The sequence below is a fragment of the Lolium rigidum genome, chromosome 2, assembly GCF_022539505.1.
Source record: "Lolium rigidum isolate FL_2022 chromosome 2, APGP_CSIRO_Lrig_0.1, whole genome shotgun sequence".
Lineage (NCBI taxonomy): Eukaryota > Viridiplantae > Streptophyta > Magnoliopsida > Poales > Poaceae > Lolium > Lolium rigidum.
The window spans coordinates 144,051,493-144,195,671 of record NC_061509.1 but is presented as its reverse complement, the minus strand read 5'-3'; positions in this window follow the sequence as shown (position 1 = coordinate 144,195,671).

Below are 144,179 nucleotides of genomic sequence, written 5' to 3'. Positions count from 1 at the left end.
AGTACCTGATCCGTCAGATGAACTAGCCCCAACTACCATTATCCCTGTGCAATATAGAAATTTATGTGAAGAAATATAGAGAAGTTGAAGTTGTCAAATAAAAATAAACAGTGGAGATTTTCCCCGACTCTACGATTCAAGCAAAATCTCGGGGGCTACTGACATAGCCATCCCCAATGGGCCTGCCAAAGATAGTACCCGGGGTTTACTGAAGGCCCACTACCCGAAGAATAAGAAGATTCGGAAGCCCAAGATATAATTAAGGAAAGCTAGAGTTGTAATAGGAAGTGTTATTTGTAATCTTGCGGGATGAGGTAGAAACCTTCCCGGACTCTGTAACTTGTACAAACACGAATCCCTCGGCTCCGCCTCCTATATAAGGGGGAGTCGAGGGACGAGGAAAGGATCGAATCAATGTTTTCCCAAACCCTAGCTTTACAATCGTCGAGTACTTTTCGGCTGAAACCTTCGAGATCTACTTGCCCTCTACTTCTAACTAAAACCCTAGTCTACGATCCGTAGGCATTGACAAGTTGATACCTTGTCACTATGGGCAGGTGCTTGCACCTGGCATAGGCTCAAGTTGTACTACTCAATAAAGAACTTGGCGCAGCCCCTCTTTTTATCAACTCCAGGCTGTTGCTATTTTTATTTGACATCGATATCTATATTGTACAGGGATAATGGTAGTTGGGGCTAGTTCATCTGACGGATCAGGTACTAGTTAACTGCTCTAGTGGAAATCCGCAAAAACCTACTTCAAGATCACGTCCCTGGACATGATCTCGGGATACTCGGTGTTAACTCGACAGGTGCCGCTTAAGGTCTTACCATTCTGTCGAGTCCCAGTCATATTTTATCGGGTACCTAACGCGTCCGTTAGGATTTTTCTTCGTATCTGTTGATACGGATAAAAGTAGCAAACCGACGTCAGAGACGGTGCCACACCGCTCGGAACGGATCCGGGGTCTTACCTTCGCAGAGTTTTGCGGCATTCAGAGATTATTCGCGACTTTTAGCGCTCTGAGAATATATTGTCAAGTGCCTTGTTCGGCTGATGCAATGACCCATTTTGCAGGCTCTTCTATATTTTTCGCGGGTGTGATGAGACAGCCGAATATATTGGGTTATTCTATATTGTCGGGTACATCACCGATGCTCTTGCTCGGAACAATATGAAGAGTCAATGGACCCGAAGATTTGTCCACTTTTTTTTGGGGGGGGGGGGGGGTTTCTCCTTGATGAAAATTTCGTCGAGTTCCTCCTTCAGGAAAATTTCTTCGGGTCCTCCTTGAAGACAATTCTTCGGGTCCTCCCTGAGGACAATTCTTCGGGTCCTTTCTGAGGATAATTTTTCGGGTCCTCCTTGGAGATAATTTTTCGGGACCTCCTTGAAGATAATTCTTCGGGACCTCCATGAAGATAATTTGTCGGGACCTCCTTGAACATAATTCTTCGGGTTCTCCTTGAATAAAATTTCGTCGGGTTCTCTCAAGATTTCGTCGGGTTCATCCTTGAGGAAGATTTCGTCGGGTACTCTTTTGAATTCGTCGGGTTCCTCCTTGAAGAAGATTTCGTCGGGTACTCTTTTGAATTCGTCGGGTTCATCCTTGAAGACAATTTCGTCGGGTGCTTTTTTGATTTCGTCGGGTCCTGTCCGTTTTTGAAGACAATTTCGTCGAGTTCTCCCTGTCGACAATTTCGTCGGGTTCTCTTTTATATACTTTGAAATTTGCTTTCTCCTGCACAAATGAACAAACTTTTTCTATCTTTTCTTTGACTCTCTTTTTCACATGCGGTGTCAGATGCTTGGATTCGATGATATGTAAAGTGAATATATGTCGCGCAGCCCTCGAGCGTCGGGTGCGACGAAAGTAAATGATAATCAACTTTGTACAAAATAAAGGAACACTTATCTTTTTGGACACGATGAAGTCGACGTATGATGAAGTCTTCGAGTGTAGATAAGAAATCTAGCCAAAGTAGAAACCACCAAATAGCAAAAGTGAATGCCGCGAAATTGTTGATGAAGAAATAGCCAAGCCCCCGAGCGTTGCTGAGATGATGTCATGATTGTTGCTTAGACACCGTGTCACAGTTGTTACTCGAGGCGAAGTCGTTGTCGAGCCCCCGAGTATTATCCGTGTCGCCGAAAGAAGACCATTAAGGATGAAATACTGAAGATGAAGTCCGAGATGAAGTACTTGAGATGAATCCATATTAAAGATTACACCATTATATATTGAAGATGAACCCGCCGATATCATAAAGGATGAATCCATTGACCCGAAGAATCCAGTAATAACCATAAAAGATGAATCCGTTGATATCATAGAGGATGAATCTATTGAGCCGAAGAAAATAGTTCCAGTAATAGTTATAGATGATAAATCCTTGTAACCCGGAAACCAGGATAACCCGAAGAAAACCAGTCCTGTAAGCCGAAGAAAATAGATCCACCGAGCCGAATAAGATAAATCCACTTAAGCCGAAGAAAATAAATTCATTAAGCCGGAAAAAATAATTTCACTGCGCCGGAGAAGATAATTCCACTGAGTCGGAAAAGATATATTTCGGAGAAGATAATTCAACTAAGCCGAACAAGAGAAATTCACCAAGTAACTGAGTATATTTATGGTAACGAAGTAATGGTGCAGCCTCAAATGTCGGGTAAATTTGTTGTAATGATGCAATGTTGCAGCCCCCGAATATTCAGGTATGGCGAAAGTAAATAAATAATTGACGCTTGGAAAAGTAACACTTAGCTTTATATCGAGTGCGATGGAGCCGATGTGCAAGCATTTCGTGCTGCGGACATAATCGATTGTAGTCGCGCGGCGCCTGATCGGAAATAATTGATGAAGAGGACGTAATCGATGTGGAGGATCCGCGACAGGTGAACCCCCCAGTGTGGTGAGTGCGCGACAGCTGGTACGGTCGTCCGAGCGGAGTAGTCGAAACTTTGTTTCAATCTTCAGTTATATTGCGGCGCAAAAATCTGCACGCACATGATAGTATGCACCGAAAAAATATTTGACCAAATAAATTGTAATTGTATGAGTAGTAATTAACTGGAAACATAGCACCTGATAATTTCTATGTCGGACGAAAGTCGGAGACGAGTTGGTTTATTTGGCCGGCGGCCAAATCGCTGTCTTTTATACCCGATGTTTTCGCGCTTTTTCATACAGATGTGCTGCTTCTTTTCTACCTAGATCCTGAGCAATATTTTGCAAATGGGTACAAGTAACATGCATCCATGGTTAGATCCATAAACAAATCAGATGAATAATAATAGATAAGAAAGAGCTAGGTTAGCTGGACGTAAAGCCCATCCATTGGTGTAGTCGTGATTTGCATAGAGAAAGGGCACGATGGATTGGTCATGCTTTTGCGCTTCTTGATGCCCCAAACCGGATTGAAGTCTGACTTGGTACAGCCGCGCGCCACACGTGATGCCAGCTGTGTCCGCGTCCGCACTTCCTCTTCTCGAACGCAATCATCTGTGTCTATACGCAACTTTGAAGGACTTGCTTGATTCATCGACGATTGATCTGCAGGTCGAGCCTCCCGAAGAAGACGACCAGGATGATGATGGATCCCGCCCGGATAACAAAATCCAGTCGCCGCGATCCCCACGGATGGCGCCAATTGTCGAGGGATCACCTCGGCAATGCCTACGTATTGTAGACTTGGGTTTCAGGAAGAGCGACGATGGAGATTCCGGGAGCGAGATTAGGCACACGACGTACCCAGCTTCGGGTCCCCTCGGTGGAGGATCCCTACGTGCTGCTAGCAATCCAGTATAAAATCATATGTGTGTTTACAGGGTGCCGCCATAGGCGGAGCTATGTTGTCTATCTATTGTCTATATGTTGTCCCCTTTATTTCGGGTGCCCTGGCTAGCTTTATATATGCAACCAGCCTAGGGTTTTACAAGAGTCCTAGTCGACTACTTCTTCGGGTTGCCTTGTTGGGCCTTCTCCATATTTGGTCTTCTCCATATTGGGCCGAGCCAGGTATACTAATAATGGGTACCCGAAGGGTATGCCCATGTCAGTGGGACTCCCACCTTTCCTTGAGGGGGGGTGTGAAAGTGCATGGAGCCTCCATGTGTGGTTTTGGTAATTAATGACAATCCCTATGGACTAATGTTTGCATTGAGTTATATTTGTAGGAGTTGTCCATAGGCAATTCTTGAACCATTTGTTGGCTTCAAGGTTGCAATAAGAAGAAATTGATGAAGGATATCAAGTGTCAAGTATGTCTTGAAGATGAAGATGAAGTGAGCCCTCAAGTTACTTCAAGACATCAATATGATGAAGAATGAAGAATGAAGTGCAAGTTCAAGATGAGCCAACTCGAAGAGTTCATAAGCTTGAAGCTTGCCATGGAAAAATGAAGTGCAAGTTCAAGATGAGCCATCTCGAAGAGATCCTTTGCTTGAGTCTTGCCATCCATATGGTGATCATGGATATGTGAAGATGTGCCGAAGAAGAAGCTCTCCCATGGTGGATTATGGGGGAGCAATCCACATGGTGTTCATGGTTATGTGAAGATGCGTCGAAGAAGAAGCTCTTCCATGGTGGATTATGGGGGAGCAATCCACAAGACTTCGTCAAGCAAGCACAAGCAAGAAAGGCGTTCCATCTTGTTGAGGTCAAGATCGTCGTCATCGAGCTCAAGTGGAATGCGCAAGTATAAAGTTTGCTCTTGATAGGGTTTCTTTCTCACCGGTCTCATAGTGTAGTTGGAGACCGGTTTATAGTTTAGTTGCCGTACTATCAAGAAGGCTCTCGAGTGAGTAACTCGATCGTATCGTTCGGAGAGAGCTCAAACCTTTGCATCCTTGCATCATCTTTCTTGGTTGTTATTTGGACCTTATCCATGTGATGTTTTAGAGCTTGTGCTTATTCTCATGACAAGCTCTAGTTCATCGAAAATGGATTTCACATAGATCACTTGTTGCGTTTTCGAGTTTGATTCATCATCTTTCTTGGTTGTTATTTGGATCTTATCCATGTGATGATTTAGAGCTTGTGCTTATTCTCATGACAAGCTCTAGTTCATCAAGAATGGTTTTTGCACGGGCAACTTGTTGCATTTTCGAGATTGGAGGTTTTACCGGTATGTCTTTTTAGATAGGTCAAACCTTTCATCATTTGTTTCTATCCTCCCTTGTTGGACTATGATGGTTTCCTGCATGATCTTGTAGAGCTTGTTCCTAGCTTCAAAACAAGCCCAAGATCATCAAAATCGGAGTCCGGATGCCAAGATTGTTTGCTTCAAGTGCAAAATTGAAGGGCATCATGTTAGATCTTGCCCTTTGAAGAAGAAGCAAAAAGGGAAGCGGCCTCAAGCTCAAACTCATATTCAACCTCAAGTTGAAGAAATGCCACTTCCCAAGAATAATCAAGCCAATGCTCCCATTGTGGAGAAATCTAGTGAGAAGAAGGAGAAGAAAAGAACTTGCTACATATGCCGTGAGAAGGGCCACATCTCCTCCTTTTGCACTATTGGTACCTCATCCAACTCTATCACCATTGATGATGTTTATTCTCTTCGTAAGGATGAGGGTGGCAATGTGTTTGCCAAATTTGTTGGTGCTCAAAGTGGTGTCAAGAAAAGAACCATTTGGGTTGCCAAGCCAATTGTGACTAACCTCTTAGGACCCAACTTAGTTGGGGACCAACAATCCAAAACTTGATCAATAGGTGCTTGTTGGAGGGCATTGGAGACTTGGCTACATCATAAAGAATTAAGGGATCTTCATCATTTATATTATATCAAGCCAAGTCTTTTGATTTTCTTGCTACTATCATATATCCAATGTTCCTCCTTGCGGTAACATGTTCTCAACTCATTTATATTGAAAGTTACTCGCCCCTTTGCATGTGTTAGTTTTGTTCCTAACATGTGTTTGTATATGTTGTGCTTCCTAATAGTTTTGCTTGAGAAATCAAGTCTATGCATGTTGGGTTGCACACCATGTATTTGTGTTTGTGTTGGAGCCTCTTTGCATCTTGTTGTATCTTATATGGCTCTTATGAGCGATTAATGGACAATCCCATTTTGGGGGAGTGATATTCCTTTGGGAATTTCATGATCCTAAACAATGTGTGTACATGAGAAATATCACTTAGAATTGATATTGCGAGATTATCTAGTCTCTATGTGGTATGTCATCTTCATGAGAAATTCAAATTCTAATGTCCATTAATATCTCTAGTTGTATATTATTTGCCTCTTGTGAAAATGAATTCCTTATCACATTATGGGGGAGTAATAAGCTTTGTGCATATTACAAGCCTAGAAAATGTGAACATTTGAGGTTGTGTCACATAGAATTGATACCGTAAATTATCTCTCTCCTATGTGGCATGTTTGCTCAAACAAGCTCCAATTTGCTTAAATGGCTTCATGGCTAATATATTTGTGGATCTTATTTGTGAAAGTTTTTCTTGGCATGGTTTTTCACAACGTGTCCTTCAATACATTTTTGGAAACCATGTGCTTCAAGTCATACTATTAATTGCTTTGCATATTGGTATGAATACTATTAATTGCTTTGCATGTTGGTATGAATACTATTAATTGCTTTGCATGTTGGTATGACTAATTGAAGCTATCAAGAAACTATCTTTGCATGATGGTTAACTCTTATCTTTTACCATATGCTTTATTCGTTGTAAATATGATCTCATGAATTCTTACAAACTACCACCGGGAAATATTTCCTAATACCTCTTGTCCTAGGACAATTGGTAATCATTATGAGGTAGACATTTATTGATCATATCTACATTGGCTCTTCTATTTAAATTTCTTTATTTATTGCCATGAATTTGTTGTGCTTTGACTCCCATGTGTCTTCCTTGCATCTTATGGATCTAATTTGTCTATTCAAACTTTCTTAGCATTTTTAGTAGATATAGGTAGCGTGATGATCCTAGTTTTGTGCATTTTGTATCCATATTCTAAATCCTAGATAATGCACTAATCTTGGGGAGCTCTCCTATATTTGTTATAATGCTTAAACTTCTCTTGATAATTATCAAAAATTTGGTTTTGGGAGACATAAATTTTCTTTTGGTACTTTGTGCCATCATAAAAAGTGTCGAGGGTTTGGTTTATTTGTTGGAACCTTGCTCTCTTGGGAGTTGGTTATCTCATTCCTTTGTGCTTAGGCTTAATTAGCTTCTTATAATGAGATAAGTCTTTGGAGTCAATCTTGTGTTGATTTGATTCTTTGATATAATTTGGACAACCATTGTCTCTTGGTTTATTTGGTGTTTTGTCCAAATTGTATATTCCTTTGGTTCTTGAAAGTATTGTGCATGCATATTTAATATATGTATATCTTATGGCATGTGTCACTTTCTTTGATCCAATATATAGGGTAAACTCCATCAAATCCTAATTTGGCTAAGATGTGCATGAAATTCAATTTCATATCTATATGCACATAGAATTGTGGAGTTTGTCCTATATGTTGTAGTGTGTCTAACTACTTCGGACCCAATTAGTTTGGGGACCATTTTGTACTTACCTTTGTGTTAGGTACAATGGATATGCATTGAATGCTTGTCTCACTCTTGGAAAGAAGTGGTGACTCAATAGTAACTTGAGGCAAGCTAGGATGGTCAACGAACACATATCTACTACATCCACACCAATGCTATCTTGGTAACAAGTATCTTCTCATGCATACTTTTTTTGTATCCAACTTTATGGTTGCATCTTGGCATGAATCTCTTGATTTGCAAATGTTGTGCTTCTTGCAAAAGTCTTAATGAAACCTCTTTATTGTGAATGTGAGTAATTTGAGATGAGTGCATTTGTTGGGAAGTATTTTAAATCATGCTCATGATTCATCCATCCCAACTATGCCTATCTAGCAATTTTATTGCATATCAATTCCTCAAGGCTCTCACATGTGCAATATAGATGAAAGTGCAAATTTAGTTACTTCTTTTGGTATCCTCGTTTGTGATACTTGTTCCCTTTCTCAAATGCATCCCAACTATCTTCTATCCCTTGTTGATATTTGTGATGTATTTTAGTTGTTTGTGGTTGTAGTTCATGAATGTACAATAAGATAAAATTGAGCCTTTGGCCATGCTATTAAGAAAAATTCTTATTGGTATATTGCATGACTTCGTCTTGGATATCATACTATTTTTCTTGCGTATCTATTTTGTGTGTGCATGTTTCTTTGTGGATAAATATCTTTGTGATATTTCCCACTTAGAGAAACTTATACACATAAGAGATGATACATCTCCTTTTGATATCTTATTTATTTATTGCGTGTTGATTGGTCATGCTAAGCAATATAATTCATTGAACACTATGATGATACTTTTTGCTCATCCTTGTAATAGTCTTATAATATGCTTTATCATGCCTTTCACATATCCTCTTGGTTGAGCCTTTTTATTATGGTGCCTCTTACTTGTTGCTCGACTATTTGTTTGTTGCAAGTGTTTAGCTTACTTTTCTATCTATGATCTATTACAAATGTTTGTGTTTTAAATGAGGGAGTGAGGATTCCATGTTATGCATATTGTATTCAAATGCAACATTTTATTTTATGCATGTACCTTGGGGAGCTTCCTCATTTGATTTAGAACACTATCTTGTGGCGATCATTAGAGTTTGATTCACTTGGTATCTTTTGTTATTGAATGATATTATGGGAGTGATGATTCCATGTTTGTGCACTTTATACTCCAATGCAAATTGTCTAGTTTTGTGCACAAACCTTGGGGAGCTTCCTCATATTATTTAGAGCAATCTTCTTGATCTTATCATAATATCTATCTTTCTTTTGGTATCTTCCTTGTGGTTCATTTGGTTGCTTGCTTCATTTGTTGAAGCTTCTTGACTTTGTCATCTTTTTGCAATCTTTGATCCTATCTATAGTGTGATTCCTTCCGAATATTCGTCATTGGATATGTGCATTTGATTCCACTCAAATTATGAGAAATGCACACGCTATGGAGGAACTCTCACTATATTGGCCTTCTAAATTTTTCACCCATTTCGGCAATTGGTGCCAATGGGGGAGAAGTTTGGAGGGTTTAAGGGAATTTGGTTATGTCTTTGCTTTGTGCTTAAGCATGTGCCTTTATTGCATTGCATCTTGTTGACTTATGCATAGTTGAATATTTAGAGGAAACTCCACTAGGCTTTGAATGCCAATATATGCAATGAAAGTCAAGATCATTCACACATGCATATATTATGGGGGAGTTTGCTCTATATATTCAACTTATTTGTTACTTAAATTCCTTATATAAACCCTCTGGGAGAGATTGTCATCAATTACCAAAATGGGGGAGATTGAAAGTGCATGGAGCCCCCATGTGTGGTTTTGGTAATTAATGACAATCCCTATGGACTAATGTTTGCATTGAGTTATATTTGTAGGAGTTGTCCATAGGCAATTCTTGAACCATTTGTTGGCTTCAAGGTTGCAATAAGAAGAAATTGATGAAGGATATCAAGTGTCAAGTATGTCTTGAAGATGAAGATGAAGTGAGCCCTCAAGTTACTTCAAGACATCAATATGATGAAGAATGAAGAATGAAGTGCAAGTTCAAGAGGAGCCAACTCGAAGAGTTCATAAGCTTGAAGCTTGCCATGGAGAAATGAAGTGCAAGTTCAAGATGAGCCATCTCGAAGAGATCCTTTGCTTGAGTCTTGCCATCCATATGGTGATCATGGATATGTGAAGATGCGCCGAAGAAGAAGCTCTCCCATGGTGGATTATGGGGGAGCAATCCACATGGTGTTCATGGTTATGTGAAGATGCGTCGAAGAAGAAGCTCTTCCATGGTGGATTATGGGGGAGCAATCCACAAGACTTCGTCAAGCAAGCACAAGCAAGAAAGGCGTTCCATCTTGTTGAGGTCAAGATCGTCGTCATCGAGCTCAAGTGGAATGCACAAGTATAAGGTTTGCTCTTGATATGGTTTCTTTCTCACCGGTCTCATAGTGTAGTTGGAGACCGGTTTATAGTTTAGTTGCCGTACTATCAAGAGGGCTCTCGAGTGAGTAACTCGATCGTATCGTTCGGAGAGAGCTCAAACCTTTGCATCCTTGCATCATCTTTCTTGGTTGTTATTTGGACCTTATCCATGTGATATTTTAGAGCTTGTGCTTATTCTCATGACAAGCTCTAGTTCATCGAAAACGGATTTCACATAGATCACTTGTTGTGTTTTTGAGTTTGATTCATCATCTTTCTTGGTTGTTATTTGGATCTTATCCATGTGATGATTTAGAGCTTGTGCTTATTCTCATGACAAGCTCTAGTTCATCAAGAATGGTTTTTGCACGGGCAACTTGTTGCATTTTCGAGATTGGAGGTTTTACCGGTATGTCTTTTTTAGATAGGTCAAACCTTTCATCATTTGTTTCTATCCTCCCTTGTTGGACTATGATGGTTTCCTGCATGATCTTTTAGAGCTTGTTCCTAGCTTCAAAACAAGCCCAAGATCATCAAAATCGGAGTCCGGATGCTAAACTTATGCCCGTTTTAGTTTTGGTGTTTCTGCAGTTTTGCCAGGCCGGATTTTTCAGAAATATCCGGGCCGGATTATCCGGGCCGGATATTTCGGAAATATCCGGCCCCCCCGAAATCGGCTAAGGACCGGAAGAAAAGCAGCTCTAGATAGGGGCCGGATTTTTGGCCGGATTTTGACCAGGTTTTGTCCCTTACTTAGGCCGGATTATCCGGCCCTGTTTTTTGCCCAATGGCTCGATTTTCTTGGGGGGTATAAATACCCCCTTCTTCCTCCTTGGGCTGTTGCTTCTCCCACTCTCTCTCTCCTCCATTGTTGAACTAGAGAAGCTTGCACTATCTCTCAATCCCTCCATGATTCTTGCCCCCATTTGAGGGAAAAGAGAGAGGAGATCTAGATCTACATTTCTACCAATCAAATCCATCTCTTTGTGAGTGGAACTCTCTAGATCTTGATCTTGGTGTTCTTTGTGAATTCCTTTGTTCTTCCTCTCTTATCCCCCCAATAGCTTTTGTAGCTTTGTTGGAATTTGAGAGAGAAGGACTTGAGCATCTTTGTGGTGTTCTTGCCATTGCATTTGGTGCATCGGTTTGAGTTCTCCACGGTGATTCGTGGAGGTGAAAGCAAGAAGGTTGTTACTCTTGGGTTCTTGGAACCCTAGACGGATTCTAGGCCTTTGTGGCATCTTTGTGGTGTTCTTGGAGACTCCAATTAAGTTGTGGAGAATCTTCAAGGGCAAGGCCTTTGTGGCATCTTAGTGGTGTTCTTGGGGACTCCAATTTAGTTGTGGAGATTCTTCAAGGGCAAGGCCTTTGTGGCAATTTTGTTGGGAGCCTCCAATTAAGTTGTGGAGATAGCCCCAAGCTTTGTGCGGGTTCGGTAACCTCCCTAAGGTTACATAGTGGATCGAGGACATCCCTCTTGGTGGGAATTCTCGAGGAGAATACGGTGGCCCTCGTGCATTTGGAGTGACTTGTCCTCCACACCGCTCCAACGGAGAGTAGCACTCGCAAGAGTGTGAACTTCGGGCTACATCGTCGTCTCCCGCGTGCCTTGGTTATCTCTATACCCGAGCTCTTTACTTATGCACTTTACCTTGTGATAGCCATCGTGCTTGAAGTTATATATATCTTGCTATCACATACTTGCTTGTATTGCTTAGCATAAGTTGTTGGTGCACATAGGTGAACCATAGTATATAGGCTTTGGGCTTGACAAAGTAAACGCTAGTTTTATTCCGCATTTGTTAAGCCCATCTCGTAAAAGTTTTAAACCGCCTATTCACCCCCCCTCTAGGCGACATCCGTATCCTTTCAGGGTGGCCGGCCACCTTTAGGTGGAGTCCACCTTGGACTCCTCCCCTTAGGGTTGGCCGGCCATGCTTGTGGAGTCCCTCCGGGACTCTGCCTTCCATAGTGATTTCTTCCGGACTTTTCTAGAACCTTCCATAAATGCACCGGATCATTTTCAAACTTGTAAAATGACCTCCTATATATGAATCTTATTCTCCGGACCATTCCGTAACTCCTCGTGATGTCCTGGATCCCATCCGACACTCCGAACAAAACTTCGAACTCCATTCCATATTCCATATCTACTTAAACGACATCAAACCTTAAGTGTGTCACCCTACGGTTCGCGAACTATGCAGACATGGTTGAGACTTCTCTCCGACCAATAACCAATAGCGGGATCTGGAGATCCATAATGGCTCCCACATATTCAACGATGACTTAGTGATCGATTGAACCATTTACATACGATACCGATTCCCTTTGTCACGCGATATTTTACTTGTCCGAGGTTTGATCATTGTTATCTCTATACCTCGTTCAACCTCGTCTCCTGACAAGTACTCTTTACTCGTACCGTGGTATGTGGTCTCTTATGAACCATTCATATGCTTGCAAGCTAATCAGACGACATTCCACCGAGAGGGCCCAGAGTATATCTATCCGTCATCGGGATGGACAAATCCCACTGTTGATCCATATGCCTCAACTCATACTTTCCGGATACCTAATCCCACCTTTATAACCACTCATTTACGCAGTGGCGTTTGATGTAATCAAAGTACCCTTCCGGCATAAGTGATTTACATGATCTCATGGTCGAAGGACTAGGTAACTATGTATCGAAAGCTTATAGCAAATGAACTTAATGACGTGATCTTATGCTACGCTTAGTTGGGTGTGTCCATTACATCATTCATCAATGACATAACCTTGTTATTAATAACATCCAATGTTCATGATCACGAAACCATGATCATCTATTAATCAACAAGCTAGTTATACAAGAGGCTTACTTGGGACTCCTTGTTGTTCACATAACACACATGTATCAATGTTTCGGTTAATACAATTATAGCATGGTATGCAAACATTATCATTGTTGCCTCTTGGGCATATCTCCAACACCATCTTCATCGCAGGCCCAGCTGGAGCTGAAGATCCTCCACGTTGGCATGATGCCATCAGGAAGCCGACGACCATACAGTTGTGGTCAAGGAGGGTCGACCGTAGAATTGGCCACACTACTAGAAAAACACCTACCCGTGGCACACGGAAATGGTGGTGCGTCACGGGTGGCGCACCAGTAACTAGTGCGTCATGGATTCACACTTACCAGGGGATCGCATTTTGACCCCCCTGCGTCGCCCTCCTCTGGCGGCTCGGGGGAAACCCTAGCGCCCCCCGCCGCCGGCCTCTCTGCCCCCCTCCCTGCCGCCGCTGCCGCCGGCCCTTGCCGCGGTGGTGGCGGGCCCCGTTCCCAAAGGGTGGTGGGGATCCTCTGGTCGCAGTGTGCGGCGGAGCTCGGACGCCGGGGCGGCGGCCCCGGGCAGATGGTGGTGGGCGCTCGTCGAGGCGGCCGTTTGGACGGCGCAGCGCGGCGCAGGTGGCGGTCTCGGCTAATGGGCGCGGCGGGCTGCAGCGGCGCGGTCGTGGCGCAGCTGATGGAGACGGCGGGCGGAGCGGGTCATCTGGGCCTGATCTGGGCCGCGAGGTGCGGCGCGGCGGGCTGTGCAGCTGAGGGCGGGCGCGGCGGCAGGGTGTCGTGTCCAGGGCGTGATGGACGGCCTCGCCATGGCGAGGTGCTGTTTCGCGCCGGCTCGCTCTGAGCCTCTCCGGGGCGCGTTGGTGCTCTGGCCGCGCGCGGTGGACGACCGGCGGTGCTGCCCAGCGCCGGGTGGGTGTGGCGGCCGTGATGGAGATGGGGGGTTGAGGGATGGAGGCGGTCTGACCTTGAGCACGATGCAGGATGGCGCGACATGTTCCGGGCTAACGCCTTGTCCTCGGTGGCTGGCCGGTCGGCAGCTGGCCGAGGCCGGTGATGGCGACGGCTTCGGGCGCCGCTCCCTTCTTGAAGACATCGCCGAGGTGCTGTTTGTTATCCTGTCTGGAATGCTCCGGGGTAATCCCTAGATCCGACATGATCGGTCGATGGCGGCGCTCGTGCGTCGTCTTCCCTCTTGAGGGCATCGATTTGGAGCTGCTTAGGTCGGAGGGACCCGTGGAAGATGGTTGGTGTTGGCGTCGTGGGCTGCGTGGCAACGATGACAATGGTGAGCGGATCGGAGTTGCGGTATGCCCTTCGTCACCCCTACCATGATGGTGAAGTCGGAGCTGCGAGGCGACTTGTGGCAACGATGCCACTTGTTTGGTGCGAGCATTGGTGCAAGGCGTGCAACTTTTTTCTATGAAGGTCACGGTTGGGGTCGGAGCTGCCTCCTCCTCGATGTGCTTGGGGGTCGATTGTTTGGCATAGGCCCTCTTGGGCTCCGATGTCATTTGCGGCGAAGGTCTCGGTGGTGGTCGTCTAAGGCGAAGTCGGAATCGCTGGCTCGTGGAGGAGTGACGACGATGACGCTCGATGGCATCCTCAACGATGGCTTTCTTCTCGTGTGTGCTTTGTGTTGGTAGCCAGGTTGGCCGAGGTGCTCAGTGTGCGTTGTTGGTTTTCGTCCGATTTTCTCCTAAAAATTGGGCACTTTCTTATTTATCAAGGCAAATCGTTTGTCTTTTCTTCAAAAAAAATTCACACTTACCCCACCGGAAAAAGCGGTGCGTCACGGGTATTCCTGGGCTGGGTTGGCATCGGTGGCCGCACTTTGCCGTCGCGCACCATATATACGTCCGCCACGGGTATATTTGAAACCCATGATGTATTTGTATATGGTGCGCAACGGCTAAGTAAGAAATTTAAATTTTGAAATTTGGGGATACGCCTCTCGAGGACGCCTTTTCAGTTTTGGAAAAAATATAAAAAAATGATAAAAACTTTAAAAATTGAAATACTTTGAGATGTAGTTATGCTATGTAACCTAGTTATTAGAAAAAAATTAACAAACATAAATTTCAACATATTATGCAAAAACATGTCATGTTTCGATAAAACGGCTATGAATTTTGCATACGAACGTCGAACGAAAAAGTTTTTATATGAAAAATTATCTGCATGAAAAATTACATCTGAATTCAACCGCGTATGACCGTTTACCGATTTTTAAAAATCCTCAAATTAGAAAGTGAAAATAAAGTTTTCAAGGTTTCACTGTTCAAAAAATCGACCAAGATACCGATTTATCGTGAATCCGGTAGTAACATATAAGATTTTTGCATATCGTCTGATTTATCACCGACACCGATATTTCGGACGATTTGCATCCTAATAGCCGATGTTTCGACCAATTTTCAGCCCGATGGCCGATATTGCGTCCGATTTTAAGCGAAATGCCGCTGAAATTATATAGGGCACGCGGTATATTTGTCATGTGATCTTGTAGAACTTTTCATTAGATAAACTTTTCTAGTTTTATTGCTTTAAATGCGAGGAATCAAGCTAATTATTCTGTCAAATGCTCCAATATTATTTTTACAGAGCATAATATAGAAAATATAGTGCCGAAAAATATGATTTACTAAAAAATAAGACGATAAATGGCCGACTGATAAAATTGATTAATCCGCTGATAAGTGATTAATCTCCATTTTGAGGCCGACCGATAAGTTAAAGATTATAGATTTTTAACATTGCAAGGTTTTAGATTTCGCTATAAAAAATCATAAGGAGCAAAACTTACTGGCACACCAGAAATAGTGTTGCGTCGCGGATAATTTTGAAATGCACACCTATAGCCCACCAAATCCCCATCCACACATCATTATCCACCCATCCCTTATCCTCCCCACAAGAGCTCTCTTCTGCCCTCTCCCTCCCTCTCACCTCAGTCGAGCCGGCCTAGGGCTCCCTCGAGACCTCAGCCTCCTCTCTCCTACGCAACGGTCGTGCCGTTTTCCCGCCTCATCCTCCTCCCTCATCCCCTTCTCCAACGTGATGGCCGGTAGCCACTCCACCTCGGGCTCATCCTCCTCTCCCATTGGCGGCAACGTTTCCCCGGCATAGGGCTCTTCCTCTCTTACGTGACAACCTAGTGATCCTCCCCTCCCGGCCTCCACGCGCCCTGCTCCCGCCCTACCGCCCAGGCGACCTTCGCCTCCACCTCTCCTTGCATGACGTGGAGCTGCCACCATTGAGCAAAAAAACGAGAAAAAAAATAATTATAACAAAAAGCGTGCATCTTTTGCAAATTATTTTTTCGAAATTATACCCGTGGCGCACCAAACCGTGTTCCACTCATATTTGTTATCATTGGCACGCTAGCCGTGGTGCACAGGATGTGCGCCACAGGAAGCAAAAACTGGTGCCCCACGGGTAGCCTTTTTTCTAGTAGTGCCATCATCACAGGTCCTTGATGGCTCCCAAGTGCAGGAGATCAATTGTAGTACTTTTCAATAAGAAAGGTTGTCGGATCCATGATGAGCTGAAGGTATTTGTTAGTAAGTTTGATAAGTAATTAAAAAGGGTGCAGTGGTTTGGTGTTTTGGAAGTGTAGTTTGCAATAAAATAAAGTGCAAGAAGTAAATAGCCATAAGAAAATGCTCTTAATGAGAAAACCCCAATCCTCTATGCAGAAAAAGGACAAGCTCAAGTGTGTGTATGTGAATTTATATGTGGGAAGGCGTTCCTAAGGGCATCATTGATTTACTTAGCATTTAGATTTCTACACAACATGATGAATATATTGCCAAGTTTCATTCCCTTAGGGGTGGAGCCTAAATTAGGTGCAGCCAAAGATATGGGAAAATACACCCCTTATGATGGGTCCTAGAGCCATTTTCTTGAGAAACTATAGGAATCATTAAGACATAAATGCCCACCATAGCAGTTAGTTCATTGGTCTCCGACATAAACCCCTATAATGCAACTCAAAGTATTGGAAAACGATTTCAACCATATGAGCCCAGATAGGTGAATTAATATGCAATCCACTTTGACATAAAACCATCATAGAACAACATAAAAGATAAACAATTGATCAAATACTCATTGCATATTATATGGAAATCATAGCCAATTCATCCTAACATGTGGATCTACTCAAAAGTGACGAACATGGTATGGATTAGAGGCATATGGATTAAAGAACAATCTGAAAGTACAATCTCTCCACTAAATAAAGACAAGTTGCCAATCAAAATCATGCAAATATCACTTAAACGATGTCCAGGGTTCAATCAATCACAAACTACGAGGGGGATGAAGTGAATCTTGGAGATGGAGATGGTGCTGTTGGAGATGTTGACAAAGAGGCCCCACCCTACACCAAGGAGGAGTGGCCATGACGATGGCATCGATTTACCCCTCACCAGAGGCTCCGGTGCTGCAGCATCTGCCCACTCCCGAAGTAGGAGAGGACTTCTGCCCCCTCCGCCGCCTCTGTAAATCTCGGGAAAATTATCATCTGCAGCTCCTGGATGAGGAGCAGCTCTAGCGCCGACACCATGAGAGGAAGGCAGATACTTGTCATCAAGTACAACCGTACGAGAGTCCCGAGTGTCAGGATCATCTACAGCAGGTGCTCCCAAATGCTCATTAGAGCCCATGGCGTGCTTGCCGGTGGCTAGGACGAAGGTAAAGATCTGTTGCATATGTGAGTAGTTGGTAATTGGCTTGTTGAGAAACTCGACGTCCTTTGGGTGAGCCTAATACAAGGGGACACATAGCTGGTTAGGAAACATGTTGTAATTGTACAAATGAACTAGTGTGCAATTGAATTAGTGTGCAAGTGAGAGGCCACTATCGAGACATGGCCTATGTAGTGGTTGCCATCGAGGAGGATGGTGTGAGTGTCTTCATCCCATTCGGCGCCGCTGAGGTCTCTCAGCTTGCTGATATGGATCCACCTGGACCTCCACTTACGCATGTGGTATTAGACCTGCGTTGATGACACCTCCTACTGGGAGTACTCAAAGATCTTCTTGGCACAGTTGTTGAGAGTACCTCCTTAAACCCCTTCTCTGTCCTCACGCCACTCTTGATGATGGCGCACATCTGGTTCAAGACGAATGTGGAGAGGTAAGTTGGCCATTTCATTGTGGACTAGCCCAACTTAGGCCTCCCACCTGTGGTGTGTGCTTTAGCAACCTTTGTCGCATTGTGCTTGGCGTTCATGGTTTCATCTACCAGGTGTTGTTTATCGACAAACAACAAACTCAAGGGTGGCATCGGCCTCACTTCTGCGCCCTGCGGGTAAGTGAGTGTTTGATGGGTCTCAGGAACTAAGGACATGCTGTCCTGGGAATCAATTAGGGCCTGCTCGAACTCATCGGTGGTATACACCTAGGCAGTGGTCATGTACAACGTTAATACAGTTCACAATTGCAAGCAAAAATGTAAATGTAGATCATAACCTTGTACATTATCAACATTACAATTAGATCTAAGACGAATGGTTACTAATATGACGGAGAGACTTGTATAGGATCTATCTATTAGGTGAGATCATATGATCAACTCACATAAAACATATTTTTATCATGTGAAAAAATCTGAAAATAATATACAACATATCTATGGATTGTATCTACAACTCCAAACAAATTCAGCTCAAAATTTGATCTACACTTGAAAAAAACAAAAAAAGACAAATCTGACTATGAATAGTGTCAGATCTGATTGAATAGTAGTTCACACTATTCACACCTAAATTTGTCTTTTTTGGTTCTCTAAGTCTATGTCGAATTTAAAGGTGCAAATTTTTGGTCTTGCATATGCAACATAGATGTGCGTTGTCATTCCTTTTCATAATATTTGAACATGTTTTGTCTCTTCAAAAAAATTATTCTCATAGATCACATCTAAAAGGTGATTCTACCCAAGTCTTCCCCCTAATATGACAACCAGGAAGTTTAATTCGTCCAGATTTACATAGCAAGTAGGGAAACAACATACAGACTAGCAACCTTCAAGCACACATTAGTGGCTACATGATTAGAAATCGCACCAACAGAAACCATAATGTCCATGTACCAAGCAAGACTGAGTAAAGATGACTATGCACTACCTACAATGTGTCTCAGATCTACCTAATCGATCACTCCCATCTACGGCATGCTCACTGATCCTATTGATCTAGGGTTACGAGACTCACCGCCATCGGAGAAGAACCGGTTGCCGAGGTCGGAGAAGATGAAGAAGCCCGCTTGCCACCGACGTCTAGCTCCTAGATGGGTTGTCGTCGTCTCTTACCTTGCCGTCGATGCAGCTCCGCTCTGGGTCGCATAGCTCGAATGGGGGAAATGAGAACGGGATTTTCGGCGGTGAGCCGTGCGGTGATATAAGTGGGTCACTTCGGCTGGAGGTGACGAAATTTCTCCCACCGGCTTCTGGTGGCTCCACGTGAGCTCGCGCCATCTCCCAGATTGCACGCGTGGGGCGATGCTTTTTCCCTTTTCGTCGCCCAGAGCTTGGCTCGCAAAAAAGGAGGAATCAAGCGTTCTTTCACGTGCAAGGAAAATGGTGTTTTGAGAAGCGTGGAGCCCAAGTTTTTGAGACAGGCTAGCCTACGAACGCATGATTTTTTGTGTGAAGGACCAAACGTAACGTTTTTTGGCTTCAGAAATGGGATTGTGGGAAATCAATCACGCCCTTAAAAACTGGGAGCTGCAAGCAACGCCGCTGCTGGCCATTGCGCTCACATGACGCGGATTCAGCCTGAGGCCTTGCACACTTCGAACGACGTCGCTAGATTCAGAAATAATGCGCGAACTTTGATGTGGACGGGGTGTACAAGAGACCATCCATATGTACCGGTAAACCAACTTCTTCCGTTTCTGAAAAAAAAAGTAGAGCGTCATGAAATCTGGATTGCATATGTATCGTGCACGCCCGTACTCTCTGCTGACAGTCTAAGTTAGCAATTGCTGCTTACGAGAAAATGCTGAGGAGAGGGTAGCGCTCTAGTCGGCGGCTCTACCTTCGGTGACTTACGAAATTTTGCTAAGCAAGACTACGATACTTCCTATAGTAAATACCATGTCGACCACAAAGAGTTAATTTTGCCAAATTTTCACCAGTTATTAGCCATCAGTCAGCAGTCTGTTCACTGTGCTCAGCGCAGCTCTGCTTGGTGAAACGCTGTGGACGCCATGCATGCATGCAGGGAATAGCAGCCTTGCAGAGCACGCAGAGGGCGCGAGAGGTGCTCCGCCCTCCGCGCCTTCGTTGCCGCAGCGCAGCGGTCCACCCGTCTGACCGCCTGAGTCGCTCGCGACGGCACCACCGCGTGCTCCCTCCCCACAGGAGCAGCAGCGGCATGGCCGCAATACTGATCCAGGGGAGGTGTGCGACACGTTCTTGGGTGAATTAACTAGTCGAATCCAGCACGCGTGCGCACTCAAGTTCGTACCCGTGCCTCGTCGCTGTACGTCAGGTGGCGTCGACGACTGTTGTAGATGGAGGAGTGCCCCTGCCGCGTGGTGTCGCGCGTGGACGTGCTGTGCAGAGGATTCGCCAAACTTCATGCGCCATATGCATTGCATTTGCGCAGATCGATCAGGAGGGCGAGCCCGCCACCAGCACTCCAGCAGTACTCTTCTGCACTGGCCGCAGTGTATCTGTGGGGATCTGACCAGGGCTGCAACAATGGCTCGAGATTCGTTATTCAATTCGAGATCAGCTCAAAAGGGAATGAGTAGCTTGATTGGAAAATAAGCTGAACTTGAGTCAACACTAGCTCGCTCCATGGTTTGAAATATAAAAAAAAATATGTACAATAATTACATTATATATCTTCAACTATGTAGGTTAATTTATGGAAAATGATACTATTTGCCCAGGGGATCACGCGCTTCTCAGTCTCCCGGTGGCGCCGTTAGATGCAGGCATCGCGCGGACACGAGTTCATGCGACAGACTGCTCCACATGCCTGGCTCTACACCTTTTTTTTCTTTTTTTCTTTTTATTATTTTCTTCTTCCTATCTCTACCTTATCCTCCCGTGCCCAACCTCCATGCACCGCCGCATCCCAAGCCACGACGCGTCGCCTCATAGCCGTTCGCCACCTCTCGAGCCACGCGGCGCCGCCTCCTGAGCCACACGCCGCCGCATTCCAGCCGCTCGATGCGTGCGCCATGGAGCTCCTGCATGCGGCCACCTCCCAGCCGCTCGATGCATGTGCCATGGAGGTCCTGCGCCGCACCGCCGTCGCGTCCTTGGTGGGTTCCCACCACATGCGACCGCCGTATCCCTGGTGGGCTCCTTCCCGCACGCCGCCGCCATGTACCCTCTCTTTCTGGACATTCCTCTCCCGGAGCTATTCGCTGCCCCGGGAACCACCTGCAGCTTCGGCAATCTTAGGCGGAGGTGTTGTTGGTGCTACAAGCGCCTTCATGCGCCGACACCGTGCGTCTCCGGGATTTTGCTGCCTTAGGCCTCCGTTGTTGCTACCGGCGGAGACCGGTTTTGCTAACTTAGGCCTCCGGCGTTGCTATCGGCAGAGACCAACTTTTTGCTACTGGCAGAGGACTGCTTTGCAACCTTAGGTGTCAGACATTGCTAGTTTGCTACTGGCGGTTCCAGGCGTTGCTGCCTTTGGTCGGGTGGAGTTGCTTCAACCTTGGACTTCGCTAATGCGGGCTGCAGGCGAGGTCTTCGTGTTGATGTCTCAGAGAATTTACAACTTATGAATAATATTTTTGCTACAACATTTTTATGGTTTTGCTACAATTGCAAAATATGTTTGCTACTGGGGTCTTCGGCGAGGTCGTCGGTGAGTTCTCCAGCGAGTTCCCTGTCGATGTCTCTGACGATATCCATTTTTGCTACAATAGCACAATTTTTGATACGCGCTATCCGACGAGGTCTCCGGCGAGTCTTCGGTGGTCTTTTCGGTGAGCTCGGCCTCTTTGTTTTATTTAGTGGGTGAATCATTTTTTGCTACAATGAAGCAAAAATGGAATTTGTTTTGCTAGCCGACAGCAAAAAAGACGACATGTGTTAACACGGGACCAGGGGCTGGGAAATCAAATCCCCCGGGAGATTCCTACACTTTCCTTAATATATTAGCTTATGCGTTGTAAATGAGGTGTCTTCACCCTTATGTACACAACATGCAAAATAAGAACTCGATTATTCATAATTTAGCATGCACAAAAATGCACTTCTCTCCTAACCTTCACCGTGGCTCTCATTCCCCCTCCCCACCCACTAGGGGTGGACTAACGAGCTAGTCGGATCGTTAAGGCTCAGCTCGTTAAAGCTTGGATCGTTAAGCTCGTTAAGAATAACGAGTTGGAATTATTGTTTGGCTCGACTAGTTATGTTCTTGCGAGCGCTCGCGAGCAGCTCGTTAAGGATCGTTATGGAATAAACACGTGCATGTAGCTAAGCATACATATCTACCCCATCAGTATTCATCTCAACACGGTAAGCTATACGTGCACATGCAGCTAAGCAAACCTCTAGGCTATTTACTTAGCTTTAGGATTAATCAATGCAAAGGAAACACGCATGCATTGCCTCGTGAAGAAGAACGGAAGCATATGTTTTTGGATCCTGTCGAAGGAGTTTCAAGGATGGTTAAAGAGAACTATTTTTCTTGGCCCCTTTCAGCCAAAGATTTGAGATAACTAAAGCAACTCGCGTTTAAAACGGTGAAGCCTAACTTGTTACCGATCTAAAGAGTAGCTCACGAACATAGTCGGCTTGATTGTCTTAACGAGCAAAAACTGCTGCTCAACTCGGCTCGTTAACAAAATGAGCTGATTCAAACGAGTCGAGCAAACAAGCACTCATTTAACTCGTCGAGCTTCGAGATTTTTGTCCAGCCTACCGCCACCCCACACTCCCCTACTGATCTTCTGCATTGCCCGCCATGAGGATGCACCTCCTAGACCATAATCGCCTATTTTCAGTCCCGGATTCTTTGTTATGAATATTCCTTAAGCAAAATTTTAACTATTTTTGATTTTGAAAAATCTTGCAACCACCTATGCCCTTTGTAATCCCTCCATTTGAGTTGGCTATACTGACTTAATGACTTAGCCCTTTTAGGTTGGCCCAAAAATAGGTAAGTTGTGCTATTTAAGGTAGCTGAACTACTCTGTAATAATTATAGATCCTCGAAAATGATCTTGGACCTCTGTATCAAAAATAGGTTAGACGCCCCATTTAAGGTGGATGGACTCCGATAATCTTGAACCTCTAAATATCACCTCAGATACTCTAGGTGGCCCGACTCCAATAATCTTAAATCCTCCAAAAAGATTCTCCGAGAAATTTAGATATTTCTTTTATATCCAACCCCCTGGATCAAGAAACTAGCCAACAAACTAGCGTGTGTCCAGTGACGGAACAAACCAGCTCACAGGGACAGGGCAAAGCTAGTACATGCCACGGTCAACGATTTTCCTCAGCATGCATCATTACTAATCACCATGATTAGGATAATTAACAGCGAGGCTGGTTCATGTGAATTTTGTATTGTGGCGGAATCGATGGATGTTCTTCCGTCGGCTATGTGTTTAATAGGTGCAAAGGTACAATGGTAACATCGATGGTTTCGGTAAGGGGGGACACCATGAGCACCGTGGTAGACTCAATCATGACGTGATCGGTGTGGTTAACTCATTGCCTTCTATACCGACTTATGCCTTATATGATTGACACAATTGGTGCACATTTAATTGGCAAGGATATTTTGGTAACATTTACGCTTTATTTGAACTCCTTTAAGTTGCTTCCCTTTTCGGTGTCTTCCATGTCTCTTCTCTCTCCCCCCCCCCGCGTAATCATAGTGGTAGTGTCATTGACCCAAGTGATGACGCATACGATGTGGACTGAAGTTGTTGCTGATGTGTTGCTCTAGACATAGCGGATGCCGATGTTGGGGTAGACGATGTTGTAGTAGACACGATCGAGGTAGTCATGGTCGATGTAGCACTCGTCGTAGTCGGTGGAAAAAATTGCGCGATTTTTTTCCTTTTTTTGGGCGGAGCTACAGTCGCGGAAGAGGCACATTGCGGATGTTAGAGGGTGCATTCCGGAGTGTCTTGCAGATGTCAGAGAACTTGGTCATAGGTAAAACCCACCATTTTTCCTGAAGACTGGAGAAAGCTCACTGCACACAATAATTTTTCCAGAATTGTGTGCGCCATGTAGGGGCTATCGCAATAGTGATACCGATATGTCGATGAAATTGCTCTACGCCGGACGCGATCGATGTTGACGCCGGTGCATATCGCGTCTCAAAGGGCGCGCACCCATCCTTGTGGACGATGTTTCGGCGGCAACGTGTTGACGAGGTTGTTTTGTAGATAGATTATCACGTTGTCGATCTTGGCGATAATGTGTGGGTGATGTCGGGGCAGCAAACATGTCGACGATGATGTCTCACTTGAAGGTGTCCCTTCTCGCGACGTAGTTCCGATACCGTGCCCTGTTGAAGAAGTCGACTAAGTAGTGTCCCACACCGACTTGCGTGTGAATGACGTTGGTAGCGCTTCTCTCCAGTAGTGGTAATGTTCAACTTAGTCATACAGCTTGACGTAGTTGTTCCATCTGGTGTGATTGAACTTGATGTAGTTCCGGCTTGTCCATTTAGTCATGGCGGCGTCGTACATGATCATTAACATGGCTTGTCCCTATCCAAGCACAACATGCACACATGTATCTGCTAGCAGTATTTTGATGCATGACCTGCATACCTAACATGTATCCGCTTGGTGCCATAGTAGCCATATTCCCGGTACGGCGGGAACGAGAAACGGGAACGGGGGACGAGATTCAGTGGCTGGCAAAACTAGGGTACGACGAGGGTATACATCTCTCGAAAGATTTTTCGATGGAGGAAACGTGAACCCACCGTATTCGGTACGACGAATCCGGTACGAGACGGTGGATCCTCAAGCTATCGAGCGTATGATCCTTTGATCCTTGCCTCAGCCTAATGCAAAAAACAATGGCAGGCGCATACGGGCAGGAGGAGGCGTTAAAGCACATGACACTAATGTCAATTGATTGATTACAGGCCCGAAAAAGAATCCAATTGATTGATTTCCTTGGATCATGGATCATATCGTAGTAGTTGCCTAATACGATCAGGCTCCCGTGGGCCTTCCCATGCTTATCGCTCCTTCTGAAACGTGAAACTACCACACATGAACGCTGAATTGGGGTGTTGTATCGATTTTCCGGAAACGCGTACCGGCAACCGAATCCTACCGTATCCTATCTCGTCCCCGAATCCCGATTCGGTACGGCGATTCCGATTCAGGGAACGGTATACCGTTCCCCGTTTCCGGCTACTATGCTTGGTGCTGCATGACCACGCGATGGAGCACCGGGTGGGGACCTTTGTGTTGTATGCTGCCGCTGGACCGCTCCGGTCCTCGGTGGTCGGTGGATGTTGTTGCTTGGTTTCTCTGAGGTAGTCGCACAGGCGTAGAGGTCGATGCAGGTTTTGGGTGCTGCGTTTTGTATTGCCGTGTGCTGATGGCTTCCCAATTTCTGCACGACTTTTCACTTAAGACGAGGATGGTGATTTGGAATTTTATTTGCCTAAACAAGTCCAATCTATCGAATCAGAAAATTCTAAATTTACCTAGTCTAATCTAATCTATGATACCGATCTGATCTTTGATCGATATGGGGTGCCACACCCCCAAGGAGAAGGGATTGATCTCCCTAGCCCTAGGGGTGGCATGCTATGCGGAAGTGGTATGAACTTATGATCGGTGACGTGAGTCAAACCCCGCTCTGATACCATGTGAATTTTCGTATGTAGTGAAAGCGATGGTTCTCCCATCGGTTACGTGTTTAAATAGGTGCAAAGGTACAACGGTAAATCGATGGTTTTTGTAAGGGGGAACACCATGATTGAGTCAATCATGACGTACGTGATCGGTGTGGTTAACTCATTGCATACCATACTGATTTGTACCTTATATGATTGACACAATCGGTGCACATTTATTTCGTAAGGATACTTTCTTAATAACTCCGACTCTAGGCATGTTTTTTACTTCAGATAAGCCAACTCAAATAATGCGATTAAAAGTGACCATAAGTCGTTGAAGTTTTTCGAGGGATTAAAAGTGACCGTAAGTAGTGAGGAGGATTAGGCGGGTTTGACGTATATTGAGAGAAATAAAATCTCATCTAAGTCAAGATTTCTCCTAGTAATACTCTCCAAACCATTGTAATTTACTTAGGAGGGGATTAACCGAACAAGTTCTTAATGGATAAATGGTTTCGTACGCCGTGTTCAGAGGGGTCACAAGTGCCTTACATATCGTGTGATGGTCTAGCTAGCTGTTCTGTTCAATACTGTACACTACTATCGATACTGTACCTGTATTCATGAGAAAATGATCCCTCTGCACTATAATTTCGACGCCCTGATGAATGGATGCACCTGGTCATCGGCGGATAAATCCTAGATTAATATTTCACGACGGCAATCTGGAAAAATATATTTAACGACGACATGCAAAACAGGAAAACTCACCTGATCATGATTTGGGAGACAGAAAAATGCTGTTTTCTCCCGAAGTCCATCACGGCTCCCTCTTATACTGCCGCTTGGATAAAAAAACGAGCAGGCCGGCGAAAAGAGCAACTTGCTTAACCAAATTGAAGTCAAACTTTACATGGCCGTCCGCTGTTGGCTTTACCTGACTGCTGTGTAGTACGAGCATAACGAATTTCAGATACTAGTTAAAGCGACATGCATGGACGGTTGAGCGTAAACATGCATATGGAGTATATAGTCAAAAAGGAGCCGTCGGTCGCCACACGACAGGCTCATTATAATGGCGCATTTGAACGTATCATCATTTATCACATGACGTATCATTTGAGCTGAATTTATATTCACAAAGACTTGTAAGATAATACATACAACAAATACAGTACGGTACCATATAATACAACTGCGTCATGCATAAGGCTACGCCATACGCGCCAAAATAGGCGCTTTTGGTGCAGGGTCACATGCATGCATCCATGTCTTCATCGTTACAAGCTAAACATGGATTGATGCACACAACATTAGCGTGAGTATCGGTAGAGGCATAATCAAGAAACAACAAAACCCTTTCTCAGCCTCTCTTGTACCCTTCTTAGTTGTTTCGTCGTACGTATATAAACAGCCTACCAAAACCTATGTATACCATTCGGTGGCGGACCCAAAAAAATTATCAAGTCTGGATGCACTGTAAACCCAACCAAATTTTAATCAAAATATTCATCAATTTTTTTATTAAAATAGGCTGCGCCGCCGGCCAGAAGCCTAGGCGCATGCCTGAGCTTAGGTATGGTTGGGTCCACCTATGATACCATCCTCTTCGTGATCTACTCTCCTATTCATTTTGAATATGAAATTATGAATAGAACTGAAGATCATCCCGTTTTGCACCGGCCAAAATCGGCATTCGGTCCAACATGTGTAAATGGTTATTTGGGTTTCTTCTAGGATCTAACTGATGAAGAATTGACGATTTATACCTATATTAATTGTTGGAGCAGTTGTGCTTGGCATGAGGCAGGCCATCCAACTCCACATAAGTATGTACTTGTATATATTTATATAAATAATCTCAACAGTGTAAGTTCTTGGACGGGCTCGGTGTTGATATGGTTAATTAGCTACCTCTGGTGGATGCTGCCCTACATGCATCTTGCAAAGAGAATCCGTGATCTGATAGGCTGATAGGTCAGGAGTCAGGACAAGACTCTCCCCATGAACCCAAAAGTTCTAGATTGATGCTCTCTTTTATGGACAGTACTAACTTTATATATGGCCACTTGCTCGTATGCACATGCATCTAGCTTGCGTATATGCTAGCTAAGCTAGCTGCCCGCACTCATCTTGCACGTACATATTGGCTACAACCTTGCTCTCCTGCAAGCTACCGTGGTTGAAGTACAAATCGATCTTCACGACACAAGTAGAGGCTCAAGTACTCCTTCCATTCCATCAAAGTTTGAAACAAAATCTTAAAAATATCAAAAAAGTTGCCTGAAATTATTTTGAATTTAGATGTATCTAAGCACTAAATATTATCTAGATACATCTAAATTTTGACAAATCTCAGACAAGTTTCATGGGAGGACGAAAGGAATAGAGCACTATTAGGTTACCCTCTTTAGTACAAAAAAATCAAATAAACTTTTCAAAAATAATGATGTCATTAAAAAAGTTATGTCATTTTTAACTAAAAAGGACAAAGAGTACCCAAATGTTGGATCAATTGCATGTATATGCATAAGATGCATGGAGATGCAGGGGCGGGGTTAGTATCACTGTCGTCTCTACTCCAAATGGAGTAGTACGAGGGTCTCCTGACAGGCTGACACCATCGAAAGCATCGTCACGTCAACATGTAGTATCGACCAGTTCCTGGATTCATAACAGTTAACACCAGACGAGATCACACGAGTGTATGCATATTTGTTAGTTTGATGGTCACCGGTAGAGACTAGAGACACGCCTCTAGTTTTGGCATCACCTGGTTTACTTTATATCGTAGCTTACCTTGTCGTGACGCAGGGCCGTACTTAGCAATGGCAGATACTGATTTTAGTGACTAGTTGCCGGCCTGTGATGTAGTATGGCCAGATCCACTGATCTAGGATGTGTGTTAAGACAACATTTATTGACATATCCGTATTATATTAGAATTTACTATGTCTAGTTACAAAAGTTTTGAATCGCAAAACGAATGTGATTTACACTAGTATAGAACATGCCTTCACGTATAGTTGAAATGGTCAGTCACACACGGTAAACCTTACCATCACAGTGCAAGGATGGGCGACTCTCCTCTACAGTGCACGATGGGGCCATCTATCACACATGGTTTCTTCATATAAATCGTTTGGGAAATATGAGACCTTCGCACACAGTTACATTTTTTTTCTCTCATGTGTGTTTCTAACAATCGGAGACAGTGTGTTTAAGCTAATTGTGTGCTTTTCCAGAATCATCGCAGACGTTTTTTCCTAGCTCCTCTTAGTAATACCTGCATACCCAGCAACACATGCAACATTTCATCAAAGTATTGTACCAAAATTTTATTATATTTGATTGTACATTTGATATAACATATGCATGCACGCATTACAACGTATATCTGATTGCTAGCTATACAAAAGAGTCATTCTTGGTTACGTCTTTGCTTGCTAGATAGGTTTCTGCGAAAAGATCTACCACAGTCTTCCAAAGACGCTGGTTTACGGTCTTTGATGAACCTTGTCCGCGGATTTCATGCTGGTTCATTTGAGAGGAACTTGGAAGTGACACTCTAACCACACGGTAGCCCTTGTGATCATGTTGTGTGCTATATGAAAGAGAGACACTAGGTACGTCATAGTAGCCATATTGCAGGTTTTGACACCATAAGCACAATCCTGGAAAACCGCGTAAAACAATTATCATGTGAGAATAAACCAAGAAAAGGTAGAATTGATGTAAGAATAAAAACAAATGCTAGGAGATTAGTGGACTTACTCTTGGGTCAAGCGTGTGAGGAGTCTATATCAAGCGCCAAGTGGAGTGGAAGTCACGAGAAGTACCTTCTAACAAAATTCTAGCAGATGCACTACCTTGCACACCTTCCCTCTTAGTTACGCCTTTGTTTATTTGTTCCTAGCATATGCTAATACCATGATATAAGATCGGTAACCTATTCTTCTTGTGTAGTGCTCCCAAAATAATATCCCTGTTATAAAATTCTACCTAGAGTTAGATATGTGAAAGATGTCGCAAAAATAGTAAACATATTTGTACATATAAAATACCTCGAGATATGAAATGCTAGCTAAAGATAAAATGTAAACACAAATATAAACAGATTGTGCACATCTAATTAACACATTTCTACATGTGACATAGGCATGCCGAATGGGCCCGCCGAATAAGGTACCCGAGGTTATCTGGAGGCCCACGACTCGAAGCTTCCAAGGTCCAGAAGCCCGGAGAACCTCGATAAGGAATATAGAGTTGTATTAGGAATCACGAATCATGTAACAATATGGGAGTCTCGGATGGCTTCTCAGAGTTTGTAACTCGTACGACACAAAATCCCTCGGCTCTTCCTCCTATATAAAGGGGAGCCGAGGGGAGAGAAGGGGATCGAATCTATTGTCAACACACACCCTAATTTCTGAGTCAGTCACCTTTTCGGCTGAACCTTCGAGATCTACTTGCCCTCTACTTTCTACGAAACCCTAAGTCTACAATCCGTAGGCATTGGCAAGTTCATACCTTGTCAATTGGCACCGTCTATGGGGATTAGAGGCCGCAAAGAGGTGATCTCGATGGCATCGTCAACATCATCAATATCAAGCAATGCGATGGACGGAGGTAAACGGATCCAACTTGATCTCGACGGTTTTGTTCCTCACCCTCCCGCCAGTTTGCATGCATATGCCGATCTGGAGAAGTCGACGGAGATGACGTTCGGGAGTTTCCGCTTCCTCGTCGGGAAAGAAGGATCGCATCGTCTCACGGCACCGATTTTTTCGGGACCGTTAGGGGCCGATTCCAATTTCTCGGGATCATCAGCATCATCAGTCGAGTCAGGCGACGAGGAGGTTTCGCCACCAAGCCTCACCAAGCCCACCGCCGGCGGGGGACTCGCCGATCTGTATGGCGATATGACTTTCGGGTCGTTCACCGATTCCGATCTGAGTAGTGACTCGGAAAGCATCGACAACGTTGGATTCATCAACTTCGACTTCATCGACAAATCTACTTCTATTAGGGAGGTCTTCGCCGATCTATACGACTGTGTCACCGACCCTGAAGATGATGAAAACAAAACTACAATATATCACCAAGTCTGCGCAATCGGGGAAGCAAGCCACCAAGAGGATGAAGCGTCGGAGGCTTTCAATAATTTGGGCAACCCATACATCGATCCCGCAGATCTTACGCGTGGAACAGGAAACAAATACGTCGAGACCACGCCGCGAGAAAAATACAGCTGCCGCAAGAAGCTTGGGATAGAGCTCAGAGAGCCATGAATGGTACAGAGCCGATGACTACCGCGGCTACACCGGAGGTGTTGCAAGCATATCAATATAAACTCGCTCGTGTTGGACGAGAGCTAGAGAAAAAAATAAAGTTACTCGACGAAATAAGAGATGCAGCTTCTGCGTCAAGTGCACGCAGGGCCAACCTGTGTCGACAATCAGGAACCTCGGGAGATAGTCACAGAGACGCCCGTGCAAGAGCAAGATCTCGATTGGCAAATGTTCTCGAGCATGAATGGGAAAACCTAATCCAAAACCTCGACATGTCCTTTATGTCGATAGACACGAGAGGGAACATCATCCTAAAAACTCTGGAAGTAGGATATATGGCGACACATGCCTTCATAATGGCATCTAAACCACCTCAGGGAGATCCCAGGGAAGCACTGTACCAGATGGCTATTGCAGGAGTTGGCGTTATGGGGGCAGCGATAGCAGGTTCGAGCGCACCACAACCCGAAAGTGCTCCACAAAGAAATAGTCCAAGGAAAAATAGTCCCCGACCCACTACGGTGGCGGCGCGAGATCCTCCACGAGAAGGTGGCACGAGGAACACGGTGACCCAGGCTCGAGTCGACAGAGCACGGGACGAGCGGAACCGCAAAAACAGAACACGAGAACGTTGACACTCACCGGAAGTTAGCGAGGAGGATTTGTGTGGACTCCCATGCTTCACCCGACGAGTTCGTAAAACTAAAGTACCTTGTAGCTTCAAAAATTTGACGGATTGCAAGATCCTGAGGATTGGCTAGTTGATTACTTAGAGACAGTGAAGCTAATGGGCGGAACCAGGGAAACGGCCATGCAGAGCCTTCAGGTCCACCTTAGCGGAGCCGCAAGATCCTGGATGAAGAAGCTACCGGAAGGATCCATCGACAGCTGCGAAACTTTCGTGGACTTGTTCGTAAGGAATTTCCGTTCCATGTGCAAGAAACCTGCATCAATAGAGCAGTTAAGGACTTGCAGGCAGAAGTCGGACGAATCAATGAGGATGTACATCCAGAGGTGGAGCATCATAAAAAATTTGGCTGAGAACGTGTCCGATGAAAGAGCAATCTACGCGTTTGTTGCAGGAATCCGAAGAAGAGATCTAATCGAGAAACTGGGAAGGTCCAACCCAAGAACAATAACTGACCTCATGGAGATAGCGAATCGCTGGGCTGACGGGAAAGATGATGTTCATAACAAAAGTCAGAGGTCACCCGAGGAGGATCGCAACAGAAATAATAATCGAAATAGGCGATGTTTTTGCCACTTCACAGATTCTGACGGCCCCAACCAAGTGGCAGCTGGCTTCCGAGGAAATAGTGGAGGAAATCATCGGGATGATTACCAGCGGAACAATGACGAGCACAACGATCATAGAGATGCGCCGAGTTCCAGCAGGAAAAATAATCGGCATAGGTTCCTAAGGCCATACAACATGCCACCCGAAGATGTGTTGAATGGGCCATGCCAGATGCACTTCTACCTTGACAATGAGCGAAAGAGACAGTCAGGTCATCTTCAGAAGGACTGCCGAACTTTTCAAGCTCTGCGAAGATACGCGGAAAACACCAACACACAAGCAGCAAACAGGGGTACGTGCAGGGGCTAATGAGTGAAATTCACCTTCCACCACCACCCGCAATTAACAGCGCAAATCAACATCAACTGCAACTTGCGGCACCTCCGGGAAATAACGACGGCTTCATAGACACAATGGGAGCAATGTCTATGATACATAAAGATAGACCGTCGAATAGAGCGCATAAGTTAATTTTGTGGCATGTGTTCATGGCAGAAAAGTTGCCTCCACCAACCATCGATAACCTCAATTGGTCGGGGCAGGCAATAGGATTCACCCAAGAGGACCACCCACTTCAAGTTCCACAACCAGGGCAGTCAGCTATGATCTTACCAGCGGTGATCGTGAGATTTGAGGTCTCCCACATATTCATAGATGGAGGAAGCAGTCTAAATCTCATATACGCGGATACGCCCCGGAAGATGAATATCTCTTTGGCAAATTTGACACCAACAGATACGCGTTTTCTTGGCATCACACCTGAGAAGCCAAATTATCCTCTAGGAAAGATTCTACTCGATGTTCAGTTTGGAACACGAGAAAAATTCAGGAAGGAGAAGCTAGAGTTCGAAGTTATCGACTAGCCGTCTCAATATCACGCTCTCTTAGGATGACCTGTATATGCCAGATTCATGGCTGTGCTGCATTATACATACCTGTTATGGAGGATCCCCAGACCCAATGGCCCAATCACAGTCAAAGGAAGTTTTGCTCTGGCAGATAAGTGCGACAAGGACTTTCACAAGCTCTCTGAAACCTTCGGGATGCAGGCTGAGTACGAAGCATCCAAGCTCACCACCAACTACGACGTGTTACCCGACGGAGGTAGATCCTTGCAAGAGCAAGCTTTCGACACCTCGAAGAACTCTAAGAAAGTGCAGATCCACCCGACAGATCCAAAAAAAGATGACATCCATCACGTCCAACTTGGACATCGCATAGGAAAGCGTGCTCGTCGAGTTCCTCCGTGAGCGCTGGGAAATCTTTGCATGGTGTCCAGCTGACATGCCAGGAGTACCCAGGGAACTTGCCAAGAACCCCCTCAATCTACATCCAAGGGCTAGACCAATTTGACAACCTTTGCGGCGATTCTCCGAGCCAAACCGAAAAGCCATGCTATCTGAGATCCGTCGGCTCAAAGAACTTGGTTTCATCAAGGAGCTGCACACTGAGGCCACCTGGGTCGCTAACCCAGTGCTGGTCCTGAAGAAAAACACTGAAGTCCTTCGTATGTGCGTCGATTTCACGTGTCTCAATAAACATTGTCCAGAGGATCACTTCCCCCTCCCAAGGATCGACCAAGTTATCGATTCCACGGCTGGTTGCGAACGTCTTTCCTTCCTCGACGCGTATTCTGGTTACAATTAGATCTGCTTGAAAGAAAAAGATGAAGTCAAAACAGCTTTCATAACCCCTTATGGTGTATTCTGCTATAGAACAATGCACTTCGGGTTGAAAAACGCGGGAGCCATGTATTAGCGGATGATGCAGAAGTGCCTCGCCACCGAGATTGGAAAAAATGTTCAAGTGTACATCGACGATATCGTCATAACAACAAAGCGAGGATCATCCCTGATCGATGATCTCAAGGAAACCTTCAACAACCTCGACAAGTTTCGTCTCAAGTTGAACCCGACAAAGTGTTCCTTTGGTGTTCCTGCAGGAGAACTCCTCGGATACTTAGTGTCAACCAGGGGAATTGAGGCCAATCCAGAGAAAATACAGGCTATCTTGACGATGAGAAAAACAGCCAAGCTCAAGGAGATACAACAGCTGACTGGAAGAGTCACAGTTTTGAGTAGGTTTGTCGCCAGGTTGGGAGAAAAACATTGCCTTTTTACGCGCTAATCAAGCAAGGGGAAAAATTCGAGTGGAATGAGGAAGCAGACAAAGCTTTCGAGCATCTTAAGTGAACTATCTCGACACCATCAGTACAGGTGGCACCCGAAGAAAAAGAACCCCTGATGTTATATATCGCGGCCACACCTCAGGTGGTCAGCACAATCCTCGTGGTAGAGCGAGAGGAAGAAGGGAAAATTCACGGAGTACATCGGCCAATATATTTCCTCAGCGAAGATTTGTCACCATCCAAACAGCGCTACCCGCAATATCAGAAGTTGGACTATGGAGTCTTTATGTCAGCGCGGAAATTAAGGCACTATTTTTTGGCACACCTGATAATAGTGGTCAACGAGGCGTCCCTCTCGAACATACTGAAAAATCCAGAAGCCACATGACGTGTCTCCCTAGGGGGAATCGAGCTTTCCCCTCAGGACATCACATATGAAAAAAGAAAGGTGATCAAGTCGCAAATTCTACCGGACTTTGTGGCAGAGTGGATGGAACTACAAAATACAGGACCCCCAGATTTATCGAGCACGTGACATATGAATTTCGACGTGTCCAAGAGATTGGAAGGAGCTGGAGCAGGCGTAGTACTTGTCTCACCACAGGGCCACAAGATGAAGTATATATTGCGGATGACCTTCCGCAATGCATCCAATAACGAGGCAGAATATGAGGCCCTGATTCACGAGATGAAGATGACAAAGGCGTGCGGCGCTACCCGCTTAAAAATCTTCGGCGACTCCCAGTTGGTGGCTCAACAGGTGATGAACAAGTGCGACGCCGTCAACGACAACATGATAGCATATAAGGAAGTATACAATGAACTCGAGAAAACCTTCAACGACTGCGAAGTTAATCAAGTAAGCAGGCTCAACAATTACGAAGCCGACGTTTTGGCAAATGTCAGCTCACAGTGCCTTCCCATACCACCTTGAGTTTTCTGGGAAGAAATCAGTGAAAGATCAACCAAACCGAAGAAGGTGCCGAAGCAGCCGAAGAAAAAGGATAAATCCAAGAAAGACTCGGGGGCTCCATGTGGTGACCCGACATACCACTGCATGGTGTAGTATGCAAGTCTGATATAACACCAGTGAAACACCGTTCCACTAGTATTATATCGCTCAGAGTGGTACAACAGAAACATATGCGAGTCCAAGGCATGTCTATATAATTACAACGTTGACTCTGTTACATAAGATCAACACAGCCTCCTACTTTACAATGAGCTAAAACTGCAAATAAACTCCAGAAGAACGACTCGTAGTCTAGTCTTATCACGAACTCTATTTGTAGAGTGTTTAACTAGCTATAGAGACTATGAATAGATTCTAGCTAAATAGGAGCTAGGTTTAGGAAACTAGTTCCTTTCTATTGCTAAGCTAGGTTTTATCCTTGTTGGATGTAGTGTTTGACTCTTATGTCAGGTTCCTGTCCCTTGAAGTATTTGTTGATTCCTCGGTCTTCGAGTTGCACTGTAGATCCTCCTTCGATGCCTCCATATCTAAGCATGGGATTTAATAGTGGGATGAGTACGAGCGTACTCAACAAGTTCATTATAGGAAAGAGGTGTTTAATGCACTAGCTACATCATTAGACCAAAAAGTCTAATACCAATGCAGGTTTTCATAACCATTTCTTCAAAATGTTGCTTTTATTCAGAAGAACTATGTCCGTCAGCCTTCACCGGTTTACTAGAACTTCATGGAGTTCCTTTCCGGCAGCGTTCGCAGTTCCATATCCCGGAACAGGGAGTGACAGGTCACGATTCATTACACTCTGCAGAGGTGTGTTGCTTTACCCATAAGAGATCTTAACGTTGGTGCCAACCGGGCAATTTCCCCGTCCACACTTCCTTTGGTGTGAGGCCCGGTATAAGGTCTTAGCCAATCGTATTCCTCCGCTACCTCGCACACCCACCCTTTGTTGCAAATCCGACCTTGGGTCCTCGCCGGGCTATATCAGGATATCTTCCGACCTCGACAACTACCAGGTCGCAACCATGGTGCTTCACCGGGCAATGCAACCCCTCATATACCGCATTACCGTGGGGAATTAGAATGGGATCCCCACCCTCAAGTTGCTCCCGCAAGACACAACTGCTACGGTAAGCGCATCCGTTGATGTGCAAGAGGTGGAAATACAATTGACTACTCCGTCCCACTCCATATCTTATGGTTAACACAGGTATTACGGCACAAGAATCACTGGACGACATTTGTTGTTTAATCCTAGATGGATATAAACCCTTGCAATGGAACCTCCACCATATCAACACATACCATGGTTCCATTGCCCACCACATAGTCATATTCATAGTTATGAAAATAGTACTTTTGCTTTTTATGCAAGAGTGATAAGTATAGTACTTTGCAAGTAATTTGGTAAAAATACTCAAATGACATGAGCAAGCGATGAACTTGCCTTTCTTGACTGCAAGATTATGCAGGCAAGGTCTTCGATACGCAATAACTCCAAATTCTGAAATAGCATCATCGTCCGGTAAGGACGATGTGTAAAAGATTGGCAAGGATGCAATAATGCATAAGTATGAGATGCAATCGCTCTAAGCGTGACCTAACCCTGATGATTTAGGATTAGTGAGTTGGTATGATTGGTTTAGGGTGTGTTACACTTTTAGAGTGATCCACAAACAAGGTTCTTATTAGGGTTTTGTTGTCTTAGAATTATAAACAAGTGGTAGAATGCATAATAATACATACCAAGGAATAGTAGTTGTATAATAAGTAAAAGAGTTGTCAATTTTAAGTCCTATAGTGTATGGTTGTTGATTACTTGTTGTATATTTCAAAAGAATAACTTTGGAATAACATGTTCTTTAATGAAGAACAAGTATGATAATTATGGTCGTGGAGTTTTATGGTTTACTATGGATTCCAACTAGTTTCTAGGTTAAGGATTTGATGGATCCCAACCAGGTTGGATTCATCAATAGCTGGAACTTGTAGGGTTGAGTTAGGCCTAGGAATCCTAGGCAATTAATTATACATGGTTGCTATCAAGGTTGGTTCATCTTGCTGGTGATAACTAGCTAGGGTTTATGGGTTCTATTAGGCAGGATTGATGATGATTCTTTATTTACTTCAAAAGAATAACTTTTCAAGAACATACTTCTTAAGTATTAAGAAGTATATCAATTAAGGTTGAGGTTGTCTATGGTTTGTTATGTGATCCCCTAAGTAAAGAATGGTTGATTCCTAAATAGGATAGTTTATGAGTATCTAACACTAATAGGGTTTAGTGTGTATGGGATATGATGTCAATATTAGCATAGTTTCTATTAGAATTCATCACAATGGTATGAGGTTAAGTAGGAATAAATAAGGGTGATGGCTTTGGTAATAGGGTCTAGGTTTTAGACTTGGTTGATCCTATTTGATCATCTAGGTTTAATTTAAGATGAACACATGGAATACTAAATTCTTAGTGGTAGGGGTTCCTACATTTTATGTGGACATGGCAAGCATTTAGTTGCTATTATTGTTTTATGGGTGAAAAGAAAGTATCATGATCACATGTTATAACCTAGGGTTAGGGTTAGAAACAAATTAGGGTTCACATGAAATGGTGGAGCTAGGGTTTCTAAATGAATTAGGGTTTTAGGTTTCCACATAGAATTATGAGGTTATAACTTTATTATTAATAGAACTAGGGTTTCATATTTGTGATACAACTCTTAAGGTAATAATTTGATCATGGAGTTGAAGTCATTAATAACTTCTAATTAAGAGTAATATTGGTCTTGGCCTTTTACTATTTTTAATGAATTAATAATTAAGACAATTATTAATTAGGGTTTTAAATTCCTCTAATAAGGATTTAATAAGATAATAAATAAAGAAAATTATTTTTAGTGTTTTCTTTATTTCCTTAATGGTTTTTGCTAAATTTAGAGGGTTTTTTTCCTAATTGTTGAATTTTATTTAAATTTATAATTAAAAGAAAAGGCTTGATTAATTAGGGTTAAACAATTAAATTTTTATTTAAAATAAAAATTTCCTATTATATTTTTATTGGATAGATTTCATTTTTAGGAGCATTTTGATATCTCATTTACATTTTTCTGAGTTAAAAATGAATTTTATAAATTCTTGTAAAGTTTCAGCAATTTATAGAATTTGAATTTAAAAGAAATGGCTAAAACTACTAAATGCCAGTGCTACCCAGGGTCACTGACGAGTGGGCCAGTGGCCAGGTCACCTGCCACGCGTGTTTGACTGAGTCAAAATTGCCAACGTGGCAAGGGGCACGTTGGCCGGCAGACTGTGGCGATGGTCGCCGGCGTTGGGCTACTCCCGTGGGCGCGCGAGTGTGTTGGCTCGACTCAGGGCGATGCGCTGAGCCATAAGGTGGCGGCGCCGCTCAGATACGGTCACCGGAGCATGGCCGGCGGCGTGGTTCTGTGGCGGCCGGCACGGGTGAACGGCGCGGCGAAACTACGGCGTGCTAGAGAGCAAGGCGAGCATGCTAGGCGCTAGAGGGGCTCACCGCGGTTACGACGGGTGACGTGGGCATTACCCTTTGGGTAACTGACATTTCCCTATCCTGTGCGGCCCAACTTGAGGCCCATGAAGATACCCGATGGCAAGGAGGGCCACTAGGACGGTGCTGGAGAAGATTCCTTGAAGAACAAGACAGAGAGGAGCCGAACAAGGAAAGTTTAGAGCTAGGTCTTTTGTAAACCTAGTCGTACCCGGACAGATTTCTTGAGACCTGGCCTCCTATATAAAGGCCAAGAGAGGGGCTACCGAGGGACACGATCAATCTTAGCAACTTTAGCCATCATAAGTCTAGAGCTAGGTCGCTGCAGCACTTAGCCTCTCGACGAGATAACAGCCAAAACCTTCGGCACCCCATTGTGACCCGATATTTTCATAATCAAGATCAGACAGGCAGGACTTAAGGGTTTTACCTCATCGAGGCCCTGAACCTGGGTAAATCGCTCTCCCCACTTGTCTGTTAACCGATGTCTCGTGTCAGCCTACAGGATTCCATCAACCCTAAGCCCCAATCGGAGGGCATTGCGGAGGAGTACCCTCGACAATTGGCGCCGTCTGTGGGAACCCTGTCGGCACAAGATCCGTCATCGGCAGATCCAGTCATGTCATCGGCAACTTCGTCGACACAATCATCGTCATCATCGCCAAGTCTAGGAAGCCCGATTCGATTCGGCTCCGACGAGTTCACCCCGCACAGCGACTCTTCTCGTTCGAATTTCTCAGATCTACAAGGAAACATGGAGATGACGTTCGGCAGCGTCCACTACAACGTCAACACGGAAGGAGTCCTTCGACTGCTAGAACCATACGCCCCCAGGTCAGCGAGGAAATCGCCACCGCCGGCCGCAGGGCCAGGCATGTCGTCATCAGTCGATCTTTCGGCTGGCCTGACGGACTCGACGAACTCATCTTCGCCATCAATCCCTCGGTCAACGTCTTCAATGTCAGTTGGATCTGATAATCCCGTATCTTCAGAGATGACCTCGTACTACTGCTTGAACTGCGACACCAGGCACGGGTTGGGATCGAGCGACACACCGTTCATCTGCAGTGCCCAGTATTCATCGGGAGAGGACAGTGTCGACATCATCGTCAAGGGGGTCACCTGGAAAGCGGCGCACCACCAAGTTTATGCCACCAATAACACAGGAAACACAAGGAATATGGGAGATGGAGATCACACCCCTCGCTCTAGCAGGCGGCTAAGTTTCGAAAACAGCGCCAGTAACAACAAAAGCGATTACACCATCACGGAGGAAGAGTGGGCAGCAGCCAGAGCAGCCGTGCTTAATAACACAACACTCCCTGCTGGAACTTCGGTTGGAACCCTCAATGCCTATCGCTCTATATTGGAGAAAAAACCGGGAGCGTCTATCGAAAGAGCAAGCCACCCTCGAGAAACGTCTATTCTCCGCAGAACAATCTAGCGAGCGACGAAGGGGCTCGCGAGGAATCGCCTCCCGAAGCAGTCAAGGCGTAGGGAAGCACCGATCGAGGTTATCCAGGCTTTCGGAAGATGATGCTAGAGAAATCACATCGAACCTGTCCAAGTCCTTCATGACTACGGACACCGCGGGTATGCTACGGCCGAAAACTGTCGAGGGAGCAACTGCCAATCTCGCGGCGTACCTCATCAATCAACGACCCGAAGGTTCCATGGCTCAAGCTCACCGGGGCGCCTTAGAAAGCCTCGCAATATTAGGAGACAACTTGGTTCCACGGAAGGAAAAGACCATGTTACAGGCCAGTGGTTCAAAGCATCGCTCGAGGGATGCTTGAGATGAAATCACCCAGAGTACAATCGATAAAGCAAGGCGACGACGCGCCACTAGGGAGGAATACGACAGTGACGCCTCAGATGAAAGCCAAGAATACGACGGTGAGCTAAGGGGGGCCGATTGCTTAAGCTACAAGATCTGTGAAACGATGCCGCCCAAAAAGTTCAAACCTACCCCCATCGACGCCGCTAAGTACGATGGACAACAGGAGCCAAGGTCATGGATAGACGATTACCTACAGACTGTGATCCTACACAAGGGAAATCAGATAGCACGAGCTTGGTTGATAGGCCTGCCGAAAGGTTCCATCAAATCATGGGATGACCTAGTGGACGCTTTCGTCACGAATTTCCAAGAAACATACAAAAAGGCCTATTGGGATTGAGGAATTACGGCATTACCAACAGAAGCAGAAGGAGTCAATGCGCGTATACATCGGAAGATTCACCAAACTCCTGAATGCTGCCGAAGACGTTTCCGTCGACAGAGCGATCGATGCCTTCAGCGATGGCATCCAACGTGAAACCTACATAGAGGAACTTGGGCGCAAGAAGCCAAAAACTATAACCAAGTTAATGGAAATCGCTAACAGCTGGGCTGCTGGCGAAGACCACGGCAACGCAGTGACGACGAAGACGACGATCAACCGAAGTATGACTCGGGTGGTCGAAGGGATCGCCGTAAGAAAAGAAAAGACCACAGTTACGACGACAGTAACCTGGTAGCTGCGGGGTATTCCGATCGACAGGACGATCGGTACGACGACAGGCGAGACGATCGGCAGGACGGCAACCGGAACAACTCTGGAAACCGTGGAAACTACAAACCACGACCACAGAGGACACCTGAGCTACCCTTTGCTGAACAGATAAATGCCCCCTGCTACCTGCACACGTACATCGACTCTAAAGACAACAAGAAGAAGTCAAGTCACCTACTCAGAGATTGTCGATAGTTCATCGAAATGCAGAAGCTCATCCAGCAGCAGCAACAGCCAACGCCACCGCCACCTCTACCTCCGCACCAGGTCCAGCAAGCTCAGCCTCACAACCCCAACGAGTCGTTTCCACCACCACGTGGGTAGATGAGCATGATCCATAGGACAGGTGTTTCGAGAAGGGAAATGAAGAAGCTCACCCGAGAAATCAATCTGGCAGAAAGCATTATGGCCAACATACCCGAATATGTCGAGTGGTCGTCTCAGAGCATTGTGTTCGGCAGAGCGGATCACCCGATGACAATCCCAAAACCAGGGCACGCTGCCTTAGTCATTGAGGCGCAAATCGGAGGGTTCAAGATGAGCAAAATCTTCATGGATGGCGAAAGTGGATTAAACCTGATATTCGTTGACACAATTAAAAGTATGGGGATTACTATGAGGATGCTAGAAGATACAGGCACCTGTTTCCATGGGATTCTCCCCACTTCACCGGCGTACTCTCTTGGCAAAGTTTACCTGAACGTCGTTTTTGGCAAACCCGACAACTTCAGGAAGGAAAAGATCGAGTTCGAAGTCGTAAACTGGGAATCGCAGTACCACACCATACTTGGAAGACCAGCTTATGCCAAGTTCATAGTTGTGCCGCATTATGCTTACCTCAAGCTAAAAATGCCTGGGAGCAATGGGACAAACATCACAGTTTATGGAAGTTTCTCATGCTCGGATAATTGTTATCGCGAGTTTCAGAGGATCGCTGCAAAATTTGGGGTAAAGCAAGAGGCTGTTGACCCCCCTTCAAAATCATCAGCACACGATAATAAGGAAGATGAATGCATCAGGAAGACGAAGAAGAAGCCAGCCTACCCTGTCTTAGAAGCTTCAACAGTAAAAACTTCGGCAGCAGACGGCACGGCAGTTATAGGAGAAAATAAAACCCTGGCAATCACCGCCAGGACTACCGGTGAAACTGGTGAAGCTCCCGAAACCGCTGACGCGACGGACAAGCTCGAAGATAAGAAGAACCCCCTCTTGTTTAAACAGGACAGATAGCATCTAGTTTTCTTTTGTCTCTTTTATTCCACAGGGCTACTTTTCGCCCCTTAGTTTTTGCTTAATTCATTAATGGAAACTTAAGTTTTGTCTATGTGAAGCATTGCAGTAACTCGGGATACCCGAACCACATCATCATAAACCTTGTCTGCATATTTCGGCAAGCATTGGTGCGATGAAAAACACGCCAAGAGATTGCACCCTAAAAATCCTATGAAATTACAAACGCTAAGGTGCAAGATCAACGGAGACCCTACTCTCTTCTTTGCTATAGATGCCTCTACGAGCGCCGAAAATAGAAAGGATCATGAAACCCATATATTAACGACCCACGTTCGGTACTTTACTTATAGAAGTACCCAAAAGCGACGGAGTCATCGGCAGAGTTAGTGCTATCGATATATTTGGGAGCTGCTGTCAGGCCATACATCGGTTGAAAGCAAAGTTGCACATACAACAGGTTTAGAAAGACCTGCAACATGAGCTGATCACTCAAATAATTTGCTGACCAACGAACACACATGCGCTTAAACGAGTAATTAAGATTTGCTCCACCAAAATGTGCCAACGACATTAACATGGTAAAACTGCATGTATATGCACCTACCGATAAAAATAGTTTTAAACCTAACAATCCAAACACTTGGGTGTAGTAAGTAATCACGTATTCTATTTACAATAGGGACACGATTCTAAATCATCCTTGTGGAGTTTCTTTTTCTTCAGATGCCTTCGAAGTCTCTTCAAGCCTGTCAACAATTATATTGGAAGGCAGTCCCACCTTCGGGTACAGCGGCTCCAAATCGCCCACCGCGTTGGCAATTGCTAGCAGGTTTGCCGAAGGATAACGCGCGAGGACGAGGGCAAGTGTGAGTCTAGCTCCTGCAAAAAGTTGAGCTCGAACCAAGTCTCAGATTTTCTTGGTGTTACTAAACTCTGACATCAAAGTCAACAGTGTGGGAGGAACTGCGTTCAAAGGAAACATCGTCTTCCATATTACTCTCAGCCCTTTGTAGTATTTGTCGAAGAAGCGATGGACCTGCTGGACCCGATCTTGGAACTTTGCGACAACCGAAGCCTTCGAGTGCTCTCTCCAGAAAACCTCATCCGACGATGATAGCTGAGGCAACGCGTTCACACATTCGTGAATCCGCTAGTTCTCTTCAGCAGGGTTCAGAGCTATGACTAGCAGAGGAAACAAGAGAAGTTCAGATGATGCATTCCATAAGAAAACAAGGAGTAAAAGGACAAGGGGGCTTACAGTTCAAACTTTCTGTGGCCCTATGTAATTCAGTAAGAGTGTAGCGTTCTACGTCAGCTGCAAGCTCGTTCTTCTTTTTGATGATAGGAGCCAAGGCGTAAGTGCTGCGCATATCCTTTTCCATCTGTGTGATCCGATTCTTCATCCACTCGAGTCGATCACTCTCAGAGACAACACCCGAAGAATCGTCAACAAATGAAGGCACAGGGAAAACCTGCAAGACATTGTCAAAGGGCATGATGGATTTTTTGGATTCAGCATTGAAAGTTACCCCCATCAGGAGAGTGCAAGTAAAAATGTCGTAATAAGAGTGCATTGGCAACATTGCCAGCGTGGAATTTATTACAATCACAAAAGTTTCATGGCAGGACATTGTTTTAATCGAATTAAGTTACAAAAATCATGGGGCCTGGTTCTGGTTTGACAAGCTCGGACCAGCTGACGACTTCTTTGCGGAAACCAGCTCAAGAAGCTGGCGAGCACACTTGAGAGCCGAGGTTTTAAAGACACCCAGGTCGACAAATTTCCCATCTTGCTCTTTCGGCAGCTCTTTCGACATCTCCTCAATATTGGCTTTGAAGCCATGACCCATCATGAGTTGAAAGGCTAGGAGGGCGCCATAGGTACGCGAAGTACGTTTGAATACCTCGATAACCTCCTTGGTGTTGACGGCGAAAGCGTCGATCAGCTGCCCCAAAGTCTTGTCTTGACTAATCTTGGGGAAGATCATCGAGTGCATCCGCGTCATGGCTCCCTTGCCCTTCTCAAGGAGGTCCTGCGTAAGCCAATGCGAAGCAAGAGTCATCGACAAAGCGTTCGCCGGAGAATTGTCTGGAAGCTTATCCAGAGCTTTGGCAGGGATATCGGCAGCCTCTGTGAAGAACGAAATAAGAGGAGTTTATTAACAAAGGATTGAATTCACGAAGCCATAATCAACAGGAAAGTAGAAAGGGAATTACTGAGCAAAGCCAGGGAAGACTGGCGAAGAAGATCATCCTTCTCAACCGCCCAAGCTTCAGCGGCCAGTCTGGATGCCTCTTCGTCCTCCAGCTTCTTCTTCAGCCCCTCACGTTCCTCCTTTCAGGGATTTGACTTCCTGGCGGGCTTCGGCAGCTATTTTTATTGCGCCTTCCAACTTCGAGGAAGAAGACTTGACCTCCTTTTGCAGTCGAGCCTTGTCAGCTTCCAGGGAAGTGAATTGGGAGGGGAAAGTCTCCAAAGAAGATATGATAGCTCGCAAATCCTTAAGAAAAGGGAGAAACAGATATTTGATAAAGGATCACTAATCAAGGTCCATTCAGGAAAGCTTGCGTTGCGACAGAAAAAAGACTTACAGGTTTCCCTGAAGGAAGAGTTGCGGCAGCGGCAGTCGAAGCAATATCTTTCCCCTTGGAAAGGGAGGAAGCAGTCGATATCTGGGCCGCGGGGACTGCAGCAGGGGCCGAAGCCTCGGAAGCTGCAGGATTCGGCAGAGTAGCGCCAGATTTGGCCTTCTTAGATGGAGGCTCGATGAAACCTTCGTCACTGCGAAGAAGAAAAATTGGCAAAAGTTAAGAAAATAATGTGAATGATAAGGATGTAATACGAATTCTAGGAAAGGAAGCAAGGACTTACAGATCAAAAATATCAGCTTCGTCGGCAAAGCCGGCGGATGGTCTCTTCACAGGCGAAGCTCTGGCATCCTCCGCAGCTGCATCAACAAAGGTAGCATGATTAGCGTCATCGCCACGCATTGACCCCACTGTGTCGCAAATATCATTGGCTTGGCGTGGAGGATTGGTAAAGTCAGCTTCAGAGTTCATCGGGTCATCGCGTTCGTCCTTTGGGCTTGCGTTTTCGTCAGTATGAAATCCTACAGTGGCTGAGGAATCTCTTCCCTCAGAAGTATCTTCCGACAGGTCTCGCAAGCTTTCGGAAGCCATGGGGATCTATCAAAGTAAAACAAGTAAGAACAATGACAGACATATTGATCAAGGGGAACAATGCAATAAGATTACGAGGAAAATTTACCTCCATTGGCGGATGATCTGCATCAAAAGGTGGATGGGAAGATATCAGTGGAATTGAATCTTCCTGGCTGAAGAGAGTGAGGCGTCGAACTTCATCAAGCAGTTCCTTTTCCAATAGTTTAGCAATATTTATCCTAGTCTCATCCTTGGGACCCGAATATAACCACATCGGATGAGCCCTAACCATGATCGGCTGAACCTGACGCTTCAGGAACACAACGGCTACCTCTGTACCTATCATGGTCTGGCCATCGGTTTCCTTGATCCGAAGAAATCTGTTGAATAATTCGTCGACTGCTGCCTTTTCGTCGGGAGAAAGGATATTCTTCCAAGATTGCTTAGGCTTGGCTTTGAGAACATCGGAGAAGCGAGGAAGCTGGGATTCGATTGTTGAAGAGTCCCTAATGTAGAACCACTTCAGTCTCCACCCTTGCACGGATTCTCTTATCGGAAAGTTGAAATAATTAACTTCTGAGCGGGCGACGAACCCAACTCCCCCAATGACAAAGGGTTCGTTGCTACTGCTGTATCTTTTTACGAAGAAAATTTTCTTCCACAACCCGAAGTGAGGCTCAATGCCCAAAAACACTTCGCAAAGGGTGATAAACACAGTGATACGTCTCAAATGTATCTATAATTTCTTATGTTCCATGCTAGTTTTATGACAATACTCACATGTTTTATATACACTTTATATCATTTTTATGCATTTTCCGGCACTAACCTATTAACAAGATGCCGAAGCGCCAGTTCCTGTTTTCTGTTGTTTTTGGTTTCAGAAATCCTACACAGAAAATATTCTCGGTAATGTCCAGAAGTGTTGGGAATGATTGTGTCCTCGCTGAACATGTGAATTTTTTATTATGCACTAACCCTCTAATGAGATTGTTTTGAGTTTGGTGTGAAGGAAGTTTTCAAGGATCAAGAGAGGAGGATGATATAATATGATCAAGAAGAGTGAAAAGTCTAAGCTTGGGGATGCCCCCGTGGTTCATCCCTCCATATTTCAAGAAGACTCAAGCATCTAAGCTTGGGGATGCCCAAGGCATCCCCTTCTTCATCAACCACTTATCAGGTCACCTCTAGTGAAACTATATTTTTATTCCGTCACATCTTATGTGCTTTACTTGGAGCGTCTGTGTGTTTTTATTTTCGTTTTGTTATTTTCATTCTCTGAAAAAAATCGGATCCTAACATGCTTGTGTGGGAGAGAGACACGCTCCGCTTTTTCATATTGAACACTGGTGTTCTTAGTTTTACTTTTAATGTTCATGGCGAAAGTTGAAAGCTGCATTTATTGCTATTTGGTTAGAAACAGAAAATGCTTCATGTGGTAATTGATGTGTTGTCTTGAATAATTTGATACTTGGCAATTGTTTTGAGCTCTCAAGTAGATCATGTTTAAGCTCTTGCATCATGTGGTTTAAACCTATTAGTGGAGAACTACCGTAGAGCTTGTTGAAATTTGGTTTGCATGATTGGTCTCTCTAAAGTCTAGATATTTTCTGGTAAAAGTGTTTGAGCAACAAGGAAGACAGTGTAGAGTCTTATAATGCTTGCAATATGTTCTTATGTAAGTTTTGTTGTACCTGTTCATACTTGTGTTTGCTTCAAACAACCTTGCTAGCCCAAAGCCTTGTACTGAGAGGGAATGCTTCTTGTGCATCCAAAACCTTGAGCCAAAACCTATGCCATTTGTGTCCACCATAACTACCAACTATGTGGTATTTTTCTGCCATTCCAAAGCAAATTGCTTGCGTGCTACCTTTAAAAATTCATTCCTTATCTTTGCAATACATAGCTCATGGGAAAGTAGCCTAAAAAACTATTGTAGTAAAGAATATGTCGCTTATGTATCTTAGTTCTTATAAGTTGCTTGTTGAGCGGTAACCATGTTTACGGGGACGCCATCAACTTTGTCACACCTTTGTTGAATATCATGTGAGTTTCTATGCATGTTCGTCTTGTCTGAAGTAAGGGAGATTTGCCATGAGTTAAATGGTTTGAGTATGCATATTGTTAGAGAAGAACTTTGGGCCGCCAACCAAAGCCATGTATCATGGTGGAAGTTTCAGCTTGGACATTAATCCTCACATCTCTTATGAGAATATTATATATTATTGAATGCTTAAAGCATAAAGAGGAGTCCATTATCTATTTTCTATATTTTCCCGGTATGGATGTCCTCAAGTTGAGATCTATCAAAATTGACAGATCAAATGCGATCTATCTCCTTGGACCTTTGTAGAGGTGGCATAGAGGTACCCCTTTGTGACACTTGGTTGAAACATATGTAATGCAATGATTATCCATGGAAATCCGAGCTATTAGTATTCGATGCATGAGGCTTGCAACTTATAGGAGGTTTTATGCATAACACATATGAATTATTACTACCGTTGACAAAATTGTTTCCATGTTTTCAAAATAAAAAGCTCTAGCACATGAGTAATCCCTGCTTCCCTCTACGAAGGGCCTTTCTTTTACTTTATGTTGAGTCAGTTTACCTACTTCTTTCTATCTTAGAAGCAAACACTTGTGTCAACTGTGTGCATTGATTCTTACATACTTGCTTATTTTCACTCATCATATTACTTTGTGTTGACAAATATCCATGAGATATACATGTTGAAAGTTGAAAGCATCTGCAGAAACTTAAATCTTCCTTTGTGTTGCTTCAAAACCTTCTATTAAGAATCTATTGCTTCATGAGTTAACTCTTATGCAAGACTTGTTGATGCTTGTCTTGAAAGTACTATTCATGAAAAGTCTTTGCTATATGATTCAGTTGTTTAGTCATTATCTATTTGTTAACAAACTATAGACCATTGCTTTGAATCACTTCATTCATATCATATGCTTTACAATAGTATTGATCAAGATTATGATGGTAGCATGTCACTTCAGAAATTATCCTTTTTATCGTTTACCTACTCGAGGGCGAGTAGGAACTAAGCTTGGGGATGCTTGATATGTCTCAAACGTATCTATAATTTCTTATGTTCCATGCTAGTTTTATGACAATACTCACATGTTTTATATACACTTTATATCATTTCTATGCATTTTACGGCACTAACCTATTAACAAGATGCTGAAGCGCCAGTTCCTGTTTTCTGCTGTTTTTGGTTTCAGAAATCCTACACAGGAAATATTCTCAGAATTGGACGAAACAAAAGCACACGGTCTTATTTTCCATGGAGCCTTCCAGAACACCAAAGAGGAGACGAAGAGGGGCCACGAGGAGGCCACACCATAGGGGGGCGCGGCCCCACCCCTGGCCGCACTGCCATATGGGGTGGGCCCCTCGGGCGTCCCCCGACTCTGCCCCTTCGCCTATATAATCCTTCCATCGCGAAAACCCTAGGACCGAGAGCCACGATACGAGAAAAGTTACTGAGACGCCGCCGCCGTCAATCCCATCTCGGGGGATTCTGAAGATCGCCTCCGGCACCCTGCCGGAGAGGGGAATCATCACCGGAGGGCTCTACATCACCATGCCCGCCTCCGGACTGATGCATGAGTAGTTCATCCTTGGACTATGGGTCCATAGCAGTAGCTAGATGGTTGTCTTCTCCTCTTGTGCTATCATGTTTAGATCTTGTGAGCTGCTTATCATGATCAAGATCATCTTATTGTAATGCTACATGTTGTGTTTGTTGGGATTCGATGAATATGGAATACTATGTCAAGTTGATTATCGATCTATCATATATGTGTTGTTTATGATCTTGCATGCTCTCCGTTGCTAGTAGAGGCTGCGGCCAAGTTGATACTTGTAACTCCAAGAGGGAGTATTTATGCTAGATAGTGGGTTCATGCCTCCATTGAATGCAGGACGATGACGAGAAAGTTCTAAGGTTGTGGATATGCTTGTTGCCACTAGGGATAAAACATCAATGCTTTGTCTAAGGATATTTGTATTGTTTACATTAGGCACGGTACTTAATGCAATTGTACTGTTGTTTGCAACTTAATACTGGAAGGGGTGCGGATGCTAACCCGAAGGTGGACTTTTTAGGCATAGATGCATGCTTTGGATAGCGGTCTATGTTCTTTGTCGTAATGCCCTAAGTAAATCTCATAGTAGTCATCATGATATGTATGTGCATTGTTATGCCCTCTCCATTTGTCAATTGCCCAAGCTGTAATTTGTTCACCCAACATGTTATTTATCTTATTGGAGAGACACCACTAGTGAACTGTGGACCCCGGTCCATTCTTTTACATCTGAAATACAACCTACTGCAATCATTGTTCTCTGTTGTTCTTTGCAAGCAAACATCATTCTCCACACCATACGTTTAATCATTTGTTTACAGCAAACCGGTGAGATTGACAACCTCACTGTTAAGTTGGGGCAAAGTATCTTGATTGTGTTGTGCAGGTTCCACGCTGGCGCCGGAATCCCTGGTGTTGCGCCGCACTACACTCCTTCACCAACAACCTTCACGTGGCCTTCATCTCCTACTGGTTCGATAAACCTTGGTTTCTTACTGAGGGAAAACTCGCTGCTGTACTCATCATACCTTCCTCTTGGGGTTCCCAACGGACGTGTGCTTTACCGTCACAAGGAGCTACTTTCTGGCGCCGTTGCAATCCCTGCCGCACACCAGCACACAGCAATGTGAAGGATTGAGTTGGGGGTCAGTTGCCATAGTTGGACCTCGTAAATCCGTAGAAGGTGATGAAGGAACTTGTGGGCAGGGAGCGAGAGACCTCGGTACTAGAACGACAAGAACATCACGGTAAAACCAGCAGGAGGATTAGGCCGTGAAATCGCACCTGGGAGAATCACATTCCTCTCGTCGGAAGAGATTAGACCAAGGCTCCGAGCCCTCTTTTCGTCACGCTTCGTGTCGGAGGACGCCAGCCAATCGTCGGGATTGGACCCAGCCGTGGAGCTTGACGGTGCTGGCGGCGCCGGAGCTGGAGGAGGAGCGTCAGGAGCGCTTTTCTTCGGTGGGTTTGAAGAAGCCTTGGCGGCAGCACCGCCGTGCACAGAACTGGCGGCGGCGGTAGGATTCTTCTTCTTCACCATTGTTGGATCTGGAGAAGATCTGAAAGCGGCGGCGGCGGCGCAGCGGTTATGAGTGAAGATGACGGAAGAAGGAGAAGAGGATGCGAGGATGAAGTGTGGAAAAGGGAGAGCTTGGTCCGAAAGATTATAAAAGCGCGAGAAAACCTGAAGGCTGCGTGGGCACGTGTCATTGTTTCCAATTAAGAGGACCCTCTTTTCACAGAAATCGAGGAGACGCCTTGGTAATTGTACAAGAGTAGCGGTCATTTCTTAAAACAGAACCACGAAGAAGTAGGATGGGCCCAACGGGTCGTGTCCAGTCAGTCAGAAACGCAGCAGTGGTTACGTCATCAGTGACGTCGTGAAGCCCGTCGGAAGCATCCGAAGGAAAATGAAAAGAGCATCGGATGGTCAAACTTGAGTCCACGCACGGATCGCAAGCATCCGCACCTAGACTCGGGGGCTACTCCCATCGGACGCGCACCCGATAAAATGAGAACTCGAAGATATTCATGTGAAGAAATATTTGAAGAAAAGGATGGAATGCTCAGCTCGAGTCTGCACCCGTTCACAAGCGCCCGTGCCCAGACTCGGGGGCTACTCTCATCGGGAACGCTGGACGCGCACCCGATAAAACTTTTTTGCACTCCAGGATCATGCCCGGGGACTTGATCCTCTGTAGGGTAACGTTGTTTTGCCATCGGCAGTTAACCAGCAAAGCTAGGCACGTTACTTAATATCCTTTACGCGTTAAAACCTTACTGAAGAATACAAGCCCCGGTACAAATGTATCGGATGACCTATGAAGACTTGCAGAAACCTTCGGTAGAAGAAGACGTTCGAGTGGCACAACTTGAGTCTACGCACGGATTGCAAGCATCCGTACCTAGACTCGGGGGCTACTCCCATCGGGAGCGCTGGACACGCACCCGATAGAAGAAGATAATGATGTTACAAGATGGACAAGAACAATCAAGGGAGAAGAACATTCAGTGGAGGCATGCTTTAGTCTCTACCCGAAATATCTTCGGCTAGACACTCGGGGACTACTGACGTGGGCATTACCCTTCGGGTAACTGACATTGCCCTATCCTGTGCGGCCCAACTTGAGGTCCATGAAGATACCCGATGGCAACGAGGGCCACTAGGACGATGTTGGAGAAGATTCCTTGAAGAACAAGACAGAGAGGAGCCAAACAAGGAAAGTTTAGAGCTAGGTCTTTTGTAAACCTAGTCGTACCCGGACAGATCTCTTGAGACCTGGCCTCCTATATAAAGGCCAGGAGAGGAGCTGCCGAGGGACATGAACAATCTTAGCAACTTTAGCCATCATAAGTCTAGAGCTAGGTCGCCGTAACACTCAGCCTCTCGACAAGATCACAGCCGAAACCTTCAGCACCCCATTGTAACCCGATATTTTCATAATCAAGATCAGACAGGCAGGACGTAAGGGTTTTACCTCATCGAGGGCCCCGAACCTGGGTAAATCGCTCTCCCCGCTTGTCTGTTAACCGATGTCTCGTGTCAGCCTACAGGATTCCATCAACCCTAAGCCCCAATCGGAGGGCATTGCCGAGGAGTACCCTCGACAACGGGCGTGTCGGCGAGGTTTGCGGTGGTCTAGTTCGCCGGGTTTTATGGCTCTGGCCGTCAGAGAAACGAGGTTGACGACGGCGCTACAAGCTGCTCCAGCTCGATTCCTCCTACACGGTGATGATGTCGAGCATGGCGGTGACGACGGTGGTCACGGCGAGGCCTGGGGCTTCCCCAATCGGCGGCGAGAGGTAGTGGTCTGAGGGTTAAGGTTTCGGGATTTTGGCTGATTGAGACGAAGAGAGGGGAAGTCGAGGGCTTCCTCTCCTTTTATACGACCTCCGGCGTGTGCTGGCGGTCAACAATACCGGCGGCGACCGCGGGACGTGGTGCTGGGCGTCGTGGTGGCGAGCTCCTGGGCGTGCAGAGAAGGAGACGAAGACGAAGATGTCATCTTCGCTCTTATCCGAGCGAATCAGTAAGTGGGCTGGTCTGGCCGTGGTGCTGGGCTGCGTTGCTGGGCTTCTGCGGCCAGGTAAGCTCCAGGTGGGTTTTCTCCTCTTTTCTTTTTCTTCTTTATTTTCTGTTTTGTATTCTCATTTGTTGAATTCAAATTTGAATTTAATTCTGTTTGCAGATATGGGTAATTTATTTTAGTATGGCAATTATTTCCTAGATAATAGTTACAACTTGGAACATGTCCTGTTGATTTTAATATAGGGATAAATTCAACATACATAATATTTTTGAATAGGTATGCCAACAAATATAATTTCCATTCTCTTTCTTTTGAGATAGAACAAATTTTTTATAATTCTCATAATACTTTTAAGTAATGGATGATATGTTTACTTGATTTTATCGTAATCTTGTGTGTTGTATTGGCCCCCTCCAAATATTTTCCTTACTCCATCCCTGTGTATATGGATCATTGATCTTCTGCAATTTGATGAATAAAAATCATCATGTGCATTATTTCACAATAATCTTTAAAATCTCTAACGTGCATGTGTGTGGCACGTGTCATTTACTAATGGCTATAGAAGGTACCAAAATACGGGTGATCACTGAAACAAAATTGGTAGGGGATTGGACCACTTCCTCCTACTCATCATCCTCTTACACCTACATATATATACTTGGACATAGATATATGCTTAATTTGAAGTGTGATGGGAAGCAGGGAGGTGTAAAGTACGCATACTATATATATAGGGGTGATCGGTGGAGATGGCTAGATGTTTGGGTTTTAGCTTTTCTAATGGTACACACGCTTTTCGCATGCATGTGACCCATTTAGATTTTCAACATTGTTATACAAAAGTTATGTTCTAAATATTGTTCAACTTTCATTAAAATTAATAGTTTAAGTCAAACCATGAAAATAGGTGTGACCAGTTGAGACATGGGAACAAAAGTTTAAACCCTTTCTTAATCTTATTATGTGGGATGCGTGTGAAAACAAATTTTATGTACGTGTCTATGCATGTCAAATGATATAATTCTACTTAATCATTGAAGACATGCAAAAAGGGACGACTAAATAAAAAATCCAAGTCTTAAATGAAAGGGATCTGGATGGAATCTTAAAGTGTGGTAGAAAGAACTACATATAGTTTTTTCTACGACACTTTGGAGTTAGGGTTAGGGTTAGGGTTTAGGGTTAGGGTTAGGTTTAGGGTTAGGGTTAGGTTTAGGGTTTAGGTTTAGGGTTAGGGTTAATTAAATATATCATTGCATTATTTTTATGTAATCATCCAAATAGATTCATTTGTACTTGCGCTAGAATTTTTATCTCCCAAACTCTTCATTTGTTATTCGTCTTATGCTAAGGTGGGGTAGCATCTGCCCGACAAGAGCTCATTGTTTGCACTAATTAAGGACCCTAGATGTAAAACACACAACGCGTATGCAATCGGGCCCAGCTCCTTCTCCCCCTAGACAACACTAATTAATACAACCAAGACAGCCGAATCCAAGCACAAGCAAGCTCGGAAGGTACCTAGCTAGGTGGCATAACTAGTTGCCAGTGGCCGAACCGCTAAGAATGCATTTGGATCGTTTGATCCTTCATCTATATATCGGTACCACTATATAGTACACCAATTTTCTATAAGCATCCGAAAGCACATTTAGCAAATTTGAAATGGATTTTCGGACCATCAAGGGTATATTTAGACTAAAACTTTGTCCATAAAAGAGTGTACACTCCTACCTTATATTGGGAAAAATTGCCACACGACACCGTTATTTTCTGGCGTTTGCTGAAACATGTACACCGCTCTATTATGTCCTTGGCAGGTACCATTATAATTATGTGACACATTTGACAGAACATATATACCACCTGGCTAAAAGTGGAAACTTTTTCACTATGCCCTTCAAAACCAGTCATTCCAGGGAAAAGTGCAAAAACATCCCTTTTTAGCCAGGTGGTGTGTTTTGCAAATGTGCCACATAATTGTAATGGTAACTGGTAAAGACATAATCGAGTGGTGTGTTTCAGCAAACGCCATAAAATAACGGTGCCATGTAGCAAATTTTCCCATGCATATTTATAGTAGTAAAAATTATTTATTTTTCATCTCACAGAAATCGAAATCATACTACCTCTGTCCCAGTTCATAAGGCTTACGTGTATTCCTAGATTTTAAATTTGTCAAACATAATTTCATTTGTATAATATAAAAATTATATCATTAGAAAGTAGAACATCTAAGCTTTCTAATGATATATATTTTGTAATACATATGTTACATTATCATTGTCAAATTTACGATTTAGGGACACGCGTAAGCCCTATGAACTGGGACGGAGGGAGTAATAACTTGTCTTGGAAATCCCGCAGGTACATTCTTTTATGAAGAGGGAGTATATATTTTTTGATCTGTAATATAGATGACCTTATATTCAGCGTGGCATCAGCTATCACATGCATAGCACATACTAGCTAGTGCTTTCAAATATAGTGGCACACATTAGTGCCTTCAAATATATGACAACTTCGCTACATCTACACCATTGGATAGAGAAATCTGATGGTCCATTGTGCAAGGCAGATTCGCGGTGGCCCAATAAATTACTTTGATGCAGCGTGCCCCTCTCTGAACAACACGTGCGTACGCAGACACAATTCTTAGAGGAGCGAGAGAGAGAGAGAGGAGGGAGAGAGAGGACACTAGCGGTAGTAAATGCGGCCATCAGACTTGTGTCAGAAAATCCAGGGTAGCATTGTCTGTAGATTTTGTGCCCCGGTCTCTATTTTCCTAATCTAAGCTAGACCCCTTAATGGGTCACTAATATTCATGACTGATCTAAGTCTAAAGAACATAACAATCAAAATTTGGGCCTTTTGTTTTATCTTAGGTCAAACTACATTTCATGGATTTTCACTAAGTTTACATAGTACTCCCTTCCGTCATTTTTAATTGACTCAAATTTAATACTACAAAATTATACTAAATCCCGAGGAAACTAATAAAAGAGACCAGAGGGAGTACAAAGTTGTACTAGATTTGTTTAGAGCACCCATAGTCCCAATAGTTGTTCGCTACGTTTAATTTAGTCCCACTAGTTGCAAAATGGGGTTAACTCGTCCCAACACTTGCCACACGGTGTAAATGACCATAGAATTTCAATAGTGCTATTCAGTACGTACAGTTAATAACTTAAGGTTATACCATCAAAACAAAATTTTAGATACTAGGGTTTAGGGTTTAGGGTTAGGTTTAGGGTTAGGGTTAGGGTTAGGGTTTAGGGTTAGGGTTATGGTTAGGGTTTATGGTTAGGGTTAGGGTTGTATAAAGCAAGTTGTTGTATAAAGCTAGAAACATACCCCACGCGCTGCGGCTGAAGTTTTCTACTCCCTCCGATTCATATTACTTGATACTAATATAGATGTATCTAGACACATTTTAGTTGTAGATATACTCATTTTAGCATCAAATAATTTGGATCGGAGGGAGTAGGAAAATATATTGTATAAAGCAAGTTGTTGCATATTTTTATGGCTATAAAGTGGTGATGTGGACGATTGGATGGACAAAATTGGTAACATGGATAGCTTGCATGTAAAGATATATCAACAATAAATGTTAGTGGGGATAACATGGATATTTGATAGGCTAATGGAATAGATGATGTGGATGATTTGCATGTGAAGATAGACTAACTAATATTAATTGTAGTTAGTGAGATTTTTCATTATAAAATTACTATAGATTATGAAACTAGGCAATCCAGTCATTTCATGCACTATTGTATTGTAGTTTAATGCAACTTTTAGGAAGTAGAGACAATAATCAACAGATGGCAAAGGTGTCAGTCATGCGAAACAAGTATAATATCTAGAGTTACTAATATAAATAGTACAAGAAAATGGCAAAGCTGTCAGTCATGCGAAAAAAGTATTATATCTAGAGTTGTTGTTACTTCTAAGTATCCAATAATTAATTATTTCAAAGCCGAAACAACTGTTATATCCAGATTTCAAGTAATACGAGATATTATTATTAAGGTTAAGTACTCTTTTAATTTGGCCCCTAAAATCTTGCAAAAGTATAATTTTATTCCCTTAACTCTGTTTACTGTAATTTTGACCTCAAAGTCTTAATTAAGTCTAATTTTGTGGTGACCCGGCATACCACTGCATGGTGTAGTATGCAAGTCTGATATAACACCAATGAAACATAGTTCCACTAGTATTATATCGCTCAGAGTGCTACAACAGAAACATATGCGGGTCCAAGGCATGTCTATAGAATTACAACACTGACTCTTTACATAAGATCATCACAGCCTTCTACTTTACAATGAGGTAAAACTGCAAATAAACTCCAGAAGAACGACTCGTAGTCTAGTCTTATCACGAACTCTATTTGTAGAGTATTTAACTAGCTATAGAGGCTATGAATAGATGCTAGCTAAATAGGAGCTAGGTTTAGGAAACTAGTTCTTTTCTATTGCTAAAGTAGGTTCTATTCTTGTTGGATGTGGTGTTTGACTCTTCTGACAGGTTCCTGTCCCTTTGAAGTAGTTGTTGACTCCTCGATCTTCGAGTTGCACTGTAGATCCTCCTTCGATGCCTCCATATCTAAGCAGGGGATTTAAGAGTGGGATGAGTACGAGCGTACTCAACAAGTTCATTATAGGAAAGAGGTGTTTAATGCACTAGCTACAGCATTAGACCGAAAGTCTAATACCAATGCAAGTTTTCATAACCATTTCTTCAAAAGGTTGCTTTTATTCGGAAGAACTATGTCCGTCGGCCTTCACCGGTTTACTAGAACTTCATGGAGTTCCTTTCCGGCAGCGTTCGCGAGTTCCATATCCGGAACGGGGAGTGACGAGTCACGGTTCTTTACACTCGCGAGAGGTGTGTTGCTTTACCCATAAGAAATCTTAACCTTGGTGTCAACCGGGCGCGCAACCCGTCCACACTTCCTATGGTGTGAGGCCCGGTATAAGGTCTAGCCAATCATGTTCCTCCGCTACCTCGAACACCCACCCTTTGTTGCAAACCCCGACCCTGGGTCCACGCCGGTCCCATTATTCCCGTAGATTTCACGGTGGACCCCGACCACGACGTCAATGCAGGACTCTACCATACATTCCTACGCCGGCAGCTGCAACCCATCATAGACCGCAATACCGTGGGGACTTAGGACTCCCCAGCCTCACCGCTTGCTCCTTCGGGTGACAAGTGTACTACGGACAATGCCGTGGGGACTTAGGACTCCCCAGCCTCACCGCTTGCCCCCTTGGATTACAAGTGTACTACGGTAAAGCGCATCCGTTGATGAACGAGAGGTGGAAACACTTTTGACTATTCCGTCCCACTCCGGATCTTATGGTTAACACGGGTATTACGGCACAAGAATCACTGGACGACATTTGTTGTTTAATCCTAGATGGATATAAACCCTTGCAATGGAACCTCCACCATATCAACACAATCCATGGTTCCATTGCCCACCACATAGTCATATTCATAGTCATGAAAATAGTGGTTTTGGTTTTTATGCAATAGTGATAATCATAGTACTTTGCAAGTAATTTGATAAAGATACTCAAATGACATGAGCAAGTGATGAACTTGCCTTTCTTGACTGCAAGATTATGCAGGCAAGGTCTTCGATACGCATTAACTCCAAATTCTGAAATGGCATCATCGTCCGGTAAGGACGATGTTTAAAAGATTGGCAAGGATGCAATAATGCATAAGTATGAGATGCAATCGCTCTAAGCGTGACCTAACACCGATGATTTAGGATTAGTGAGTTGTAATGATTAGTTTCGGGTGTGTTGCACTTTTAGAGTGATTCACAAACAAGGTTCTTATTCAGGTAGTATTACTTGGTATCCTGGACAGGTAGTTAATAAAACATAGTAATCAATTGAGCACACAAAGAATGATATTAGGCATAATGTTAACATGTAAGAATAGTTGTCAGTTTTAGTACTATATGCATGGTTAATGATTAATTATCATATACTTCAAAAGAATAACTTTTGAAGAACATGTTCTTTAATGAAGAACAAGTATGATAATTAGGTTTGTGGAGTTCTATGGTTTTCTATGGTTCTAATTGGTTTCTGGAGTAAGTAGTAGATGGATCACAACCTAGTTGGATTCATCAACACCAAGGGCTTGTAAGGTTGAGTTAAGCCTGGCATTCTAAGCAATTATTCATACAAGGTTGCTATCAAGATTGGTTCATCTTGTTGGTGATAGCTAGCTAGGGTTTATAGGTCCTTATAAGCAGGGTTGATGATGATTCCTTATTTTCTTCAAAAGAATAACTTTTGAAGAACATACTTCTTATGTAATAAGAAGTATATCAATTAGGGTTGAGGTGGTTTAGGTTTTACTATTGGTTCTATTAAGTAAGGAATAATTGGCTCCTAAATAGGATGATGGATAAGTATCCAACACTAATAGGGTTTAGTGGAATATGGTTATGGAATGCTCAAGATTTGGCATGGTTGCTCCTAAGGTTCATCATATTGGTGTGATGCTAAATAGGAATAAATAAAGGTGATGGCTATGGTAATAGGATCTAGGGTTTACACTTGGTTGACCCTACTTGATCATTTAGGTCTGATGAGGATGAACACATGGGATACCCATGTATTAGTGATAGGTCTTCTACATTTTATGTGGCCAAGACAAGTATTTAGTTGCTATTAGGGTTCTATGTTTTGAAAGAAGGTACCATGATCACATGTTCTAACCTAGGGTTTAGGTTAGAATCAAATTAAGTTTCAAATTGATTAATGGAGCTGGGGTTCCTAATTGAATTAGGGTTTTTAGGGTTCACATGAAATGATAGTGTTGTACTATCATTCAATATGGAATTAGGGTTTGCTATTTACCCTATAGTTATTTGAGTAATAACTTCATTTTAAAGTTGAAGTTATTAGTACTTTGGAATTAAAAATAATATAGAATTTGGCATCATATTATTTTTAATGAATTAATAATTAAGGTATTTATTAATTAGGGTTTAAATCCTTCTAATAAGGATTTAATAAGTTAATGATAAAATGGAAATTAGTTTTCTTGTTTTCTTATCTACTTGATGATTGTTATTTATTTTGAAATTATTTACTAATTATTGAATTTGTTTTGAATTTAGAATTAAATTAAAGGCTTAAATAACCAGTATTAAATAATTGAATTTTTATTAAAAATAAAAATTTCATTTTATATTTTTATTGGATAGAGTTTTCTTTTCTAAGAATTTTAATATCTTCTTCACATTTTTCTGACTTAAATTGAATTTTATATATTCATTTTAAGTTGCAGTAATTAAATAGGATTTGAAATAGAACGAAATTTACTAATTACACCCGTGCCTGTGCTACTCACAGACACAGACAGGTGGGCCAGAGCCACGCTGGCTGCCACGGTGGTGGTGATGTGGCCACCAAGTGTGTCACCGGCGGCCAGTGACGATGATCGCCGGCGTTACGGTGCTCGCACGGGCAAACTATCCATACAGCGAGGCTCAGCGCGCCGAGGGGAACACGCAGGTGCCATCGCCGCCCCTATTTGGTCGCCGGAGCAAGCTCGCCGGCGATGCCAAGCGGCAGAGCTCACGGACCAACGGTGCTGGGCATGTTAAGGGATGCAATCGAGCGATTTAAGCAAGCTAGGGGAATCAGTGGCTCACCAGGGGCAATACGCGCTTGATGGCGTGGCCGGAGGTGACCTGAGTCGCCGGAATTCATGGCGACGGTCGCCAGGGGGTTGAGCTTGGTGACGGCGCTACGGGCTGCTCCAGTTCAATTCCTTCTGCAGAAGGAGCAAGTCGACCATGGCGATTCCAATGGTAGTCACGGCGAGGCTCGGGGTGGTCTCTATCGACGGCGATGGTCGACGGCCGGGTTAGCTAGGGTTTCCTCTGGAGAGGAATTGAGCAGAGGAGGAAGAAGGTCGGGCTAGGGTTCGTCCAGGGCTTTATACGGCTCCAGGGCGAGCCTCGTCACACCGTCGATGAAGGAGGGTTCGACAGCGAGAGAGGAGAAGAGGAGCACGGCGTGCTGCTGGCGTCCATGCGCGAGGAGAAGATGAGGATGAACTCCTCGTTGTTATTTTGACGAAGAGGTAAGTGGGTTGGCGTTGGGCCGTGTCTTGGGCCGTGTTGGTGGGCTACTGCTGGGCTCATCGCGGCCTGGTGAGCCAGGTAAGCTTCTTCTCCATTTCTTTTCTCTTTTTTTCAATTTTCAATTTTGTATTTCTTTCCAAATTGAATCTGATTTGAATTCCTATTTCATTTGCAGGTTTCTGATTGTGTTAAATTTGATTAAGTTGTAGAACAATGATTATTACACCATTCCTTCTATTTAGAACAAGTGTTTTATTTTTGAGTATATTCCATATTTTTTAGGCTTATTCAAAATATCAATTAATCATGAATTTAGGTCCTCCTTTGGATTTCATACCACTTTTGTGAATCAATTTATTTGGATTTATAGAGTTGATACTTTGAACTCAAAGTATTTTAAAGGTGGTATTAAGACTTGGTTTCAATTTAGGGAATTGGTCACTTGCACATGATTTTATGTGAGCACCAATGTATTAGGGTTTTAGAGTATCTATGATAAACTCTTTGTTAAGGTTAATACTTATCATTATCTTTGAAAGTATTAATTTAGGTATTGTTTCAATCATGGTTGATCTTTGGTTACAAGGATAAATGATTGATCACTACACATATGGTTTTAATGATGGAATGTAGCACAAGGTTTTTCTTATGTTCAAGAATTGAAGCATAAGACTTGATTAATTTGCAATACTAGGGTTCTAATGTTATTTACCTAATGGCATATGGTTTGGAATCTCAATTAGAGCCTGGTTTATATTATGATCACCATAGTGATACATAAACTAGAGTTGAGGTTTAATTCTAGGTTGTAGACATGAGATGACACCATATTGCATGTGCTAGGGTTTAATCTCCCCTAACCATCATAAGGTGGTTGATTACTTAACATTTTATGTTCTCCTCTAGTTATTAAGATATTGAGAACTAGTTTTATCTTCTTCAAATTAACTTCTATTATTATCCCCAATTTATCATTAAAGTAACTACAGTGGTTATAGTTCTTTTTGTAGTTAACTTTGGTCATATGGATGGATGGTTTCTCACCATTTAGAGTATAGAGTTTGACTCTAAATGTTTTCTTGTGGTTCTTCAGTGAAGAATAGGTGGAATGTAAAGGTGGTAGGATTCTAGTTATGATCACCAAGTGATTCATAAGTTAAGGTTGGGATATAAGCTTAGATTTTCTTACTAGTTACCTCCCTATGATTTTATGTGGTAAATGATATCTACTTATCCTATTAGGACTTACTTATCCTCACATACCTCAAGAGCATGATCATGGATTAGGCATGATCAACTTGTTCTTAACATCTTTACCTCAAGTTCTTAGGGTTTATGATTATTACCAAGTTGTGATGATCAAAGGTTTGGTTTCCTAAAGTATTACTAAAAGTATTTGGATATGGTTATACCAATTACCCTTCTCACTCCACAAGGACTTGGACTATAATCTAGGTTTCTACTCAAGGAATGATGATATGATTATTTGAGCATGTGGTCTTCCTAAGAATTCTACCTTGCTATCTTCTGTAGCTTGTTCTTCAGGAATTCTGATAAACCTGCATCTTGTGGCATGCCTCCACCTCCTTGCTGCTTCATCTTGATCCTAACTATTTTATGGGGTTGCTCAATGTGTTGGTTTTCTTGCATGATGGTGCAAGATGATGAAATGGATGAAGTGTGAGGCTTCCTTTTATAGGCTTGAGCAAGCTCTAATATCATGACACATAGATGGTGACTCTTGTTTTGATTTAGTGAGTAAGGTGCTTGGTTGTCATGCTCTCATCCATAGCAATCCTTTAAGCATGAGGTGGCATAACTTAAGATTCAAGCTATGTAGATATTTTCATCCTATGTGGCATGGGTATTATCCTCTCATGTGATTTATTTTTGGATAGCCAAGTGGCTTTTGTTACTAAATATCTTGTGAATGATTTTATACTTATGGTTGAGTCACTATATCATTTGTGATTGTATTTTTATTATAATTGGGATCAAAATGTCAAGAATAAGGATTATACTCCAATTTTTGAATGGTGATGTTTGATTTCATCAAGGCATGATTATATGAGTTTCAAAATGCTCATAGTTTATTTTATTCAAATAGTTTGAACTATAATTCGTAATGTAAACGAATTTAGTTTTATGATATTCCACATATTTAATAAGTTATGGTTGGAATAAGAATGTGTGGCTTTTATGCACTTAGGTCCTTATGTTTTGCCATATTTGGTAATTAGTTTTAAAATGAATTCAATTGTACCCCAAGGTAGTTGCTCAACTTTTAAGTGTTAATAATTTCGAGTTTGTTTCTTATCTCTTTGATGGGTATGGATCACTCCCATCTCTATGGTTTAATGATAAGCCTTTGTTGGTGTTAAGTTCAAAAGTGTGGTTCAATAAATACCATGAGGTTCATGGTAGGAATATTTATTTGTTAAAGACATGGAAAAGATAAGTTAAGAATAGTTTCTCCATTTTATTGTTACTTGATTTCCAATTGAATATATGTTCATATGTTATGACAAGGAATACCATATTATGATCTTAAATAAGATCAAGTAGTTGATCCTTGATTAATATGTTCTTGTGTTGGTTTTAATTCCATTTGATCTAACCCCTTAGATCAAATCATCTCTACCCAAATCAAGGTTTTAACAAAGTCACATTGAGGTTTATAGCACTGGACTTGATGAGCTACTTCAATTCCACCAAGGTCAAGTCAAACTTCGACTATCGTGATCTGTTTTACTTTAAAGCGCGAAAATCCCCAGATTTTCTATGCATGAATGCAATGCACACATCTGTTTTCTCTATTTTTGTAACCCCATTACCTGGGATATTACAGTCTCTACCCCTTAAACTAAACTTCGTCCTCGAAGTTTGATCTCTCTCACGTTTCCGGAGTGTGGATCTGGCTTGTGCAGGCTACGACTTTTCTCGAACTCCGTATTGATCTTACTGGATATAATTGAATATATCCCTTGTCCAGATTCTTCCTGGAATCCATTATGGTTTGTCTCTGAACATAAGCTTCTAACTCCAGTTCTATGATTTTCTTCCTGGCATCTAATAATACCTGTCTCTGGACCATGGCTTCTAACTTTAATTATTTGATTTCTTTCAACTCTATAAGCTTGCTTCCTTTCTCATTGAAGATTCAATGATGGGACTTCTTCTGGTGCTGCTAGTCTTAACTGAAGACTAATTTGATAATATACTCCTAATTGGTAAAATAAGTCTTAGTTTTCCCTTACTACCAAAACTGCAATAATGGTACTTGGTAAGGTACTTAACATGGAAATGATCATGGTGGTTTATTTCCCTAAGAATGAATTAGACTCATTTAGTCCATCCAATCATGGTTTATCGTTGATACCTGTAACTATTTTGGTTTCTTTAGGTTCCATGAAAGGAATCTTTCAAATAGACTTTAGTTTTGGTATGGTCAATCTCCTTCGGTATTTGGCCTTCTTGAGCGGTATTTTCTTCGTCCAACTTCATTATCATTAGCTGACTTAAGCTTGAGTACTTATGAGTAATTACTACTCACTTGCTCAAGTGATAGTCCACTTCTTGCTTCCTCGAGGTATAAACCTCGACTTCTGGTCTGACATTCTTCTGAAAGTAGTGTTCAACAATCTTATTAAAATAAGATCGAACTTCCTCTCAATTCAGACCTTCTTCTTCTATCTTGTTTAAAATATTGAGTTATTGTACATCCAACTCAATCTTTACTCTACCCCTTAGAGTTTTCTTATGGTCTTCAACTCCTTTTCTTCCAACCATTGGACTTATGGTGAGAATATTGGTCTGGATCTAACTTATGGTTTGTACTTCTTCTAAGGTCTCGCGAAGAATGTTTGTGGTGTATCCACTCAATTGTGAACATCCAATGTGAATCCTTCGACTATATGATTATAGGTCATAGTTATTTGGCTGACAAAATTTTATTTGTTCACAACTTCTTGGTACAAATAATCCAATGGTGGACTACTTGATACCAATTGTGGCTATTTGTTATCTAAAAAAATGGATTCTATTATAGGTTCTGATCAATTGGTCGGGATATCTTCTACTTTATCTTGTAGTATTGATCCTATACCAACTGCGGTCTTCTGATACCAACTGTGTTCTTCTTATATCTGCTATGATTTCATAAGTCATCTTCCTTCCTTCAGGGTTTATTTTGCAAGAAAACCACTAGCTGACACTATGAATATAGTATCCTGAGTGATTTCTCATGCATTCCCTCTTCTATATTGACTATGGATCTGCTTCAGCTTCACCTTAATCATTATATTTCTCACCTTCATGCTTCTTTCGTACTAAAGTACTCCTCTGTTGAGGTAAAGCATGAGTTTTGATTGGTACTTCCTTCTGAATATTGTGGTTACTTCCCACAACTTTGTTTCCTTTATCTGATGAACCTTCATCTTGTCTTCAAAATCTTCAGAATTCGTCACTTCCTCACACAAATACCATTACCCTCTAGATCTTTAACATCAAGTAAAAAACTTGATATTGCAACATGCATTTGCATATAAAAGTCAAACTTCATGTATGGATCTAGTAAAACAATGAAAATCCAATAAAATCCAAGAAGATACAGCTTTGTGTTTATAATACACATCATCATAAGCCTAAATAAAATAGTTGAGTAAGACATCTCTAAACATTAGGCTCTGATGTGTAGTATATAACACCACATAAGATAGGTTTATATCGTGATACTTAGCACGAATATATGGGATTCTACTATTTGTCTCAACCTTTACCTTAATTGCACATTTGCAATGAGATAAACTTGAAACAAAGTAGGCTAGGATAGTTAAAGTTAACCTAATTTTCCCTGGAAGTACTACTTAACTTCCATTTTGTTGAGGACTATCTCACATAATATGTCTAGGTTCTATCATGTCTACTCTAAACACATATTTATTAGGATTATAGATCCTATACTTCCAAGTGTTTCTATAAGACTATGGTCATGATGTGCTTGGCACACTTCCCATTGTTTTGGAACACAAATATTACACTATTATTGAACACTGGATTCTTATTATTCTCCTCCTAACCGTTTATGATGTTCTATTCCATCACATAATGATTCTCAGGTGAATCTTATATGATTACTATCCCTACCATGTATGTAGACATATTTTATTCCAATCTCTCTTTCTTACCTCCCATGATTGACTCATCATGGTTTATACTACCTTATATGACTTACATTTATCACTTACTATCAAATGTTTCACAAGTTTGGATAGATTTTACCTACCCATTACTTGTCTTGGTATACACCTTCTAGTAGGATATCTTTCTTATATACTATCTTCATCTTGATATTACTCCTATTACATGTCTGAATAATTCTTACTTAATCATAACATATGTTGGTACACATCTTCCAATAGGATATCTTCCTTATGGTTGTATCCTCTCTTTGGACTACCATGTTTTGTATACCAACTGTGATCTACCCATCTATTGTTTAGGAACTTAATTGTGTACTTACATGTTTGGGATTAGCTGACTAACTTTACTTTATCTTGGTAAGTTAGGTAAGAAATGTTGACTCAAGTGTGTCAGGATTATTCTCAAGTGAATATCCATCTCAAGTCATAAGAAGTATTTGGTTTACCTAGGACAACTTCCTATAGACACTACCAATCCTATAGGTCTCCTTTAAAGGGTTTTAATCCTAGGGTCAAAGCATTTGCTCTGATACCAACCGTGGTGCGGCATACCACCGCATGGTGTAGTATGCAAGTCTGATATAACACCAATGAAACACAGTTCCACTAGTATTATATCGCTCAGAGTGGTACAACAGAAACATATGCGGGTCCAAGGCATGTCTATAGAATTACAACACTGACTCTTTACATAAGATCATCACAGCCTTCTACTTTACAACGAGGTAAAACTGCAAATAAACTCCAGAAGAACGACTCGTAATCTAGTCTTATCACGAACTCTATTTGTAGAGTATTTAACTAGCTATAGAGGCTATGAATAGATGCTAGCTAAATAGGAGCTAGGTTTAGGAAACTAGTTCTTTTCTATTGCTAAACTAGGTTCTATTCTTGTTGGATGTGGTGTTTGACTCTTCTGACAGGTTCCTGTCCCTTTGAAGTAGTTGTTGACTCCTCGATCTTCGAGTTGCACTGTAGATCCTCCTTCGATGCCTCCATATCTAAGCAGGGGATTTAAGAGTGGGATGAGTACGAGCGTACTCAACAAGTTCATTATAGGAAAGAGGTGTTTAATGCACTATCTACAGCATTAGACCGGAAAGTCTAATACCAATGCAAGTTTTCATAACCATTTCTTCAAAAGGTTGCTTTTATTCGGAAGAACTATGTCCGTCGACCTTCACCGGTTTACTAGAACTTCATGGAGTTCCTTTCCGGCAGCGTTCGCAGATTCCATATCCCGGAACGGGGAGTGACGGAGTCACGGTTCTTTACACTCTACAGAGGTGTGTTGCTTTACCCATAAGAGATCTTAACCTTGGTGCCAACCGGGCGCGCAACCCGTCCACACTTCCTATGGTGTGAGGCCCGGTATAAGGTCTAGCCAATCATGTTCCTCCGCTACCTCGAACACCCACCCTTTGTTGCAAACCCCGACCCTGGGTCCACGCCGGTCCCATTATTCCCGTAGATTTCAGGGTGGACCCAGACCACGACGTCAATGCAGGGCTCTACCATATATTCCTACGCCGGCAGCTGCAACCCATCATAGACCGCAATACCGTGGGGACTTAGGACTCCCCAGCCTCACCGCTTGCTCCTTCGGGCGACAAGTGTACTACGGACAATGCCGTGGGGACTTAGGACTCCCCAGCCTCACCGCTTGCCCCCTTGGATTACAAGTGTACTACGGTAAAGCGCATCCGTTGATGAACGAGAGGTGGAAACACTTTTGACTATTCCGTCCCACTCCGGATCTTATGGTTAACACGGGTATTACGGCACAAGAATCACTCGGACGACATTTGTTGTTTAATCCTAGATGGATATAAACCCTTGCAATGGAACCTCCACCATGTCAACACAATCCATGGTTCCATTGCCCACCACATAGTCATATTCATAGTTATGAAAATAGTGGTTTTGGTTTTTATGCAATAGTGATAATCATAGTACTTTGCAAGTAATTTGATAAAGATACTCAAATGACATGAGCAAGTGATGAACTTGCCTTTCTTGACTCGCAAGATTATGCAGGCAAGGTCTTCGATACGCATTAACTCCAAATTCTGAAATGGCATCATCGTCCGGTAAGGACGATGTTTAAAAGATTGGCAAGGATGCAATAATGCATAAGTATGAGATGCAATCGCTCTAAGCGTGACCTAACCCCGATGATTTAGGATTAGTGAGTTGTAATGATTAGTTTCGGGTGTGTTGCACTTTTAGAGTGATTCACAAACAAGGTTCTTATTAAGGTAGTATTACTTGGTATCCTGGACAGGTAGTTAATAAAACATAGTAATCAATTGAGCACACAAAGAATGATATTAGGCATAATGTTAACATGTAAGAATAGTTGTCAGTTTTAGTACTATATGCATGGTTAATGATTAATTATCATATACTTCAAAAGAATAACTTTTGAAGAACATGTTCTTTAATGAAGAACAAGTATGATAATTAGGTTTGTGGAGTTCTATGGTTTTCTATGGTTCTAATTGGTTTCTGGAGTAAGTAGTAGATGGATCACAACCTAGTTGGATTCATCAACACCAAGGGCTTGTAAGGTTGAGTTAGGCCTGGCATTCTAAGCAATTATTCATACAAGGTTGCTATCAAGATTGGTTCATCTTGTTGGTGATAGCTAGCTAGGGTTTATAGGTCCTTATAAGCAGGGTTGATGATGATTCCTTATTTTCTTCAAAAGAATAACTTTTGAAGAACATACTTCTTAAGTAATAAGAAGTATATCAATTAGGGTTGAGGTGGTTTAGGTTTTACTATTGGTTCTATTAAGTAAGGAATAATTGGCTCCTAAATAGGATGATGGATAAGTATCCAACACTAATAGGTTTTAGTGGAATATGGTTATGGAATGCTCAAGATTTGGCATGGTTGCTCCTAAGGTTCATCATATTGGTGTGATGCTAAATAGGAATAAATAAAGGTGATGGCTATGGTAATAGGATCTAGGGTTTACACTTGGTTGACCCTACTTGATCATTTAGGTCTGATGAGGATGAACACATGGGATACCCATGTATTAGTGATAGGTCTTCTACATTTTATGTGGCCAAGACAAGTATTTAGTTGCTATTAGGGTTCTATGTTTTGAAAGAAGGTACCATGATCACATGTTCTAACCTAGGGTTTAGGTTAGAATCAAATTAAGTTTCAAATTGATTAATGGAGCTGGGGTTCCTAATTGAATTAGGGTTTTTAGGGTTCACATGAAATGATAGTGTTGTACTATCATTCAATATGGAATTAGGGTTTGCTATTTACCCTATAGTTATTTGAGTAATAACTTCATTTTAAAGTTGAAGTTATTAGTACTTTGGAATTAAAAATAATATAGAATTTGGCATCATATTATTTTTAATGAATTAATAATTAAGGTATTTATTAATTAGGGTTTAAATCCTTCTAATAAGGATTTAATATGTTAATGATAAAATGGAAATTAGTTTTCTTGTTTTCTTATCTACTTGATGATTGTTATTTATTTTGAAAAGTTTTACTAATTATTGAATTTGTTTTGAATTTAGAATTAAATTAAAGGCTTAAATAACCAGTATTAAATAATTGAATTTTTATTAAAAATAAAAATTTCATTTTATATTTTTATTGGATAGAGTTTTCTTTTCTAAGAATTTTAATATCTTCTTCACATTTTTCCGACTTAAATGGAATTTTATATATTCATTTTAAGTTGCAGTAATTAAATAGGATTTGAAATAGAACGAAATTTACTAATTACACCCGTGCCTGTGCTACTCACAGACACAGACAGGTCGGCCAGAGCCACGCTGGCTGCCACGGTGGCGGTGATGTGGCCACCATGTGTGTCACCGGCGGCCAGTGACGGTGATCGCCGGCGTTACGGTGCTCGCGCGGGCAAACTATCCATACAGCGACGCTCAGCGCGCCGAGGGGAACACGCATGTGCCATCGCCGCCCCTATTTGGTCGCCGGAGCAAGCTCGCCGGCGATGCCGAGCGGCAGAGCTCACGGACCAACGGTGCTGGGCATGTTAAGGGATGCAATCGAGCGATTTAAGCAAGCTAGGGGAGTCAGTGGCTCACCAGGGGCACGACGCGCTTGATGGCGTGGCCGGAGGTGACCTGATTCGCCGGAATTCATGGCGACGGTCGCCAGGGGGTTGAGCTTGGTGACGGCGCTACGGGCTGCTCCAGTTCAATTCCTTCTGGAGGAGGAGCAAGTCGACCATGGAGATTCCAATGGTAGTCACGGCGAGGCTCGGGGTGGTCTCTGTCGACGGCGATGGTCGACGGCCAGGTTAGCTAGGGTTTCGTCTGGAGAGGAATTGAGCAGAGGAGGAAGAAGGTCGGGCTAGGGTTCGTCCAGGGCTTTATACGGCTCCAGGGCGAGCCTCGTCACGCCGTCGATGAAGGAGGGTTCGACAGCGAGAGAGGAGAAGAGGAGCACGGCGTGCTGCTGGCGTCCATGCGTGAGGAGAAGATGAGGATGAACTCCTCGTTGTTATTTTGACGAAGAGGTAAGTGGGTTGGCGTTGGGCCGTGTCTTGGGCCGTGTTGGTGGGCTACTGCTGGGCTGCTGCGGCCTGGTGAGCCAGGTAAGCTTCTTCTCCATTTCTTTTCTCTTTTTTTCAATTTTCAATTTTGTATTTCTTTCCAAATTGAGTCTGATTTGAATTCCTATTTCATTTGCAGGTTTCTGATTGTGTTAAATTTGATTAAGTTGTAGAACAATGATTATTACACCATTCCTTCTATTTAGAACAAGTGTTTTATTTTTGAGTATATTCCATATTTTTAGGCTTATTCAAAATATCAATTAATCATGAATTTAGGTCCTCGTTTGGATTTCATACCACTTTTGTCAATCAATTTATTTGGATTTATAGAGTTGATACTTTGAACTCAAAGTATTTTTAAGGTGGTACTAAGACTTGGTTTCAATTTAGGGAATTGGTCACTTGCATATGATTTTATGTGAGCACCAATGTATTAGGGTTTTAGAGTATCTATGATAAACTCTTTGTTAAGGTTAATACTTATCATTATCTTTGAAAGTATTAATTTAGGTATTGTTTCAATCATGGTTGATCTTTGGTTACAAGGATAAATGATTGATCACTACACATATGGTTTTAATGATGGAATGTAGCACAAGGTTTTTCTTATGTAAAAGAATTGAAGCATAAGACTTGATTAACGTGCAATACTAGGGTTCTAATGTTATTTACCTAATGGCATATGGTTTGGAATCTCAATTAGAGCCTGGTTTATATTATGATCACCATAGTGATACATAAACTAGAGTTGAGGTTTTTATTCTAGGTTGTAGACATGAGATGACACCATATTGCATGTGCTAGGGTTTAATCTCCCCTAACCATGATAAGGTGGTTGATTACTTAACATTTTATGTTCTCCTCTAGTTATTAAGATATTGAGAACTAGTTTTATCTTCTTCAAATTAACTTCTATTATTATCCCCAATTTATCATTAAAGTAACTACAGTGGTTATAGTTCTTTTTATAGTTAACTTTGGTCATATGGATGGATGTTTTCTCACCATTTAGAGTATAGATTTTGACTCTAAATGTTTTCTTGTGGTTCTTCAGTGAAGAATAGGTGGAATGTAAAGGTGGTAGGATTCTAGTTATGATCACCAAGTGATTCATAAGTTAAGGTTGGCATATAAGCTTAGGTTTTCTTACTAGTTACCTCCCTATGATTTTATGTGGTAAATGATATCTACTTATCCTATTAGGAGTTACTTATCCTCACATACCTCAAGAGCATGATCATGGATTAGGCATGATCAACTTGTTCTTAACATCTTTACCTCAAGTTCTTAGGGTTTATGATTATTACCAAGTTGTGATGATCAAAGGTTTGGTTTCCTAAAGTATTACTAAAAGTATTTGGATATGGTTATACCAATTACCCTTCTCACTCCACAAGGACTTGGACTATAATCTAGGTTTCTACTCAAGGAATGATGATATGATTATTTGAGCATGTGGTCTTCCTAAGAATTCTACCTTGCTATCTTACGTAGCTTGTTCTTCAGGAATTCTGATAAACCTGCATCTTGTGGCATGCCTCCACCTCCTTGCTGCTTCATCTTGATCCTAACTATTTTATGGGGTTGCTCAATGTGTTGGTTTTCTTGCATGATGGTGCAAGATGATGAAATGGATGAAGTGTGAGGCTTCCTTTTATAGGCTTGAGCAAGCTCTAATATCATGACACATAGATGGTGACTCTTGTTTTGATTTAGTGAGTAAGGTGCTTGGTTGTCATGCTCTCATCCATAGCAATCCTTTAAGCATGAGGTGGCATAACTTAAGATTCAAGCTATGTAGATATTTTCATCCTATGTGGCATGGGTATTATCCTCTCATGTGATTTATTTTTGGATAGCCAAGTGGCTTTTGTTACTAAATATCTTGTGAATGATTTTATACTTATGGTTGAGTCACTATATCATTTGTGATTGTATTTTTATTATAATTGGGATCAAAATGTCAAGAATAAGGATTATACTCCAATTTTTGAATGGTGATGTTTGATTTCATCAAGGCATGATTATATGAGTTTCAAAATGCTCATAGTTTATTTTATTCAAATAGTTTGAACTATAATTCGTAATGTAAACGAATTTAGTTTTATGATATTCCACATATTTCATAAGTTATGGTTGGAATAAGAATGTGTGGATTTTATGCACTTAGGTCCTTATGTTTTGCCATATTTGGTAATTAGTTTTAAAATGAATTCAATTGTACCCCAAGGTAGTTGCTCAACTTTTAAGTGTTAATAATTTAGAGTTTGTTTCTTATCTCTTTGATGGGTATGGATCACTCCCATCTCTATGGTTTAATGATAAGCCTTTGTTGGTGTTAAGTTCAAAAGTGTGGTTCAATAAATACCATGAGGTTCATGGTAGGAATATTTATTTGTTAAAGACATGGAAAGGATAAGTTAAGAATAGTTTCTCCATTTTATTGTTACTTGATTTCCAATTGAATATATGTTCATATGTTATGACAAGGAATACCATATTATGATCTTAAATAAGATCAAGTAGTTGATCCTTGATTAATATGTTCTTGTGTTGGTTTTAATTCCATTTGATCTAACCCCTTAGATCAAATCATCTCTACCCAAATCAAGGTTTTAACAAAGTCACATTGAGGTTTATAGCACTGGACTTGATGAGCTACTTCAATTCCACCAAGGTCAAGTGAAACTTCAGTTACTGTGACTGTTTTACTTTAAATCGCGAAAATTCCCCAGATTTTCTATGCATGAATGCAATGCACACATCTGTTTTCTCTATTTTTGTAACCCCATTACCTGGGATATTACAAATTTGGTCCTTTCCAACGGTTTAAAGATGGTTGACTGGGTTTTGACTCTTTTTTTCATCGTGGATAAAATTGGCCAGTTTTAATCTAAGTGGGATCATTTGTCCTAAGTCCACAAATAGAAGAAAATTCGTTGCCCTAATATATACACATGTGCATCGCCTCGGTCTTTCTTGCTCGGTGCAACCGTCCTCGCCACTTCAGCCGCTTCTGCCTTTCCTCCCGACGCAAAAGCCCTCTCATGTCTTCCGCTTCTGCCTTTTCTGCCCGGTTTATCCGCCCTCATAGTGTGAGGTGCCACCGCTAGGTGTTGGAGAAGAGTAAGGGTTTTTACACACCATAAGGATAATGATCACGATAGCTAGCGAACATTCGTAATGCTAAATGCATTAATGATCTCGAGATGAGAGGGTCCTACGTGGCCTAAACCTATCCAAATCTGATCACGGTGGCAAAAGGAGAGAGTAAAAAACCAGTAAACCATCGTTAAAACACTTCCAAGGACCAAATATGAAATTAATTCAGAGTTTGAGGGCATGTTTAGATCAAAACAAAGTTGAGGGACCAAAGTTAGACTTCTGCAAGACACGAGGGACAAAAAATGCACTTAACCCTTATTATTATTAGGGTGTGTCTATGTCTCAGTTGACTGAGATTTTTTTAAGTTTAAGTCACCTCAGAAAAGTGCAACTGCAGTTCAAATAAAAGTGCAACTTGGTCCAGTTGCACATTTCTGGTAGAAAAGTGCAATTGCACTTTTTTAACAGAAAAGTGAAACTCAAGTATTTTTTGTAAGTGAAATAGGCTTAAGAAATTCTCAGTTGACTGAGACATAGAAAAACCGTTATTATTATGCCATGATAATGTTAGAATTGTGCCGCAAAATAATAGTAATTACCATTCAAAGCAGGTGCAGTTTACTAGTGTTCACTAGTAAATGGCAGCTTCGCATGTTGGACCATAGAATATCAGTATTGCTACATTTGTTATCTCCCGAATCTTCTGTCATTCGTCCTACACTCCGATGGAGAAGCATCAATTCCCCAATTCCCGCTGGATAGCCTCGGGCCAAAAGCCTAGGCAGCAGGAGGGCACTCCTCCGTTGCGGCTCCGAGGCGCGGGGCCCACGAGCGGTGGCAATGTCATTTTTAATAGGAGGCGGAATATTTGAAAGATGCGTGGAGGAGGGGGAAGGGGAGTCTCTCCTGCGAGTCTGACAAGAAGAGAGACGTTTGAGCAGACAAAGCAAGCAGTGAACAGACAACTCCGTAGCATAAAAGACATCTCACTGAAAAGGCTACTACCTTTCTTCCGGGGTAAGAAAAAATAGTTGATCGGTACTGACGAAATGCACCAGGTCCGCAATGTACTCCAGCTATAAGTGAAGCATGCCTACCACTGAAGAGGAAATTCAAGATTCCACCAGATCTCCATATCACTCTTTTGCATAAAACACTATATAGTAGTTGGACATATCTTTTGCACAACTAACCACTTGGTGGTCTAATTTATCGCAGCTTCCATCAGTTGGTCATCTAATTAACGATTTAATGGATTAGAAAAATAAGAAGCGGTGGAATTACAAGTACTAGCGAAATTTGCAAAATATACTATCCTTCCCAAGGGGGTTTGTCCAGAAGAGGGTTGGATGACTTATAGCGCGCGACGGTGATGGAGTGTTAATTCCTCCCCGGCGACGGCGCCAGCAAAGCTGCTTGTGACGGTAAAGCACACGTCCGTTGGGAACCCCAAGTGGAAGGTATGATGCGTACAGCAGCGAGTTTTCCCTCGGTAAGAAACCAAGGTTATCGAACCAGTAGGAGATGAAGGCCACGTGAAGGTTGTTGGTGAAGGAATGTAGTGCGGCGCAACACCAGGGATTCCGGCGCCAACGTGGAACCTGCACAACACAATCAAGATACTTTGCCCCAACTTAACAGTGAGGTTGTCAATCTCACCGGCTTGCTGAAAACAAAGGATTAAACGTATGGTGTGGAAAATGATGTTTGCTTGTAAAGAACAACAGAGAACGATGATTGCAGTAGTTTGTATTTTAGATGTAAAAGAACAGACCGGGGTCCACAGTTCACTAGTGGTGTCTCTCCAATAAGATAAATAACATGTTGGGTGAACAAATTACAGTTGGGAAATTGACAAATAGAGAGGGCATAACAATGCATATACATATCATGATGACTACTATGAGATTTACTTAGGGCATTACGACAAAGAACATAGACCGCTATCCAGCATGCATCTATGCCTAAAAAGTCCACCTTCGGGTTAGCGTCCGCACCCCTTCCAGTATTAAGTTGCAAACAACAGAAAATTGCATTAAGTACTGTGCGTAATGTAAACAATACAAATATCCTTAGACAAAGCATTGATGTTTTATCCCTAGTGGCAACAGCGCATCCACAACCTTAGGACTTTCTGTCACTGTCCCAGATTCAATGGAGGCATGAACCCACTATCTAGCATAAATACTCCCTCTTGGAGTTACAAGTATCAACTTGGCCAGAGCCTCTACTAGCAACGGAGAGCATGCAAGATCATAAACAACACATATATGATAGATCAATAATCAACTTGACGTAGTATTCCATATTCATCGGATCCCAACAAACACAACATGTAGCATTACAAATAGATGATCTTGATCATGATAGGCAGCTCACAAGATCTAAACATGATGGCACAATAGGAGAAGACAACCATCTAGCTACTGCTATGGACCCATAGTCCAAGGATGAACTACTCACGCATCAGTCCGGAGGCGGGCATGGTGATGTAGAGCCCTCCGGTGATGAATTCCCCTCTCCAGCAGGTTGCCGGAGGAGGTCTTCAGAATCCCCCGAGATGGGATTGAAGGTGGCGGCGTCTCAGTAACTTTTCTCGTATTTTGGCTCTCGGTACTAGGGTTTTCCGATACGAAGGAATATATAGGCGAAGAGGCGGAGTCGGGGGAGCCAGGGGGTGGGCTCCCCACACCTGGGCTCGCCAGGGGGCCTGGCTGTGCCGCCCTATGGGGTGGCCCCCTGCTGGTCGTCTCTGACTCTTCTTCGATGTTCTGGAACACTCCGTGGAAATAGGGCCGTGGGATTTTGTTTCGTCCAATTCCGAGAATATTTCCTGTGTAGGATTTCTGAAACCAAAAACAGCAGAAAACAGGAACTGGCGCTTTGGCATCTTGTTAATAGGTTAGTACCGGAAAATGCATCAAAATGATATAAAGTATGAATAAAACATGTAGGTATTGTCATAAAACTAGCATGGAACATAATAAATTATAGATACGTTTGAGACGTATCAAGCATCCCCAAGCTTAGTTCCTACTCGCCCTCGAGTAGGTAAACGATAAAAAGAATAATTTCTGAGGTGACATGCTACCAACATGATCTTGATCAATACTATTGTAAAGCATATGAGATGAATGAAGTGACTCAAAGCAATGGTCTATAGTTTGCTAACAAAAAGATAATGACTAAACAACTAAATCATATAGCAAAGACTTTTCATGAATAGTACTTTCAAGACAAGCATCAAAAAGTCTTGCATAAGAGTTAACTCACAAAGCAATAGATTCTTAATAGAAGGTTTTGAAGCAACACAGAGGAAGATTTAAGTTTCAGCAATTGCTTTCAACTTTCAACATGTATATCTCATGGATAATTGTCAACACAAAGTAATATGATGAGTGCAATAAGTAAGCATGTAAGAATCAATGCACACAGTTTACACAAGTGTTTGCTTCTAAGATAGACGGAAGTAGGTAAACTGACTCAACATAAAGTAAAAGAAAGGCCCTTCGTAGAGGGAAGCAGAGATTAAATCATGTGCTAGAGATTTTCAAGTTTTGAAATCATATAGAGAGTATAAAAGTAAAGTTTTGAGAGGTGTTTGTTGTTGTCAACGAATGGTAGTGGGCACTCTAACCCCCAAGTCAAACAGACTTTCAAAGAGCGGCTCCCATGAAGGACGTTATCTCTACCAGCAAGGTAGATCATCCCTCTTCTCTTTTGTTTACACATGTACTTTAGTTTTATTTATGGATGACACTCCTTCCAACCTTTTTGTTTCACAAGCCATGGCTGACCGAATCCTCGGATGCCTTCCAACATTTCACATACCATGGAGGAGTGTCTATTTGCAAAATTAAGTTGCTTACTGATGAATCAGGGCAAAACATGTGAAGAGAATTATTAATCAAAGTTAATTAATTGGGGCTGGGAACCCCGTTGCCAGCTCTTTTTGCAAAATTATTGGATAAGCGGATGTGCCACTAGTCCATTGGTGAAAGTCTGCCCAACAAGATTGAAAGATAAAACACCACATACTTCCTCATGAGCTATAAAACATTGACACAAATAAGAGATAATAACTTTTGAATTGCTTAAAGGTAGCACATGAAGTATTTACTTGGAATGGCAGAAAAAAAACCACATGGTAGGTAGTTATGGTGGACACACATGGCATAGGTTTTGGCTCAATGTTTTGGATGCACGAGAAGCATTCCCTCTCAGTACAAGGCTTTGGCTAGCAAGGTTGTTTGAAACAAACACAAGTATGAACCGGTGCAGCAAAACTTACATAAGAACATATTGCAAGCATTATAAGACTCTACACTGTCTTCCTTGTTGCTCAAACACTTTTACCAGAAAATATCTAGACCTTAGAGAGACCAATCGTGCAAACCAAATTTCAACAAGCTCTATGGTAGTTCTCCACTAGTAGGTTTAAACTACATGATGCAAGAGCTTAAACATGATCTCTTGAGAGCTCAAAACAATTGCCAAGTATCAAATTATTCAAGATAATATACCAATTACCACATGAAGCATTTTGTGTTTTCAACCAAATAGCAATAAATGCCGCGGCTTTCAGCTTTTGCCATGAACATTAAAAGTAAAACGAAGAACACCAGTGTTTATATGAAAAAGCGGAGCGTGTCTCTCTTCCATACAAGCATGTTAGGATCCGATTTTATTCAGAGAATGAAAATAACAAAACAAAAATAAAAGCACACAGACGCTCCAAGTAAAGCACATAAGATGTGACGGAATAAAAATATAGTTTCACTAGAGGTGACCTGATAAGTTCTTGATGAAGAAGGGGATGCCTTGGGCATCCCCAAGCTTAGATGCTTGAGTCTTCTTGAAATATGCAGGGATGAACCACGGGGGCATCCCCAAGCTTAGACTTTTCACTCTTCCTGATCATATTATATCATCCTCCTCTCTTGATCCTTGAAAACTTCCTTCACACCAAACTCAAAACAATCTCATTAGAGGGTTAGTGCATAATCAAAAATTCACATGTTCAGCAAGGACACAATCATTCCCAACACTTCTGGACATTACCCAAGGTTACTGAAATTTAATGGAGCAAAGAAACCCACTCAAAAACAGTAAAAGAGGCAATGCGAAATAAAAGGCAGAATCTGTCAAAACAGAATAGTCCGTAAAGAAGAATTTTTTCGAGGCACTTAACATGCTCAGATGAAAAAGCTCAAATTGAATGAAAGTTGCGTACATATCTGAGGATTACTCACAAATTTTTTCAAGATTTTACAATTTTCCTACAGAGAGAACAGCTCAAATTCGTGACAGCTAAAAATCTGTTTCTGCGCAGAAATTCAACTCTAGTATCAACTTTCTATCAAAGACTTTACTTGGCACAACAATGCAATAAAGTAAAGATACAAAGGTATGGCTACAGTAGTAACAAGCACCTTGACTCAAATATAAAACAAAAATTGCAGAAATAAAATAATGGGTTGTCTCCCATAAGCGCTTTTCTTTAACGCCTTTCGGCTAGGCGCGAGAAGTGAAAATCAAGTAACATCAAGAGAAGAAGCATCAACATCATAATTTGTTCTAATAATAGAATCAAAAGGCAACTTCATTCTCTTTCTAGGGAAGTGTTCCATGCCTTTCTTAAGAGGGAATTGATATTTAATATTTCCTTCTTTCATATCAATAATAGCACCAACGGTTCGAAGAAAGGGTCTTCCCAAAATAATAGGACAAGATGCGTTGCATTCAATATCCAAAACAACAAAATCAATGGGGACAAGGTTATTGTTAACCGTAATGTGAACATTGTCAATCCTCCCCAAAGGTTTCTTTATAGAATTATCAGCAAGATTAACATCCAAATAACAATATTTCAAAGGTGGCAAGTCAAGCATATCATAGAGTTTCTTAGGCATAATAGAAATACTTGCACCTAGATCACATAAAGCATTACAATCAAAATCATTGACCTTCATTTTAATGATGGGATCCCAACCATCTTCTAACTTCCTAGGAATAGAAGCTTCAAGTTTTAATTCCTCTTCTTTAGCTTTAATGAGAGCATTTGTAATATGTTTTGTAAACGCCAAGTTTATAGCACTAGCATTAGGACTTCCAGAAATTTTTTGCAAGAACTTAATAACTTCAGAGATATGACAATTATCAAAATCAAAACCATTATGATCTAAAGCAATGGGACCATTGTCCCCAACACTTTGAAAAATTTCAGCACTTTTATCACAAACAGTTTCAGCAGTTTCAGGAAATTTTGCACGCTTTAAAGTAGGAGTAGAAACATTGCCAACACCAATTATTTTACCATTGATAGTAGGGGGTTTAGCAACATGTGAAGCATCAACATTACTAGTGGTGGTAGTATTCCAAACTTTAGCTACATTATTCTCTTTAGCAAGTTTTTCTTCTCTTTCCCACCTAGCATGCAATTCAGCCATCATTCTAATATTGTCATTAATTCGAACTTGGATAGCGTTTGCTGTAGCAAGAATTTTGTTATCATTATCCTCAGGTTTAGCAGCCATTTTATTAATTAAACAAGCTTGTGACTCAGACATGTATGAAATTCGGTTTTCAGCATTTGAAAGCTTAGTTTGCAAACCAGAAATTTCCATATTCAAATTCTCAAGTTGATTCCCTATATTTTTCAACAAGGCAGATTGTTCATTCATAGCTTTAGTAAACAATTGATTTTGCTCATATTGTGATTGCATAAAGCTCTTAGTAGCTCTTTCAATTTCCAGCATCTTTTCCTCACTAGGCAAAACAGATCTACCACAAGAATTACCACTATTAGAAGGATATGGCCTATAGTTGTTACCAAAATTATTCCTATAGGCATTGTTGTTGAAATTATTAATTTTAATGAAGTTCACATCAACATGCTCTTCTTGAGCAACCAATGAAGCTAAAGGAACATTATTAGGGTCAACATGAGATCTACCATTAACAAGCATAGACATAATAACATCAATCTTATCACTCAAGGAGGAGGTTTCTTCAACAGAATTTACCTTCTTACCTTGAGGAGTCCTTTCAGTGTGCCATTCGAGTAGTTGATCATCATATCATCAAGAAGCTTTGTTGCAAGCATCCAAAGTGATGGACATAAATGTACCTCCAAGAGCTGAATCCAATAGGTTCCTTGAAGAAAAATTTAATCCTGCATAAAAGGTTTGGATGATCATCCAAGTAGTTAGTCCATGGGTAGGGCAATTCTTTACCAAAGATTTCATTCTCTCCCATGCTTGGGCAACATGTTCATTATCCAATTACTTAAAGTTCATAATGCTACTTCTCAAAGATATAATTTTAGCAGGAGGGTAATATCTTCAAATGAAAGCATTTTTACATTTAGTCCATGAATCAATACTATTTTTAGGCAAAGATAGCAACCAATCTTTAGCTCTTCCTCTCAAGGAGAAAGGAAACAATTTCAGTTTTATAATATCCCCATCTACATCCTTATACTTTTGCATTTCACAAAGTTCAACAAAATTATTAAGATGGGCAGCAGCATCATCGGTACTAACACCAGAAAATTGCTCTCTCATAACAAGATTTAGTAAAGCAGGTTTAATTTCATAAAATTCTGCTGAAGAAGCAGGTGGAGCAATAGGAGTGCATATGAAATCATTATTATTGGTGCTAGTGAAGTCACACAACTTAGTGTTCTCGGGAGTATTCATTTTAGCGATAATGAAAATAAATAAAGCAAACCTAATTAAATAAAGTAAAACAAGTAACTTAATTTTTTGTGTTTTTGATATAAAGAAAGCAAACAAGACAGAAAATAAAATAAAGCAAGACAATAAACAAAGTAAAGAGATTGGGTGTGAGAGACTCCCCTTGCAGCGTGTCTTGATCTCCCCGGCAACGGCGCCAAAAAAGTGTTTGATAGCGTGCGATGGTGATGGAGTGTTAATTCCTCCCCGGTGACGGCGCCAGCAAAGCTGCTTGTGACGGTAAAGCACACGTCCGTTGGGAACCCCAAGAGCAAGGTATGATGTGTACAGCAGCAAGTTTTCCCTCGGTAAGAAACCAAGGTTATCGAACCAGTAGGAGATGAAGGCCACGTGAAGGTTGTTGGTGAAGGAGTGTAGTGCGGCGCAACACCAGGGATTCCGGCGCCAACGTGGAACCTGCACAACACAATCAAGATACTTTTCCCCAACTTAACAGTGAGGTTGTCAATCTCACCGGCTTGCTGAAAACAAAGGATTAAACGTATGGTGTGGAGAATGATGTTTGCTTGTAAAGAACAACAGAGAACAATGATTGCAGTAGTTTGTATTTCAGATGTAAAAGAATGGACCGGGGTCCACAGTTCACTAGTGGTGTCTCTCCAATAAGATAAATAACATGTTGGGTGAACAAATTACAGTTGGGAAATTGACAAATAGAGAGGGCATAACAATGCACATACATATCATGATGACTACTATGAGATTTACTTAGGGCGTTACGACAAAGAATATAGACTGCTATCCAGCATGCATCTATGCCTAAAAAGTCCACCTTCGGGTTAGCATCCGCACCCTTTCCAGTATTAAGTTGCAAACAACAGACAATTGCATCAAATATGGAGGCATGAACCCACTATCGAGCATAAATACTCCCTCTTTGAGTTACAAGTATCAACTTGGCCAGAGCCTCTACTAGCAATGGAGAGCATGCAAGATCATAAACAACACATATATGATAGATCAATAATCAACTTGACGTAGTATTCCATATTCATGGGATCCCAACAAACACAACATGTAGCATTACAAATAGATGATCTTGATCATGATAGGCAGCTCACAAGATCTAAACATGATGGCACAATAGGAGAAGACAACCATCTAGCTACTGCTATGGACCCATAGTCCAAGGATGAACTACTCATGCATCAGTCCGGAGGTGGGCATGGTGATGTAGAGCCCTCCGGTGATGAATTCCCCTCTCCAGCAGGGTGCTGGAGGAGCTCTTCAGAATCCCCCGAGATGGGATTGACGGCGGCGGCGTCTCAGTAACTTTTCTCGTATTTTGGCTCTCGGTACTAGGGTTTTCCGATACGAAGGAATATATAGGCGAAGAGGCAGAGTCAGGGGAGCCAGGGGGTGGAGTCCCCACACCTGGGCGCGCCAGGGGGCCTGGCCGTGCCGCCCTATGGGGTGCCCCCTGCTGGCCGTCTCCGACTCTTCTTCGATGTTCTGGAACACTCCATTGAAAATAGGGCCGTGGGCTTTTGTTTCGTCCAATTCCGAGAATATTTCCTGTGTAGGATTTCTGAAACCAAAAACAACAGAAAACAGGTATTGGCGCTTCGGCATCTTGTTAATAGGTTAGTACCGGAAAATTCATCAAAATGATATAAAGTATGAATAAAATATGTAGGTATTGTCATAAAACTAGCATGGAACATAAGAAATTATAGATACGTTGGAGACGTATCAATGACAATGTCCCGGATGCATCCAGAAAGGAGAGGGGGTAGTTTCTAATACATGTAAGAAATTATTTTACAAAAAGTTCACATACTAAGTAGTACAACTATTACTACTACGATTTCGAGGGAAAATGCCATGCCGTGTGACCTCTAATCAATGAGTTGAAGTTGCAGGTGCGCATAACTTGCATTGCTGGTTCGGCTGGAATTTTCGGCCCTGGAGCTCAGCCGGGGCAGATTCTGCGAAGTTTGCCCGACGCCACTCATTGATCCCACCAAACTGCTCATTTCTTTCAATGTCTCTTCTCTTTCACTGCATCTCTCGAACATCAGGTCCATCAACTTATCTTGTGCCTTCTGCCTCTCGAGCTGGGCAAGGACAGCGATGTCAGCATATTGAAGGTTTAACTTTAGGATCTCTACTTTATCTTCAAGAAGGAATATGCGCTCTATATCAGACTTGTCTCTTTCGAGGCCCATATGCTTCATTATGCTATTGGGTTTCTCCGTTGATGCAATGTTCTCCTCTTTGTCCTTAATTAGCTCATTCTTCAACATGTCGCGCTCATTGCGAAGGCTGCAAATGAGCTCCACGAGATTTTTCGAATTCTTCTTCTTGGCAGCCAAATCGTCTCGGAGGCGATCACACTCTAAGCTGAGCTCCTCGTTTTTTTCCATCAAGATGGCGACCGTGGTGTCGATCGTCGGCGCCGCTTCCTTCAGGGCGAAATCATTGGTACCAAGTCAGCACAAAGAAGAAGAAGAAGAAGAAGTGCTTGGTGCTACCTCATTTCGCCGGGGTAGGGCCGGGTTGAAATCATCAGACGACGACGATTCCTTGGTTTTAGAAGTTGGTGCAGTACGGGTGTCGTTGGAACTTCCAGCCCTTTAAGATGTATAAGCATAGAGACTCTTAAAGAGCTTGAGCCCGGGCAAGAAGAAATGAAAGTACATGGCGAAGGAAACTAACCTGGTGAGCACAGCACGGACGCGTTTTGGCGGCGGCGATGGCGAGCCCACTTGGTTTCTGGAGCTGTCTCTCCAAATTTCGTACCGGCGTTTTTTCTCCGCGGCCTTGACCACCGACGAGCTGAACGTTGAAGACATTGCTGGAGGAGAGAGCGACGAACAAAAGTTTGTTTGAGGTGGAGAGAGAGGAAGAAAGTGAATGGAACGAGAGAGTTTAGCGTTTAGCCCTTCTAGTCAAGTCGCTAGCCGAACAGGTTTCTTTGACTTTGACTGTCCGCATATGGCGGGCCTACAGGCGTCTCCTCGACTCTCTTGGAGAAATCGTGTCCGTCCATCCGAAATGGACGGGGGATGAGCAGATGGTCTGCTGGCCCGAAAGCCAAGGAACCGCTATGTATCCTCGTATCATCGGATATCGGTGTGTGTTAAATTTTGGACGGTCGCAATAACTAAATGCACTTGTCAGATCTGCTGCCATGGCGATATAAATTTAGGGTGCGATTCGTGGACTGATGAGAACTTAACTTCTTTCTCAAACAGTTGATGTCATTAAATAAATCTCAGTTGCAACCCATGTTGCAACTCCTCTCGAAACAAATTATATGAAAGATAATCACCAGGCCGAAAACTGCAAACTGAGGCCGAACTACATGTAGCACTTAATTTTTTTAAAATCAATCATAGTTTTAAGATTCCAAAAAATGAAAAAATATCCTAGGGCCGCCTTGTCAGCGAGAGAACGCGACGATTCGCATCGGCCGCGATGCATGAAGGTTGGTCGTCGGCGTTTAATGGTCTCCCACGCGGAAACCGAGGCAGCCACGAGGGCAGGGCTGGCCACGCGGCGTCCAGTCGCGTACGTCGCCGTAAATGCGGGTAGTTGCCACCACCATAAAGTACCTACGCGTTCCACCACCGCGGTGCTATCCTCTCATCTCCACCACGGACCGTCTCCTCTCCACCTAAAAAATGCGGCGCCATCGGATGACGAGGTTCTCCATGCTTGGCCTCAAAGGCCGCGCACAGACTCCACCACCACCTGAGCCGGAGCCGAAGCCGGAGCCGCAGTCCGACGCGGAGCACAACTCCGACAACGACGCGAACCGCGAGCACGACTTTCGGATCTGGGAGGCTTTCCAACAGAAGCTCTGCGAGGACAGAGCTCATCGCCATTATGGGGCGTTCGCCCACTGGAAAGCGATGCACTTCTTGCAGAAGAAGGCTTCTCGGGAAAGGTTCGAAGCGGAGGTACAACGCCGCCGGCAAGCTCCTGCGATGCCGGCAGTCATGCGGCACTGCCAGTGCCAGATGCGCGAAGCAAGGTACGAGAAGCAGGCACGGACGGACATGGATCCGGTGACATGCCCATGGAAGTGCCGTGTCGTGCACTATGCGCCGTGTTGGATCAGAAAATGAGCGAAGAAGGAGGACGGGGCACTAGTTTAAGTTTAGGATGAAGTTTAAGTTTTATTTAGGTTTAAATTAGATTAGAGGGAGTGGTACTTGCTGGCGCGTGACAGGGCTTGCAATGGTGCCAGAAAGTAGCTTCTTGTGACGGTAAAGCACACGTCCGTTGGGAACCCCAAGAGGAAGGTGTGATGCGTACAGCAGCAAGTTTTCCCTCAGTAAGAAACCAAGGTTTATCGAACCAGTAGGAGATGAAGGCCATGTGAAGGTTGTTGGTGAAGGAGTGTAGTGCGGCGCAACACCGGGGATTCCGGCGCCAACGTGGAACCCGCACAACACAATCAAGATACTTTGCCCCAACTTAACAGGTGAGGTTGTCAATCTCACCGGCTTGCTGGAAACAAAGGATTAAATGTATGGTGTGGAGAATAATGTTTGCTTGCAAAGAACAACAGAGAACAATGATTGCAGTAGGTTGTATTTCAGATGTAAAAGAATGGACCGAGGTCCACAGTTCACTAGTGGTGTCTCTCCAATAAGGTAAATAACATGTTGGGTGAACAAATTACAGTTGGGCAATTGACAAATAGAGAGGGCATAACAATGCACATACATATCATGATGACTACTATGAGATTTACTTAGGGCATTACAACAAAGAACATAGACCGCTATCCAGCATGCATCTATGCCTAAAAAGTCCACCTTCGGGTTAGCATCCGAACCCTTCCAGTATTAAGTTGCAAACAACGGACAATTGCATTAAGTATCGTGCGTAATGTAAACAATACAAATATCCTTAGACAAAGCATTGATGTTTTATCCCTAGTGGCAACAAGCACATCCACAACCTTAGAACTTTTCGTCACCGTCCCGCGATTCAATGGAGGCTTGAACCCACTATCGAGCATAGATACTCCCTCTTGGAGTTACAAGTATCAACTTGGCCAGAGCCTCTACTAGCAACGGAGAGCATGCAAGATCATAAACAACACATATATGATAGATCGATAATCAACTTAATATAGTATTCCATATTCATCGGATCCCAACAAACACAACATGTAGCATTACAAATAGATGATCTTGATCATGATAGGCAGCTCACAAGATCTAAACATGATAGCACAAGAGGAGAAGACAACCATCTAGCTACTGCTATGGACCCATAGTCCAAGGATGAACTACTCACGCATCAGTCCGGAGGCGGGCATGGTGATGTAGAGCCCTCCGGTGATGATTCCCCTCTCCGGCAGGGTGCCGGAGGCGATCTTCAGAATCCCCGAGATGGGATTGACGGTGGCGGCGTCTCAGTAACTTTTCTCGTATCGTGGCTCTCGGTACTAGGGTTTTCGCGACGGAAGGATTATACAGGCGAAGGGGCAGAGTCGGGGGACGCCCGAGGGGCCCACCCCATATCACGGCGCGACCAGGGGTGGGGCCACGCCCCCCTATGGTGTGGCCGCCTCGTGACCCCTCTTCATCTCCTCTTCGGTGTTCTGGAAGGCTCCGCGGAAAATAAGACCGTGGGCTTTTGTTTCGTCCAATTCCGAGAATATTTCCTGTGTAGGATTTCTGAAACCAAAAACAACAGAAAACAGGAAGTGGCGCTTCGGCACCTTGTTAATAGGTTAGTGCCGGAAATGCATAGAAATGATATGAAGTGTATATAAAACATGTGAGTATTGTCATAAAACAAGCATGGAACATAAGAAATTATAGATACGTTTGAGACGTATCAAGCATCCCCAAGCTTAGTTCCTACTCTCCCTCGAGTAGGTAAATGATAAAAAGGATAATTTCTGAAGTGACATGCTACCATCATAATCTTGATCAATACTATTGTAAAGCATATGAGATGAATGAAGTGATTCAAAGCAATGGTCTATAGTTTGTTAACAAATAGATAATGACTAAATAACTGAATCATATAGCAAAGACTTTTCATGAATAATACTTTCAAGACGAGTGATGACCCACAAGTATAGGGGATCGCAACAGTCTTCGCGGGAAGTAAAACCCAATTTATTGATTCGACACAAGGGGAGACAAAGAATAATTGAAAGCCTTAACAGCGGAGTTGTCAATTCAGCTGCACCTGGAAACAGACTTGCTCGCAAGAGTTTATCAGTAGTAAAAAATTATAGCAGTAGCAGTAGTGAAATATCAACAGCAGTGTAACAAAGACAGCGGTAGTGATTATAGTAAACAACAGGATTAAAATACTGTAGGCACAGGGATGGATGAACGAGCGTTGCATGGATGAGAGAAACTCATGTAACAATCAAAGTAGGGCATTTGCAGATAGTGATAAAACAGTATCCAAGTACTAAACAATCCATAGGCATGTGTTCCATATTTAGTCGTACGTGCTCGCAATGAGAAACTTGCACAACATCTTTTGTCCTACCAGCCGGTGGCAGCCGGGCCTCTAGGGAATCTATCGGAAATTAAGGTACTCCTTTTAATAGAGCACCGGAGTAAAGCATTAACACTCCGTGAACACATGTGATCCTCACATCACCGCCTCCCCTCCGGTTGTCCCAATTTCTGTCACTTTGGGGCCTCGGGTTCCGGACAACGACATGTGTATACAACTTGCAGGTAAGATCATAAAACAATGAATATCATCATGAAACAATAACATGTTCAGATCTGAGATCATGGCACTCGGGCCCTAGTGACAAGCATTAAGCATAACAAGTTGCAACAATATCATCAAAGTACCAATTACGGACACTACGCACTATGCCCTAACAATCTTATGCTATTACATGACCAATCTCATCCAATCCCTACCATTCCCTTCAGCCTACAGCGGGGGAATTACTCACACATGGATGGGGGAAACATGGCTGATCGATGGAGAGGCGTCGGTGGTGATGATGGCGATGATCTCCTCCAATTCCCGTCCCGACGGAGTGCCGTAACGGAGTTTCGGTCCCGAGACGCGAGTTTCGCGATGGTGGTGGCGTTCTGGATGGCTTCTGGCGATTTCGACTTCCCCGTCTCGCGTTTTTAGGTCGAAGACCTTAAGTAGTCCGGAGGGGGGCGTCAGAGGCTGGCCGAGGCGGCCTCACCATAGGGCGGTGCGCCCCCCTCCTAGGCCGCGCCGGCCCATGGTGTGGGGGCCGTGGGCCCCTCCCTGGCCTGCCCTTCTGGCTCCGTGAATCTTCTGGGAAAATAAGCTCTTTGACATTAATTCCGGGGATTTTCCTGAAAGTTGAATTTCGCACAAAAACGAGACACTGTGAGCAATTCTCGCTGAAAACAGCTGTTAGTCCGTGTTAGTTGTATCCAAAATACACAAATTAGAGGCAAACCAATAGCAAAAGTGTTCGGGAAAGTAGATACGTTTTGGACGTATCAACTCCCCCAAGCTTAGCTTATTGCTTGTCCTCAAGCAATCCAGTTAACAACTGAGTGCGATAAAAGAACTTTCACGAACACATTTGTTCATATGATGTAAATATTCTCATGATATGGACAAGTACTTAGGCAATTCATAATAAGATACATGCAAATAAAATCATCTAATATTTATGTCAATCATGGAAAAGGTACCAACAAATTAATAATAAGCATCATGAATCATGTCTATCAGCAGGATTGCAATTTTCATAAAAGGATATGATAAAGTGGTATCTCGCTTGCCCGTATTTGTACAGCAAAACATAAATGCTCGGGCACCTTTGAAGCTCATGGAAAGACTAGAAGTAGAGATTGTCAAAGATAAAAGCATCAAAGTTATACCACAATTAATCACATTTTGGGACAAGCATATTATACTAAGAATGACAGTTGTGCTCTCAAGAAAATGCTCAAAGAAAGGATGGTGACTCAACATAAAAGTAAAAGATTGACCCTTCGCAGAGGGAAGCAGGGATTAACATGCGCTAGAGCTTTTCATTTTTAAATCAGGAGTAAAATTATTTTGAGAGGTGTTTGTTGTTGTCAACGAATGGTAATGGGTACTCCAACTACCTCATCAACCAGACTTTCAAGAGCGGCTCCCATGAAGGATGTTATCTTTACCAGCAAGGTAAATCACCCCTCTTCTCTTTTGTTTACACACGTATTTTAGTTTTATTATGGGTGACACTCCCCCCAACCTTTGCTTACACAAGCCATGGCTAACCGAATCCTCGGGTGCCTTCCAACATTCTCATACCATGGAGGAGTGTCTATTTGCAAAATTAAGTTGCTTGCTGATGAATCAGGGCAAAACATGTGAAGAGAATTATTAATGAAAGTTAATTAATTGGGGCTGGGAACCCCGTTGCCAGCTCTTTTGTAAAATTATTGGACAAGCGGATGTGCCACTAGTCCATTATGAAAGTCTGTCTAAAGTAAATGACAAGGTTGAAAGATAAACACCACATACTTCCTCATGAGCTATAAAACATTGACACAAATTGAGAAGCATTTTGAAGGTTTAAAGGTAGCGCATGAGAATTTACTTGGAGTGGTTTGAAATGCCATGCATAGGTATTTATGGTGGACACTCTGGAATAACTTGGTTTTCAGGGGTTTGGAAGCACGAGCAGCGTTCCCGCTCAGTACAAGTGAAGGCTAGCAATAGACTGGGGAGCGACAATCAAGAGAGCAAGAATCGTCATAATCATGCTTGCGGCAAAATAAACTAACGGAGGCATAAAAGTGATACAAGAACTCTGAGGCAAAGTAAATCATCGAGGCTTAATTGACTTTTGTTCAGTCATATGCATGCGCGAGCATGTGCCAAGTCGACTCAAATGAATTATTCAGAGGAGGATACCACAATGTCATACCTATTTATGAATAAGACAATGCAAGCAAACATCTATGACATGCTACTCATATTAATAAACTGGAGCTAAACATGAGAGATCATGAACTACTAGACTTTCTTAAATGACATATACCTCACATGAATCAACTAACCATGCTCACATGGATGAGTATATGTACAAAAATGAAAACAAATAGAGTTCATACCAGCCTCTCACCACAGTCGAATTGTCGTAGATCGTCATTATTGCCTTTCACTTGTGTAGCTTGAATAATATGGAATGAAATCCATGCTCCAGCCACTGAAAACCATTGAACTCCATAATGAACTTTACAAAACCAAAGAAGAACAGCAAATATTTTTGGTGTTTTCGAATTGGAAACAAGAACAAAAGGAAACAAGCAAACAAAGCAAAATCTTTTTGGATTTTTTTATAGCAAACCAACAATAGCAACTAAAGCAAGAAACCAAAATAAAAAAATGGTGAAGAGAAACAACAGAAATATTTTTGGTCTTTTTGTGTTTTAGAAAAGAAACAAAGCAAAAACAAGAAAATGAAAACTAAAAGAGTCGCAAAAACACAAAGCAGCGGAAATTCGTCAAACTTGACAGCAGTACAGTAATCGATTTTTTAAGAAATTCTTCCGCTGCTCAGCTCGAAAAGTGTTCAACTAATGAAAGTATAATAACCTGGGGAACATGCACAAAAATTGGCTTCGCAAAATAACGTTCTGGCTGTTTTTGAGAATTTTTTGGTATCTGTCCAGAATCTGTTTTTAGGAAGCACTTCCCCAAATATCATCTCCCTCTTATTAGAAAACCACTTAAAGAAGCTAAACAAGTATGTACAAGTATCCAGCAACTATAATATGCAATGAATGAGTGATGCCGGTATACCTCCCCCCAAGCTTAGGCTTTTGGCCTAAGTGGAGTTCAATCCCATGGTGCCCATGAAGTAGCACCTCCGTAGTACGACGAAGATGGATCCTGTTCCGGGTATGTGCTGGAAGAGGCACCAGGATACGTGATGGTGTAATCGTGGGAGGGCTCAGCGTCCTCGGAGTCATGCTGCTGGTGGAAGCCATGTATCTCCAGCTGCTCATCCACCTCCTCGTTAGAGCGCGACCACGGTTTCCTGTGAATATCAAACAATTCGGGCTGCGGCAAAGGGATTTCCCTCTCATCCCTGTCAGTAAACAACATTCTATAGACAATATTATCTAAACTAGAGTTAGTTGTAACAAATTGGTGACTCTTCATAGCAGCAATATCAAGCCTTATAGGAGTTAATTTCACATCAGTAGGGTCAAGAGGAAGATCTAGATATGCTTAAATGCGTGATGCAACAATTCCTCCAAAAATAGGCCCATTGTTAGACAAACGGCGAGCAACAAGAGCACCAAGATGATAAGCTGTCTCTCCAGTAAGTGCAGCAACTAAGAAAGCAAGATGATAACTAGAAATATTGCTAGTGTTCTCCCTACCAAGAATGCTAGTAGCAAGATAGTAAGCGAAATATCTAATGGCAGGGAGTTGAATGTTTCTTATCTTGCCGCGCTGAATGGTGCGGCTATCATCATTGGTGATATCTCGATAGAGCTCCAGCAAAGCCTTAGGATTATTCTCAATCTTCTTCGTTGTACCTACAGGGGCAATATCCAATGCAGTACAAAAATCCTTCAACTTCATAGTAATAGGATTACCATAAATCCTGAATACAACTGATGGTTGATAGTGCTTGTTGTTGAACTGAAATCTCTCAACAAAGATTTTAGTCAGCATGTAGTATTGATCCCTCTCATCTTCCATATAGGTGGTTAAACCCACATTACCGACGAGGACCAAGAAATCATCCAGCAACCCTGCATTACTCAAAAAGTTATAACATGGGAAAGATGAAGCGTTAGGGACTCCATTGTCCTCTTCGGCTTCGAAGCTCGGTGCGAGGACATCCTCATTATAGGATCGCCTGAATCGAGTGGCGGTCCTAGAGGGCCTCCCCGTGCTTGACGTCTCTCTTTCAAACACTTCTCCAAAGTTATAGTTATCCATCTTCCTTTTCTGAAATTTTTCAACAAACATTATAAAATTTGATTTGGTGACATATAATTGAGGGAAACTACTATAGGAACTTGCTAGAGTACTAAGCATGCATCAAAACTAGTTTTTACAACTTAGAACAAGCATGCAAGCTCACTAAACATGTTACCTACAGCAAGCAAAATATTCAAGATATACTCAACCAAACAAAATTCTACTTGGATAATCGGAGGAGTCACATACCGGAGAGCAAATGTGCCAAATTTCAGACAGAAATCTGGGCTGAGCAAAGAGATCGAGAAATCTTGAGCTCTTGAGCATAAACGCGAGTGAGAGAAAGCTGGTGCGAGTTTTTTCGGGAGAGAGAATGAGATGGGAGGAAGAGATGAAGTAGTGGGGCAAGGAGGGGCCCACACCACAGGGTGGCGTGCCCCCCTTGCTGGCCGCGCCGGCCCATGGGGTCCAGCCCCATGGTGCCCCACTGGTCAGCCCCTGGCACTCCCAGGTAGCTCTTCGAAAAATAAGACCAACAGTATAATTTTTGTAAATTTTGAAAACTTTGAAAAATGCACATTTCTGGGTGTTAAAATTATTATTACTGGGCAGAAAAAGATTTTCAAATCTCTAAATAACTAAAGAACTTTGCAAAACAAATAGTGCTACAGCAAGTAAAACAAGTGGAGGAAGAAAAAAATGTTCTTTAGCTCCTCTATGCATATAAAATGTATTTGTTAACAAGGTTGATCAAGTCTTGCCACCAAATAAATTTTACATAGCATGAGATGAAATAAACATCAAATCAATCATGTTACCTTGTATTGAATTGATATGGATCCAATCATAATATTTTGATATCCCTCTTTATGCTCATATATAGGACAATCAATAGCTCCCACTTTGATAGTTATCACATTAGAAATTGTATTAACTCCACATACTTTATCAATCCTCTTGGGAAAATAAACAGTATGTTCTTTGTCATCAACATTGAAAGTAACTTTTCCTTTATTGCAATCAATAAGCCCCTGCGGTGTTAAGAAAAGGTCTCCCAAGAATAATTGACATATTATCATCTTCAGGCATTTCCAACACAACAAAATCAGTTAATATCAAGCAGTTATTAGTAACTTGAACAGGAACATCCTCACATATACCAACAGGAATAGCAGTGGATTTATCAGCCATTTGCAAAGATATATCAGTCGGTATCAACATATCTAAATAAAGTCTCTTATAAAGAGAAAAAGGCATAACACTAACACATGCTCCCAAATCACATAAAGCAGTTCTAACATAATTATTCTTAATAGAACAAGGAATAGTCGGTAAACCTGGGTCGCCCAGCTTCTTTGGAACTTTGCCATTGAAAGAGTAATTAGCAAGCATAGTGGAAATCTCCTCATTAGGAATTTTCCTTTTGTTAGAGACAATATCTTTCATATACTTTGAATAAGGAGGCAATTTAATAGCATCAGTCAAAGGGATTTGCAAGAATAAAGGTTTCATCCAATCGCAAAATTTATTATAGTGTTCTTCTTCCTTTGATTTTAGTTTCTTAGCAGGAAAAGGCATTTGCTTTTGAACCCAAGGTTCTCTTTCATTACCATGTTTCTTAGCAATAAAATCTTCTTTAATATACTTTTTATTTTTAGCATGCTTTTCAGGTTCATCTTCAACTTCTTCTTTATCAGAAGCATCATTCTTATCATTATCTTTATCATGTTCATTACCACTTTCAGTTTCAACATCAGAAATAGAAATACTATTAGGATCATTAACAGGTTCAGAGGATTCTACAACATTTCTATGTTTGTTCTTCTTTTTCTTAGAAGGAGCACTAGTTTCAGTTTGTTGAGAATCTTGTTCAACTCTTTTGGGATGCCCCTCAGGATATAGAGGATCCTGAGTAGAAACACCGCATCTAGTTGTTACTTCATAAGCATGTTTTTCTTTAGAACTATTTTTTAACAAGTCATTTTGCACTTTAGTGAGTTGATCAATTTGAGTTTGAATCATATGAAAATGTTTAACAAGCATCGTAACATCATTGGAGGTTCTCTCCACAATATCATGCAAATTACTAATAGCTTGAGAATTTTCCATTAAATGATTCTCTACTCTCATATTAAAAATTTCTTGCTTAACAATATAATTATCAAACTCATCTAAGCATTGAGCAGGAGGTTTTGAATACGGAATATCTTCCCTAGTAAAGCGTTGAAGAGAGTTTACCTCAATCATGGATGAAGGGGAAATTATCTTGCATAAATCTTCTATGGGAGGTAAATTCTTTACATCTTCAAATTTAATACCTTTCTCCTTAAGAGATTTCTTGGCTTCCCCCATATCTTCATCATTTAATTTAATCAAACCCCTCTTCTTCAATATCGGCGTCGGGGCTGGTTCAGGTGTAGTCCAATCATTATGATTCCGGCCTATTTTAGCCAATAATTCTTCAGCTTCGTCTGGAGTTCTTTTCCGAAAACACAACCGAGCACAACTATCCAAATATGCCCTAGACTCAATGGTTAGTCCACTATAAAATATATCAAGTAAATCATGCTTTTCCAAATCATGTCCAGAGTCGAGCTCTCGATAAGAGAGCAAAATCTTGCCCAAGCTTCAGTGCAATTTCTCTCCATCTTCCTGGTCAAAACTATAAATTTTCTCGCAAAGCAATATGTTGAGCACTAGCAGGAAAGTATTTCCGAAAGAAAACATCAAGCAAACCACTTGGACTATTAATAGAATCAGGAGGCAAACTATTATACCAAGTTTTAGCATCATCCTTTAATGAGAAAGGAAAAAAATTTAGCAACAAAATAAGTACGCATCTTGACATCATCAGAAAACAAGCTACTCAAAGTAGAAAGTTCATTCATGTGTTCTACAACACTTTCTTTTTCAGTACCACAAAAGGGTGTTTTCTCAACAATAGCTATATGAGATAAATCAAGAGAAAAATCATAATTCTTATCCTTAATGTTTATAGGAGATGTGGCAAATTTAGGATCAGGAGACAGTTTATATCTAACAGTATGTTGTGGAAGAAACTTTTTAATTTTACTTGCATCAGTAGTAGCATTGCATTTAACAATAAAATCATCATCAAGTTCCACATAATCTTCATCAAGATCATCACTAGAGTATTCAGACTCAGGTGAATTAACAGGTGTAACAATATTTTCATTAGGAGTTTCAGTATTTTCAATTTGTCTAGACCTAGCAATTGTAGCATCTAAAAAAGATCCTAACGAACCACTATCATCAAGCACAGCAGAAGCATCATCAAAATTATAAGAATTTTCAGATCCAGCAGAAGTACCAGCATGTGAAGCTTGTGGTGGTGAAACAAGTTGACTTATCACAGATGGTGAATCAAGAGCAGCAGAGGTACTCAGAGTTGTACCTTTTCTTGTAGTGGATGGTAATATGGCGACTTTAGGATCGCGAGGTTTACCCATGATGGAGAATTTACAGCGAAAAATATCAATCCAAGTGAACTTCCAAATAAAGCTATGCTCCCCGGCAACGGCGCCAGAAAATAGTCTTGATGACCCAAAAGTATAGGGGATCGCAACAGTCTTCGCGGGAAGTAAAACCCAATTTATTGAATCGACACAAGGGGAGACAAAGAATACTTGAAAGCCTTAACAGCGGAGTTGTCAATTCAGCTGCACCTGGAAACAGACTTGCTCGCAAGAGTTTATCGAGTAGTAACAGCTTTATAGCAGTAGCGGTAGTGAAATATCAGCGAAGCAGTGTAACAAAGACAAGCAGTAGTGATTATAGTAAACAGCAGGATTAAAATACTGTAGGCACAGGGATGGATGAACGGGCGTTGCATGGATGAGAGAAACTAATGTAACAATCAAAGTAGGGCATTTACAGATAGTGATAAAATAGTATCCAAGTACTAAACAATCCATAGGCATGTGTTCCATATTTAGTCGTACGTGCTCGCAATGAGAAACTTGCACAACATCTTTTGTCCTACCAGCCGGTGGCAGGTGGGCCTCTAGGGAATCTACAGGAAATTAAGGTACTCCTTTTAATAGAGCACCGGAGCAAAGCATTAACACTCCGTGAACACATGTGATCCTCACATCACCGCCTTCCCCTCCGGTTGTCCCAATTTCTGTCACTTTGGGGCCTCGGGTTCCGGACAGCGACATGTGTATACAACTTGCGGGTAAGATCATAAAACAATGAATATCATCATGAAACAATAACATGTTCAGATCTGAGATCATGGCACTCGGGCCCTAGTGACAAGCATTAAGCATAACAAGTTGCAACAATATCATCAAAGTACCAATTACGGACACTAGGCACTATACCCTAACAATCTTATGCTATTACATGACCAATCTCATCCAATCCCTACCATCCCCTTCAGCCTACAGTGGGGGAATTACTCACACATGGATGGGGGAAACATGGCTGATCGATGGAGAGGCGTCGGTGGTGATGATGGCGATGATCTCCTCCAATTCCCCGTCCCGGCGGAGTGCCAGAACGGAGTTTCTGGTCCCGAGACGGAGTTTCGCGATGGTGGCGGCGTTCTGGATGGCTTCTGGCAATTTCGACTTCCCCGTCTCGCGTTTTTAGGTCGAAGACCTTAAGTAGTCCAGAGGGGGCGTCAGAGGCTGGCCGAGGCGGCCTCACCATAGGGCGGCGCGCCCCCCTCCTAGGCCGCGCCGACCCATGGTGTGGGGGCCGTGGGCCCCCCTGGCCTGCCCTTCTGGCTCCGTGAATCTTCTGGGAAAATAAGCTCTTTGACATTAATTCCGGGGATTTTCCTGAAAGTTGAATTTCTGCACAAAAATGAGGCACCAGAGCAATTCTGCTGAAAACAGCGTTAGTCCGTGTTAGTTGTATCCAAAATACACAAATTAGAGGCAAAACAATAGAAAAAGTTTTCGGGAAAGTAGATACGTTTTGGACGTATCAACGAGCATCAACAAGTCTTGCATAAGAGTTAACTCATAAAGCAATAGATTCTTAATAGAAGGTTTTGAAGCAACACAAAGGAAGATTTAAGTTTCAGCAGTTGCTTTCAACTTTCAACATGTATATCTCATGGATAATTGTCAACACAAAGTAATATGATGAGTGCAAATAAGCAAGTATGTAAGAATCAATGCACACAGTAGACACAAATGTTTGCTTCTAAGATAGAAAGAAGTAGGTAAACTGACTCAACATAAAGTAAAAGAAAGGCCCTTCGCAGAGGGAAGCAGGGATTACTCATGTGCTAGATTTTTATTTTGAAAACATGGAAACAATTTTGTCAACGGTAGTAATAATTCATATGTGTTATGCATAAAACCTCCTATAAGTTGCAAGCCTCATGCATCGAATACTAATAGTGCCCGCTCCTTGTCCTAATTAGCTCGGATTTCCATGGATTATCATTGCATTACATATGTTTCAACCAAGTGTCACAAAGGGGTACCTCTATGCCACCTGTACAAAGGTCCAAGGAGATAGATCGCATTTGATCTCTCAATTTTGATAGATCTCAACTTGAGGACATCCATACCGGGACAACATAGAAAACAGATAATGGACTCCTCTTTTATTCTTTAAGCATTCAACAACACATAATATTCTCATAAGAGATTTGAGGATTAATGTCCAAGCTGAAACTTCCACCATGATACATGGCTTTGGTTGGCGGCCCAAAGTTCTTCTCTAACAATATGCATACTCAAAACATTTAACTCATGGCAAATCTCCCTTACTTCAGACAAGACGAACATGCATAGCAACTCACAAGATATTCAACAAAGGTGTGACAGGTTGATGGCGTCCCCAGAAACATGGTTACCACTCAACAAGCAACTTATAAGAACTAAGATACATAAGCGACATATTCTTTACTACAATAGTTTTTTAGGCTACTTTCCCATGAGCTATGTATTGCAAAGACAAGGAATGCATTTTTTAAAGGTAGCACGCAAGCAATTTACTTGGAATGGCAGAAAAATACCCCATAGTAGGTAGTTATGGTGGACACAAATGGCATAGGTTTTGGCTCAAGGTTTTGGATGCACGAGAAGCATTCCCTCTCAGTACAAGGCTTTGGGCTAGCAAGGTTGTTTGAAGCAAACACAAGTATGAACCGGTACAGCAAAACTTACATAAGAACATATTGCAAGCATTATAAGACTCTACACTGTCTTCCTTGTTGCTCAAACACTTTTACCAGAAAATATCTAGACTTTAGAGAGACCAATCATGCAAACCAAATTTCAACAAGCTCTACGGTAGTTCTCCACTAATAGGTTTAAACCACATGATGTGAGATCTTAAACATGATCTACTTGAGAGCTCAAAACAATTGCCAAGTATCAAATTATTCAAGACAACATACCAATTACCACATGAAGCATTTTCTGTTTCCAACCAAATAGCAATAAATGCAGCTTTCAACTGTCGCCATGAACATTAAAAGTAAAACTAAGAACACCAGTGTTCAATATGAAAAAGCGGAGCGTGTATTTCTCCCACACAAGCATGTTAGGATCCGATTTTATTCAAACATAAAAAAATTAAAGCACACAGACGCTCCAAGTAAAGCACATAAGATGTGACAGAATAAAAATATAGTTTCACTAGAGGTGACCTGATAAGTTGTTGATGAAGAAGGGGATGCCTTGGGCATCCCCAAGCTTAGATGCTTGAGTCTTCTTGAAATATGCAGGGATGAACCACGGGGGCATCCCCAAGCTTAGACTTTTCACTCTTCTTGATCATATTATCATCCTCCTCTCTTGATCCTTGAAAACTTCCTTCACACCAAACTCAAAACAATCTCATTAGAGGGTTAGTGCATAATCAAAAATTCACATGTTCAGCAAGGACACAATCATTCCCAACACTTCTGGACATTACCCAAGGCTACTGAAATTTAACGGAGCAAAGAAATCCACTCAAACACAGTAAAAGAGGCAATGTGAAATAAAAGGCAGAATCTGTCAAAACAGAACAGTCCGTAAAGACGAATTTTTTCGAGGCACTTAACATGCTCAAATGAAGAAGCTAAAATTTAATGAAATCTGCGTACATATCTGAGGATTACTCATGAATTTTTAAAGAATTTTAAGATTCTCCTACACAGAGAACAGCTCAAATTCGTGACAGCTAAAAATCTGTTTCTGCGCAGAAATCCAAATCTAGTATCAACTATCTATCAAAGACTTTACTTGGCACAACAATGCAATAAAGTAAAGATACAAAGGTATTGCTACAGTAGTAACAAGCACCTTGACTCAAATATAAAACAAAAATTGTAGAAATAAAATAATGGGTTGTCTCCCATAAGCGCTTTTCTTTAACGCCTTTCAGCTAGGCGCAGGAAGTGTAAATCAAGTAACATCAAGAGAAGAAGCATCAACATCATAATTTGTTATAATAATAGAATCAAAAGGCAACTTCATTCTCTTTCTAGGGAAGTGTTCCGTACCTTTCTTAAGAGGGAATTGATATTTAATATTTCCTTCTTTCATATCAATAATAGCACCAACAGTTCGAAGAAAGGGTCTTCCCAAAAAAATAGGACAAGATGCATTGCATTCAATATCCATAACAACAAAATCAACGGGGACAAGGTTATTGTTAACCGTAATGTGAACATTGTCAATTTTCCCCAAAGGTTTCTTTATAGAATTATCAGCAAGATTAACATCCAAATAACAATATTTCAATGGTGGCAAGTCAAGCATATCATAAAGTTTCTTAGGCATAACAGAAATACTTGCACTAAGATCACATAAAGCATTACAATCAAAATCATTGACCTTCATCTTAATGATGGGCTCCCAACCATCTTCCAACTTCCTAGGAATAGAAGCTTTAAGTTTTAATTCCTCTTCTCTAGCTTATATGAGAGCATTTGTAATATGTTTTGTAAAGGCCAAGTTTATAGCACAAGCATTAGGACTTCTAGCAAGTTTTTGCAAGAACTTAATAACTTCAGAGATATGACAATTATCAAAATCAAAACTATTATGATCTAAAGCAATGGGATCATTGTCCCCAATACTCTGAAAAATTTCAGCACTTCTATCACAAACAGTTTCAACAGTTTCAGGCAATTTTGCATGCTTTGTATTAGAAGTAGAAACATTGCCAACACCAATTATTTTACCATTGATAGTAGGAGGTTTAGCAACATGTCCAGCGTCAACATTACTAGTGGTGGTAATAGTCCAAACTTTAGCTACATTATTCTCTTTAGCAAGTTTTTCTTCTCTTTCCCACCTAGCATGCAATTCAGCCATCATTCTAATATTGCCATTAATTCGAACTTGGATAGCGTTTGCTGTAGTAAATGACTTAATATCTTTAGTTCCATTAGGCATAACTTTCAGTTTTAAAAGATCAACATCAGCAGCAAGACTATCAACCTTAGAAGCAAGAACATCAATTTTACCAAGTTTTTCCTCAACAGATTTGTTAAAAGCAGTTTGGGTACTAATAAATTCTTTAAGCATGACTTCAAGACCAGAGGGTACACTCCTACTATTGTTGTAAGAATTACCATAAGAATTACCATAACCATTACCATTATTAGAAGGATATGGCCTATAGTTGTTACCAAAATTATTCCTATAAGCATTGTTGTTGAAATTATTATTTTTAATGAAGTTCACATCAACATGCTCTTCTTGAGCAACCAATGAAGCTAAAGGAACATTATTAGGATCAACATGAGATCTACCATTCACAAGAATAGACATAATAACATCAATCTTATCACTCAGGGAGGAGGTTTCTTCAACAGAATTTACCTTCTTACCTTGAGGAGTCCTTTCAGTGTGCCATTCAGAGTAGTTGATCATCATATCATCAAGAAGTTTTGTTGCATCACCCAAAGTGATGGAAATAAAAGTACCTCCAGCAGCTGAATCCAATAGGTTCCTCGAAGAAATTTTTAATCCTGCATAAAAGGTTTGGATGATCATCCAAGTAGTTAGTCCATGGGTAGGGCAATTCTTTACCAAAGATTTCATTCTCTCCCATGCTTGGGCAACATGTTCATTATCCAATTGCTTAAAATTCATAATGCTACTTCTCAAAGATATAATTTTAGTAGGAGGATAATATCTTCCAATAAAAGCATCTTTACATTTATTCCATGAATCAATACTATTTTTAGGCAAAGATAGCAACCAGTCTTTAGCTCTTCCTCTCAAGGAGAAAGGAAAGAATTTCAGTTTTATAATATCCACATCTACATCCTTATACTTTTGCATTTCACAAAGTTCAACAAAATTATTAAGATGGGCAGCAGCATCATCAGTATTAACACCAGAAAATTGCTCTCTCATAACAAGATTTAGTAAAGCAGGTTTAATTTCATTAAATTCTGCTGTAGTAGCAGGTGGAGCAATAGGAGTGCATATGAAATCATTATTATTGGTGCTAGTGAAATCACAGAACTTAGTGTTCTCAGGAGTATTCATTTTAACAATAATAAAAATAAGTAAAGCAAACCGAATTAAGTAAAGTAAAGCAAGTAACTATTTTTTTGTGTTTTTGATATAAAGAAAGCAAGCAAGACAGAAAATAAAATAAAGCATGACAAGAAACAAAGTAAAGAGATTGGGTGTGAGAGACTCCCCTTGCAGCGTGTCTTGATCTCCCCGGCAACGGCGCCAGAAAAGTATTTGCTGGCGTGCAGTTGACGTGGGAGTTAGAAATCTCTATGGTGTAATTTTCCTGTTCGATCCCCGGCAACGGCGCCAGAAAAGTAGCTGCTGGCGCGTGACATGGCTTGCAATGGTGCTAGAAAGTAGCTTCTTGTGACGGTAAAGCACACGTCCGTTGGGAACCCCAAGAGGAAGGTGTGATGCGTACATCAGCAAGTTTTCCCTCAGTAAGAAACCAAGGTTTATCGAACCTGTAAGAGATGAAGGCCACGTGAAGGTTGTTGGTGAAGGAGTGTAGTGCGGCGCAACACCAGGGATTCCGGCGCCAACGTGGAACCTGCACAACACAATCAAGATAATTTGCCCCAACTTAACAGTGAAGTTGTCAATCTCACCGGCTTGCTGTAAACAAAGAATTAAACATATGGTGTGGAGAATAATGTTTGCTTGCAAAGAACAACAGAGAACAATGATTGTAGTAGGTTGTATTTCAGATGTAAAAGAATGGACCGGGGTCCACAGTTCACTAGTGGTGTCTCTCCAATAAGATAAATAACATGTTGGGTGAACAAATTACAGTTGGGCAATTGACAAATAGAGAGGGCATAACAATGCACATACATATCATGATGACTACTATGAGATTTACTCAGGGCATTACGACAAAGAACATAGACCGCCATCCAGCATGCATCTATGCCTAAAAAGTCCACCTTCGGGTTAGCACCCGCACCCCTTCCAGTATTAAGTTGCAAACAACATACAATTGCATTAAGTACTGTGCGTAATGTAAACAATACAAATATCCTTAGACAAAGCATTGATGTTTTATCCCTAGTGGCAACAAGACATCCACAACCTTAGAACTTTCTGTCATTGTCCTGCATTCAATGGAGGCATGAACCCACTATCGAGCATAAATACTCCCTCTTGGACTTACAAGTATCAACTTGGCCAGAGCCTCTACTAGAAACGGAGAGCATGCAAGATCATAAACAACACATATATGATAGATCGATAATCAACTTGACATAGTATTCCATATTCATCGGATCCCAACAAACACAACATGTAGCATTACAAATAGATGATCTTGATCATGATAGGCAGCTCACAAGATCTAAACATGATAGCACAAGAGGAGAAGACGACCATCTAGCTACTGCTATGGACCCATAGTCCAAGGATGAACTACTCACGCATCAGTCCGGAGGCGGGCATGGTGATGTAGAGCCCTTCGGTGATGATTCCCCTCTCCGGCAGGGTGCCGGAGGCGATCTTCAGAATCCCCCGAGATGGGATTGACAGCGGCGTCTCAGTGACTTTTCTCGTGTGGTCAGGGGTGGGGCCGCGCCCCCCTATGGTGTGGCCGGCTCGTGGCCCCTCTTCATCTCCTCTTCGGTGTTCTGGAAGGCTCCGTGGAAAATAAGACCGTGGGCTTTTGTTTCGTCCAATTCCGAGAATATTTCCTGTGTAGGATTTCTGAAACCAAAAACAGCAGAAAACAGGAACTGGCGCTTCGGCATCTTGTTAATAGGTTAGTGCCGGAAAATGCATAGAAATGATATAAAGTGTATATAAAACATGTGAGTATTGTTATAAAACTAGCATGGCACATAAGAAATTATACATACGTTTGAGACGTATCAGTACTCTTACTTTATTATATTACTCGTACTTGTGTTAACGTAGTAGTTTTATTATGGTGGTGTACTTGTGTTCATGTACTTGTGTCAGACAGGTGTTTTGGTGAAGGAGAGATGCATCACCTTTTTTGGTGATGTATCTAGTTTTCCTGTAGGCCTTGTCAAATTCCTCTGATACTGATGGGAGGGCTTGCTCACCCCATACTGATGGGAGCCCTTGTCAAGTCGTAATCATAGTTTTAAGTTTCAAAAAAAAATTAAAAAATCCTAGATGTAGACAATGATGAAATCTACAAACATGCAAAATCTCAATGTGAAAATCTTAGTATATATTGTAGACTGCACAAATTTTTTAAAAAATATGGCAAGTTTTATAGTTTGGAATTATGCACATCTAGACACACATCGGGATATTCTGGAACTTCTTTTCCTATTCAAAGAGAGTCAATCCTCCACAATGGATGTCATTCTTTGGCTTTAGAATACACAAATAGGTTGACTAGGACACATTTTCTAGGCCGACCAGTTAGCACTATAAGCTAAAAGAGCTGTGTGGAGAGCTCAACATAAGTAGTTACTTCTAAATTCCACTCAAAAAAGTATTTACTTCTAAATGGGCTTCTCTGGTGGGAATCTATAGGCCGCTCGGAAGGCCCAAACAAGGGTGTGAGTCGCAGTGGGGAATTATATGCCCCGCTTACTGAGGACCCACCTGTCTGAAATGTTTCAAAAAGATTCATATCTCTTGCAGTCTTTGTTGGCGGGTGGGTGAAATTGCATAGAACTATTTAAATTCCTCTTCTACTCATGAGGATCGCAGAACTGTTTCGCCTGGACATAGTGTAAGGTCAAGGCTGTTAAAGTAACTACAACCAAATAGGCCAATTTTCAAGTCAATTGCACTGCCAAGCCACACATGGCCGAGGCTGACACACACAATTCTTACCAATTCGATGAACCCTAGATCTGGCGACCGCTCGCCAAAAAATATCTCTCCATAGACAACACCCCACATCGTCCCCTCTTTCCAGCCACACCTCATCGCCGCCGCTTGCTAGACCACACTAACCCTTTGAAGTTAGCAGTACACCATCGACGTTGAACGGACCAGGCCCCGAGTTCTCGGATCAAAGGATCTTCATTCTGTTGGTTTGTGTTTCATTAGACGAGTGCTTCTGCCTCATTTCTTCATTTTTTCATCACGCACAGCTAGACACACATCGTAATCTAAGTTTCATGACTGTGCATATTATCTTAGGAGATACTGCTGTAATGGTTTTGAATATATATATAGTAGGATAAAAAAGAGCAAATCGTCACTTGAGCCAACCGAATGAGATTCAGATCTAGCTCTCATATTTCACGAGATACCACAGCCCGGCTCTGCTCTCTGCTCTCATATTTTATCCATCCCATCGCGTCTTACATCGAAAAAGGTGCTTTGGTCTTATTCCTTGGGCCAAAACAATTGTTTTCGTCTTGGCTCAATCGATCCATGTTCTACTTTTCCACTTTCCAGCCTACCAACACCAATTAGGGGAAGATGCTTGTAATGGTACCTCTACCACCTTGAATACTCAAGAAGCCGGAGAAAATCGTGAGGAATTACGCATGTTAGCCACTAGAAGCAGATTTAGATTCTGACCTCTTTCATTCCCAGCCTAAGACCTCCACTGGCCACTGCTCTCTCGACAGCTTAGGTTCTAGTTCCCCTGTCCCGTGTCACACGTTACCGTAAGGAATTTTTTTGTGGGAAAAGAGAATATATTAAGCCACAGTAGGATTACAATCAAAAGCAATCGCCGCAGCAACTACCTGGGCATGTTCCCGATCCAAATATCTGTTCTACCCTGAATTCTACCTAGTCTTGCTAGTTCATGGCTAACTTTAACAATACAAGCATCTCTTTCCCTACCCTAAGTAAATCACAAATAGCGCTAATTCTGAACGCGTAACCTGAGGTGTTTGGAAAGGATTCCCTGATCATCTCCACAGCTTTGGTGCAGTCAAATTCAACATTAACCTTCAGCGGCGTCCAATGCAAGGCCAGTCGCACGCCTTCCTCGATCAATGGCAATAATTTCTGCTTCTGTGGCGTCATTACAATGTGGCAGGTTTCGACATGCAACGAAGATTGGCTACCCACAATGGTCGCGGAGCACCATTCCTACCGCTGATGCCTTATCAAGAAAGGCCCCATCAATGTTTATCTTCTCCACTAGCAGGATGTGTCCAACGCTTCCTAACTTTTTTCCTACCATCCATTTGGGTGTCTGCCTTGTTGGTAACCCCTTGCACAGGATTGAACACCATTTTACCCTTTACCACATTGATGTCTACTTCCCCCTCCTTTTCCTGTAGACAGTGTTGGGCCTCCAAGAGCAGAGGTTTGTAGAACAGCAGCAAGTTTTCCCTTAAGTGGATCACCCAAGGTTTATCGAACTCAGGGAGGAAGAGGTCAAAGATATCCCTCTCATGCAACCCTGCAACCACAAAGAAAGAAGTCTCTTGTGTCCCCAACACACCTAATAGGTGCACTAGTTCGGCGAAGAGATAGTGAAATACAGGTGGTATGAATATATATGAGCGAGTAGCAACGGTGCCAGAAAATAGCTTGCTGGCGTGTAGTTGATGGTGGTAGTATTGCAGCAGTAGTAACGCGGTAAAACAGTAAACAAGCAGCGATAGCAGTATTTAGGAACAAGGCCTAGGGATTACACTTTCACTAGTGGACACTCTCAACATTGATCACATAACAGTAATAGATAAATGCATACTCTACACTCTTGTTGGATGATGAACACATTGCGTAGGATTACACGAACCCTCAATGCCGGAGTTAACAAGCTCCACAATTCAATGTTCATATTTAAGTAACCTTATAGTGTAAGATAGATCAAAAGACTAAACCAAGTACTAACATAGCATGCACACTCGTCACCTTCATGCATATGTAGGAGGAATAGATCACATCAATACTATCATAGCAATAGTTAACTTCATAATCTACAAGAGATCATGATCATAGCATAAACCAAGTACTAACACGGATGCACACACTGTCACCATTACATCGTGCAGGAGGAATAAAACTACTTTAATAACATTGCTAGAGTAGCACATAGGTAAATTGTGATGCAAATACATTGCAATCATAAAGAGATATAAATAAGCACCTCACTATGCCATTCAATAGTGAATAAGTATTCTGTGAAATATAGCCTAAGAGACCCACACGGTGCACACACTGTCACCTTTACACACGTGGGACAAGGAGTCTCCGGAGATCACATAAGTAAAACTCACTTGACTAGCATAACGACATCTAGATTACAAGCATCATCATATGAATCTCAATCATGTAAGGCAGCTCATGAGATTATTGTATTGAAGTACATAGGAGAGAGATGAACCACATAGCTACCGGTACAGCCCCGAGCCTCGATGGAGAACTACTCCCTCCTCATGGGAGCAGACGGCGGTGATGAAGATGGCGGTGGAGATGGCAGCGGTTTCGATGGAGAAGCCTTCCGGGGGCACTTCCCCGTTCCGGCGGCGTGCCGGAACAGAGACTCCTGTCCCCCAGATCTTGGCGTCGCGATGGCGGCGGCTCTGGAAGGTTTCTGTGGGTTTCGTCGAACGTGATAGGGTTTTCGCGACGGAGGCTTTAAATAGGCGGAAGGGCAGCCTCGGAGGGGGCCTGGGGCCACCACACCATAGGGCGGCGCGGCCCCCCTCTGGCCGCGCCAGGGTGTAGTGTGGGGCCCCCAGGGCTTCCCTCTGGTGGCTCTCGGGTGTTCTGGATGCTTCCGGGCAAAATAGGAACCTGGGCGTTGATTTCGTCCGATTCCGAGAATATTTCGTTACTAGGATTTCTGAAACCAAAAACAGCAGAAAACAGGAACTGGCACTTCGGCATCTTGTTAATAGGTTAGTTCTAGAAAATGCACGAATATGACATAAAGTGTGCATAAAACATGTAGATATTATCAATAATGTGGCATGGAACACAAGAAATTATCGATACGTCGGAGACGTATCAGCATCCCCAAGCTTAGTTCTGCTCGTCCCGAGCGGGTAAAACGATAACAAAGATAATTTCTGGAGTGACATGCCATCATAACCTTGATCATACTATTTGTAAAGCATATGTAGTGAATGCAGCGATCAAAACAATGTAAATGACATGAGTAAACAAGTGAATCATATAGCAAAGACTTTTCATGAATAGTACTTTCAAGACAAGCATCAATAAGTCTTGCATAAGAGTTACTCATAAAGCAATAATTCATAGTAAAGCATTGAAGCAACACAATGGAAGATTAAGTTTCAGCGGTTGCTTTCAACTTGTAACAAGTATATCTCATGGATAGTAGTCAACATAGAGTAATATAACAAATGCAATATGCAAGTATGTAGGAATCAATGCACAGTTCACACAAGTGTTTGCTTCTTGAGGTGGAGAGAAATAGGTGAACTGACTCAACATTGAAAGTAAAAGAATGGTCCTCCATAGAGGAAAAGCATCGATTGCTATATTTGTGCTAGAGCTTTGATTTTGAAAACATGAAACAATTTTGTCAATGGTAGTAATAAAGCATATGTATCATGTAAATTATATCTTATAAGTTGCAAGCCTCATGCATAGTGTACTAATAGTGCCCGCACCTTGTCCTAATTAGCTTGGACTACCGGATCATCGCAATGCACATGTTTTAACCAAGTGTCACAATGGGGTACCTCTATGCCGCCTGTACAAAGGTCTAAGGAGAAAGCTCGCATTGGATTTCTCGCTATTGATTATTCTCAACTTAGACATCCATACCGGGACAACATAGACAACAGATAATGGACTCCTCTTTTATGCATAAGCATGTAACAACAATTAATAATTTTCTCATATGAGATTGAGGATGTTTGTCCAAAACTGAAACTTCCACCATGGATCATGGCTTTAGTTAGCGGCCCAATGTTCTTCTCTAACAATATGCATGCTTAACCATAAGGTGGTAGATCTCTCTTACTTCAGACAAGACGAACATGCATAGCAACTCACATGAAATTCAACAAAGAGTAGTTGATGGCGTCCCCAGTAAACATGGTTATCGCACAACAAGCAACTTAATAAGAGATAAAGTGCATAATTACATATTCAATACCACAATAGTTTTTAAGCTATTTGTCCCATGAGCTATATATTGCAAAGGTGAATGATGGAATTTTAAAGGTAGCACTCAAGCAATTTACTTTGGAATGGCGGGAAATACCATGTAGTAGGTAGGTATGGTGGACACAAATGGCATAGTGGTTGGCTCAAGTATTTTGGATGTATGAGAAGTATTCCCTCTCGATACAAGGTTTAGGCTAGCAAGGCTTATTTGAAACAAACACAAGGATGAACCGGTGCAGCAAAACTCACATAAAAGACATATTGAAAACATTATAAGACTCTACACCGTCTTCCTTGTTGTTCAAACTCAATACTAGAAATTATCTAGACCTTAGAGAAACCAAATATGCAAACCAAATTTTAGCATGCTCTATGTATTTCTTCATTAATGGGTGCAAAGTATATGATGCAAGAGCTTAAACATGAGCACAACAATTGCCAAGTATCACATTACCCAAGACATTTATAGCAATTACTACATGTATCATTTTCCAATTCCAACCATATAACAATTTAACGAAGAAGAAACTTCGCCATGAATACTATGAGTAGAAACTAAGGACATACTTGTCCATATGCTACAGCGGAGCGTGTCTCTCTCCCATAAAGTGAATTCTAGGATCCATTTTATTCAAACAAAACAAAAACAAAAACAAACCGACGCTCCAAGCAAAGCACATAAGATGTGATGGAATAAAAATATAGTTTCAGGGGAGGAACCTGATAATGTTGTCGATGAAGAAGGGGATGCCTTGGGCATCCCCAAGCTTAGACGCTTGAGTCTTCTTAATATATGCAGGGGCGAACCACCGGGGCATCCCCAAGCTTAGAACTTTCACTCTCCTTGATCATGTTGCATCATACTCCTCTCTTGATCCTTGAAAACTTCCTCCACACCAAACTTAGAACAACTCATTAGAGGGTTAGTGACAATAAAAATTAACATATTCAGAGGTGACACAATCATTATTAACACTTCTGGACATTGCATAAAGCTACTGGACATTAGTGGATCAAAGAAATTCATCCAACATAGCAAAAGAGGCAATGCGAAATAAAAGGCAGAATCTGTCAAAACAGAACAGTTCGTATTGACGAATTTTATTAGGCCACCAGACTTGCTCAAATGAAAATGCTCAAATTGAATGAAAGTTGAGTACATATCTGAGGATCATGCACGTAAATTGACTTAATTGTCTGAGCTACCTACAGGGAGGTAGACCCAGATTCGTGACAGCAAAGAAATCTGGAACTGCGCAGTAATCCAAATCTAGTACTTACTTTTCTATCAAAGACTTTACTTGGCACAACAAAACACTAAACTAAGATAAGGAGAGGTTGCTACAGTAGTAAACAACTTCCAAGACACAAAATAAAAACAAAGTACTGTAGCAAAATAACACATGGGTTATCTCCCAAGAAGTTCTTTCTTTATAGCCATTAAGATGGGCTCGGCAGTTTTAATGATGCACTCGCAAGAAATAGTATTTGAAGCAAAAGAGAGCATCAAGAGGCAAATTCAAAACACATTTAAGTCTAACATGCTTCCTATGCATAGGAATCTTGTAAATAAACAAGTTCATGAAGAGCAAAGTAACAAGCATAGGAAGATAAAACAAGTGTAGTTTCAAAAATTTCAGCACATAGAGAGGTGTTTTAGCAACGTGAAAATTTCTACAACCATATTTTCCTCTCTCATAATAACTTTTAGTAGCATCATGAGCAAACTCAACAATATAACTATCACATAAAGCATTCTTATCATGAGTCTCATGCATAAAATTATTACTACTCCCAACATAAGCATAGTCAATTTTATTAGTTGTAGTGGGAGCAAATTCAACAAAGTAGCTATCATTATTATTCTCATCATCAAATATAGGAGGCATATTGTATTCATAATCAAATTTATCCTCCATAACAGGTGGCAACAAAAGACTACTATCATTATAATCATCATATATAGGAGGCAAAGTATCATCAAATAAAATTTTCTCCTCAATGCTTGGTGGACTAAAAAGATCATGCTCATCAAAACCAGCTTCCCCAAGCTTAGAATTTTCCATATCATTAGCAACAATGGTATTCAAAGTGTTCATACTAACATGTTCCATGGGTTTTTTAATTTTCGGATCAAACCATCCATGTCTTAAATCAGGAAATAGAGTAAAAAGCTCATTGTTGTCCATTATGCCTTACTAGTGTAAACAAGAAACAAAAAGATGCAATTGCAGGATCTAAAGGAAATAGCTTCGAGTACTTACAATGCGCCAGAAAATAGCTTGGTAGCCGAGGTCCGGAGTGTGAGTACCTTTTACCTTTCCTCCCCGGCAACGGTGCCAGAAAATAGCTTGATGTCTACTTCCCCCTCCTTTTCCTGTAGACAGTGTTGGGCCTCCAAGAGCAGAGGTTTGTAGAACAGCGAGCAAGTTTTCCCTTAAGTGGATCACCCAAGGTTTATCGAACTCAGGGAGGAAGAGGTCAAAGATATCCCTCTCATGCAACCCCGCAACCACAAAGCAAGAAGTCTCTTGTGTCCCCAACACACCTAATAGGTGCACTAGTTCGGCGAAGAGATAGTGAAATACAGGTGGTATGAATATATATGAGCAGTAGTAACGGTGCCGAAAAATAGCTTGTCGGCGTGTAGTTGATGGTGGTAGTATTGCAGCAGTAGTAACGCAATAAAACAAGTAAACAAGCAGCGATAGCGATATTTAGGAACAAGGCCTAGGGATTAGACTTTCACTAGTGGGCACTCTCAACATTGATCACATAACGGAATAGATAAATGCATACTCTACACTCTTGTTGGATGATGAACACATTGCGTAGGATTACACGAACCCTCAATGCCGGAGTTAACAAGCTCCACAATTCAATGTTCATATTTAAGTAACCTTAGAGTGTAAGATAGATCAATACAACTAAACCAAGTACTAACGTAGCATGCACACTATCACCTTCATGCTAAGAAAGGAGGAATAGATCACATCAATACTATCATAGCAATAGTTAACTTCGCAATCTACAAGAGATCATGATCATAGCATAAACCAAGTACTAACACGGATGCACACACTCGTCACCATTACACCGTGCAGGAGGAATAAAACTACTTTAATAACATTGCTAGAGTAGCACATAGATAAATTGTGATACAAAACACATTGCAATCATAAAGAGATATAAATAAGCACTTCACTATGCTCTTCATAATAGTGAATAAGTATTCTGTGAAATATAGCCTAAGAGACCCACACGGTGCACACACTGTCACCTTTACACACGTGGGACAAGGAGTCTCCGGAGATCACATAAGTAAAATTCACTTGACTAGCATAACGACATCTAGATTACAAGCATCATCATATGAATCTCAATCATGTAAGGCAGCTCATGAGATTATTGTATTGAAGTACATAGGAGAGAGATGAACCACATAGCTACCGGTACAGCCCCGAGCCTCGATGGAGAACTACTCCCTCCTCATGGGAGCAGCAGCGGTGATGAAGATGGCGGTGGAGATGGCAGCGGTGTCGATGGAGGAGCCTTCCGGGGGCACTTCCCCGTTCCGGCGGAGTGCCGAAACAGAGACTCCTGTCCCCCAGATCTTGGCCTCGCGATGGCGGTGGCTCGGAAGGTTTCGTGGGTTTCGTCGAACGTATCGGGGTTTTCGCGACGGAGGCTTTAAATAGGCGAAGAGGCGGCGCCGGAGGGTCGAAGGGGTGCCCACACCATAGGGTGGCGCGGGCCCCCTCGGCCGCGCCGGCCTAGGGTTTGGTGGGCCTGTGCCCCCTCTCCGGCGGCTCTCGGGTGTTCCGGATGCTTCCGGGCAAAATAGGAACCCGGGCGTTGATTTCGTCCGATTCCGAGAATATTTCGTTACTAGGATTTCGAAACCAAAAACAGCAGAAAACAGGAACCGGCACTTCGGCATCTTGTTAATAGGTTAGTTCCGTAAAATGCACGAATATGACATAAAGTGTGCATAAAACATGTTGATAACATCAATAATGTGGCATGGAACATAAGAAATTATCGATACGTCGGAGACGTATCAGCATCCCCAAGCTTAGTTCTGCTCGTCCCGAGCAGGTAAAATGATAACAAAGATAATTTCTGGAGTGACATGCCATCATAACCTTGATCATACTATTTGTAAAGCATATGTAGTGAATGCAGCGATCAAAACAATGTATATGACATGAGTAAACAAGTGAATTATAAAGCAAAGACTTTTCATGAATAGCACTTCAAGACAAGCATCAATAAGTCTTGCATAAGAGTTAACTCATAAAGCAATAATTCAAAGTAAAGGTATTGAAGCAACACAAAGGAAGATTAAGTTTCAGCGGTTGCTTTCAACTTATAACATGTATATCTCATGGATAATTGTCAACATAGAGTAATATATCAAGTGCAATATGCAAGTATGTAGGAATCAATGCACAGTTCACACAAGTGTTTGCTTCTTGAGGTGGAGAGAAATAGGTAAACTGACTCAACATAAAAAAGTAAAAGAATGGTCCTTCAAAGAGGAAAGCATCGATTGCTATATTTGTGCTAGAGCTTTTATTTTGAAAACATAAAGAGAGCATAAAAATAAAGTTTTGAGAGGTGTATGTTATTGTCAACGAATGGTAGCGGGTACTCTAACCCCCTTGCCGGGCAAACCTTCAAAGAGCGGCTCCCATTTTATTTTATTTTTGGGTGGCACTCCTTCCAACCTTTCTTTCACAAACCATGGCTAACCGAATCCTCGGGTGCTCGCCAACAATCTCATACCATGAAGGAGTGCCTTTTTATTTTAGTTTTATTATGATGACACTCCTCCCAACCTTTGCTTACACAAGCCATGGCTAACCGAATCCTTCGGGTGCCGTCCAACAATCACATACCATGGAGGAGTGTCTATTTTTGTTAATTAATTCGGGACTGGGAATCCCATTGCCAGCTCTTTTTGCAAGATTATTGGATAAGCGGATGAAGCCACTAGTCCATTGGTGAAAGTTGCCCAACAAGGTTGAAAGATAAACACCACATACTTCCTCATGAGCTATAAAACATTGACACAAATCAGAGGTGATAAATTTTGAATTGTTTAAAGGTAGCACTCAAGCAATTTACTTTGGAATGGCAGGAAATACCATGTAGTAGGTAGGTATGGTGGACACAAATGGCATAGTGTTGTTTGGCTCAAGGATTTGGATGCATGAGAAGTATTCCCTCTCGATACAAGGTTTAGGCTAGCAAGGTTGTTTGAAACAAACACAAGGATGAACCGGTGCAGCAAAACTCACATAAAAGACATATTGAAAACATTATAAGACTCTACACCGTCTTCCTTGTTGTTCAAACTCAATACTAGAAATTATCTAGACCTTAGAGAGACCAAATATGCAAACCAAATTTTAGCATGCTCTATGTATTTCTTCATTAATAGGTGCAAAGTATATGATGCAAGAGCTTAAACATGAGCACAACAATTGCCAAGTATCATATTACCCAAGACATTATAGCAATTACTACATGTATCATTTTCCAATTCCAACCATATAACAATTTAACGAAGAAGAAACTTCACCATGAATACTAAAAGCTAAGAACACATGTGTTCATATGCAACAGCGGAGCGTGTCTCTCTCCCACACAAGCATTTATTCAAACAAAAGAAAAAACAAAAAACATACAGACGCTCCAAGTAAAGTACATAAGATGTGACCGAATAAAAATATAGTTTCAAGAGAAGGAACCTGATAATTTGTCGATGAAGAAGGGGATACCTTGGGCATCCCCAAGCTTAGACGTTTAAGTCTTCTTGATATATGCAGGGGTGAACCACCGGGGCATCCCCAAGCTTAGAGCTTTCACTCTTCTTGATCATAGTATATCATCCTCCTCTCTTGACCCTTGCAAACTTCCTTCACACCAAACTTCTCATAAACTTCATTAGAGGGGTTAGTACATAATCAAAAACTCACATGTTCAGAGGTGACACAATCATTCTTAACACTTCTGGACATTGCTCAAAGCTACTGGAAGATAATGGAACAAAGAAATCCACCCAACACAGCGAAAGAAGCAATGCGAAATAAAAGGCAGAATCTGTCAAAACAGAACAGTCCGTAAAGACGAATTTTTAATAAATACTTCCGTTGCTCAGATCAGAAAACTCAAAATTAATGAAAGTTGCGTACATATCTGAGGAACACGCACGTAAATTGGCATATTTTTCTGATTTTTCTACAGAGAAAACAGCCCAGATTCGTGACAGATAGAAATCTGTTTCTGCGCAGAAATCCAAATCTAGTATCAACCTTCGATTAGAGGCTTCACTTGGCACAACAAAACACAAAACTAAGATAAGGAGAGGTTGCTACAGTAGTAAACAACTTCCAAGACACAAATATAAAACAAAGTACTGTAGCAAAATAACACATGGGTTATCTCCCAAGAAGTTCTTTCTTTATAGCCATTAAGATGGGCTCAAGCAGTTTTAATGATGCACTCGCAAGAAATAGTATTTGAAGCAAAAGAGAGCATCAAGAGGCAAATTCAAAACACATTTAAGCCTAACATGCTTCCTATGAAAGGGAATCTTGTAAAGAAACAAGTTCATGAAGAGCAAAGTAGCAAGCATAGGAAGATAAAACAAGTGTAGCTTCAAAAATTTCAGCACATAGAGAGGTGTTTTAGTAACATGAAAATTTCTACAACCATATTTTCCTCTCTCATAATAACTTTCAGTAGCAACATGAGCAAACTCAACAAAATAACTATCACATAAAGCATTCTTATCATGAGTCTCATGCATAAAATTATTACTCTCCACATAAGCGTAATCAATTTTATTAGTTGTAGTGGGAGCAAATTCAACAAAGTAGCTATCATTATTATTCTCATCAAGTGTAGGAGGCATAGTATAATCACAACAAAATTTACTCTCCATAGTAGGTTGTACCAAAAGACCACTATTATAATCATCATAAATAGGAGGCAAGGTATCATCAAAGAAAATTTTCTCCTCAATGCTTGGGGGACTACAAAGTTCATGAAAACCAGCTTCCCCAAGCTTAGAACTTTCTATATTATTATCAACAATGGTGTTCAAAGCGTTCATACTAATATTACTACCAGCAGAGGTTTGTAGAACAGCAGCAAGTTTTCCCTTAAGTGGATCACCCAAGGTTTATCGAACTCAGGGAGGAAGAGGTCAAAGATATCCCTCTCATGCAACCCTGCAACCACAAAGCAAGAAGTCTCTTGTGTCCCCAACACACCTAATAGGTGCACTAGTTCGGCGAAGAGATAGTGAAATACAGGTGGTATGAATATATATGAGCAGTAGCAACGGTGCCGAGAAAATAGCTTGCCAGGCGTGTAGTTGATGGTGGTAGTATTGCAGCAGTAGTAACGCAGTAGAAACAAGTAAACAAGCAGCGATAGCGATATTTAGGAACAAGGCCTAGGGATTACACTTTCACTAGTGGACACTCTCAACATTGATCACATAACAGAATAGATAAATGCATACTCTACACTCTTGTTGGATGATGAACACATTGCGTAGGATTACACGAACCCTCAATGCCGGAGTTAACAAGCTCCACAATTCAATGTTCATATTTAAGTAACCTTATAGTGTAAGATAGATCAAAAGACTAAACCAAGTACTAACATAGCATGCACACTGTCACCTTCATGCATATGTAGGAGGAATAGATCACATCAATACTATGATAGCAATAGTTAACTTCATAATCTACAAGAGATCATGATCATAGCATAAACCAAGTACTAACACGGATGCACACACTCGTCACCATTACATCGTGCAGGGAGGAATAAAACTACTTTAATAACATTGCTAGAGTAGCACATAGATAAATTGTGATACAAATACATTGCAATCATAAAGAGATATAAATAAGCACCTCACTATGCCATTCAACGATGAATAAGTATTCGTGAAATATAGCCTAAGAGACCCACACGGTGCACACACTCGTCACCTTTACACACGTGGGACAAGGAGTCTCCGGAGATCACATAAGTAAAACTCACTTGACTAGCATAACGACATCTAGATTACAAGCATCATCATATGAATCTCAATCATGTAAGGCAGCTCATGAGATTATTGTATTGAAGTACATAGGAGAGAGATGAACCACATAGCTACCGGTACAGCCCCGAGCCTCGATGGAGAACTACTCCCTCCTCATGGGAGCAGCAGCGGTGATGAAGATGGCGGTGGAGATGGCAGCGGTTTCGATGGAGAAGCCTTCCGGGGCACTTCCCGTTCCGGCGGCGTGCCGGAACAGAGACTCCTGTCCCCCAGATCTTGGCGTCGCGATGGCGGCGGCTCTGGAAGGTTTCTGTGGGTTTCGTCGAACGTGATAGGGTTTTCGCGACGGAGGCTTTAAATAGGCGGAAGGGCAGCCTCGGAGGGGGACTGGGGCCACCACACCATAGGGCGGCGCGGCCCCCTCTCGGCCGCGCCGGGTGTAGTGTGGGGCCCCTGGGGCTTCCTCCGGCGGCTCTCGGGTGTTCCGGATGCTTCCGGGCAAAATAGGAACCCGGGCGTTGATTTCGTCCGATTCCGAGAATATTTCGTTACTAGGATTTCGAAACCAAAAACAGCAGAAAACGAGAACCGGCACTTCGGCATCTTGTTAATAGGTTAGTTCCAGAAAATGCACGAATATGACATAAAGTGTGCATAAAACATGTAGATATTATCAATAATGTGGCATGGAACACAAGAAATTATCGATACGTCGGAGACGTATCACACATCTGCATCCTGGAACTGTTTTAGTAGCATAAGGCAGTTAAGGTAGCTCACCGGGAAGCGGCAGGATCCATCGATCAAGGGGCGGGGTTTTCATGGGTCATTTCGTTATGGCATACCATATTCGCCACATAGTCATGAGCGTAGGAGCTCTTTGGGTTTCAGGTATCGTTTGCTGGACATGTAGGAGCCATTCTATTCCAGTTGGTTTTAGCAGTTCGGCGGCAAGTCCCAGATTTCAGCCATCGCTCCCGAGCATGTTGTCAGTGAAGGAAAACATGGAATGTAACTTCATCAGCACAACCGCAGATCGGGCACAGGCTTGAGGTAGACATGCCTCTCCTCATTTGCTTTCGTTAATTAGCTGACCTGTTCTTGACGCATATTTGTCCAAAACTTACTTGACTCCAATTGCTTGGTCCACTTGGGCCTTAAAAACAGTAAACCGTCATCTGCGAACCCCAGCCTTTGCATCACTTCCCTTAGAAAATCCCAATCCACCCTGTCTTATGTTTTGAATAGATAGAACTTGTAAGCGCAGAAATTGTTTGACAGATTTGTGTTATTCTCACTGAAGTGCAGGCAGTCAAAAGCAACAAGAGCACTATCTGTGATTAATCACCGTAAGGATGTTGTTTGATTGCGAGAGCAAACTAATAGTTAATAATAGTCTCTCGATCAATTTATATAAGATTGTGCTTGCAATTTACGGTGTGCTAGCTATTTGATTGCGGTTAGCAATTGTTTTGATGCTCGCTTGATTTATCTGTGTCGTGCTTTTACTTACCAGGCCAGGGAAAACAATAGAAGCAAGAAGCTTTCAAAGAAGCCTCCAGCAATTTTAATAATGTAAAAGCCGCAGCAAACAAGGGCATTTTGGCATCTTTGTCAAAGGAGATTCAGATATTGATGCCATATGATAAGCAACCTCAGTCCTCCCCTCCTCTCAACAGCTATTGTAAAGGGTCGCAAACTAATTGTTATCATGCTCGGTCAGGAACCACATTCCAGTATATACGCATTGGAAGAAGTACCGCCAAGACCAAGGGCTCCTCTCTGGCTTTTACAGAAAAGTGGCGATATTTACACACTGCATTCGTTTGCCTCCCTTTACTGTTTATAAAGCTGTTATTTCTCAGAAATTGTCATTCTTATGCATGTTCTTCCATATCTCTAGGGTAAATTTTCAATGGACACGAAGCAGTCACCAGTAAAAGGTGCATGCAATAAGCATCTTCAGAATGACGTGGAAAATCCGGTAAGTCAAGACCTGTGTTGTTTACAGAATGATAGATTACACAGTTCCATCAACAAGCTGGATGGGTATTTACTATGTAGCTTGTATTTTCCTGAATGCATGCGCTGGTGTTTTAAATCACTCATTGCGTTTGTACATGTTTGGCATAGATAGTTAATATATGTAACTCGTGGTAACATTTCCATGATGCTCACTTTGCCAAGAAGATACATTGCTTAGTTCTGCGATGGATAACTCAGGTGTGTTTTAAACTAAATTCCTGTTTTTGGTATGTAGCTGTTTGTAGGAGCTTTTGTGCACATCGTTGCTTGCGCAAAAGTCTGTAGATTATTTCTACAATATAGATGTTCTGCATCTAACTGCTCTAAATAGTGATTAACTTGCACAACAATATATAACATTGCACACATTATTGATTATTCACAAAATCCTTTATAGAATCTACAAGCTGGCTGCATGTATGTGTTTGTTTTTAGGGAGACTCGTATACAGATAAACAACCAAGTCATGTGGATCTGTTCAGGGAGACACACCACAACAATGCTGATCGCGACTCCCCTGAAGTAGAACTTGTTCTTGTGAGTAAGCATTCAATGAGTTATCGCTGGAACTAAGTTTATACTTTGCTTCATCTAACACCAATCTATATTCTGTCTTTATTGCTAAACAAGCCTGAGATTGAAAAAGAGATGTCTCAACCTACTCGATCGAATCTGAGCACCCAACCTGATTTACTAGCCGAGGGGAAAAGGGGACCTGGGTAAATTTTCAATGGACACGAAGCAGTCACCACTAAAAGGTGCATGCAATAAGCATCTTCAGAATGACATGGAAAATATGGTAAGTCAAGACATGTGTTGTTTACAGAATGATAGAGTACACAGTTCCAACAAGCTGGATGGGTATTTACTATGTAGCTTGTATTTTCCTGAACACATGCGCTGGTCTTTTAAATCACTAATTGCGTTCGTACATGTTTGGCATAGATAGTTAATATATGTAACTCGTGGTATCATTTCCATGATGCTCACTTTGCCAAGAAGGTACATTGCTTAATTCTGCGATGGATAGCTCAGGTGCGTTTTAAACTAAATTCCTGTTTTTGGTATGTAGCTGTTATGTAGGAGCTTTTGTTCGCATCGTTGCTTGCGCAAAAGTCTGCAGATTATTTCTGCAATATAGATGCTCTGCATCTAATTTCTCTAAATATTGATTAACTTGCACAACAACATATAACATTTCACACATTATTGATTATTCACAAAATCCTTTATATAATCTATAAGATGGCTGCATGTATGTGTTTGTTTTTAGGGAGACTCGTACACACATAAACAACCAAGTCATGTGGATCTGTTCAGGAAGACACACCACAACAAGGCCGACCGCGACTCCCCTGAAGTAGAACTTGTTCTTGTGAGTAAGCATTCAATGAGTTATCGCTGAAACTAAGTTTATACTTTGCTTCATCTAACACCAATCTATCTTCTGTCTTTATTGCTAAACAAGCCTGAGATTGAAAAAGAGATGTCTCAACCTACTCGATCGAATCTGAGCACCCAACCTGATTTACTGGAGACCGAGCCAAGGGGAAAAGGGGACCTGCAAGATCTTGTCAACTCCCATAATGCTAATCTGTTCGAGCTTAACAGAAAGGTCCAGGAAGCGAGAGAGAAGCAGGCTGCCCTTGAGGCAAGGCTTGAAATGTTAACCAGGTCCCTGCCCGAGTAAACATGGTGAACTGGTGGTGCTATAGTGAATAGTTGAACTGTATTTTGGGTTGGTGGTCTTGCTTTTGGTGCAAGCTAAACTGTTATTATTTTGGAGGAGCTGAACTATTATGGTATGGTGCTAGTACGCAGGATGAACATAAGATCGAATGTAACTCGATGCACAGTTATCTAGTTATTCTGTATGTATTTGAGTGTTTATGTATTATTTATATGTAATAAGGCCGCCACAAAACGGCTGTTAGTTGACACGCCAGGTTTGACAGGCTGAAAGGAACTGCCCAGTAGAGTTAACCAAGCCGGCATTTATCGGCTGGAAGTAACTGGCCGGCTGAGAAAATCAGGCCCCGACCTGTTCTAACAAGCCATTATTAACGCACCAGCGTTGATGGGCTTGAAGTAACGGGCCATTTTTGCAATTGATTTTTTGGGACGTTGCAACACAATAACGGGCCGGGACAGTAAGGCTGCACATTTAGGCTGGTGTGTTGATGGGCTTGAAGTAACGGGCCATTTTTGCAATTGATTTTTTGGGACGTTGCAACACAATAATGGGTCGGGACAGTAAGGCCGCATATTTAGGCTGGCAAAAGGCCGGTCGTGAGTGGGCCAATAAAGGGCCACGGTTAACGGGCTTACCATAATGGGCTGCCGCAAATGGGCCATGTGCATAGTTGGCAGTTATAAACGGACCGTCTTTCAATGGGCCGCAATAACCTGGGCCCAAAGTCCAGTAGTGCCACGTGTGTTCCTGCATGTGGGCCCCCGATGTCCGCGTGTCGGCATTTCATTGTGCCACGTGTCGAGATGGTATTGGGTCTTCTACACGCAAATGCTTGCATTCCACGTGACACATGTCGACATGCCAATGGAGACGCTCTAGGCACGTGTCAACCTTCGAGTGCAAATCTACATGGCCAAGTGGTGGGAGGAGGTTCGTCCGGAGTGGTCAGCTAGACGACAAAGATGACATCATGCGCCTTTAATTATTGGACCGACAGCTTAATGATTGGTCTGACACGGTGGTCTCGATCGGGGAGGCAGCCGCATGATGGTTATGCCCGTCATGACATACTGGGCCGGGTGGGCTTTGGGTGTGGGCTTGGTCGTCACGGATCCATGACGGGAAAATCTAACCGTTAGTTTGGCCATTTGTGACGCAAGATTCGCCACGGAATTCCAAACCATCAGTATGAGGCCTCCATGACGGATTTTGCCCTTTCATTGACGAACTAAAATCGTTATAGAAGACCCATATGTTACTAGTGTCAACGACGCGAATCTCGAGCACGTCCTCGAGATCTCGCGCCAGCGAGCGGCCACGGAGGAGGCGGGGCGGCGCCTCATGGAGGGGGAGCGACAAAAGCTCGCAGAGTTCAACGCTCATCGCCACTATGAGGCGTTCGCCCGCCAGCACGCGAGCCGCACCAAGATCGAAGGTTCTCGGGAAAGGCTGGAAGCGCGGGGACAGCGCCGCCGGCAAGCCCCTGCGACGTCGGCCGCCATGCTCCACTGCCAGATGCGCGAAGCAAGGGAGGAGAAGCGGGCACGGACGCAGGCGGCAATGGCGAAGAACAACGATGAGGCAGGGCGCCCCAACCGACGGCCAGTAGATCAGGATTAAGTTTAGGGTGTTTAAGTTTTAGTTATGTTTAAATTCAAGCTACTTTTGTATAAATTTCCTATGAATTTCGTATGAATTTGGGTTTTAAATATCATTTTAAATTTCAAAATCTATCGGGGCTGGCGTATGGGGGGCGCCGGTGTGGGAGCAGCATCCCCAAATTTTAAATTTCAAAATACTATTTGGGGGCTGCCGGTGGAGATATATGATTTTCTCTAAATAAATAGACCACCCCACTGGTCATTAGCTGCGGCAGCCCCACAGAGCGGCAATATATGTCTTTTCCTGAAAAATACACGACCCCACTGGTCATTGGCTGCGGCAGCCCCACAGAGCGGCAATATATGTTTTTTCCTGAAAAATACACGACCCCACTGGTCATTGGCTGCGGCAACCCTATAGAGCGGCCCCATTTGTCATTGGCAGCACCGCGTATACAATCAGGAAATAAAACGGCCCACACGTCAGCGATAGATGGATGGCTGCCTCCTGACCCTACCCGTTAGCACGAGACGGTCAGGGAGGAACTGCCCCTGTGCAGCCCCACCCATCAGATTAACCGTCAAGGCCTCTAACCAGAAGGCAACCGGCTGTTCCAGCATCTGCGAGGGGTTTCAAACTAGAGGGAGGGGAAAACTGAGGAAAAACTAACGAGCTGGGGAAAACTGAGTACAACTAAGGACTCGATGGCACAAAAATAGAAAGCCCCTTCAAGAAATACTTGACACTTGATATTCGTCATCAATTTCTTCTTATTGTAGCCTTGAAGCCAACATATGGTTCAAGCATTGACTATGGACAACTCCTCCAAAAGTAACTCAACACAAACATTAGTCCGTAGAGATTGTCATTAATTACCAAAACCACACATGGGGGATCCATGCACTTTCAGCCGGGGACACAAGGCATGTACTTACCTGCAGGATTGCTTGACGAAGAGAGAAAAGAATACTTTTTCATCCAGTTCCCCGAGAGTTCGATATTAACCCTCAAGTCACCTTTGTGGAGAAGATACTCCCCTGATACAACACTCTGCACTTGGAGTCCCAATGTATCAAGATTCTTTTTAGCATTGTAATTTACAGCTATCAATGATGCAATCAGGCAGCAGCTCTCCATACTCGGGCACACAAACGGTGTTGATGGCGACATCATCTCCCCTTTCCAGTGGATCGGCGGAAGTAGTAGATCCTTCGGGAATCCCAGCAGCACGACGACGTGGTGGTGGTGATGGAGGAGAGTTCCCGCAGGGCTTCATCAAGCCTGCGCAGGAGTGGAGAGGGAGGGAGAGAGCTGGCTGCTAGGGTTGGAGGGAAGGGTGGCCGACACCCCTACCCCTCCCCTCTTTATATAGGGGTGATGCAACTAGGGTTGCCTTGGCCCCTCCTCCGCCCTCTAAGGCTAGTGCATGGGGGTTAACTTGCCCCCCAAGTTGCCCCCTCCTTTGCCTATGTTTTGAACCAATGAAAGTTCACGAACGAAATCTTTCCAGTGAACAACTATGAATATGTTGTTGTCATGTATGTTGTAGTTATTATTTTGTCGATCTTGTTACAAATCACAAGTACCTTTTGAGATATTTGATACACGTGTGTGGTGGATATCATTGTCTCAACTGCTAAAATATTCTTGGCGCTCTTGTGCTCTAATAGTGTAGAACTAGAAATCATGGTAAAATACTTATTGTGAAAAACTATAACGAACCCCGATAGTTGAGGGTATCATGACCGTTTTCTCGCATTGTTGTCGGGAGCCTATATTTATTGCTAAACCCACTTGTGTTCTATTTATTTGCTGCAATTATTTGTATCAACATGTGTTGGAGATAGTGCCCTAGAGCCAAATAATAAAGAGTATTTATTATTATATCTCGATAGTTCATAATAAGTTTTACGGAATGCTATAACTCTATTAATCGAGAACATTGATAAACATGTGGTATGTAAACAAACCAGGGTCCATAGTGAGCCTATGTGCGAATTGGTCCTTTGATGATTGAGGTTTCCCTATCATGGATATTTATGTCAATTGACAACGTGATCATATTATTGGGTGAATGATATGATGGACATACCGTATATAAGTATTGTAACACGATCAAGTCACAAAGTTCATCGTTGCGATAATTATGAAATCGTAGTAACCTAGTCCCTAGACCGTGAGATTATATCTAATCGCTATCACCGTAGGTTGTCTTGACTGCATCAACCGTAACATGGTGATCATAAAGGTGTTACTCAGGTATTCCAAAGGGGTGGGCTGAGGCGTATGTGTCGAGATACGTGATGGAAAGATAGTCTAGGCTCACTCGATGAGATTACATCCATGAAGTTGCGCAGTGTATGACTAAGTCGTGTGGATGGAATATCACGGGAACGAGTTGAATAGTCTTGTCGGTTAAGAGATTGAACTATGTATGATGATACCGATGATCGGATCTCTAACAACTGCTGGTATCGAAGTAACAAAGGGAATATGACTCAACGTTTAGGGTTCAACGACATGTATATTCATGGAATGCACAGGGGTCGTTATGGGCATCCAGGTTCCGCTGATGATCATTGGTTGGAGAGGCATTGTTGACGCGTAAAGCACACGCCCTTTGGGAACCCCAAGTGGAAGGTGTGATGCGTACAACAGCAAGTTTCCCTCAGTAAGAAACCAAGGTTTATCGAACCAGTAGGAGTCAAGGGCCACGTGAAGGTTGTTGGTGGAGGAGTGTAGTGCGGCGCAACACCAGGGATTCCGGCGCCAACGTGGAACCTGCACAACACAATCAAAATACTTTGCCCCAACTTAACAGTGAGGTTGTCAATCTCACCAGCTTGCTGTAAACAAAGGATTAAATGTATGGTGTGGAAAATGATGTTTGTTTGCGAAGAACAGTCAAAAACAATGTTTGCAGTAGATTGTATTCAGATGTAAAAGAATTGGACCGGGGTCCACAGTTCACTACTGGTGTCTCTCCAATAAGAAATAGCATGTTGGGTGAACAAATTACAGTTGGGAAATTGACAAATAAAGAGGGCATAACAATGCACATACATATCATGATGAGTAAAGTGAGATTCAATCGGGCATTACGACAAAGTACATAGACCGCTATGCAGCATGCATCTATGCCTAAAAAGTCCACCTTCGGGTTAGCATCCGCACCCCTTCCAGTATTAAGTTGCAAACAACAGACAATTGCATTAAGTATGGTGCGTAATGTAATCAACACAAATATCCTTAGACAAAGCATTGATTTTTTATCCCTAGTGGCAACAACACATCCACAACCTTAGAACTTTCACGTCATCGTCCCGGATTTAATGGAGGCATGAACCCACTATCGAGCATAAATACTCCCTTTTGGAGTTACAAGTATCAACTTGGCCAGAGCCTCTACTAGCAACGGAGAGCATGCAAGATCATAAACAACACATATATGATAGATTGATAATCAACATAACATAGTATTCCATATTCATCGGATCCCAACAAACACTAAATGTAGTATTACAAATAGATGATCATGATCATGATAGGCAGCTCACAAGATCTAACATGATAGCACAAAAGGAGAAGACAACCATCTAGCTACTGCTATGGACCCATAGTCCAGGGGTGAACTACTCACGCATCAATCCGGAGGCGATCATGGCGATGAAGAGTCCTCCGGGAGATGATTCCCCTCTCCGGCAGGGTGCCGGAGGCGATCTCCTGAATCCCCCGAGATGGGATTGGCGGCGGCGGTGCCTCAGTAAGGTTTTCCGTATCGTGGCTCTCGGTACTGGGGTTTTCGCGACGAAGGCTATAAGTAGGCGGAAGGGCAGCGTCGGGGGGCTGACGAGGGGCCCACCCCATAGGGCGGCGCGGGCCCCTCCTGGGCCGCGCGGCCCTATGGTGGCGGCGCCTCGTGGCCCCACCTCGTATTTCCTTCGGTCTTCTGGAAGCTTCGTGGAAAAATAAGACCCTGGGCGTTGATTTCGTCCAATTCCGAGAATATTTCCTTTGTAGGATTTCTGAAACCAAAAACAGCGAGAAAACATCAAGCGGCTCTTCGAGCATCTTGTCAATAGGTTAGTGCCGGAAAATGCATAATAATGACATAAAGTGTGTATAAAACATGTGGGTATCATCATAAAAGTAGCATGGAACATAAGAAATTATAGATACGTTTGAGACGTATCAAGCATCCCCAAGCTTAGTTCCTACTCGCCCCCAAGTAGTTAAACGATAACAAGGATAATTTCTGAAGTGACATGCTATCATAATCTTGATCAATACTATTGTAAAGCATATGAGATGAATGAAGTGATTCAAAGCAATGGTAAAGACAATGAATAAACAACTGAATCATATAGCAAAGACTTTTCATGAGTAGTACTTTCAAGACAAGCATCAATAAGACTTGCATAGAAGTTAACTCATAAAGCAATAGATTCTTAGTACAAAGCTTTGAAGCAACACAAAGGAAGATATAATTTTCAGCGGTTGCTTTCAACTTCAACATGTATATCTCATGGATAATTGTCAACACAAAGTAATATGATGAATGCAAATAAGCAAGTATGTAGGAATAATGCACACGGTTGACACAAGTGTTTGCTTCTAGGATAGAAAGAAGTAGGTAAACTGACTTAACATAAAAGTAAAAGAAATGACCCTTCACAGAGGGAAGCATGGATTGCTATATTTGTGCTAGAGCTTTTATTTTGAAAACATAGAAACAATTTTGTCAACGGTAGTAATAATTCATATGTGTTATGCATAAGACATCTTATAAGTTGCAAGCCTCATGCATAGATTAGCAATAGTGCCCGCACCTTGTCCTAATTAGCTTGGATTTACATGGATTATCATTGCATAACATATGTTTCAACCAAGTGTCACAAAGGGGTACCTCTATGCCGCCTGTACAAAGGTCTAAGGAGAAAGTTCGCATTGGATTTCTCGCTTTTGATTATTCTCAACTTAGACATCCATACCGGGACAACATAGACAACGAGATAATGGACTCCTCTTTAATGCATAAGCATTCAACAACGAGATAATATTCTCATATGAGATTGAGGATTAATGTCCAAACTGAAACTTCCACCATGGATCATGGCTTTAGTTAGCGGCCCAATGTTCTTCTCTAACAATATGCATACTCAAACCATTTGATCATGATAAATCACCCTTACTTCAGACAAGACGAACATGCATAGCAACTCACATGATATCCAATAATGGTGTAATAGTTGATGGCGTCCCCAGGAACATGGTTATCGCTCAACAAGCAACTTATAAGAAATAAGATACATAAGCTACATATTCAATACCACAATAGTTTTTAAGCTATTTTTCCCATGAGCTATATATTGCAAAGACAAAGAATGGAATTTTAAAGGTAGCACTCAAGCAATTTACTTTGGAATGGCAGAGAAATACCATGTAGTAGGTAGGTATGGTGGACACAAGTGGCATAGTTTTTGGCTCAAGGATTTGGATGCACGAGAAGTATTCCCTCTCAATACAAGGCTTAGGCTAGCAAGGTTGTTTGAAGCAAACTCAAGTATGTACCGGTACAGCAAAACATACATAAGAACATATTGCAAGCATTATAAGACTCTACACTGTCTTCCTTGTTGTTCAAACCCTTACCAGAAAATATCTAGACTTTAGAGAGACCAATCATGCAAACCAAATTTCAACAAGCTCTATGGTAGTTCTTCATTAATAGGTGCAAAGTACATGATGCAAGAGCTTAAACATGATCTATTTGAGCACAACAATTGCCAAGTATCAAATTTTTCAAGATATTATACCAATTACCACACGTAGCATTTTCTGTTTCCAACCATATAACAATGAACGAAGCAGTTTCAACCTTCGCCATCAACATTAAGAGTAAAGCCAAGAACACATGTGTTCATATGAAAGAGCGGAGCGTGTCTCTCTCCCTCACAAAGAATGCTAGGATCCGATTTTATTCAAACAAAAACAAAAATAAAAACATACAGACGCTCCAAGTAAAGCACATAAGATGTGACGGAATAAAAATATAGTTTCACTAGAGGTGACCTGATAAGTTGTCGATGAAGAAGGGGATGCCTTGGGCATCCCCAAGCTTAGATGCTTGAGTCTTCTTGAAATATGCAGGGATGAACCACGGGGGCATCCCCAAGCTTAGAGTTTTCACTCTCCTTGATCATATTGTATCATCCTCCTCTCTTGATCCTTGAAAACTTCCTCCACACCAAACTCAAAACAAACTCATTACAGGGTTAGTGCATAATCAAAAATTCACATATTCAGAGGTGACATAATCATTCTTAACACTTCTGGACATTGCACAAAGCTACTGAAAGTTAATGGAACAAAGAAATCCATCAAACATAGCAAACCAGGCAATGCGAAATAAAAGGCAGAATCTATCAAAACAGAACAGTACGTAAAGACGAATTTTTCTGGGGCACTTAACTTGCTCAGATGAAAATGCTCAAATTGAATGAAAGTTGCGTACATATCTGAGGATCACGCACGTAAATTGGAAGATTTTTCTGAGTTACCTACAGACGGGGCTGCTCAATTTCGTGACAGTAAGAAATCTGTTTCTGCGCAGTAATCCAAATCTAGTATCATCTTTACTATCAAAGACTTTACTTGGCACAACAATGCAATAAAATAAAGATAATGAGAGGTTGCTACAGTATTAACAACTTGCAAGACTCAAATATAAAACAAAAGTGATGTAGTAAAATAATGGGTTGTCTCCCATAAGCGCTTTTCTTTAACGCCTTTCAGCTAGGCGCAGAAAGTGTGAATCAAGTGTTATCAAGAGATGAAGCATCAACATCATAATTTGTTCTAATAATAGAATCAAAAGGTAACTTCATTCTCTTTCTAGGGAAGTGTTCCATACCTTTCTTGAGAGGAAATTGATATTTAATATTACCTTCCTTCATATCAATAATAGCACCAACGAGTTCGAAGAAAAGGTCTTCCCAAAATAATGGGACAAGATGCATTGCATTCAATATCCAAGACAACAAAATCAACGGGGACAAGGTTATTGTTAACCATAATGCGAACATTATCAATCCTCCCCAAAGGTTTCTTTGTAGAATTATCAGCAAGATTAACATCCAAATAACAGTTTTTCAATGGTGGCAAGTCAAGCATATTATAGATTTTCTTAGGCATAACGAAATACTTGCACCAAGATCACATAAAGCATTACAATCAAAATCATTGACCTTCATCTTAATGATGGGCTCCCAACCATCTTCTAACTTCCTAGGAATAGAAGTTTCAAGTTTTAATTTCTCTTCTCTAGAATTAATGAGAGCATTTGTAATATGTTTTGTAAAGGCCAAATTTATAGCACTAGCATTAGGACTTCTAGCAAGTTTTTGTAAGAACTTAATAACTTCAGAGATGTGACAATCATCAAAATCTAAACCATTATGATCTAAAGCAATGGGATCATTGTCCCCAATATTTTGAAAAATTTCAGCAGTTTTATCACAAGCAGTTTTAGCAGTTTCAGGCAGTTTTGCTCGCTTTGCATTAGGAGTAGAAACATTGCCAACACCAATTATTTTACCATTGATAGTAGTGGGTGTAGCAACATGTGAAGCATCAATATTACTAGTGGTGGTAATAGTCCAAACTTTAGCTACATTATTCTCTTTAGCATTTTCTTCTTTTTCCCACCTAGCACGCAATTCAGCCATCAATCTAATATTTTCATTAATTCGAACGTGTATGGCGTTTTCTGTAGCAAATGACTTAATATCTTTATCTTCATTAGGCATAACTTTCAATTTCAAAATATCAACATCAGCAGCAAGACTATCAACTTTAGAAGCAAGAATATCAATTTTACCAAGCTTTTCTTCAACAGATTTGTTAAAAGCAGTTTGTGTACTGATAAATTCTTTAAGCATGGCTTCAAGACCAGAGGGTACATTCCTATTATTGTTGTAAGAATTACCATAACCATTACTATTATTAGAAGGATATGGCCTATAGTTGTTTCCAGAATTATTCCTATAAGCATGGTTGTTGAAATTATTATTCTTAATGAAGTTCACATCAACATGCTCTTCTTGAGCAACCAATGAAGTTAAAGGAACATTGATACGTCTCAAACGTATCTATAATTTCTTATGTTCCATGCTACTTTTATGATGATACTCACATGTTTTATACACATTATATGTCATTATTATGCATTTTCCGGCACTAACCTATTAACGAGATGCCGAAGAGCCAGTTGTCTGTTTTACTGCTGTTTTTGGTTTCAGAAATCCTAGTAAGGAAATATTCTCGGAATTGGACGAAATCAACGCCCGGGGTCCTATTTTGCCACGAAGCTTCCGGAAGTCCGAGGAGAGTCAAAGTGGGGCCACGAGGTGGCTACACACCGAGGCGGCGCGGCCCGGGCCACGGCCGCGCCGGCCTGTGGTGTGGGCCCCTCGTGACGCCCCTTCACTCGCCCTTCCGCCTACAAATAGCCTCCGTCGCGAAACCCCCGATATCGAGAGCCACGATACGGAAAACCCTTGCGAGACGCCGCCGCCGCCAATCCCATCTCGGGGATTCGGGAGATCGCCTCCGGCACTCGCCGGAGAGGGGATTCTTCTCCCGGAGGACTCTACACCACCATGGTCGCTCTCCGGATTGATGAGTGAGTAGTTCACTCCTGGACTATGGGTCCATAGCAGTAGCTAGATGGTTGTCTTCTCCTCATGTGCTTCATTGTCGGATCTTGTGAGCTGCCTATCATGATCAAGATCATCTATCTGTAATGCTATATGTTGTGTTTGTTGGGATCCGATGGATAGAGAATACTATGTTATGTTGATTATCAATCTATTACCTATGTGTTGTTTATGATCTTGCATGCTCTCCGTTGTTAGTAGAGGCTCGGCCAAGTTTTTGCTAGTAACTCCAAGAGGGAGTATTTATGCTCGATAGTGGGTTCATGCCTCCATTAAATCTGGGACAGTGACAGAAAGTTCTAAGGTCGTGGATGTGCTGTTGCGACTAGGGATAAAACATTGATGCTATGTTCGAGGATATAGTTATTGATTACATTACGCATCATACTTAATGCAATTGTCTGTTGCTTGCAACTTAATACCGGAAGGGGTTCGGATGATAACTCGAAAGTGGACTTTTAGGCATAGATGCATCTTTGGATAGCGGTCTATGTACTTTGTCGTAATGCCCAATTGAATCTCACAATATTCATCATGTCATGTATGTGCATTGTAATGCCCTCTCTATTTGTCAATTGCCCAACTGTAATTTGTTCACCCAACATGCTATTTATCTTATGGGAGAGACACCTCTAGTGAGCTGTGGACCCCGGTCCATTCTTTTACATCGAATACAATCTCTTGCAATACTCGTTTTCTTGTTCTCTGCAAACAATCATCATCCACACTATACATCTAATCCTTTGTAACAGACAAGCCGGTGAAATTGACAACCTCACTTGTTTCGTTGGGGCAAAGTACTTTGGTTGTGTTGTGCGGGTTCCACGTTGGCGCCGGAATCCCTAGTGTTGCGCCGCACTACATCTCGCCGCCATCAACCTTCAACGTGCTTCTTGGCTCCTCCTGGTTCGATAAACCTTGGTTTCTTTACGAGGAAAACTTGCTGCTGTGCGCATCATACCTTCCTCTTGGGGTTCCCAACGAACGTGTGAGTTACACGCCATCAAGCTCTTTTTCTGGCGCCGTTGCCGGGGAGATCAAGACACGCTGCAAGGGGAGTCTCCACATCGCAATCTCTTTACTTTGTTTTTGTCTTGCTTTATTTTATTTACTACTTTGTTTGCTGCACTAAAACAAAACACACAAAAAAATTAGTTGCTAGTTTTACTTTATTTACTATCTTGTTTGCTATATCAAAAACACAAAAAAATTAGTTACTTGCATTTACTTTATCTAGTTTACCTTATTTACTATTGCTAAAATGAATACCGCTGAGAATACTAAGTTGTGTGACTTCACAACCACAAATAATAATGATTTCTTATGCACACCTATTGCTCCACCTGCTACCACAGCAGAATTCTTTGAAATTAAACCTGCTTTACTAAATCTTGTTATGCGAGAGCAATTTCACAGTGTTAGTTCCGATGATGCTTGCTGCCCATCTCAATAATTTTGTTGAACTTTGTGAAATGCAAAAGTATAAATATGTAGATGGTGACATAATAAAATTAAAATTGTTCCCTTTCTCATTAAGAGGAAGAGCTAAAGATTGGTTGCTATCTCTGCCTAAGAATAGTATTGATTCATGGACTAAATGCAAGGATGCTTTTATTGGTAGATATTATCCCCCTGCTAAAATTATATCTTTGAGGAGTAGCATAATGAATTTTAAACAATTAGATACTGAGCATGTTGCACAAGCATGGGAAAGAATGAAATCTTTGGTTAAAAATTGCCCAACCCATGGACTGACTACTTGGATGATCATCCAAACCTTTTATGCAGGACTGAATTTTTCTTCGCGGAACCTATTGGATTCAGCTGCTGGAGGTACCTTTATGTCCATCACTCTTGGTGAAGCAACAAAGCTTCTTGATAATATGATGATTAATTACTCTGAATGGCACACGGAAAGAGCTCCACAAGGTAAGAAGGTAAATTCTGTCGAAGAAACCTCTTCCTTGAGTGATAAGATTGATGCTATTATGTCTATGCTTGTGAATGATAGGACTAATGTTGATCCTAATAATGTTCTGTTAGCTTCATTTGGTTGCACAAGAAGAACATGTTGATGTAAACTACATTAAAAATAATAATTTCAACAACAATGCTTACCGAAACAATTCTAGTAATAACTATAGGCCATATCCTTATAATAATGGCAACGGCTATGGTAATTCTTATGGGAATTCTTACAACAATAATAGGAATACACTCCCTGTACTTGAAGCCATGCTTAAAGAATTTATTAGTACACAAACTGCTTTTAACAAATCTGTTGAAGAAAAGCTTGGGAAAATTGATATACTTGCTTCTAAAGTTGATAGTCTTGCTGCTGATGTTGATCTTTTGAAATTGAAAGTTATGCCTAATAGGGATAATGAAAACAAAATTGTTACTACAGCAAATGCCATCCAAGTTAGAATTAATGAGAATATAAGATTAATGGCTGAACTGCATGCTAGGTGGGAAAGAGAAGAAAATGAAAAACTAGCTAAAGAGAATAATATAGCTAAAGTTTGGACTATTACCACCACTAGTAATGCTAATGCTACACAAGTTGCTGCACCTCCTACTAATAATAATAAAAGAATTGGTGTTAGCAATGTTTCCACTTCTAATGCAAAGCGCGAAAAACTGCCTGAAACTGCTAAAACTACTGAAACTGCCTGTGATAAAACTGCTGAAATTTTTTCCAACATTGGGAACAATGATCCCATTGCTTTAGATTATAATGGTTTGGATTTTGATGATTGTCATATCTCTGAAGTTATAAAGTTCTTACAAAAACTTGCTAAGAGTCCTAATGCTAGTGCTATAAATTTGGCTTTCACGAAACATATTACAAATGCTCTCATAAAAGCTAGAGAAGAGAAACTAAATCGCGAAGCTTCTATTCCTAGGAAGCTAGAGGATGGTTGGGAGCCCATCATTAAGATGAAGGTCAATGACTTTGATTGTAATGCTTTATGTGATCTTGGTGCAAGTATTTCTGTTATGCCTAAGAAAATTTATGATATGCTTGACTTGCCACCATTGAAAAATTGTTATTTGGATGTTAATCTTGCTGATAACTCTACAAAGAAACCTTTGGGGAGAGTTGATAATGTTCGCATTACCGTTAACAATAACCTTGTCCCCTTTGATTTTGTTGTCTTGGATATTGAATGCAATGCATCTTGTCCCATTATATTGGGAAGACCTTTTCTTCGAACTGTTGGTGCTACCATTGATATGACGGAAGGTAATATTAAATATCAATTTCCTCTCAAGAAAGGTATGGAACACTTCCCTAGAAAGAGAATGAAGTTACATTTTGATTCTATTATTAGAACAAATTATGATGTTGATGCTTCATCTCTTGATAATACTTGATATACACTTTCTGCGCCTAGCTGAAAGGCGTTAAAGAAAAGCGCTTATGGGAGACAACCCATGTTTTTACTACAGTACTTTTGTTTTATATTTGAGTCTCGGAAGTTGTTTACTACTGTAGCAACCTCTCCTTATCTTAGTTTTATTGCATTGTTGTGCCAAGTAAAGTCTCTAATAGAAGTAAGATACTAGATTTGGATTACTGCGCAGAAACAGTTTTCTTTGCTGGCACGAATCTGGGTAAAATTCTCTGTAGGTAACTCAGAAAATTATGCCAATTTACGTGAGTGATCCTCAGATATGTACGCAACTTTCATTAGTTTTAAGTTTTCTCATCTGAGCAAGTATGATGCCTGTTAAAAATTCGTCTTTACGAACTGTTCTGTTTTGACAGATTCTGCCTTTTATTTTGCATTGCCTGTTTTGCTATGTTAGATGGATTTCTTTGTTCCATTGACTTTCAGTAGCTTTGTGCAATGTCCAGAAGTATAAAGAATGATTGTGTCACCTCTGAATATGTGAATTTTGATTATGCACTAACCCTCTAATGAGTTTGTTTCGAGTTTGGTGTGGAGGAAGTTTTCAAGGATCAAGAGAGGAGGATGATATACACTATGATCAAGGAGAGTGAAAGCTCTAAGCTTGGGGATGCCCCGGTGGTTCACCCCTGCATATATCAAGAAGACTCAAGCGTCTAAGCTTGGGGATGCCCAAGGCATCCCCTTCTTCATCGACAACATTATCAGGTTCCTCCCCTGATACTATATTTTTATTTCGTCACATCTTATGTACTTTACTTGGAGCGTCGGTTTGTTTTTGTTTTGGTTTTGTTTGAATAAAGTTGGATCCTAGCATTCATTGTGTGGGAGAGAGACACGCTCCGCTGTTGCATATGGACAAATATGTCCTTAGGCTTTACTCATAGTATTCATGGCGAAAGTTTCTTCTTCGTTAAATTGCTATATGGTTGGAATTGGAAAATGATATATGTGGTAATTGGTATAATATCTTGAATAATGTGATACTTGGCAATTGTTGTGCTCATGTTTAAGCTCTTGCATCATATACTTTGCACCTATTAATGAAGAAATACATAGATCATGCTAAAATCTGATTTGCGTGTTTGGTTTCTCTAAGGTCTAGATAATTTCTAGTATTGAGTTTGAACAACAAGGAAGACGGTATAGAGTCTTATAATGTTTACAATATGTCTTTTATGTGAGTTTTGCTGTACCGGTTCATCCTTGTGTTTGTTTCAAATAAACCTTGCTAGCCTAAACCTTGTATCGAGAGGGAATACTTCTCATGCATCCAAAATCCTTGAGCCAACCACTATGCCATTTGTGTCCACCATACCTACCTACCACATGGTATTTCTCCGCCATTCCAAAGTAAATTGCTTGAGTGCTACCTTTAAAATTTCCATTCTTTATCTTTACAATATATAGCTCATGGGACAAATAGCTTAAAAACTATTGTGGTATTGAATATGTACTTATGCACTTTATCTCTTATTAAGTTGCTTGTTGAGCGATAACCATGTTTACGGGGACGCCATCAACTACTCTTTGTTGAATATCATGTGAGTTGCTATGCATGTTCGTCTTGTACGAAGTAAGAGCGATCTACCACCTTATGGTTAGAGCATGCATATTGTTAGAGAAGAACATTGGGCCGCTAACTAAAGCCATGATCCATGGTGGAAGTTTCAGTTTTGGACATATATCCTCAATCTCATATGAGAAAAATAATTTTTGCTACATGCTTATGCATAAAAGAGGAGTCCATTATATGTTGTCTATGTTGTCCCGGTATGGATGTCTAAGTTGAGAATAACCAATAGCGAGAAATCCAATGCGAGCTTTCTCCTTAGACCTTTGTACAGGCGGCATAGAGGTACCCCTTTGTGACACTTGGTTAAAACATGTGCATTGCGATAATCCCGGTAGTCCAAGCTAATTAGGACAAGGTGCGGGCACTATTAGTATACTATGCATGAGACTTGCAACTTGTAAGATATAAACTACATAACTCATATGCTTTATTACTACCGTTGACAAAATTGTTTCTTGTTTTCAAAACCAAAGCTCTAGCACAAATATAGCAATCAATGCTTCCCTCTGCGAAGGGCCATTCTTTTACTTTTATGTTGAGTCAGTTCACCTATTTCTCTCCACCTCAAGAAGCACACACTTGTGTGAACCGTGCATTGATTCCTACATACTTGCATATTGCACTTGTTATATTACTTTACATTGACAATATCCATGAGATATACATGTTACAAGTTGAAAGCAACCGCTGAAACTTTATCTTCCTTTGTGTTGTTTCAATACCTTTACTTTGAATTATTGCTTTATGAGTTAACTCTTATGCAAGACTTATTGATGCTTGTCTTTAAGTACTATTCATGAAAAGTCTTTGCTTTATGATTCAATTGTTTACTCATGTCATTTACCATTGTTTCAAATCGCTGCATTCATTACATGTGCTTACAATAGTATTGATCAAGATTATGTTGGTAGCATTGTCACTAAGAAATTATCTTTGTTATCGTTTACCTACTCGGGACGAGTAGGAACTAAGCTTGGGGATGCTTGATACGTCTCAAACGTATCTATAATTTCTTATGTTCCATGCTACTTTTATGATGATACTCACATGTTTTATACACATTATATGTCATTATTATGCATTTTCCTGCACTAACCTATTAACGAGATGCCGAAGAGCCAGTTGTTGTTTCTGCTGTTTTTGGTTTCAGAAATCCTAGTAAGGAAATATTCTCGGAATTGGACGAAATCAACGCCCAGGGTCCTATTTTGCCACGAAGCTTCCAGAAGTCCGAGGGAGAGTCGAAGTGGGGCCACGAGGTGGCGACACACCAGGGCGGCGCGGCCCAGGCCCTGGCCGTGCCGGCCTGTGGTGTGGGCCCCTCGTGACGCCCCTTTACCTGCCCTTCCGCCTACAAATAGCCTCCGTCGCGAAACCCCCAGTACCGAGAGCCACGATACGGAAAACCTTACTGAGACGCCGCCGCCGCCAATCCCATCTCGGGGGATTCAGGAGATTGCCTCCGGCACCCTGCCGGAGAGGGGATTCATCTCCCGGAGGACTCTACACCGCCATGGTCGCCTCCGGATTGATGAGTGAGTAGTTCACCCCTGGACTATGGGTCCATAGCGGTAGCTAGATGGTTGTCTTCTCCTCATGTGCTTCATTGTCGGATCTTGTGAGCTGCCTATCATGATCAAGATCATCTATCCGTAATGCTATATGTTGTGTTTGTTGGGATCCGATGGATAGAGAATACTATGTTATGTTGATTATCAATCTATTACCTATGTGTTGTTTATGATCTTGCATGCTCTCCGTTGTTAGTAGAGGCTCCGGCCAAGTTTTTGCTAGTAACTCCAAGAGGGAGTATTTATGCTCGATAGTGGGTTCATGCCTCCATTAAATGCGGGACGAGTGACGGAAAGTTCTAAGGTTGTGGATGTCTTTGTTGCCACTAGGGATAAAACATTGATGCTATGTTCGAGGATATAGTTATTGATTACATTACGCACCATACTTAATGCAATTGTCTGTTGCTTGCAACTTAATACCGGAAGGGGTTCGGATGATATCCTGAAAGTGGACTTTTTAGGCATAGATGCATGCTGGATAGCGGTCTATGTACTTTGTCGTAATGCCCAATTGAATCTCACAATATTCATCATGCCATGTATGTGCATTGTCATGCCCTCTCTATTTGTCAATTGCCCAACTGTAATTTGTTCACCCAACATGCTATTTATCTTATGGGAGAGACACCTCTAGTGAACTGTGGACCCCGGTCCATTCTTTTACATCGAATACAATCTACTGCAATACTTGTTTTACTGTTCTCTGCAAACAATCATCATCCACACTATACATCTAATCCTTTGTAACAGCAAGCCGGTGAGATTGACAACCTCACTGTTTCGTTGGGGCAAAGTACTTTGGTTGTGTTGTGCAGGTTCCACGTTGGCGCCGGAATCCCTGGTGTTGCGCCGCACTACATCTCGCCACCATCAACCTTCAACGTGCTTCTTGGCTCCTCCTGGTTCGATAAACCTTGGTTTCTTTCTGAGGGAAAACTTGCTGCTGTGCGCATCATACCTTCCTCTTGGGGTTCCCAACGAACGTGTGAGTTACACGCCATCAAACATTATTAGGATAAACATTAGATCTACCATTCACAAGCATAGACATAATAGCATCAATCTTATCACTCAAGGAGGAGGTTTCTTCAACAGAATTTACCTTCTTACCTTGCGGAGCTCTTTCCGTGTGCCATTCAGAGTAATTAATCATCATATCATCAAGAAGCTTTGTTGCGGTGCCTAGAGTGATGGACATAAAAGTACCTCCAGCAGCTGAATCCAATAGGTTCCGCGAAGAAAAATTCAATCCTGCATAAAAGGTTTGGATGATCATCCAAGTAGTCAGTCCATGGGTAGGGCAATTCTTGACCAAAGATTTCATTCTTTCCCATGCTTGGGCAACATGCTCATTATCCAATTGTTTAAAATTCATTATGCTACTTCTCAAAGATATAATTTTAGCAGGAGGATAATATCTACCAATGAAAGCATCCTTACATTTAGTCCATGAATCAATACTATTCTTAGGCAAAGATAGCAACCAATCTTTAACTCTTCCTCTTAAGGAGAAAGGAAACAATTTTAATTTTATAATGTCACCATCTACATCCTTATATTTTTGCATTTCACAAAGTTCAATAAAATTATTAAGATGGGCAGCAACATCATCAGAACTAACACCAGAAAATTGCTCTCTCATAACAAGATTTAGTAAAGCAGGTTTAATTTCATAAAATTCTGCTGTAGTAGCAGGTGGAGCAATAGGTGTGCATATGAAATCATTATTATTTGTGCTTGTGAAGTCACACAACTTGGTATTCTCAGGAGTATTCATTTTAGCAATAGTAAATAAAGCAAACTAAATAAAGTAAATGCAAGTAACTAATTTTTTTTTGTTTTTAATATAGAGAACGCAAACGAGATAATAAATAAAGTAAATGCAAGTAACTAATTTTTTTGTGTTTTGATATAAGGAAAGCAAACAAACCAGTAAATAAAATAAAGTAAAGCAAGACAAAAACAAAGTAAAGAGATTGGAAGTGGGAGACTCCCCTTGCAGCGTGTCTTGATCTCCCCGGCAACGGCGCCAGAAATTTAGCTTGTTGACGCGTAAAGCACACGCCCGTTGGGAACCCCAAGTGGAAGGTGTGATGCGTACAGCAGCAAGTTTCCCTCAGTAAGAAACCAAGGTTTATCGAACCAGTAGGAGTCAAGGGCCACGTGAAGGTTGTTGGTGGAGGAGTGTAGTGCGGCGCAACACGAGGGATTCCGGCGCCAACGTGGAACATGCACAACACAATCAAAATACTTTGCCCCAACTTAAAAGTGAGGTTGTCAATCTCACCGGCTTGCTGTAAACAAAGGATTAAATGTATGGTGTGGAAAATAATGTTTGTTTGCGAAGAACAGTAAAGAACAATGTTTGCAGTAGACTGTATTCAGATGTAAAAGAATTGGACCGGGGTCCACAGTTCACTAGTGGTGTCTCTCCAATAAGAAATAGCATGTTGGGTGAACAAATTACAGTTGGGCAATTGACAAATAAAGAGGGCATAACAATGCACATACATATCATGATGAGTAAAGTGAGATTCAATCGGGCATTACGACAAAGTACATAGACCGCTATCCGGCATGCATCTATGCCTAAAAAGTCCACCTTCGGGTTAGCATCCGCACCCCTTCCGGTATTAAGTTGCAAACAACGGACAATTGCATTAAGTATGGTGCGTAATGTAATCAACACAAATATCCTTAGACAAAGCATTGATGTTTTATCCCTAGTGGCAACAGCACATCCACAACCTTAGAACTTTCTGTCACTGTCCCAGATTTAATGGAGGCATGAACCCACTATCGAGTATAAATACTCCCTTTTGGAGTTACAAGTATCAACTTGGCCAGAGCCTATACTAGCAACGGAGAGCATGCAAGATCATAAACAACACATATATGATAGATTGATAATCAACATAACATAGTATTCCATATTCATCGGATCCCAACAAACACAACATGTAGTATTACAAATAGATGATCTTGATCATGATAGGTAGCTCACAAGATCTAACATGATAGCACAAGAGGAGAAGACAACCATCTAGCTACTGCTATGGACCCATAGTCCAGGGGTGAACTACTCACGCATCAATCCGGAGGCGATCATGGCGATGAAGAGTCCTCCGGGAGATGATTCCCCTCTCCGGCAGGTGCCGGAGCGATCTCTGAATCCCCCGAGATGGGATTGCCGGCGGCGGCGCCTCAGTAAGGTTTTCCGTATCGTGGCTCTCGGTACTGGGGTTTTCGCGACGAAGGCTATAAGTAGGCGGAAGGGCAGCGTCGGAGGGCTGACGAGGGGCCCACCCCATAGGGCGGCGCGGGCCCCTCCTGGGCCGCGCGGCCCTATGGGGGCGGCGCCTCGTGGCCCCACCTCGTATCTCCTTCGGTCTTCTGGAAGCTTCGTGGAAAAATAAGACCACAGGCGTTGATTTCGTCCAATTCCGAGAATATTTCCTTTGTAGGATTTACGAAACCAAAAACAGCGAGAACAACGACAGCGGCTCTTCGGCATCTTGTCAGTAGGTTAGTGCCGGAAAATGCATAATAATGATATAAAGTGTGTATAAAACATGTGGGTATCATCATAAAAGTAGCATGGAACATAAGAAATTATAGATACGTTTGAGACGTATCAGGCATCTCGATCATGTCTTTATTATTACCGAACCTAGGGTAACACATTAAGGAGGCCGGCCTCTCCCAATGGATAAGTCTTGGGGGGATAGGGTTTTGGGAGGCCACCTTGGCCACACCCCTCCCACTTGGCCCGACACCCCACTCTCCCTATGCAAGGTGGGGGCACAAGGGTTGGAGTCACCTCATTCTCTGATCACGGAGGTGCTGCCATTTTTGGTGCATGTCGTTGTACGAGGATCATCACGACCCTGAGGTCGGCGACGAACTACGACTACAACATCCACGTTCTAGCGGAACGTTAACCGCTTTCGGTCTACGAGGGTACGCTACCGAAATCTTCCCGTTACAACATTACCTAGTTAGATCTGGGCAAACGGAATATGCTAGTCAGAAAAATATTTTTTTCCTGTTGCAAACCCCAACAACATGGGTAAAGGAAAAGAAACTGGAAAATTCATGTATCGTCATCTAAACCTAGAGGTGGAAAACCCTTGTCATCTAGGCAATAGTATTCTCCCAATGATAATGCTCAGCATGCCTATAGTATTGCAAGTACTACTCTGTCCACCAAGATAGCATGAGACTCTGTGACATGTCCTGTTGTGCTTTAGGTGATGACATGGCCCACCCAGCTAACATGGGCCTTCTTGTTGTTGGTCCATACTGAGTGCGAGGAAAAAATTATGTACCGACAAAACATACTAAGTTGGTTCTGTTGGTCTTGTGGCCATCATGCTACACTCGGTATCCTATATACTCATCAAGTACCTAGCAGCACGCACGAATCAAACATTCGAAGATATTACTTGAAACATTTTATGTTCGAAGCCTTTTTATTCATTTTGGTAAAACAACGATTTACCGGGTCTGTATGTTGTGCTTTTATGGCCAGCAAAGTCATATGGAGCTGACATTGTTTGTTGCAAACTAAAAGTAACAATTTCTTACTTTTTTGGACTACTCATACATCATCCATGTCTGCACTATCATTTGGTATTTTGAACAGTAAAATCATTAGTCTATCGAAAAAGTATTCTTGCATGTCTGCAATCATCAAGGCTCCGGTTGCCACACAGCTTGAAATTTAGTGGAACATACATCATTCCATATCTTTCTGTAGGTCTATATTTTATTTGATCGGGCAAACGTGCAATGGAAAATGTATGTGGTGTGTGCTATTGTGCCAAGTGGAACTCCATTGCCATGGCCAATTTTAATGTTGCAACGGCCACCCACCACTTTGTCAACGCATAAACAACCCTAGAAAATGAAAGAAGATTTTCCGTTAGGCAAAGCGTAAGAAAGGGTTGCATATATTCGTGAAGTCCTGAGCCATAGCAAAGATCCAAATTTCGCAGGATTCCTCCTACTAGTATTTCTCTCTGTTCAAATCGTTCCGCGGAATCCCCATGGAAGCACTTGTGCCACGACCATGGCAGTCTCGAGCCACATGCCCACATTGATGATTTCAGTCACCACTTGGATGGAGCAAACAGAACCCTTTTGATACGTCAAACATGGCGATTTGGTCACCGGATCACGGTGCAATCCATCCCCGCACTCGCCTCACGTCCCCCAGTCTCAGATCGACCGACCCCGGGCGGCCGAAAATTGCCGCCCACGCTTGGAGCACTATCATACCCGATCACCCTCGTCACGCACCAACTAACCCCACTAGCTAGCTACCTTGCCAGTGCTCTTTTTTACATAAAGATCAAACGGCGCTGGTTGTTTCAAATAGAGTAGAGGTACAACTTCACACTATCAGTTCATAGACATAAAAGAAACAGAGTGTGCTCACTCGGATGATATCATCGAATCTCAGTTAAAAACGTTTCGCTCGTAGATTGAAGGGAAAAACGTTTCGCTCTCGCCCCGCGTCGTTCCCCAGGGCGATGCCTGGGCGAACCCTAGCGCCGCCAGCCGCCGCCTCCCCTCCGTACCCCTCCCTCCGCCGCTGCCGTCGGCGCTGGCCACGGTGGCGGCGGGCCCCGGCGCCAAAGGGAGTCGGGGGGGTGGTCGTGGCGACGACCTGTTGTGGCGGCTGGGGCGGCTGCTGCGGGGAGACGAGCACGGCATCAGGGGCGGCGATCCCCTGGTGTGCGGCGGCAACTGCTCCTTCCATGGCTTCCCGGCGATGGGGGGTGGTGATGGCTGCGGGTCTAGTTCCCACACAGATCCGTCGTCGGTTTTCCTGACGGCGCAAGGAGGGGGCAGCGACTTTGCGAGGTGTGGATGGTGTGGTACCGGCGTCCAAGACCGCGTGGCGTGGCAGGCCTGATCTTTGATTTGGGTCGCGCGGGTCTCGGATGTTTGAAGGTGGTGGTCCTAGGGTGAACTACTCACACATCAATCCGGAGGCGATCATGGTGATGAAGAGTCCTCCGGGAGATGATTCCCCTCTCCGGCAGGGTGCCGGAGGCGATCTCCTGAATCCCCCGAGATGGGATTGGCGGCGGCGGCGTCTCTGGAAGGTTTTCCGTATCGTGGCTCTCGGTACAGTGGTTTTCGCGACGAAGGCTATAAGTAGGCGGAAGGGCAAGGTTGGAGGGCTGACGAGGGGCCCCACACCATAGGGCGGCGCGGCCCCACCCTTGGCCGCGCGGCCCTGTGGTCTGGGCGCCTCGTCGTCCCACTTCGTATCCCTTTCGGTCTTCTGGAAGCTTCGTGGAAAAATAAGACCCTGGGCGTTGATTTCGTCCAATTCCGAGAATATTTTCTTTGTAGGATTTCTGAAACCAAAAACAGCAGAAAACAACAACTGGCTCTTCGGCATCTCGTCAATAGGTTAGTGTCGGAAAATGCATAATAATAACATAAAGTGTGTATAAAACATGTGAGTATCATCATAA